The sequence below is a fragment of the Mauremys reevesii genome, linkage group 3 (assembly GCF_016161935.1).
Source record: "Mauremys reevesii isolate NIE-2019 linkage group 3, ASM1616193v1, whole genome shotgun sequence".
NCBI classification, from domain to species: domain Eukaryota; kingdom Metazoa; phylum Chordata; order Testudines; family Geoemydidae; genus Mauremys; species Mauremys reevesii.
The window spans coordinates 128,727,948-128,872,126 of NC_052625.1; the positions used below are offsets into that span (position 1 = coordinate 128,727,948).

The 144,179-nt window shown below is 43.0% G+C and overlaps 1 protein-coding gene, 1 long non-coding RNA gene and 1 pseudogene across 2 annotated transcripts; 1 reads left to right on the plus strand and 2 right to left on the minus strand.

The window, feature by feature from the left end:
* Nucleotides 1–2,360: 2,360 nt before the first annotated feature.
* Nucleotides 2,361–5,438, minus strand: LOC120400925. The gene is made up of 3 exons (XR_005596160.1): nt 5,085–5,438; nt 3,884–3,988; nt 2,361–3,213 (listed from the first exon to the last, which is right to left on the minus strand). It is a non-coding gene; the product is annotated as an uncharacterized LOC120400925 (long non-coding RNA).
* Nucleotides 5,439–5,441: 3 nt separating this feature from the next.
* SEC63 (SEC63 homolog, protein translocation regulator) lies at nt 5,442–113,973 on the plus strand. The gene is made up of 21 exons (XM_039530266.1): nt 5,442–5,702; nt 27,944–28,043; nt 28,987–29,101; nt 41,135–41,247; nt 48,798–48,859; nt 65,524–65,582; nt 66,794–66,844; nt 69,272–69,380; nt 78,384–78,478; nt 79,690–79,822; nt 82,722–82,814; nt 85,961–86,115; nt 86,750–86,897; nt 88,697–88,779; nt 93,657–93,716; nt 93,981–94,139; nt 98,272–98,430; nt 99,443–99,544; nt 108,508–108,606; nt 110,503–110,607; nt 113,550–113,973. The coding sequence occupies exons 1-21, from the start codon at nt 5,579–5,581 to the stop codon at nt 113,691–113,693; spliced, it is 2,268 nt and encodes a 755-aa protein (XP_039386200.1). The 5' UTR covers nt 5,442–5,578; the 3' UTR covers nt 113,694–113,973.
* Nucleotides 21,388–21,691, minus strand: LOC120400924 (annotated as a pseudogene).
* Nucleotides 113,974–144,179: the final 30,206 nt, after the last annotated feature.

A 144,179-nucleotide genomic window follows, 5' to 3' on the forward strand; every position in this document is an offset into this window, starting at 1 on the left:
GCTGTTCATTAAATGGGCACATTTTGATCTCAGAGCTTGACCAATAGTCCAATGGCTTAATATACTGGACCTTAATATACAGTTCCTTTATCTTTCCATGACACTGATTACCACTTCTGCTGACACCCATCTCCGCCACACAGTCACCTGGTCATGCACCAAGGTACTGCATGTGACTGAGCTCAGCAGGCCCTGCTGCTTCTTCTTTCCCAAGATAAATACCAGGGCCCACACATTGGCCTCGAGCCTGCTGGCAGGCAGTTTCTAGGACAGTGTCTTCTGAGACATGCTGGTGAAGCAACTGGATTGCAGTAGACGTTGATCCGTGTGAAAACAGTGTTCAAATGAGCATGTGTGTGTGCGTGCACCACTATTTGTGTAGGTAAATGGCTTTTGGCCAACGTGATCCCTCTGCAGAGGAGTGCAAAAAGGAAACCAGACTGGCCACTTGATAAGTGACCAGTTCACCGTGGAATTGTAGTGGGAGGACTATTTGCACCATTAGAACAATTACAACAGCAATCCACACTCTCAAATGCACTGCTTTGGTGGAGGACCACATAGTTATTACTGGTGGAGTGACTGCCTGTATGGCATGGGGAGGAGCATTTTGTGTGTCGGTGAAAAGGGTCTTAAAGGCATGCTGAGACCAAAGAGTGGTAAGCACACCAAACTTCTCTAGTATAGACATGGCTATCCAGTGGGGGTTTCCTTTGTTCTCCTGTAACATCTCCTCTTCCCTCCTAGGGACCAAGATGGTGCCTTTTCTGCAGGCAGCTAGGCTGTTTTCTCCTTCACTCTAACTCAGGGGTGGGCAAACTATCCGGCCCATCAGAGCCTTTTTAATCCAGCTCTCGAGCTCCCACTGGGGAGCGGGGATAGGGGCTTGCTCCACATGTGCTTTGACTCCCGGAAGCAGCGGCATGTCTTCCCTCAGGCTCCTACGCATAGGGGCAGCCAGGGGGCTCCGCATGCTGCCCCCACTGCAAGTGCTGGCTGCAGCTCCCATTGGCCGGGAACCATGGCCAATGGGAGCTGCAGGAGTGGCGGCTGTGGATGGGGCAGCACGCAGAGCCACCTGGCTAGCTCCGTGCCTTCACATAGGAGCTGGAGGCTGGACATGCCACTGCTTCCGGGAGCTGCTTGAGATAAGTGCTGCCCAGAGCCTACACCCCTGAACTCCTCCCACGCCCCATCCCCCTGCTCCAGCCCTGATCCCTCTCCTGCCCTCTGAACCCCTCAGTCCCAGTCTGGAGCACCCTCCTGCACCCCAAACCCCTCATCCCCAGCCCCACCCGAGCCCAAACCCCCAACCAGAGCCCTCACACATCCCCACCCCCACTTTCGTGAGCATTCATGGCCCGCCCTACAATTTCCATACCCAGATGTGGCCCTCAGGCCAAAAAGTTTGCCCACCCTGCTCTAACTGGTCTTCAGACAGGAAGCAACTGGGAGAAGAGGCCAGTATTGGCTCTTTTGCTTTCCCACTACCAGTCCTCAGCCAAGGGTAAGCATGAGTTCTACTGCTGGTTATGAATGCATACAGCCACACAGGTGGACTGTGGTAGCAATATCAAGACTCTTTATTAATGTATGAGGAAGAGCTTGGATACTGGTCAAAACTCTAATGTATTTAAGGGGGTGGAGGGTCCAACTAAAAGTAACAGTATGCAAGTGCTGGGCATCTCAGTGGACAAATCTTACAGCCCTGTGACATGCATCCCTGTGGTGTCATGTGTCCAGCAGAGCTGCACATGGACAACAAGAATTCCTCTTCCCTGCTGCCAAAGATGGTACCTGTTGCTCTCCTGCTTCACAATCAGAATAAACTGGCAGGGAGAACGGAGGTAGCAACAAAGTAAGAACATAATGCCAGCTGCAGCTGCCCTAGAAACTTCCCTGACTGCCAACTCATTCAATTGCCCCCCTGCCCCGCACCACCGTGACCACCAATGTTCTCATACACTGCTTTTCATCAGTAGATCTCAAAGCACTTTACAAAGGTGATTAGTATCATTATCCCTATTTTACAGATGGGGAAACTGAGCACAGAGCAGGCAACTGACTTCCCCATGGTCACCCAGGGGCCAAGATGGGACTAGGACTCAGGTCGCCAGAGTCCTAAGCTTTATCCACTAGCCCACAATGCCGCTCCTATATAACACAAGCAGTACTGAGTCCCGTGGCACCTTACAGACTAATAGACGTATTGGAGCATGAGCTTTCGTGGGTGCTGCTTTTACAGATCCAGCACTGTTCTGCTGCTTTTACAGATCCAGACTAACACAGCTACCCCTCTGATACTTGACAAGCAGTATTGTCAACAACCAATGTTCAAAAATCACAAGTTGGGCTTAAAAATCATGAGACTGGCTTAAAAATAAAGAGTTTAAAAATTATCTGGAGTTCTTTCCCCTCCCCTTATGATTTCTGAGCCTTTTCCATTAGGGTAACATTGTCAGCCTTTTCTCCACAACTGTGAGGGATACAAAGGTATTTCTTCCCCTTCAAATGAAAGCTGAGATTCTCATGTATTCATTCAACACTAATTATTGTGAGAATTGTCAACACTGGGTAGGGTTTGGAGAGAGGAATACCAGTCACAAAAGCCTGGCGTACCAGTAGCTTGGGAAGAAGGCCAGGAAAGAGAAGGGATGGAAAGGAATGTTTCAAAGGTTTACAAAATCTAAATGCAAAATTTTGCAGAATAGGTGGGGATGATTACAAAGAATCACAGGAAAAGTAAAAACCATCATTGTTAAGCTGCAGCGTGAGAACCCAGCCCTGGAGCAACTGAGCTGAGACTTTCTTCCTTCTCTGAACTGCCTCTCACTGCTGCTGTGACGTTCCACAACACCTTCCAACCCTTTGTTTCTGGGATATCATGCCATATCAAGATTCTCCCTCATGCTGTGAACTCAGTAGCTTCTATTGTGATGTCACTCCTTTCCTGCTGCTAAAATGAAATGATAAATCCCTCCCCTTACGACATTACGCCTCCTGTCATCCCTAATTTGTGATGTCATCACTACTCCTGTGTAAATGGGACACAGGCCAATCCTGGGAGATATCACAATGGCTGCTTTTTATGGCACTTCAGCAGCAGTGCAGTGACACATGTCCTTACTAGTGGAGCTGGGTGGAGTAGTTTGTTCTTGAGGAATCTTCTATGTTAGTCATGTGTGAATGAGCAGTGTCATCAATTCTAAACATCTAAAAATGAGTCAAACAGCATATAATCATAAGATTGGCTTAAATATTATGACAGCACCAACCCCTTTTATATTATGTCCAACTTCAACCCTTTAGGGGAAGCCTCCCAGCCTCAATTTGAGCATGATCATTTAACATTGAATTTTTTACCTGAAAATACACACACAAACGTGAGCCTTTACCAACAGCTCAGAGAGCTATTTACCCCTCCCCATCTCTTCCTTGTTTCATTCAATCTCCTGTCCTTCTTACATTTACTCTCTGTGCCCTTCTGGTCTCCCATTCCTCACCTGTCTCTATTTCCCATCCCATCTCCCTTTGCCTTTCCATATACTTCCTTACATTCTCAGTCTTCCTCCTGCTTCCCACATTCCTCCTGCATCCCACACAGTATACCTACACTGCACAGTTCTTACAGTGGTGTGTAGAGTATAGACACTGCATATCCCCCTAGCAGAGGTATAAATAAGTGTAGATGGTGAGGCACTGTTCAGGCAAGTAAAGACATGCAGAACCTTAGGGTATGTACCCTACATGGCTCTCTACACACTCAAGTAGCGTCTCCCGCCTACACTGCCATTTTAATAGTAGTATAGTGTCCTGCTGTTGGAGCCCTTCCCCACTGCTTTCCCCGACAGAGCCTTTCGCTCTGGTGTGTAGCTACACGTACCCAACACGCCACCACCAATGAGCGTACAGCGTGGATGCAGCCATAGTCTCCAGTTTCCGAGGCAGAGAGTTGCCATCTTCTCTGGGAGTGATCTAGCTCCAATCCCTATGGAAATGTTCAAAGGCAAATGGAAACTAGGGACACAAGGCTGGGGGCACTCCAGTCACAAATTGCCGTCGTTGTGAAATCTCTATTTTAAATTTAGACACAAATAAAGAGAGCTATTTTTGCAGTTTGGAAAAGCATTCTCCAGAGTTAAACCTCAGGGCTATTATAAAATTCTGAATGAAAATATGATTTAAAGATATAATTATTATTATTTATTCAAAAATACCTCACTACTTTCTGCAAAGGGCATAGGTAGGGCCCTACCAAATTCAGGTCCATTTTGGTCAATTTCTCAGTCATAGGATTTTAAAAATCATACTTTCAGCTATTTAAAATTGAAATTTCATGATGTAATTATCAGGGTCATGACCCAAAAAGGTGTTGTTGGGGGGGTGTGTCACAAGGTTATTGTAGTGAGGGTTGAGGTACTGCTACCCTTACTTCTATGCTGCTGCTGGCGGCAGCACTTCTTTCAGAGCTGGGCAGCTGGAAAGCAGCGGCTGCTTACTGGGAGCCTAGCTCTGAAGGCAGAGCCACCACCAGCAGCAGCGCAGAAGGATGGCACGGTATAGTAGTGCCACCCCTACTTCTGTGCTGCTGCTGGCAGGGCGCTGCCTTCAGCACTGGGTGACTGGCCAACAGCAGCTGCTTTCTGGCCACCCAGCTCTGAAGGCAGCGCAGAAGTGAGGGTGTCAATACCTCAACATCCCTTTTGGGTCAGGTCCCCCAATTGTAGTGAAACCTGTATAGTGTAGGGTAAAAGCACACAAAAGACCACATTTCACAGGGGGAATAGATTTCACAGTCTGTGATGTGTTTTTCATGGCCAAGAAATCTGGTAGGGCCCTAGGCATAGGGAAACAAAGGGCTTTGACAGAGGGCACCTTATGGCTCCATTCTCACTGGAGAGGCGACACATTTTTAACAAAGGGAAAAGTTAGTGAGTTTAATTCTAGAAATCATGAGCAATACCCCCCTCCCCCCAAACAAAACACCGCGATCCAGCCCGGGGACGGAAGGCGGCTGGTGGGGGGCAGAAGAACAGCCAGGGCAGGGCAAGAGCTTCTCCTGACCCACTAGCTGGCCTCCCTACCTGCGGCTGCAGAGCAGCTTGCTGGTAAGTCACAGTGGCCTGGCCTGGGCCCATAGCGAGCCTAGCCAGACACAGCCCCGGCCACTGGCGCTCAGCCCAACACAGACCCCGCTCTGGGCCCGGCCCGGCACGAGCCTCCTCCCCGGGCCTGGCCAGAGACAGACCCTCCCCCACACCCGGCCTCAGCCAAACAACAACGCGCCCTTCGGGTCCCAGCTACAGGCACGCTCCCCACGCGCACGCGCACGCTGCCCTCGCTCCCTGCGGGCTCAGGGTTCCAGTCCCAGGCACGTCCCCTCCCCCAACCCGCCCCCTGTCGGCGGGCGGGGGAAATGGATGGGCCAATCCAGGCGCGGCGTGTGACGTCACAACGGCTATGGTGGCTGCATAGTGACACGTCTTGCTGTGTGCGGCTCGCGGGGCGGCCTGCGTTCTCGCCAGATCCCGGATGCTGGCTCGGCCCGCGTGAGCCCCGGCGGCGTGGATGAGCGGCCATGGCGGGGCAGCAGTTCCAGTACGATGACAGCGGCAACACCTTCTTCTACTTCCTCACCAGCTTCGTGGGGCTCATCGTCATCCCCGCCACCTACTACCTGTGGCCCCGGGACCAGCACGCCGGTGAGCCGCCCGCCGCCGGGCCTGGCCGTGGGCCTCTGCCCGCCGCCCTGCCGGGGCTGGGGGGAGGATCCCACGCGCCTTCCGCCCCCGCTGCCCGGGGAGGAACCGTGGGGGGGCTTGAGCGGACCCTTCCCGGCGCGGCGGGGTGGTGAGCGCGTCTGGGCGGGCGTGAAACCCCTTCCCCGCTGGGTGCTCCGCAGCTGGGCAGACCCCTGCCCGTGGCCCCGTCTCTGCCTTGCCGTGCTGGAGGGAGGCTCGGGGCGGCCTCGTGCCCCGGGGGCTGCTGCAGCCTGGTCAGAGACTTGCCCTGAAAACCGTTAGTGGCCGGAGTCGGTTGGGTGTCGCGTGAAGAAACAAACTCCAGCGCTTCAAACCGTCTGCCCAAGAACTCCGGCTCTGCGCTGCTCAGCGACCGCGCGCGGTTGCGGAATCCTTCTTTCGCGGCTTTCCCGGAGCCTTTCCGGGCTGCTGACCTGGCTTCGTAACGCAAAATACTCGTGGGGGATGGGGGGCGAGGTGCAGCAAGGAGACAGCCCTCTCCTGCTGCTCTTACACCGCCTGGAGCAGAAAGGGCACACGCACAGGTTGTGGTGTTTCCCCTCTTTGCAGGTGACCTTTAAATGTCCCAGGTGGATAGATAGGGCTTCTCTGCATCCTGTGGGAGTTTGCTCTTCCACAGCCTGATTGATGTGTGTGTTTCTCTTGAGTCCCTTGGTTTCATTCTGTTTTTATACATCTATTCCCCTGGTATAGTTCTCCATCCTTAGCAGGAGAGAGCTGTTCAGGCTTTTGCATTCTGACAGTATGAGCTGCACAAAAATAGGGTGGTTTTGACTGTGAGATAAGGACATTAGACTGAGAGAAACAGTATTGAATTTTTCTAGTCCTTTGTACAGTTACTGTTTATAAGATGAGGTGTAATCGGTAATATTCACATAATACAAATAGGTGACATTACTAGTCTTTTATAGTGAGTGTTTGTCTTGTAGCAGGAAAATTGGGGATTTACTGTATCTGTTTAGTGTTTGAAATAAATTAAAGCCATTTTTAACAGTATTTTAAATTATTTCTTTTGTTCTTTGTTTCCAATTAAAGGGAAGCCTCACTGATGAAAGGAATGCTGAACAAATAAGCCTCTGCTCCTAAGAGTATATCTGTACTGCAAAGTAAAGGCATGATGTAGCACTGGTAACAATAGCAGTGTAGCTGAGGTGGCACAGACTTCAGTATGAAGTAGCAACCAGAGTGCAAGTCCCCTAGGGAGCCTGGGTACATACTCTGGTTGCTAGCCTGTGCTGAAGCCCACCATGTCTACATTGCCATTGTTACCCATGCTAGCTAGATTAAAGTTAATATGGGTATGCTACCTGTACTATAGTCATACCTTCATTTGCATTGTAGACATACCCTAATTCTACTAGCCAGAGGTAAACAAGAAAGATAAAGGTGGGAGGATTTGCAAGCTCGGCTTTATGAGCTAAGATGTGAAAAAAATTATCTAAGTTATATCTGTCTTGGTGACAAGCCTAGGCCTTTACCAGTCTCAGTTGTTAAGGAGGATGCTGTCTGTAGAACCTGTTTAAAGGATTCATCTTTTGTCTTTGGCTAGTAAGTGTTGTACAGTTTAGATATTCTGTTTATCTCTATCTTCTATTCATCCCCAAGCCTCAGCTGTGGGTTTTATTTTGAGTCCTTCTCAAGTTTGCTTAGATCCAGTGCCTGGGTCTCTTACTTTTTTTTTCCAAACAGCAGTTGCATGAAACTGACGTGGTTGTTGGTGGGTCTCACAGTTACACTTCAGAACATTGTGGGCAGCTGCCATACTGTCGCTCTTATTAATGTTACTCAGCTTCAGCTTGGCAAAGCTATATAAGCATCAGCAGAAGCCCTGGAAATGTCTGCTGACTCAGAAAGACAACATTGCACAGCCATCATGGCTAGGAACTGACTTTCTCAAAATGAGAGCTTCAGTTCTTCAGAAATCAATGCCTTAAGTTTCCCACTGGTGAGTGAATTTCTCAGGCCCTGGTCAGTTGGACTGTAGGCTGGATCTACACAAGAATTGGCAGACATGGTTGAGTGTCAAGCACTGCTTCTCACTGATTTCCCCTGATCTGGCTTTGTGGGGAGAGCCTGCTGCTTTCAACATTTATTTTTTTGACAAAACAATATTGGGAGTAATTGATTGCATATTGTTAAGACAGGTAGTAAACTCAGTGTGGAGAACAGTCAACAAACAGGGCAACAGCACTCTGTACTGGTTATTTGGAGGGGGAGGGAATGGAGGAGTGGTGTTTGGTAATGTCCAAGTGCAGTTAAAAATTCCTGTGTGTGGATATGCTCCCAGTCTGTGTAAGTGACTTGGTAGTGATTAAGTAATGGACTCCAGATCACATCATAGTTTGTGTTCTACATGACCAAAAAGTTGTTGTGGCTATGGAAAAAGCCAATTGGATACTGTACAAATAGCAGTCCACTAATTTTTCAATGCATTTTTTTTGCTTCGTTGTATACTTTCAGTTAAGAGTATTGTGCTTGTTTAAACTTAGTGCGTGGAGTGCACTAATTCTGCAATGTTTCTAGTGCACTCATCCGAATGTCAAAAAGACTAGTGTTCCTCAGATAGCTTTGTGTGTCTGAATGTTTGCATGTGACAATTTGAATTTGGTGTCCACTACATGTAATCTGTAAACTATAATAATGGTGGACTTAATTTTAAAACCACAGGATGGTGAACAGTAAGTGCTGATTGCTTAATCTTGGCTTTTCACTCTTAAAACCAGAGTGACAATCATTTTAGTTTTCAGTAAAATATGCAGAAGGCTGAGCTAAGGAGTATGCTTTAAGAAGATAAAGTAAAAACTGATGTTCACTGCAGGCTATCACAGAGTCTCTTATGAGGACCTAGACTTTAATATCTGTATTCACATCTATGTCCTCTCTGTAGAGGAATATTTTCCATAAACCTAGGGTCTTTTAGTAAATTTTTGTAGAATGAGATGAAAATACATATTCCTTTTTGTTACAATGTGAATACGAGAGTAGAATGACATTGGGCCCAAACCATTGTTGTTCTGCCTAACCATTTAGAAAAACATTTAAAACAATGTGAATAGAGTGCAAGTGGTTAAAATTGCTATGAAATAGTTTTTCTGCAGTTTCTAATGAGAACAGTGTAAAAATATTTGAAAGGCCACTCAGAGTATTATTGGCATGAAAGTGACTTGTCCCTCTCTTAAACATAGGATAAGTGATAATTTTGAGATGCCTTTATGAGGAGGATGCATCCTGACCCCAACATCAAATGTTTACTACCTCTATGCCTTGAGGTGTGCACAGGAACCAGTAGATATACAAGAATAGAATTAATACAGTATCTCATCAGCTTCCTGTTTATGTTAAATCTTGCTTTAATTAAAGATTTTAGTGCTTATGGCTTTATAGATTACCTGAGATGGTTAGACTATTCCAGTCTCTGACCTCACAAAGAGGAAGTGTGGGTTTCCAAGACATTTTGGAAAAAGCCTTATGAAGTACAATTATAACCGAAAGCAGTCATTTCTGTTTATATTACTTTCATTGCTCTGGTAGTCTCAGCTAAAATGATAGGACAGTGTATCAGAAAACATAACTAAACATGCAGGTAACTGGTTTGAAGGAATGATACTATAAAAGAGGAACTCTTCTTGCTTCCCCACATCTCTCTCAATGCTTATTGTGATGTTTCCAATGCTGTTTTAAAGGGTAAACTACTTAGTTATAAAATGCAAGTTGAAGGCATCGAATTACAATACAAAGCCAACAAAAAAGATGCATTTGCCTAACATACTGGGTTATCTATTCTTGGGCATCCAGCAAGAATACTGTGGCAGAAATTACTTTTAAGATTGTTGTGAACAAAGGTAATGGTTTCAAAAATGATCTGTAAAATAAGGAGGTAATTACAATTTGAGTGTGGTGCAACTCCAGAAGACTTTGAAAGCCAATTTTAATCTACTTTTCCATCTATCTTTTTAAAGGCAAGAATAAAGATAGAACCAAAGAGCTTGAAGGGATAGATAAATATCCCTCTGAGTCCGTTGTTGATATTGGATTTGTTCTCAAACAGTTTGGTTGCAGGGTTAGATAGGAGTTAAGTCTCAAAATCCAGGAAGGAGATGAAGAGCAAGAGGTGAATAAGCCTAGTTGTTGGCTAGTATACTGGCTGGCCCACAATGCTGACGTGTTTCTTACTGAAGTGATGTAAGACTGACAGTGCTCACCTAGTTATCAAAGTGAAACACAACATGATTATATAGACTGCCTACCTGTTCTCTAACAGATGTTTGTATGCTCTTGTTTGTGATATCGCAGCCTGCTATCAATGCAATTTTAAACTTGGTTAGAGTGCTGTAAGCACACATACCTAAGGTTGCAAGTCTGTCACGGAGATCACAAGAGTCACAGATTCTGTGGCTTTCTGAGACCTCTGTGACTTTGCAGCAGCTGGTGTGGCTGATCCTAAGACTGCCCGATCAGTTGGCCCCGGGGGCTTCCAGAGCAGCAGAGGTCCCGTGGGCAGTCCCGGAGTGGTGGTCCCGGGAACCCCCTTGCAGGTCTCTGACGCAGTGGTCTTGGGGGGCCTCGAAGCAGCAGGTAGTTGGGGGGCAGTCAGCTCCTGCTGTTGGAGCAGAGGCCAGCCATCAGCCCCTGCTGAATGTACAGCTGGACAACTTTGTCGTAGAATTCCTTGCAATGGATTTTAGATGCATCCACATGCGAACAGTTTAAAGATGTATGTGCACTCACTTATTTTTTTTTATGAATTTGTTCCTCAGTCAAATGTAGTTACAAAGTTTTCCTCAAGCGCCACTGTGAATTGACAGGTTTCAGAGTAGCAGCCGTGTTAATCTGTATCCGCAAAAAGAACAGGAGTACTTGTGGCACCTTAGAGACTAACAAATTTATTTCAGCATAAGCTTTCATGGGCTACAGCTCACTTCTTCGGATGCATCTGAAGAAGTGAGCTGTAGCCCACGAAAGCTTATGCTGAAATAAATTTGTTAGTCTCCAAGGTGCCACAAGTACTCCTGTTCTGTTTACGGTGAATTGAATTACTAGTGAAACCAACATTTATAGATATTGTTAGGGTATGAAATATTTATTAAACCTTTCATAATGCTGTTACATGCATAGAAAAAAAATAAACCCAAACATCTCTTTTGTGATCCATCTCTGCGTTTGAACTGGGACATAATAGTCCATTTCTTGTGGCTGTGATACTGCAGAATGGTGGATTTTAGGGCATTTCAGTGCTGTGTAGCTAGGGGAGCATAAAAAGACAATAGATTCTTCACAGGGTGGCCTCTAAATATTCCCAGTTGTTTGTTGCACCACCTTGTGTTGCTGAGGTTCCCAATCTAGTGGAAAGCAGCACCCTCCTTTGACAATGTCTCCATAAGTGCCGTCTCTTGACACCAGACATTAGGAGCTGAGGTTATAAAAGTGCACAGAAAGCCCCACTCCTTCGGTTTCTTCCATTGGTCCCAGCCCAAAAATTGAAAAAATGTAGAAGTTCTTTGAGTGTTAGGTTACTTACCAGTAACTTTCTTTATATAGCACTTTTTTCTGTAGGTCTCAAAGCACTAGTGAAGTAGATAATACTCATCTCCTCCTTTATGACGTGGAACTGAGGTACAAAGATTAAAATCTTGTTCAGTGCCATACTGTAAATCAGTGGTGAATAAAACTTGGATCTAATTCCTCGGTCTGTGCCTTATCCACTGGACCATGTTGCTTCCAAATAAACAGATGAATTCAATCCTTATTTTACCACCCTCATTTATGTGTCTCTGTGCATAAGTGTTCGATGGGGGCAAACAGAAGCAGAAAATGGGGATGCCTGATATCAGGAATTCAGGAAACTTAGATTTTTATAAGTTTTACATATTTGTTCTTAATCCACTTGTGAAAAATGGCTCATAGCACTGATAGTTCAGGGGCAACCAATATCAAAAAATGTAAATAAAACGGACAGGTTTCAGAGTGGTAGCCATGTTAGTCTGTATCAGCAAAAAGAACGAGTTGTGCTTGTGACACGTTTACAACTACAATACCCACCTGCTGAAGTGAAGAAACAGATTGACAAAGCCAGAAGAGTACCCAGAAGTCACCTATTACAGGACAGGTCCAACACCTTCAGCCTCCAACTAAAACCTCTCCAGCGCATCATCAAGGATCTACAACCTATCCTGAAGGATGAGCCCTCACTCTGAGATTTTGGGAGACAGGCCAGTCCTCTCTACAGCTGGCCCCGTAACCTGAATCAAATACTCACCAGCAACTACACACCACACAACAAAAATACTAACCCAGGAACCTATCCTTGCAACAAAGCCCATTGCCACCTCTGTTCACATATCTATTCAGTGGACACCATCATAGGACCTAATCACATCAGCCACACTATCAGAGGCTCGTTCATCTGTACATCTACCAATATGATATATGCCATCATGTGCCAGCAATGGCCCTCTGCCATGTACATTGGCCAAACCGGACAGTCTCTATGCAAAAGAATAAATGGACACAAATCAGGCATCAAGAATTATAACATTAAAAAACCAATCTGAGAACACTTCAACCTCTCTGGTCACTCAGTTACGGACCTCAAAGTTGCAATATTACAACAAAAAAACTTAAAAAAACAGACTTCAGTGAGAAAATGCAGAATTGGAATTAATTTGCAAACTGGACACCATTAAATTAGGCTTGAATAAAGACTGGGAGTGGATGGGTCATTACACAAAGTAAAACTATTTCCCCATGCTAATTCCCCCCTTTACTGTTACTCACACCTTCTTGTCAGCTGTTGGAAATGGGCCATCCTGATTATCACTACAAAAGTTTTTTTTCCTCCTGCTGATAATAGCCGACCTTAATTGATTACTCTCGTTATAGTTAGTATGGCAACACTCATTTTTTCATGTTCTCTGTGTGTATATATCTTCCTACTGTGTTTTCCACTGCATGCATCTGATGAAGCAGGTTTTAGCCCATGAAAGCTTATGCTCAAATTTGTTAGTCTCTAAGGTGCCAAAAGTACTCCTGTTCTTTTTAAATAAAACTTAGTTCTCATTAGAAAAGGTGTATACATTGCTCTGTGTTCATGTGGAAAACCTGCATTAAATTCCCTGATCTGATCTTGTGCTCCCATTGGAGAAGAGCTGTAGAGAAAACATACTCACTCTGTGTCCAGGGGTTCTCACAACAAAAACTTTGGTGGCTTCAGAGTGCGACCACCAACTCTTTTCCCTAAAATACTTAATTAACTTTAGGAAAAACACACTGATTTGGACATGTATATGTGCATATTTATTTAATTTATGTATGGCTCTTTGCAGACTCAATAATAAAAATAATGTACAGTTGTCTGTGTTCTTTACTGGACCCAAACAGAATAGAAACACAAGGTGCTTTGCATGTTCTTGTCTTCTTTTTTTTTTTTTTGGTTGATTTTTGGGGGGGGGAGGTGTTGCTTTTTTGTGTTTAATATCACTTTTCACAGCAGCAGACTTGCTAGCAAGAAGGCAGTGAAAAGTGATATTTGTAACAGACTTACTCAGCCCTGGTAAACCAGAGGACAGATTAAGCCCTGGATGGGGAGGTAGGTAGGCAGCAGTGGCCAGAGGTGATGTGGTGGTGAACCCGGGGCCAGAGCCCAAAGCCCTACAGCCTTAGGATGGAGACTGTGCTGTGTGGCTGGAGAACAGAGCCCGCACCCCAGAGCTGAAGCCAGAAGCCTGAACCCCACTGCCCCTGGGAAGCGGGGGAACTCACACTGGCTGCCTGCTTCTCTGGTGTTTGTGGATCCATTGCTCCCCACCACCTCCCTGTCGTCAATCACCACTATTAGGATATAGATATTCAGGCCTGTCTGCAAAGGCCTATACTTTAAGAATTTAGGTGTATTCTTATCACTTAACTAGTTATAGAGATATAAAAGAGAGAATAAAAAATCACTGTCTGTCTGTGTAATGGCCTTCTCTTACTGTGACAGTGTGAGCCCCTGTTTAGTCATATTGAAATAAGGCAATCTGGGGCTGTTAGGAAGGTGATCCGATCTATCACCTCCAGAGAAAGGGAAGAGCCTTGAAGATGTAAAAGGAAAAGTTTGATAGCATCCTGTCCAGCAAGAATTCACTTATCAATAGACACAGCTGGAAAACCCTTATGTCTGTATAGATGTAGTTGTAAAATCCTCACTTCTGTATTGTTTTGTATGTTTGTTTGCATGGTTTCTGTCTGCTGTATAATTAATTTTGTTGAGTGTAAACCAATTAAGGTGGTGGGATATAATTGGTTAAATAACCATGTTACAGTATGTTAGGATTAGTTAGTTAAATTTCAGTAAAATGTTTGGTTAAGGTATAGCTAAGCAGAACTCAACTTTTACTATATAGTCTGCAGTCAGTCAGGAAGGGGCGGGGGATTGGGAACAGGGACTGGGGATGGGGGAATTGGGATCATGTTTTGCTAAAGGGGGAAATGGGAACAGGGGATGGGAACAGGAACAGGGACACAGGCAAGGCTCTGTGGTGTCAGAGCTGGGAAGGGGGACACTAAGGAAGGAAACTGGAATCATGCTTGCTGGAAGTTCACCCCAATAAACATGGAATTGTTTGCGCCTTTGGACTTGTTGCTCTCTGTTCATGTGAGAAGGACCAGAGAAGTAAGAGGGTAAAGGAATAAGCCCCCTAACAACCACTGAGGAGTCTGTGGCCACAAGAAATGCGCATGGTGGCTGCTTTTGAGAATGCTGGTTTAGGAAGTGCTTTGTTGCTCAGTACTGAGCATGTGAGCCAGTCTGATGTACATAATGTTTCTGCGGTTATGTTTACACTACCGCCCCTGGTTTTAAAATCCTGGGCATGGCGCTCACACAAAAAGAGGAGCATGCATGAGCACTGCGTCAGGAAAGCACGAATGGGAGCACTGGCCGCTTCTGTGTACGTACATTAGTGTCGTTCTGCAGACAAATCCTGACCCTGATGCAGTCCAGTGGCACTCCTAGCAACCTGATAACTTGGAGAGGCTCTGGGGCACAGGATGCAGGGGAAGGATAGGGCTGCTTTTTGCTACAGCTGTACTTCATCTTTCTGGTCCCACCCCCTTTCAAGGAGATTGGCCTATGCTACTGCTATTTCCTTACAAAGGGGTGTGGAGTGGAGGGGTCACTTACCTTTGCTTTCCTGGCATGTAGCCTCTTCTGCATTTCCCATGTCCTGCAAAATTGCTTAAAGCAGCCAGGTTCTATCTGAGCCTGTAGTAGGTTCTGAATGGTGAAGATGAAGGGGACCCATTGACTGCCTTACGAATTACTTCCAGGCACCCTTGAAGTGTGCAGCATTGAAAGGGGGCTGTGCCAGTCCTCCTCCCCAGGTTGTGTAAGAGTCTGGGGAAAGAGACGCTTACCTGTCCCCAAACTCAGATTGGCTTTGCTGCTCTTCCTGTTAACCTCTTTTTTTTTCAAGGCCTGGAGAAAAATGTGTTGCTGTGCTTCCTCGGGGCATTGCACAAGCAGTAAGATTCTAGTGTTCCAGACAGCAAAATGGACTAGATGTGACATGCTGTCAAAGGCACAAAGCAAACAAACGGAAAACTAGAGATTTTTTTCTTTATTTCAGGTGTTGTAATGTTTGCTATTTGTAAAAGTAGGTTAAATATGACTTTTTTAGAACACGTTTTAAGTTTCTGTAGAAGAAATGTACGTTCAAGAGTAGGGTTAAAATTCTTTTCTTGGTGTGGGTTGACAGAGACTAATGTCAAATGAAGGAGATGCATAGTGTGTAGAGGAGCAAGATGGCTTACTGCATTATGATGACCACCCCACTGGCCTATATTAGAAGCTGTTTCAATATCAGCCACTTGCCACTATCTCTTGGTGGAAGGTAGAAACTTCTGAGCACAGTGCAGAGATCAGATCCTCAGAAAGGGGGTCTGCAAGCATAACTTCCATTGTAAATTTCAAGAAGTCTGATTCATGAATCTCATTGAAGCAACTTAAAATGGTATTACTCCATTAATAGCGGCTTTTAAGATAAAGTATAACTCACACAGCTGTCACAAATAAGTATTCAGCGAGGGTCAGTGCTAAAAGTTAAAACTGAGGCTTATGGTGGAATTTAAAAATGAATGATTTGGAGGGATAAAGGGAGAGTTCTAGACAGATGGGGGGTCATATAGCTGAAAATTACCATTCTTCCAAAAACTGACGACTCATGCTAAGAGTTGCACAAAATTAGCACTTTCAATGAGCGTCTACATCTTTTCCTTCCTTCAGAGGCTTTAAAGCATAACTTTTAAATTTGCTTGCTCAAAAGGGTTTCTCTTTATTCTTACATGTATATTAGGGTGATCCTTGCGTTCCTGTTAAAACATAAAAGGATTTGTGTGCCTGCGCCACCAGTTAAGCATTTATTCATTTGAAGATTGGTGCTAAGAAAGAGTGCTATAATGAAATTATTTCCTTTATTTAAAACTTCCTTTGCACAGAAAATTCTTATCACAGTGGTTTACAATCTAATAAACAAATATCTGATGGGAGTGAGAATTCAATCTTAAAATAAAAAAATACTGAGCCTGGTTGGTTCAAGTATTCAAAACTAGATGAAGTAATTAGTAGGGTGGAAGAAGAGATATTTAAACTTAAGTACATGATGTGGCATTTTGACATGATCATGACCAATAAGAACTCCTCTTACATATAATGAAGAATTTGAAGGAGGCATAAATGTGCTGTCCAGAGAGGCAGGATAGTCTAGTGGATTAAACTAGGAGTCAGGAACCGATGCATTCAGACTTCTGGTGTGGCCTGGTGCAATCTCTGGCTGAGTCCACATGGGGGCGGACTCAATCACCTGTATTATATTGGACCCAATCTTTGAATCCCATATACTTCCAAGCCAGCGAGGTTTGAGCAGTATCCAGACATTCTCTAGTCCTGGCCACCCAGGCACACTATCAGGATGCAGACTCTGTCTGGCATCCCTCATTTGGCTGCGGAACCCATCATTAACACAGGGTCCTGAGATCAGTGTTGATACTCCTAAACCTCCCCAGTAGCTAATGCATGCTCTCCCAGAGTCCATCCCCACAAGCATTCTGGGTTATAGTGCAGTCCTTTGGGGACTGTGTGACAATTTTAAAGCAAGGAACAGTTTTAAAGGAAAGAACCTGTGGGTTTTTGGGCATAGAACCATTAACTGTTAATAATCCTCTATCAGAAGCCGAGGCTGTTTATTTGTATTTATGAATTACAGTAGTGCCTAGGGGTCCTAGACAGGGACCAGGACCCTGTTGTGCGGGGCACTTTTCAAATATGGAACACCAACGGAGTAGAACTATTCAGTGTTGATTCAATGTTCCTTGGTGGCCTTGTCATGTCTTTCCATCATAGTACCTTGCTACATGTCTGTTTACTACTACCAGATTATGATTTAATTCACTGTCAGTGTTAAAAGTACAAATAGCATGAAACCAAATGGAATTCGTGACTGGACACCATCATCTTCCCCAAACTGTCACATAGGACACTTACTTTGTCCTATTGGAAAATTGGGGAGAATACCTACTTCACAGGTGCATTGTGAGAATTAGTACTAAGTATTACTAAAAAAAAAAAAAATATAATGAGATAAAGGATTAAATTATGTACTTCTGAGTAATGAAACAGATCATCCACTGTTTGCAGGGTGGGAATCCTGACTGAATCTTTAATATTAAACTTTGTAGGAAAATGATATACTTAGGTCTGTCAGTTTGCTATTTTGAGAGATCTGACTTGTCAATATATACTGCTCTATTCAGTGGTAAAAATTGTTAATGGAGAATTAAGGTTGCTTGGTGGTATGTTGTCCCCTTGCAGAACATTGAACTGAACAAAACTCAAACTTCTGAAAACCAGGAAATGCATGGTTAAGATTGCCCAGGCAACCTTAACTCTGCCATATTTCAGTAATGCCTCAGTTCGCCCCATCAAGTATGCTCTTAGTACACTGAGCCCGAGCCTGACAGCTTCAACCCTGGGTGTCAGGGTTCAGGTTACAGGGCCCCCATTTTGGGCTGAAGCCCTTGGGATTTGGCCTTTCCGCCTGGGAAAGCAGGGCTCGGGCAGTCTCCGACTTCAGCCTCCCCTTCTGGGGTCATGTAGTAATTTTTGTTGGCAGAAGAGGGTCGCGGAGCAATGAAGTTTGAGAACCCTTGGTGTAGACACTACTTACACCAAAGGGAAGGGTTTTCCTGTTGATGAAGGTAATCCACCTCCTTGAGAGGCAGTAGCTAGGTTGATGGAGTAATTGTTCCATCTACTTAGCTCTGTTTATGCGGGCGGGGAGGCGGGGGTGAGATTGGCTTAACTAAGGGCTTGTCTACATTTACATTTTATAGTGCTTTAACTTGCTGGCTCAGGGGTGTTCACCCCCTGAGCGCAGCAAGTCTGAGTGCTTTAAAGCGCTAATGTAGACTGGCTTGGGAGCCGTGCTCCCAGTGCTCGGAGCTAATCCCCTCATGGAGGTGGATTACCAGGAGTGCAGGGAGAGCTCTCACACGCGACCACACTTGCACTTCAAAGCGCTGCCGTGGAAGCGTTCCTGCAGCAGCACTTTGAAGTTTCCAGTGTAGACATACCCTGAGTCGCTCAGGCATGTGAATTTTTCACACCTCTGAATGTAGTGAAGCTGATTTAATTTTTTAGTGCAGATCAGTCCTAAACAAGTACACTTATTCATAAGGTGAAAACAACCTACTCTTATGCTAATAAGCTTAGCAGAAATCATACCTTTCCTCTTCCCAGCTCCAGGAGGCCTCTGGTAGGAGTCAGGTCTTAAAAACCCCACAAAGGGCTTTTTCTGTGGCTACAAGTTCATAACAGCTTTAGCTCAGAACAAGCACACCCATGCGTAGTTTAGTTTTTCTTCTCTGCAGTTTGGGCCTTTGAACTTCAGGTTCTGGGAACAAGTAATCAATAAACAATGGTCCCTTCCTCAGGGTGTAGCTTCAAAAGGAGGAGTTTTGCATAACTGGAGGTGGGAACTGGCATTCAGCTCCCTCTAGAGATTCCCCAGGTAAATACTTGATACTGTTTTGTCTCGAATATCTATTCTCTCCTGGCACGTTGTTCAATACAGTCCTTTGATGTTCATAATGCTTCCAGGGTTCACATCCCATCTCCCTTTTAGAGAGGTTACATGCAGTCCTGGCCCACAATAATATGTAACCTTTTAATTAATACAATAAACTCCAAAGATACTTACTGAGTTATGTTTAAGGTTTTGCAAGGATATTGTAGGAAAGTGCCATATCTGTCACTCCCTGCTAATTATATAATGTACACAATTCTTCACTGAAGTGATGCATTCTGCATCCTGAAGGTACGCATGCAGCTCCTCCCTTTTGTTCACATGCATCGGGTATGTGTGTGAAATTATAGGTATCCTCAATCATAATCACAGCTCTGTCACACGTCACAATAAAACCCACACATGGCCTCATATCACTAACACACCTTTACCAAGCAGGCCCAACTACTGCCTCCACCTATTAGTGTAGGTACACTTAATAGCCAGTACACTGACTTGTACCTGGAGTGTATCCAAATAATTGCCATTGGCTACTGCCCGTTCCATGGAACAGAGGGAACAAGGTGTGGGCAACTGTTTTTATTCCTTTTTGCTATTTAGTAGTGTTAAATGAAATCTTGTAGGGGTGAGGGAATGGGTTGTAAAACGAGGTGAAGAGCTTGCACATACCTTTATTCGGCCAACTCCACAGTCGCTTAAATGTGCAAGCTCTTCACCTTGTGCTATGTCGCCACCATGCGGAATACCAAGTTGAGCAAAACTTAAGCTTCTAAAAACCAGGACATGCACAACTAAGGTTGCTCATGCAATAGGGCATATGATACATTGCTGAAAGACAATAGAGTTCAAGTTGCATGCTATTCCGCAAAGTGGCGACATAGCACCAAGCAGCAACTCTGATAACTTTTTTGTCATTCAGTTTAGTTTTTTGAACAGGAGAAAATACGTTGTTAGGAGTTAGTCATTTAGGCAGTTATAAATATCATGTCCTGCAATTCGTGTATGGAGCTAGCCACCCCCATCAGCTGTGCCCCACTAGCCCTGCTCCAGAACATCAACCCATTCAGTGCATTCTCTTCCCCCCCCCCCCCTCCAGAGCTGTAAGTGGGCCTTCCCACCTTCATCTCCCTGAAGTCTTCACTCCCTGGTGTGCACACACTTCTGTTGCTGTTACTTCCCCCTTTTACAATCCGACATGCATCCAGTGGCTGGAGCAAAGGAAAAGTATGGTACAGTGGAATAGCTGTGTGCAGGAAGGTTGGCAGAGCTGGGAGTTTAGGGTAGTTGCAGTACGCTGACAGATCTTGCAGGTTGTGGTGCACTGGCAGAACTGGAGGCTGCAGGGGGGTTGTGTGGGGTGCTGGCAGACCTGGGGCTGCAGGGCACTTGGGGAAGTGGCAGAGCCGGGGGATGCCCTGGCTTTCTTATAAGCCCCCAACCTCTTTCACCTCCCCTGCTATCCCCTGCCTATTTATCATAGAATCCTGGACATGTAGGGCTGGAAAGGGACCTCAAGAGGTCATATAGTCTAGCCCTCCTATGCTGAGGCAGGACCAAATACAACTACACCATCCTTAACTGGTGTTGTCCAACCTGTTCTTAAATCTTCCATTGCTGCGGATTACACAACCTCCCTTTGAAGTATGTTCCAGGGCTTAACTACGTTGCTAGTTAGATATTTTTCCAAATATCTAACTTAAATCTCGCTTGCTAAAGATTAACCCCATTACTACTTGTCCTACATTCAGTGGACATGGAGAACAGTTGATCACCAGCTGCTTTATTACAGCCCTTCGGTTGTCTTTTTTTCTCAAGACTAAACATGCCCAGTTTTTTTAACCTTTCCTCACAGATCAGGTTTTCTAAACCTTTTCCCATTTTTGTCACGATTATAGAGATGCTCCCACAAGAACATAGGGAAGACCTTAAATCCATTGTGTCTGAAGGACAGTTAATAGCCCAGATGTCGCTACAGGCTGCGTTAGATGCTTCTGATATAGTAGCATGCTCAATGGCCACTTCCATAGACATGCTGCTGCTCTGCTATAGTTTGAGCATTGCTTCCTGTTTTTAAAATATGGCTGTCCTAAGGGCTCTGAACTCCACGTACTTGCCTGAATAATCTTGAAATTTGCTGTGCCTCATGGAACTTTGGAGATAAGACTAGTGGTCAGAATTTGACATCGTTTGGATAAGGGTTTCCTGAGAGAGAGACCCCGTTAAAACAAACAACCTCCTCTCACTGTCCCCCAAACCCTAAAACCAAGTTGTCTACAAAATCACCTTGTTCTAAGACTTTTTTGTGTGTGCACACCCCCTGGGCTCAAATTAATCCTCTAATGGTGCCCAAACTGACCTCAGCCATTCAGGATTTATCTCAGTCTATCCCTTTGGGCAATATTAGGATGGAAAAGAGTCTGTAGAAGCATATCTGACAAAGTCCCAGAGTAGCTGAAGGATACAGCATGAACCCCAGCCATACTCATTGACTGTGTTCAAGCCTGCTGGTTTTTTTTGTTTTTTAAAGTTGTGAAAAACTGATCTTTATTTTCCAGAAATATGCAAACTTATTCTCTCATTTCTCCATCTTCTTCTTCTACTCCTCTGATGTACCGGACGTTGCTACATCTTATCAAAACTTCACCAAGGTGTCCTGACAATGCACTGTCTATGTATTCTTCTGTTTGCAAGCTGCATGTTCATGTACCCATCAACAGACACCAGGTAGCCCTTGTACTCCATCCCCAACTTCAGCTTCACCATCACTGGCTTCCCTCTCAGCCCATTCAGGAAGGGCTTGGGGTTCAGGGGTAAGCTCATGGTAACGCAGCCTGGCACAAGGCAGTGGTAAAAACAAAAATTACTCGCAGGGCCGCACGTGCGCCCTGTTCCTATTGGGAGCCACTGCTAAAGGACCCTCCCCCCAGCCTAAGGGGAGGATCCGCAGGGCCTGGAAACCACATGTGCGCCCTGTTGGTAGGCATGTGTGTGTGACTGCTGGGCATAAATATAAAGTAAACAGTGAAATAAGGTATTTATTTTTTTTGGTTTGGCATAAGTGGCACAGCTTTGCGAGATGATGCTATAACTATTTCATAACTAGTAAATCCATGTGGTATTGGTAGCTTCTCATATGCTGCAAGGTACTGTATTGTTCCTGAAAAGTTTACTTCAGAAAGTGAGTCTGTTAGTCAAGGGGTTCCTCAGAAGGTGAAGAGATTAAGAACTTGGTATACCATGACAATGAATAGGGAACAGCTCCTGATGCCAGTGAAGAGTCACCTCAGCATTGGCTTTCTCCTCTCTTCGCTATACCCCCCAGACACTCACAAAAGTTGGGGAGGGGGATGCCCTGATCAGTTCGGGACAGTGTCTGGCCCCTATCTAGGGTTGTCCTTTAGCTGTGTTACCATGTCACAAAGGCTTTGTTTGCCTTACTTTCCCACCCCTTTTGAAGTCTACTTTTGATACAGCAGGTTGTAATGAGGTGTTCTATAGAGACAGCTCCTTTGTGGGAATGTGCTGGCTCTTAAGGGCCTTTCTGTCTGTCCACACAGGGAGGGTGCGAGGTTTCCTTCAAGGGGGGTTAAGGAGTGGGTCTGCTGTACTGCGCTGCTAGTCAAGGATGTGACTAGCATAACTGATTACGTCTGTTGGTTGCTGTAGTAGATAGAGATGTCATCTGAGTTGGGTTGAGTTGCAGTAGTTTTTACCACCTACTTCCATTAGATAGACTTAGGCATCCACATAGCCTTCTGTACCTAGAGAAATATTTTGAAATCTGGCAATGGGAGCCAACTTCCTTGATGTTAGGGGTTTCATCCTTAACATCATAGTATGTGTCCTGGAGGAGTCTCATGTCATGCTGTCAGTGTCTAAGATCTCTGCCTCCACCTGAGTTTTCTCCCTTGCGGAGTCTGTATGGGGGTTGTGGCAGCCAGATCCTTCTCATGGACCCTTTGGGATATATCTACAAAGTAAAGGTGGACTGTAAAAACTGCAGAGAGACAAGATGAGTCTTGGGGATCTGATGGCAGCAGTATGAGGAGTGTAGTATGTTGCCTGCTTTTATAGCTGCCAAGCATGGAGACTGGGTGTGTCATGGATTGGATATTAATTCTAGTTAACTGTCTGCAACCAGGTCCTCTGGGATAGTGAAAGGGGGGAGGGAAAGAGGAGGAAAGGGAAGAGCAATGGCTCTTCTCTGGAAACATGAAAATGGTGCTTGGCATTTCAGCAGAGGAAAGCAAATGCAGAATTACTGCTTGTGGCCAAGAGGGTACATGAGTTTCTGTCCCAGTATGTGAACGGGGAGAGAGAGAGTCTTACAGTTCTCTCTGTTACCTGTAACTGATTCTCTGCAGTAGAACTGTGTAGATGTAGACTGCAAAGATTAATATCTCACTCAATATTGCCTACCTAGGCTTTCTGTAAAGCCACATGGTACTGTTCTGGTGCCTTCCTGTGTTACAGTTCCTGAAGTATGTGTGTCATCTCTCTAATATCCTGGGAACAACATGGCTACAACTACCTCTTTACACTCTCATGCATTTCTACATTGCTTCCATGGGATGGCGAGAACATGAGTGTTCTTGGGCTTGTATTGGGATCAAAATAGCATTTCATGGGGAAGTGAGTGAAACCCTGTATCATAGCAGTGATGTGTGAGGTAGAAAGTATGGGGCGTACATGTTGGGTAATGCTGGATTCAGGTGAATATTGTTTCTTGAGGTTACTTTAAGTCAGTGGTTCTCAAACTTTTGTACTGGTGACCCCTTTCACATAGCTAGCCTCTGAGTGCGACCCCCACCTTATACATTTAAAAACACTTCTTTATATATTTAACACCACTGTAAATGCTGGATGCAAAGCAGGGTTTGAGCTGGAGGCTGACAGCTTGCGACCCCCTCCCCCATGTAATAACGTTGTGACCCCCAAGGGGTCCTGACCCCCAGTTTGAGAACTCCTGCTTTAAGTGGACTGTCGGAAGGGGGAGAGTATTTGAGAAGTAGCTCCTGGCAAGAGAAATGTGGTGGCTCTTAAACAAGCTTTTTTGTTTGCCTCTGGAAAACCATAGGGAGAAATTGGGTTCCCAACAGCTATAAAAGCAGGCAACATACTACACTCCTCATACTGCTCATACTACACTCCTCATACTGCTGCCATCAGATTCCCAAGACTCATCTTGTCTCTCTGCAGTTTTTACAGTCCACCTTTACTTTGTAGATATATCCCAAAGGGTCCTGGTCTATTCAATACTTCCTGTAAATGTACCTTGGAGTAGGACTGCTCATACTCAAGCTTCTACTGCCATAAGTGAGGCTACTTGCTCTCCAGTACCAACAACTGTTAGTGAAGCTTTCAGTGATGACTATAGGGGGGAGGGTTAGCTCAGTGGTTTGAGCATTGGCCTGCTAAACCCAAGGTTGTGAGTTCAATCCTTGAGGGGGCTACTCAGGGATCTGGGGCAAAATCAGTACTTGGTCCTGCTAGTGAAGGCAGGGGGCTGGACTCAATGACTTTTCAAGGTCCGTTCTAGGAGATTGGTATATATTTATTTAACATCAGACAATTTGTCCTCTGTATCATAGTCTGTTTTATGGCAGTTGAGGGAGCCTTCTCTAGACCTAGGTCATGGCAAAAGATGTCTCCCTCTGAAAGCCGCCTTATCTGTGGACATCTTTTGTCTTGTCGGATCCATCTGGGGGTTGTTGCAGCAGAATGTTTCCTTCAGAACTTCAGGAAACAAAGCTACAGTGCAAGCACTGCAGAGAAAGGTGACTTGCAGGGATCTGGTTGACTTTTATAACCGCCAAGATAGGAGAAAAGCCTTGCCTTATAGAAATAAGCTCACAGGCAGTACAGTACTTGAATCAGATGTCATGAACCCCTCAAAAAAACCTTCCTTGGAACTGTTCATGTGATTAGGCTTAGGACACTATTGTCGGAAAACCTTTGCACACAAAAGTGAACACTAGACATCTTAGCACAGATGCTTTCACAATGTTTCACAATGCCAGAGTGCGTAGGGCAGGGAGGGGCATTCTTTGCATACTAACAGAGTGTGATTTTACATTTTGGCCAGGTACTCATGAAACTCTGTGTAGATAATTGAGTTCTGTTGCCCTCACAAAACTAGTGTGGCATCAAGGAGAAGTATTCTCATGTAAACTTACACCTACTACACAGGAGATTGTGAAATGTTCCTTACAGGCCTTGAGTAGTCATGAAATGATGGGACAGACCATCACATGGTGCTTGCTTAGCAACCCAAAGCATAACTCTGACAGCTGTCAATCTCCTGCACCACTTTTCTCCCTCAGCAAGGTCCCCCGCTTGTCCAGCTCTGTATACCCATGTATGCCAGCCTTCTTTCTTGCACGGTGCAGAATGTACAATGCTGAAGCTATTACATGCTGAAAAACAGTATGGAAATACTGAGGACTGCAGTATATCATGAGTGAGACAGTGTAGGGATTTTTCTTTATGCTGTGGAGGGGAGGATACCTCTACTGAAATAAGAGGTAGTGGGTGCTGGAGTATGTTGGGTGGGTGTCAAAACTTTTATTAAAACAAAATCTAGAAAACACATGTAAGTTGAGATGATAAACTAAAAAAAAAACACTATCAAATCAAATTAAGCTCACATCACACAAGTTAGTCTCAGCAATGGATTGGAGTTACGTCGTTAAATTAATACCAAAAATAATTATACTCCTTAAAATATACAAATGGTTAAGAACATGGCTGTCCATTTGGGTATAAATCCTAACTAAAGAATTTTACCATAGTCAATCAAATCTATAATTTGAAGCTGATTAAATATCTGAATATTGAAACCAGTTATAAAGCTTCCTTCTTAGCCATCACATAGGAATTAAAGTCTGACACTTTCCTCTCCTCCATACCCCTCAAAGGAGATATTAAAATACAGACTTTAACAGAATTCTTGATAGACAAAAGTTTAACTTCCTATTTATCAGAAATTAGAGACGATAATCTCAAGTCTTTCAGGACTTTTAAACACAGAACACGCTGTAATGAGTGTCCTTTGAGACAATATTTAGGGCTGTTTAAACCCGAGGAACTCCTTTCAGGTGCCTTCCCTGGGTTTGTTTTATGTATGCTCATACCACATGCATGCAAACAGCTACACTTACTTTCACTCTTTTTTTTTTTTTTTTTTTTTAAAAAGGGCTGGAGCATCTCTGGGTTAATAAATAAATAAAACAACCCAGGGTAAAATATGGAAACTGGAAAAATAAGATACTTGTGTTCACAAAGGGTTCATGAACTTTTCAATGTTTGCATGCAGCCTACTGGACACTTGTAGGCAGTTAAGGAGTCATACAGCGATGTTCTGCTGGCACAATGTTTCCCACTAGCGGGCTGCCTCTGGTGTAGGGAGAGACTGGTCAGAGGCTGGAATGGCTTATGGCTGTTGAGACTTCCTCTCCCCAAGGAGATCACCCTTGGAAATTCTGGAATTTAAGTCTTCTCTCAGTTTTCTTGTTGATCATATGATTGATGAATTTTGCTTGTTCCATCCAAGGTCTTTGGGTCAGTCAGATATGAGGCCATTGTTAACAAACATCAATGTTGGGAAAAGTCCCTCTAAGCCAGAAATTAAAAACACACATTTTGCCTATCCCAGTGACTCTTGGTCTGTGACCCTGCAAAAATGAGAAATCCAGACACGTAAAACCTCTTTTGAGGAGGCTGACATGGTCTTATTTGGGTGAAAGGTCTTAAGATGATACTGTGTCAATAGTTTAGGGAAAATTCAAAAGGAACCCCTATAAAAATAACTAATAGGAAAAACTCTAGTTTAACAAAACCAGTCACTCTATATTAATTTATCAGCAAAAATAAAATTAATTAAAACACAACAAATTTCATCATCTCCACTTTCTTCTCTGCTAATCTAAATATAGACAGATGTTCTTATTCTTGCAGATAAAGCAGTTTTAGTTTCTTGTGAAATCTACATCATGATAGAGAAAAGTTACTTTAAAACTAATCTAGAAGCCCATTTACAATATAAAATTAATGCTATAGAAGGTCTATACAGCCATATAAGTTATGCTTCTCACAATGGGTGGGATTCTCTCCCCAGCAAAGCCATTATGGGGTTCCATAAACTGTCTTCACTTTCCATCACAGTGTACTGCCTTTCCTGAAACCTCTCTCTCACCACTAGCTTGATCCCAGGTAATACCAAAATATAATTAAAGCTCTTTTAATATAGACAGATTGCTCCCACTCTTGGGGAAATATTTGTACCATTGGTTTGCCCCACCCACTCTGAAATGTTTGGGGAAGCTAGCCTCCTAGTTCTTTGCTATTTATTATGACATTTGCCAAACATCCTGTCAGAACTGGGACCTTATATGAGATGCTCTGCAAGTATATAGGCAGATTTCTGCAGATCTGCAGAGATCTGCTTTATAATCACAGAACATGTTTGCGGATCAGATGCGGATACAAATTTTGTATCCATGCAGGGTTCTACATATAGGTAGATACAGTCTCTGCCCCCAAAGAGCTACAGTCTAACTAAAAATAAGACACATAAAGTGAGTGTTACAAAGAGGAAGAGAGTAACAGTATTTGAAGGTTTTTAGTTCTTCCAGTGCCTCGCTCAAAAAACGTCCCCAACTCACACTCCCCAGTTGTATTCCAAGATCCATTTCATATGTAATCTTCTTTTTCTGCCCCCACATACTGCAGCTGATATCAGAGGGGGAGACCATTTGCCTGAGTTGACTAGCTTTAAAACTGTAAATGTGAGACTTGTAGTGCATGGAATAGACAAGCTTCATCTCCTGACTTTGTTTCAGCAGTGGTTCTTGTTTCAAGATGCACAGGAAAAAAAAAATTGGTTCCTGTAGTAGGTAGCGTAGCAACAATCCAAGTTAAACTCTTACTTACAAATTTGGTACCATTTAAATGCTGAGGAAACAAATATATAATTCACTCACTGCTTTTTTGATTATGAAGCTCTTTCAAGTCTCAAACTGGAATTGCACTGCAAACTCCAAGATGATAACATAGCTCACTTGTCACTTTGCATTTGATGTAAATTCTAATTAAATTTTAACTAGCTTTTTTTTTTTTTGGCAGAGCAAATTCGATTAAAAAATATAAGAAAAGTATATGGAAGATGTCTGTGGTATCGTTTGCGGCTATTAAAACCACAACAAAACATAATTCCTTCAGTAAAGTAAGTATATTTCGTTTGGGCAACTTCTCATTTAAATTACCACTGTAGTTTGTATTTTATTTATTTATTTTTTTACATAAATGTGAAGTTTTAATTAAAGCAACTGGAACTAGTTCTATAATAAAGTAATAGCTTTCATAACTTTTTAAAGAAAGGGACTATTGGAATCTGCTACACTTGCATAATGAAAAGTTGTTAATGATTAATATCTAATAGGGCTTGAAATTCAGAGAGAAGCTACTCATGTTACAGCTTCTTAAATTCCAGTTCAGTTAACCTAGTAGACCTCAACAGTAAACAATTTGACCTGGATCTTATCAATAATGGAGCAGAATTCTGTTGTCCCTTCCCTCAAATTAGCAATGCTATTGATGTCATTCAGTTAATACAATACGTAGAAAGATGTTCAAATGTTTTGCTCGCTTAAATGTAATGCCTGTGTTCTTATCCCCCGCTGTTTGTTACCCTTTCTCACATTTCCTCCTCTCTCCTCCCCTTCACTTCCCAGCTGTTCAGTTTTATTCCTTTTTTTCTGTATTTTGCTTTTTTTTTTTTAAAGCAGAACTTGCATTCATTATTGGTGCAAAATATTCTATGTAAATGAGGAACAGAGAGACTTTCTTGTTTGTTAGTCTTTGCTGTTTTTCGGGGGAGATTTTTTGATGTGTGGGAGTAGAAGGGTGTGGAAGTGGAGAAACTATCACTGTTTTGCCCGTCTATATAAACAGCAATAAAGAAGCCCAGTCATTCAGCAGACCCATCAGTGTCCAAAGCCAAGGGTATTCGTTCTAAAATTGTTTTTTTTTGGATCTCATTATTTAATGTGGGATCCTTAAATTTAATTATATATAAATTAGCTTCACAAATTACTTGTACAGTGTTATGTTAGAAGTAAAGATGATTGTGTGTATTTTATTTTACCCTTCATATTCTTTCCAAATAGGAAAGCAATTCTTCTTGCTGGATGGGCACTGTTTCTGTTTCTTGCATACAAAGTTTCCAAAACAGACAGAGAATATCAAGAATACAACCCTTATGAAGTCTTACATTTGGACCCAGTAAGTAATCGTGCCCTTGTTGGGTAATGCACATTACTTTAATATGTCATACTTAGGACTTGCTTTATATGTAAAATTAAGCTGGAGGAAATACTAGTGAGGGCCTCTGTGAGGGTTGAAAGCATATCTCAAGATGCAGTTAACTTTTACCTTCTGAACATTGCTAGTGTGTATTGCAGAATAGTGATGCTGCCTTAACTTAACTTTTAATTTGTAGCTATAATACCAAAGTCTCTTCAAGTCTCTGACGCCCTTATACAGTATATTGAGATGAAGATTTCAGTTTTCATCTGTTTTGAATGACTCACGTGATTGTGCTAAGCATTGTCTGAAAAAATTTCAGAGCAAAGACCAGACTTATGTGGACTGTGCCGGAGAGAATATCGTTATGGGCTGTGGGCAGTCATGCATATTGACAACATAGTAGATCTACCAAGAGAAGTTAATCTGAGGTGCAACATTGCCCTTTATGCACCTTAGAATTGTGGAGCAGTTTTGGTGGTGCAGGCAGGGTAAGCTGTATAAACAGTCCCTACTTCATATGGTTCACATCTGCCTGTTGTGTTCTAGTCTCTTTCTTCTTAATGTAAGGTAAATTGTGCCATTTACGTAAGACTACTCTTGAGGCACTTCCTTCTTTGTTCAAAGCTCCACAGAACTGTTACAACGGGTACTTCAGCCAGTTTGTGGTTTGGGAGCAGAACCAGACACGTCAATAACTGGCAGCAGGGGAACGTGCTGCCTGCTGAAGTTCCTTCCAGTTAATCTTTGAGTAATCGTCCACATGGATTCCACTTGTGGTGTGCATATGCCCCATGCATGCAGAATTCAGATTTTTTGACCACTGTGTTCATTGGAGGGGCCTCACCTGCATTTTAGATGTCCTTGTGCATCCCCCCTCCCTACCTGAGGGCATAAAGAGTGGCGCAGATCCAACCATCCTTCAGTTCCTTCTTACTGCCCATGGCAGTGAGATGGAACCCCTGCAGTGTCTGCCTGGTATTGCTATTGAAGGAAAAATGTTGCAATTTTCCCTGGTGGTCAGGGACTCCTTGTTTCTAAGTGGGGCGAGATTTTCACTAGAAAGAGTGGAGTAACTATCCAGGCTCTTCACAGGCAGCCAGATGCAGACAGGCTTTCATGTCAGACCTCTCCTTTGGGCACACACTTTCTCAAGTGGCATCAGAATAACAAAAATAGATATGAACTGTGATCTGACACCGAAGAGTCTCCACAGGCTTTCAGAAGCAATGCAAATATGGCGAGACCGTGTTGCGCGTTTGGTTCCCCTCAACCTAAAAATCCCACAGCCTAAGGGCTTCTCCCTGTGGGGTGAAAAAGACATTGGGATTTGAATCTGTTTTACGCAGGTATATGGGACTTTGATCCATGGGATCAGATGCTCTGGCAAATCAGTTCCCAGCTATCTTAGTGATACAGTGGGAAACTTATGGAAAACAGGGTATTCAAAGTCATCAGAAAATTCAGCTCGCAGTCCTGCCAGACACTATAGAAAGGAATACAGATCATTTGGCAAATTTAAGGGATCTGTGAAGTGTTTCTTCCTGTTTTACCCCTTTGCATGTGGAAGCTAAAACAAGTGCAGGGTGAATAACTGCGCTCCATTGCCTCAAATGCAGGTCTCCCAACCAGCGCTGGCTGGTGTTAGATCCCCAATTGATGCCAGGCTTTTTCAGTTTGGGAGCAAAAGAGTTACCTATATCTTTGACCAAATGAGGTCACTATATATTGTCCAGAGAGAGTACCCAGTGCAGCTGTGCTACAATTACAGGAACAGCTTTGTCCCATTCCCAACCTCCTCAATCCTGGAAAGGTCATGACATGAATGAAATCATCCATCACCTACTTCAGATCAGAGTATTACAACCTGTTCCCCATCCTGTTTCTAGCCTGAGAAAATCAGGGACAAACAAAGCAGAGTCCTGTCTGAAACATCTAAATAGGTTCCTAAAGGAGGTTCAACTTCAAAGCATTTCCATTTTCAGACAGTCCGTATTGTGAGGCATTCACCCCTCTCTCTGCTGGTTGGATTCAGAACAAAGATTGACAGCTAGTCTGTGGCCAAGACCACCTCTCTGTGGAGCACCCCTGAGTTCTTTTCCTCTGTTTTTGGGCAGACTGTAGACCTAGTGGTCTTTTCTTTATAGCAGTGCCTATCAGGATAGGACATAGTCACAATCTGATTTTTTTTTTAAATTGGAGATGCCTAAGTTGTTGTTGTTTATTATTTATTTTAATGCTCTCTGTTTGCTGTGGGTGTCTGAACCAGATTTGCCTCAGCCCCTGTCCTGCAGGATGTATTGCTGCCAGAACAGATCTGTTTTCCCCATCTTTCATGCAGTGGCAGGTAGGGAAAGAGAGGGTCACAAATGCCCTCGAGTCTGTCTTTTTCCTGTTCAGGACTATTAGGACCAGATTGTCTAGCTGCAAAGAGGATCCAAGAGCCACACCAAAGGGCAACCCGAAGGTGCAGGGGTGGACCAGGTCCTTATGTAGCCCTCCAGCCATGGGGCCTAACCTGCTCAGCCAATGTGAGGGCCAGATCTATGCCAACCCAGGAAATTGGACTATGGAGTGGACCCCCACCCTAGTTGGTATGCAGTAGGCAGCACAGGCAGATCTCCTAGCCCAAAGCCTTCTGTGGGAAAAAGCTGCAACTGCCTGTGATAAACAGATCATCTGCTTAAACTCCTCATGTCTGCAGTGCAGACTGTTGGGAGAGGGGTGGGCAAGTGACAATTCATTTTCTTCCCCACTAATAGCTCCATGGGGATTACCACCCCCCTCAACCTCAGTATTGCCCTTTGAAATAATGAAGTGCTTGCATTTCAGTCTGGGTGGACAGGCAGGTTACATGCCAATGGAGCATCTTCCGACAAAGGAAACAGCTTTGGAAGGAGGGAGGGATTTTTTCTATCTGCCCCCCTACCGAACCCTTCTATCTCTACCCGGGAGATGGCAGGACACTTTGGAACAGGGGCGAAATGTGACGTTGCCTTAGCCAGCCTGCCCACAACCCAAAAAATTTATTGTGGCCTGAATGGGACCTCAGGGTGGAAACCTGTGGCTACTTTCGCCAGAAAAGACAAGAAAATAAAACTTAAAAAAAAAAAATTTGCAGGTTCAAAATGCTGCTCGGTTCAGACTTTAGCCTTGAGTTGCCCATTACAAGCAATGAGGAAGGTGTACTTGCAGGGACTGTGGCACTTACATAAAAGGGAAAATCAAAGAAGAGGGACTCTTCCTCCTCTAGCTCATCCTCAGTATATTTAAAAAAAAAAGAAAATTTTAAGGTTCATAAGATCAAAAAAGCGCAGAGATCAGAGAATGAGAGGGAGATGTGAAATTCCTTCTCCTCCTTGGAGGATGGGCAGAATTAGAGGAGGACTTGAAAGAGAGGCTTTCCCTCCGCAGGTATTTAATCATGTGTTATGGAAGGTGCTCACCACCCTGGAAATGTTGCCTGAGACTTTTGAGGAGCCACCAATTCCAGAGTAATCCAAGAAAGCCACTTAAAAATATTTTCAAGCTAAAACAAAGAGAGAAATGTGTTCCACTGCACCTGGTATTTGAAGAAGTAATCAAGGCTTGGGTGGGCGTTTTTCTTCTCTGCAGTGGAGCTATAGAGCTGGTACCAGTGTGAGAGATTTTGGTGGAGTGTACTCAATATTTTGTATGTTCCCAAAGAAGGATGCGGGACATGAGCCATAATACAGCTCAAGTCCCTCAACAAATTGATGGAAGCACTAAAGTTTATCATCATGGCTCTGTTACCCTGGGATTTCTTGATTGCCTTAGACCTTAGGGAGATCTACCTACATATGCCATTTAGGGAGAACTGCTGAAAAATTTCTGTTATAGTGGGATCATTTCAATAGAGGGATCTCTCATTCGGGCAAGTGATTACCCCACGAGTCTTCACAAAGATCCTGGTGGTCTTAGTTGTTCTTGGTGGATGTTAGAGATGGGGATGTGGCCTGGCTTGCCCAGTGGGTGGAGCAGGAGGCGGTAGCTAGAAATAGAATTTCAAGGTCAGAGGCCAGAGTTGAGGATCAGAGCCGAAGACAGAAGTCAGGAATCGGAACTGAGGTTCAGAGATGGGTTACCTGGAGCAAGGCAGGATGGGAGAAATGCAGGGGCTGATGCTGGAATAAGGAGGAGCAAGGGTGGCAACAAGTAGACTTCCCATCAATCAGGCAGCCTACTACAGGTTAGTTGTGCTCATAGGTTGCCAGTAGACTGGATCAGCTGCAGGCGTGATTCCTGACAGTGGGTGTGGGGCGGAGACACTCATCCTTACTTAGACCATATCATCTGGTCCTTGTCCTTTTAAATGCCTTTTGGGGTCTAGAGGAGATTAACCTTGTTACAAGACTGTGGTTTTCTGGTGAATATAGTGACTCATCTCCAACCATCTCAGCAACTTCTGCATTCAGAAGTCATTCTGGAAACAAATATCAGAGGGGTAGCTGTGTTAGTCTGGATCTGTAAAAGCAGCAAAGAGTCCTGTGGCACCTTATAGACTAACAGACGTATTGGAGCATGAGCTTTCACCCACGGGTATTCACCCACGAAAGCTCGTGCTCCAATACGTCTGTTAGTCTATGAGGTGCCACAGGATTCTTTGCTGCTCTTTCTGGACACAAAGGTGCTCACTTCAGAGGAGACACGACAGAAGATCTTCTCCTTACTTCACCATGTGTCATCAGATATCACTAAAAATTCTGACGCAATTCCTCAGTATGTTAATTTCATGTGTGGACGCCTTCCAATGGGCCAGATTTTATATGAGAGTGCTCCAAAAATTCCTCTTACCAGAGTAGCAAGAAATTGCAACCAGTCGGGATTGGAGAGTCACCCTTCTTAGGTCAGTCACTTAGTCCCTCAAATGGTGGATTCCAGCAGGGGTATCTGATGTCAGAGCTGGTGAGACTTGTTTCAGCCTCTGCTTTGCCTCCTAGTCCTATGCTTTCAAAGGAGATTGAATGGCATACACTGGATGTAAGGAGAACTTGTGCACTTGAGGTAGATTTCATCAGAAACCCACAGCTTTCTTCATCTTATCACTCGTCAGTCAAAAGGAGAAAAAAAACAAAAAACCTGGAGTGAATCCACCAGGCAACATTACTGCCCATTCTGAGGGTTCAACTACCTCTTGGGCAGAAGAGTCTTGTGCTTCATATGAAGAAATTTGAAAGGCAGCTACATAGTCATCATGGTTAATGTCCTTTCTTCTTTTAATATAGCTTTTTGGGCGGGTAGGGGGAAGGTACTTCAGAATGTGCTGCCACAGCAGTAATCTGGGGTCAGTCTTCCATGTATATAGTTTGAATCCTCCTCCTACCCTAAAGGTGAGTACTGCTTTGCACGTCTAACAGTACACACTGCAGGATATAGGGAGGAGGGGCTGGTGAGAAAAGAACATTTCCTTCTTACCTGTGAGCTTTTTTTCTAATGTCCTACATGTCTTCTGGTCTGGTCCACTTCCCCAGAGATTAACTAGTTTCAGAACTGAAGTAATTGGTTCTCTGTGTCTGAGAGCCAAATGCAAATTTTTAGCAGTACCTTGTTTTAGTGTCCATAGTGTGTGTGTAGGGTTTTTTTGGTGCATTCTGAATTTAAGATCCTAAATTCAAAGGCACTACCTGATGATACCTTGTCACTGTTGAGCATTTTTAAATATTAGCACTTATTACCAACCCCTTCTGATTCACAAGCCAGGTGACAGTGAAACCACTTTAATTGAATTTCAATTATTTTTTAATTAAATTTCACACTAATATTTTGTATAAGGAACATAACAAATGTACCTCCTAGCTAATTAATTCTGTATTAGCAGTATAGCATGCTGGCATGCCCCCTCCTCCTCCTGAATCTAGACAAAAGGCATGGTTGCTTCACCGGGATCACTCTGAAACCAGAGTGTAATGAAAATACAGTACACAAGGCCCAAGTACAAGAGATCCCCAAAGAAGAATTGAAGTTAAAGATTGCTGCAATGAACAGAGAAGCCATCAGTAAGAAGCTAGAGCTGTTCTAAACACCCAGAGGCAATACTAAACATTGTCCGTTGTAGAGTGGCATCACCATCAGTCAGTGTAAATGAACACACTTGGAATTCACGAAATGCAAGAATTTGAATGTAACTGTCCCATTGGTTCTATGATATGATACAATACCAAGGATAGTAGAGACACTAGTAGTGACAAAGCATGTACAGGTCAGTCCAACAAAGATATTTGATACAAACCTTATCTATTAAAGAATGATAGACTTAGAAGCAAGTTCACAAGGGGTTGACATCAAGAATATTTTTGTCATATGATTTGGATCCTTTACCAATATTCACTGACTCAGGTGACCTGAAGATTGCCATGGCTAAGTCTACCTAAAGAAGCAGCTGCAGACAAGAGGGGTCAATAAAACATATTCACAAGAAGGCACCTGCACAGTCATTGGTGGTTCTGCAATTCTTTGGGTAGTCAAGTGTTAGTAAGTAGTGTCATCAAGTACTCTGTGATCAATTTCAGAGGGTATGGCTACACTTACGGTTTGCAGCGCTGGTAGTTTGCAGCGCTGGTCATCCAGCTGTGTAGGAGCAGCGCTGGTGTGTGGCCACACTCACAGCTACCAGCGCTGGTGTGTGGCCACATTTGCAGCATTAGCAGCGCTGTTGGGAGTGATGCATTATAGGCAGCTATCCCAGCATTCAAGTGGCCGCAACGTGCTTTTCAAAAGAGGGGGGTGGAGTGGGGTCTAGTGTGACAGGGAGCGGGGGGAGAGAGAGAGTGGATTTTTGGAGCCAACACTGTGTGTTTAGCTTCCTGCCTTGAAAAATCAGAACATTTTTCCAACCCCTTAGTCTTAACTCTTAATTGCAAACAGCCTGCAGCCAACACGACTCCCCGCTGTTTCATTCGCTCCCTGCCTGCCTCTCATTTGATTGTTTACAGCCAGGTACAGATGATCACAGCAAACAGGAGCTCTGTTTTTTTTTTTATAGATAAGCAGCAAGGCAACGGAGCTCCGCGGAGCTCGTTCACAACAAAACAAAGAGAGGCTGCATAACAAAACAAAGAGTAATTTATAAAAGCATTCTGGGATACATCCTTATACCCTGGAGGCCAATCACAGCGCTGGTGTGTGGTCACACTTGATGACCAGCGCTGCAGCACCAGCGCTGGAATCCTTATTCCCCATGCTGAGTGAGGTGTACGGCCAGCGCTGCAGCCAGGGAGTTGCAGCGCTGGAAGTGCCCTGCAGGTGTGGCCACTTACTAATTGCAGCGCTGGTGGAGGCTTTCCAGTGCTGCAAATCGCCAGTGTAGCCATACCCAGAGTCTATATTGAACACGAGCTAGCAGCAGGTGATCTATACCTTGTCTTTGACAGGTACAAAAACTTCAGTGCAGAGTGGCACAAGATCTAGCAGAGCTACTGAAGCAAGCAGAGCGCATCAGTTCACTAGAACTACACAGTTACCTCCATAGAAAGTTGTCTTGATAGTTACTGAAATTCAGAAACGATTGACATCATTTATACAGAACTCATTTAAGACAAGAAGTTTCACCAGTGACGCACTAAAGCGCAAGCTAATAATAAAAGGTAGAGACAACACCCCAGTTGAAATAAACCAGCAAGGTGTGGCAATCAACAGGGGAGATACAGCCACCTCACATGAGGAAGCTGACAACATCCTTGTACAACGAATTGTGATTGCAAAAGAGAAACTAGTGGGAATATCCATATTATCAGATGATACTGATGTTTCTTACTCTTGTGCCATTGCCTTAAACAGGGCCTCACGTCTTTAGTGAATATGGATCAGTGAAAGAGAGCTATAACAGACATTTGTGCCGCTTCAGAGGAACACCAGAACATTGTACCAGGACTGTTAGCTGCCCATGTACTCTCAGGCTGTGATACAATAGTTTCTTGTTTTGTTCCCAGTAAAGGCACTGTGCTGAAAATTCTGTGAGTTGGATACTGCCTCTCTCTGTGGTGACATCAATGTATAACGGGCAGCAAAAATTGGCAAACATACCATGGGAAGACCAGAACTCAGTTCCTTATCACCACCAACTGAAACATTTATAGGAAATGTAAAATGAGCACATCTTCAGGCATATGTGTGGGAAAGGTGCTTTGGCCCCAGACGCTCCACTGCAGTACGGATGGATATGTGATGACAGTACCAAGTCTGTTTTCAAAAAACTGTACCAGACAATTTGTGCTTGCTCCCAGATACTCTGAAGTTAATAAAGTGCTCCTGTGAGGGTGATTCGCCTTGTAAATCAGAGATTTGGTTGCAGCAGCAACAAACCAGCATGTACCATATTCTGTGGATGCCAAGGAGGTGTGGTGTGTTGCAATGACCTGACAAAATCATCATTTGCAGATGAAAACAGCAATGACAAGAAGTGACATGTATTATTCGTATTGGGACACTCAGTTGTAGTTTGAATGAGAGGACACTAATAATTATGCTAAAATTATTGTAATTTGTTGAATACATTTATAATTTGAGTATTTTTCACATTAAAAAGTGGTTACTGTATCGAATGAAAACTAAGGTCTGTGCTATACCCCCAAGCCTCCTCTTATACCCTTATTATTCACATATGTATTATTGATATTGCAAATATTAAATATATGTATTTCATATATTAGAACTCTTCTGCTTTGATTTTTTTTATGCCCCATTTCATCCCACCCTCACCACACCTCTTGCCTAATCTTCCTGATTACGCAAGAGGTATGGTGAGGGTGGGGTGAAATATTGGTCTTTCAACATGCTTAAAAGCGGTAGTGTCATCAAGCAGATTCCAGTGTATGATCTTGACATACAAAATGAAAAAGCATGGACCCTAAAGCAAGGTTGACTACAGTGGCTGCTGGACTATCTCCCCTATTTTCCCAGATGAGAATGGAAAATACATGTTTGCATAGAGGAATGTTTGTCCGTTTGCTAAATCTCTGTTAGTAGATTCAGTTAGTGTTTTTTAGTTTTGGGAAGCTATAGTACTGGGGTTTTCCACAGATGGGCAGTCCTGGCCCCAGGCTGGCCATCACGCTGCGCGCTGCCTCTAGGCAGCAGGGAGAAAGGGAAAGCGCCACAGAACAGACTTGGCCGTAAGTATTAGAAAGGAAATTCACAGGTAAGAAGGAAATCTTCCTTTTTACGAGCCCACAAACAATTCTTACATTTTGCAGATGGATGGCATCATTTTTCTTTTCTCAACTTTGGTCATTACCATTTGACCTGACCTGTGTTCCCAGGGTCTCTTTCAGGATCGTGGTGGGCAATAATATTGGCTTTAGGTAAGAAGGAAATTCACTTCTCTTCCTGGAAAATGCTCTTCTCAAGGTTCTGTACAGTGGCAAAGATGAAGGAAATACACAAAATAATATGGTTCTTGGAGTGTTTTGGATTCAAGACAGACACAGGGTCAGGGTGCCAGGGAAGTTGATCACAGACCTGGATTGAGGAAGAATAGAGTCAGGTACAAGGAGATCTTATCTCAGAAGAATGTTAATAGAAGGTGAAGATGGCTGTAATGGAAACAAGCGGTGTCACAGAAACAAAAATACAATTCTTTTGTTGTACTTGATTGGGAATTCTGATGTCCCACATCGGCATGCTTTTAATGATCCAGAATTCTGGTTATGCAGAAATTCTGGGCATCCCCTTTGCATCTTACCGTATCTCATCCATTGGCAGAGATCGAGCTCCGGTTGTATATTCTCTGCTCCCTCAACTGGTAAATAAAGAGAATCAGATTTTGTTTTTTAAAGGGATCTTCCTGTTTCAGTTCAGGAAATAAATACCAGAAATAGATAGCATAGCACCTACCGGCTACAACACAATGATTCACTGAGGTTGTGGGGCACGGTTTCCTCCATGAATAACAGACATGCTCTAGTCATGACAATCAGTATGTCTGGGAAGGCTTTTAAATAAGCAGGAAGAACATGATTAGCCCTACTCCAGAAAGAAAATTTCCAGTTCTGGATGGAGCAAGGTTTCCTATTTCTTTGTGAGAGAGGACAGATTATCCATTGTGTTAGGGCACTTGCTTAGGACTTGGAGACCTGAGTTCAGTTCCCTTCTCTAAGTGACTTTGAGCAAGTCATTTAGCCTGTCCGTGCCTCAATTTCCTATCAGTAAAATGGGGATAATTATACTCTGTACCTCACAGGGATGTTGAGGATATATACATTAAAAATTTAGGTGCTCAGATACTGTGATAAAGGAGGTGCCATAAAAGTATCTTAGATATAGATATGTGCACTACCCATTAATGGGGAAGATGAAAACCAAGCCAAGCAGAGGTTGCATTGGCAGAGTGGCACCTGCATGCAGAAATATCTCATAGTGAAAATCCATGTTGTGTGCTGCTGATGGCACAGGTAACCTTAATTCTGGCACCTCCTAACTTTTGAGTACTTGACTTTTCAACCGTAATGTTCTTTTAATGTAGTTTGTATGCAATTTCCTACATTTTTGAAAAAGCAAACTGAAAAAACTGACTTAATCATGTGTCATGATGTTGACACCCACATGGGTTATCAGTAGGGTTGGAACCTTTAGCCCCACCACACAGGTCTCTGCTACTAGAACTGGCGGAGTAACTGATAGTAGTAGTAAGTGATCATCAGCCACCAGCACTAGAAGGGGATGGGGCACTTTGCGAGTGGATTTGGCTGATATTTGCTGACAGAGGAATCCTAAGACTCAGAAATCTTCGGTTCTACTTCCAGGATCTTGGGCTCTAGTGATCAGACTCTTCTGCTCATTTTCCCCAAGTTTTGACTTTGCAACTCTAATGTTCTCTTAGGTCTGGTCTACACTACGGGGGGGGGAGGGGTCGAACTAAGGTACGCGACTTCAGCTACGCAAATAGCGTAGCTGAAGTCGAACTACCTTAGTTCGACTGACTTACCTGTCCAGACGCGGCGGGGTCGAACTCCACGGCTCCAATGTCGACTCCGCCACCGCCGTTCGCGGTGGTGGAGTTCGAACTATCACGTCTTGATTAGACGCGATAGTTCGAACTCCGAGAAGTCGAACTCACCGCGTCAACCCGCGCTGTAAGTATGGACCTACCCTTAGTGTGTGTGTACACATAATATAGGATGTTATGCATTTTGGATGTCCAACACTTAAGAATCATCCTGCTTCCCATCCTGTAGGTATACTGCTATGATAATCCCTTTGTAAGGGGTCTGTGGACCTTAGCATGAAGTAGAATTGGAAAATATATTTGTACTTACCTGAAAACTTCTTTTCTTTGAGTAATAAGGTTCACAGATCTGACACACCCTGGAAAGAAATGGATCATCCAGAACAGAGATGAAAATAATCATCCAGGAATTTGGGTTTGTCCTCATTACTGGAATTTACCATGCTTTGTGGCAGGAGATACTGTTCGTTGTCCTCAAAATATAGTTAACACAATATTCGAGTTCCGTGCTATGGAAGCTAGCTAAACTAGAGGGAATTTTGGGGTGGGGGGTGGGGCATTCCATTCTTTCCAGTGACTGACAGGTCTGGTTCTGCACCCAAGCTGCAAACAAGCTGAGGTACTCATTGTAGTAGATCTGTTGAACTTATTATCCAGAGACAGGAAGTCTTGAGGTAAGTGCAGATAAGTGTTTCCTGATCACAAGATATGTTCAGCTGAGTGTTAGATTTATATCAGTTGAAGAAAATCCTTTTTTTTGTTTTGATGGATGAAAAAGATCATTCAGACAGCCCCTTCCAGCTCTGTCTTCTGAAAATTTTCAGTGTTAAATTGCATCACAGGGTTTGAATTCTGCAGGTTTAATGATATTTGGTTTTTTTAAAAAAGAAAATGCTTTGAATGTATATTTTGCTGTTTGAATAGAACTCCCTATCCTTATGCTGATTGGTTCAGAAAAATACTGCAATCAAAGAGAAACATGTAGAATAGGCGTTTTTGGTGTAATGTGTTTTGGTAATACAGTACTAACATGAAGCTTTTCTTTTAAGGGAGCAACTGTATTGGAAATTAAAAAACAATACCGTGCGCTGTCACTAAAATACCATCCAGATAAAGGAGGAGATGAAGTTATGTTCATGAGGATTGCAAAGGCTTATGCAGCGTAAGTTCCTGTCTGTTTCACAGAGTAGGAGCTTGGTGTAGGTGGGTGGGAGGGAAATCAAAATATAACCTTAGGATATCAGCAGAGACTAACTTTGATATCATCTATGAATACTAATTCAATTAAATACATAATAAAGTTCAGCTGCTTTTCAGTCTGACAACTGACTTATTTACTATCCAACTGAATTGTTTCTAGCAGTATTTGTCAATATGCTCTAAAATGCTAATTTGATTCAACTTTGACTTCAGATAGTTGATATGGTGATATACTTTCTATGATGTAAAGTTAAAATTGTGTTGAACAAAATGAGTACTGTCTTGCTTTAAACTAATTTTCAAAATTGCCATAAAAGGTTAAATATTTGATAGCATAATTTTGGGGTTTGAAGCATCAGTGTACTGTTCATTTTCATCTGGCAATAAAGGTAGCTACAACTAAAGGGAAAGAGACATTGTTTCAATTCTTCTGCTTTCATCCACTAGTGGAGACATCCCATTTTGATCTCTGACTCATTTCTTTTGGAACATTCCCTCACCACCTTCTTTACCTCTATTGTCTTCTTGCCTGGCTTGTTCTCCAGACCTTTGAATTTCATGCTGTCTTATTTCTTTGATTTAATGGCCTTCTCAAATTACCCTAGTAGTTTTTAACTGACTCTTGCTAAATCCTTATATACTGTAAAATGATCATTTAAGATGAACTGTGTATTAGAAGTGGTCCTTAGAGCAGGTTTTGTTGTAGAACAGGAGACAGAGTTTTTTACGGAGCCAGCCCAAAACTATGGAATGAACTCTCACAGGAACTAAAGACCATCACAAATCTCTCCACCCTCTGCCCTAAGTGAAAGGCATGTTCCTTTGATCTTGATTTCTCTAATATAAGCATATACCATGTGTATTTAAAACAAACAAACAAAAAAAATCGAAACAAGCACTCCATTACATGCAGCTCTACCTCTCAGGGAAAAGGATGAGAGAACAAACACGTGACAGATGTTAGTCATGTTGTTTAATGCACTATTGGAATGCACTCAGATGCTAAGGTGATGAGCCCACTTTAAGAACTTGTTATAGGATAGAGTAGAAGACAAATTTCTGTGTTAAATGCTTTACTTAAATGCTGATTTTTTTTGGTCAAAATTCTAGACTATGTTTAATAGGGTGTTTTGAGGAAAGTTGTCCCTTGTTTCAATGGTAAACTGCCTAATTAACAATTGCTAGCCAGGTGGCTTGTTACAGATTCAGTAATATCTTGTTTGAAATCATTGTTTCAAATCACCGTTTGAAATCTGTAAATTAAACACAGCTAGAGTACATAACAGTATGTTCATGGTGGAGCCAGAGCAGAGATACCAGATGGTGCCCCAAAAATTGGTGTCCAGTGAATAGTCTGGCAGAAGGGGTTTATAAAATGTCCTTTATCTGTATTCAGTGTGTTGCCAAAGCTGTAGATTTTGAGTGACTGCTTTTTAAAATGAGTCTGTTTTGGTTTTGCTCAGTTTATCTGGTATTGTTTGGACAGCTAGGATTAACTTCCTTGGACTCAGTGTCTGTGTGATACTAAATTAATGGAACTTTTATAGCTGAGAATTTAAACACATGTCAAGATAGTTCTACTTTCCAGAATGACTGTCATATCCCTTGCACTTACATAATTTGTATTTGTCTTAATATAAATTGTGCAGCATGACTGAGTTACTGTTCTGTGGGACCCATAACCTTAAAATTCTTGACTTGTGCATTTAATTTCTCAACCAGTAACATAGTTTTTGTGCTGAATTATGTGCAATGTGAGTTTCAGATGGATGAGTCTCCAGATGTATTTATATAGCTAAACCTCTGCACCCTAATGTGGCTCTTATTTTTTAAAAAAAGTCACTTATGTACATGAGTTTCAAACACATACAACTTTATTTTAAAATTAGTTTTTTTCAGGTCATAGGAACCTGTCATTGAGCTGCGGAATTGCCTAGAAAAGCTGTAGCTGTTGGGGGTGCATGAGTGATTTTGCATGAGGTTGATGTTAACACTCTGCTCTGTTTAAGGAGGTGCACCTCCAGCTGCCCCAGTCTCTTTCTGAGTAGTAGAAAACTAAATGGAATGCACCTTTGTGTCCTTAGGAGAGATTATTATAGTCTAGTTCTTTTAATATTTGTAAATAGTTTGTGTTAGTATAGAATAGCATGATGTGTGTAGCTGCCTGTTTGGTGTATCCTGAGCCCTGTAAGTGCATCAAGAACTGCACTTCCTGCTCTTCAATAATTCTGAAGACAGATGCTCATATCTGAGATCTTGTGTGTGTGTATTACTCTGGAAAGTCTCCTGGTAGGGACTATACCAGCCTCCATGTCAAAGTCCTCTAAGGTACATCCTAGGATGCAATTTCTCATCCAAGGATCAGTGCCACTCTCCTTATTGAGTCAGCTAAACCAAAAGTGGCATCAAAAACCTCACATGGATGATGCCAAGACTCCTCACTGGATACCAATTTTTTGGGCACCATCTGATATCTATGCTCTGGCTCCACTTTTGCAGGTCTCTCCTGCAATCCCTCAGGGTGAGAGAAAGGAGAAAAGGAAACATTTGACCTCACTAGACAGCCATAAGCATCATCATCATCATCATCATTCCTCCTCTTACCTGCATCTGATAATGTGAGGGCCTTAGAGATTCTTGACCTGCACTAATGTCACCTGCCTTCAATGCTCCTTTGAAGCCAGATGTTTTGTCACTTATAAATCTGGATAATTCACTTTTGCAGACCCTGGTAACACCATCAGTATCTCCGTGCCTGAGGAGGGGTCTTCCATCGAGGCTATGCCTCTGTATGCAGTTTGACTTGACAGTTACTGACTTTGGTTTCCGTCCAGAATGTCCTGAGGAATACGGGATCCCTTTGAAATTGAACCTGGAAGGCCCACTACCTTGTTCGATGGAGCCCAGTCACCTTTCTTTCCCTAAATACAGAAGTCTGAGGGGCTCTCGTTCAGGGCCTTCTCCAGCTCCTCTTTTGGCCACGCAATCAGGACTCCCTGCTGGAAGTTGCCAAGCCTAACCTGGTGATGAACTCAGCACTTTCATTAACACTAGCACCCTTTCTTTGCTTGATGCCCCTGCCTCCACTGATGTTCATTTTTCAGTTGCTGCCAAATTCGGCACCACTGGATCCACAAAAGGAATTGCTTCTGTCATGTGAGTGGGATGAGACCCCCCGCTCTGAGGGGTGGTACAAAGCTCCTGTCAAAGAATGTACGAATGGTATCTCGCTGGAGGATCAGGATCAGGACTGACACTTCATAATTTTCTCCACCTGATAATCAGAGGCAATTCCAATTGCTTTTGGAGAGAGTGGCTAATACCTTCCAGTATCAAGTGGATGTGTTGGCACTGGAGTAACCTGATCCCTTCTTTGATATTTTTCCAGCTGCAAATTAAAGAGAAGCAGGCCATCCCTATCATTTCAGGTGTCCTAAATCTGATCAAGGATATTTTGCTCTCTCCTTTTTCCTTTCTACTAGCACCCAGGGGAGCTCACAGGATGTGCCTTGTGCCAAGTGAGAGGCATCAGTTTCTACTCCAACACCCTGGAGCTAATACCATGATGGTTCCACAGCAAAGGAAGCAGCCAGAGGTAACAAAGCTTCTCACTTTGCCCCTTCAGAAAGGGAAGAATGCAGACTAGGTGCCTGGGCAGAACAATTTAAGAAGGTGCCTCAGGTTAAGATCTGCAAGCCTCCTGAATCCCAGGAAAATATTAAAGACCTTCCTTTCACAGGCATGGGCCTCTTCAGTGACAGGACTGATGACACTGGAAAAGATTACCATGAAGGTTGCTGCCATGTCTTTGGGCATGACTCGGTCCATATCCTCTATTCTGAGGAGAGCTTCCTACCTGTCACTTCATCTCCAAAAGTGGTCCCTGTCTCTGCAACAATAGCAGATGCAGCCTCAAGGGGGCAATGATTGCCTTCTTCCAAAATGGCTGTTAGCAAACTGTCATAACAGAATAGGAGTCGGATACTTTGTTATACATCAGCTCACCCTGTGACATCAGTTTCCAAGCAGCAGTTCTGATGGGATGGTCAAGAGCTGCGTGATGAAATCTATTACTGAACCAATCCTCCTGCCCTTCTCTCTCCTATTTTTACATTGTCTGGTGCAGGTTACTTTAGATTGTTGCGTACCAGACACAATCCATGATGGTTACTCCATTCAATTCTGTACCAAATCACATTGCTTTCATCCCCCTCCTCTCTCTCTCTCTCTTGCGGGACCTATCTTATAAGAAAGTCCTGCTAAAAGGAAGTGAGTCCCCTCCTACGGAAGAAAGCCGTAGTGGGAAATGTCAAGAAATTGATCAAAACATTCAAGTTCAGGATACTCATGCCAGAAGACATCATTCCTTACTTTTTCAGGGGGATTGGTAGGTGGCTCACTACTTTCTTGTGGCAGTCAAATGCACACACTTCAAGTTTCTCAGGTTCCATGCGGGCACAGGTCCATTACCATTTCAGAGTCCTTCCATTAGGATTATCTACAGCACTGAGAGTCCTTCACAAAGCCTCTCTCATTAGTAGCTACATATCTCAGATGCTAGGGCATGTTCAGTTACCTGTACATGTGCGACTGGCTCCTAACAGCCACTTTTATCACAGAAGAGAGATCCTGCTGACCTTATATGTGCAACCTCTTGCAGTCTCTGCTAAGCAGCTGAGAGAAAATCATCTGTCCAATCTGCATGGAGTATTGCCTTCACTGGAGCAATCCTAGACTCCAAGTCAGGGCCTTTCTCTCAGAAGAGATTCCTAAAAATAAGACTCCTTGATAATCCTCAAACACGCAGTACAAGCCACACAGTTCTTAAGACTCCTAGGCCTGAGAGATTTCTTGAACTCTGTTGCATCTTTTGATCATTAGTATGGCCCTGCCAAATTCACAGCCATGAAATTAGACCTCCCCCATGAAATCTAGCTAAATGAAGGGAGAAGGAGGGGGAGGGATGGGGCAACCCAGCCAGGGGCTCCATCTGTTAGTCTGCCAGGCTGGGACTTTCTCTTCCCCAGCACGGCTGCTCTTGGTGAGAGATCAGCCCCACCTCCAGGTACCTCCCCAGCTGCAGGAAGCTCTGTGGTTGCGCTGCCTTTAGAACTGGACTCTGAAGGCAGCAGCCATGGAGATTCTTGCAGACGGAGGAAGTTCCCGGAGATGGAGGTGGATCTGATCTCCCCCATGCTGCTGGGAGTGCCCCACCCTGGGGTTCCTAGCTGCTAGTCCCAGCCAGGCTGGGAGGGGACAGGACTTTGTCGTCTTCTCCCCAGCTGTTCTTGGAGCAGAGGGTTAGGAGATCAGACCCTCCTCCAAGTACCTCCCCGGGCTGCAGGAAGCACCATGGCTGCACTGCCTTCAGAGCTGTACTTCCTGCTTCAGAGCTGGATTCTGAAGGCACACAGAAGTCACCCTCAGTTCTGTGCGCACAGATAAGAGGTCTCATGAGAAATGCCTGCTGGTGTGGAGCAAACCCCTTGTAAGTCTTCTCTCCCATCACCTTGATACCTAGGGTTATAAGGAAGATGAGGTTAGACAGAGCCAGCAACTTGATAACACCAGTGTGGCTGTGCCTGCACAGGTACATCTTCTGCAGGTGGCGAGGGAACGGTCATTACTGATACCTCTGTCTCCAGACCACTTATCTCAGCAGAAAGGGAAGGTCCTACATCCAAATTCAGAGACTCTCCCTCAAGTAGCATGGAGGAGATTAGTTTACTAATTAGCATGGACTGCTTCTATACATAGAGGATTCAGGCCATTATTTTACATTTTAGAAAGAGTTCTTCCTTGAAGTGTTACGAATAGGGCTGGTCAAAACATTTCCATTGAAACAGTTTTTGACTTAACACATTTTTTTCTTGAAAAGTGTTTGTTTTTCAGTTGAAAATGTTAATATTTTTGTCAAAATATTTCAGCTGAAAACAAATACTTCAGCCAAAACTGAGAGTTGTAAGTTGCTCCTCATGTATCCATTCTCCTCTAGGGGCTAGGATCTCCATCTGGACTACATCTCCCATAGTGCAACAGTGTCTCCCCTCTTAGAGTACGCTGTGCATGAGGGAATCCCTGGCTGTAGACCACTGTGGGAGGCGTAGTCCAGTTGGGGTCCCAACCAATAGAAGAGGATGGGAAACATGAGGAGCATACTACAGCTCATACTTTTGGCTGAGGTATTTGAGTGTTCAGTAAAAAATTGAAATGTTATGTGGAAAATCAATTAAAAGGTTTCATTTTCATCAAACTTTTTTGCAGAAAAGAACCCTTTTCTGGATTAGCTCTACTTGTAAACAGAAACGGAAATGATTTACCATTTGGAGCGATAGTAAAGACTCTTAACTGGAGGTCCTGTAGTTCTAGAGCAGGGGTGGGCAAACTACGGCCCGGGGGCCGCATCTGGCCCTTCAGACATTTTAATTTGGCCCTCGAGCTCCCGACGGGAAGCGGGGTCCAGGGCTTGCCCTGCTCTGCCTGTGTCGTGGCTCTGTGCGGCTCCCAGAAGCAGCGGCATGTCCTCCCTCCAGCTCCTATGCGTAGGGGCAGCCAGGGGGCTCCACATGCTGCCCCTACCCCAAGCGCCACTCCCGCAGCTCCCATTAGCCGGGAACTGTGAGCATTCATGGCCTGCCATACAATTTCCATACCCAGATGTGGCCCTCAGGCCAAAAAGTTTGCCCACCCCTGTTCTAGAGTATCTGTTACCCCTTAGGTCTCAGGGTTCAGCCTTAGCCTCCTATAAGGTTCATTTGGCAATATATGCTCACCGTGATTTTAAGAACAAACCTCTTCTCTCAACCCATGGTGTTCAGGTTCCTTAAGAGTATAATGAATGTTTCCCTACCATCAGAGAGAGCCTCCAGTGTCTTGGTACTTAAATCTTGTCCAACCAAAGTGTGGTCTGTTGTTTTGAGTGCCTCTGCTGTTCCCAGTTGAGGTAGTATCTCTTGGATACCACCTCTTAGGTAGCCAAGTCCCTCATGTAATTTAATAAATTAAACCAACACTTAAGCTCTGCCTGGAAACTTAGGCAGCAGATTGTGTGCTCTTGGTATAAAATGTCACATTCTGCATTAATTTAAGTGGGCTAGTTTCTTCAAAAGGCTTTTGTTTTAAAGTACATGTAATATCATCAATACCTACTTTGCGTTGTTATGAATCTTCTCTGGCTTTGAATGTTGAACCTACCTTTATTTTGGCCAGCATGTATTGATGTAGAGCTTTTAAAGCTTATACTTTCCCCTCTCCTAAGTAACTGAAGACACTACTACAGAATTCTATGCCTTTCCAGGTGTGAGGAGCTGAAGATTAAGCTTAGAATTCAGATTCCTGTCTTCTCCTTTGTCATACATTCTGCTACTTTTAGGCCATCAAACCAAACCAGATCTCAAATGTATTTAATGGGGCTTCATAGCTTTTTGTTTGTTTGTTTAAATCTGTATTATTAATGATGCAGAGAAACTTACTGTACATTCTACTAACTTGCTAACTTTTCTTTAAAATTAGTTTAACTGATGAAGAATCTCGAAAAAATTGGGAAGAATTTGGCAACCCAGATGGGCCACAAGGTAATAATTATAAGTGATATTTTTACTGTAGCTGTTGAACCACAAGCTGTGTAGTACCTCAGTACAGTTGAGTCAGACTCATTTCTCAGTGTATGTAAAATAATTTTTTTAATTTAGCTGAAGGAACGTGGTGGTTCTCAAAATCTAAAATTTTAGAAATAAGGGTTCTATGATAGATGGGGAACCCAGAAAGGCTTTGCTAATTTAGAATTGTTGTTAGAACTTTGTTTTAGACAGTCTGCCAATTTCAGTAAGTATCCAGAGAGAATTACCAGTAATTAACAGAATAGAGGGCATGAGTTGCAAACAAAAAAATGTAATCTTTTTAGTTGTCTTATAAACATTTCAAAAACATTTTCAGTGCCAGTAACCTTTCAAATGTTTCTTTATAACATGAAGATCTGCTAAAGAGAAATTACAGAAAGCTGTTTACTTCATTATAACCTATAAGCTTTAAATGTATGAACGGAGGTCTTTCATTAAGTTGGACAATGTTATTCCAAAAATTCATGCCTGTACACTGTTATGGCTCTATACTGCTAGCACTTTGTTATAGAACTCCCATTGATGTCAGTGGGAGTGAGATGTCTTCCCTTCTTAATACTTAAGGGTCAGATTCTGCCACGTTTACATTAAGGTGCTACTTCATAACATGACTAAAGGTGACAAACGGGCCCTCCATAAGGTGCTCAAAGTAATATTAGAACTGGTCACACTTTGTATTGTAGCATTAAGAGTATTAAGATAAATTCCAGAACAAAAACCTTTTAATACAAATTTAAAGTGCAATAGAAATATAAAAATGTTAGGAAACTTTCAGTTAAGATTTCCCACACTAACAATAACTTGTAAGTACAGCATATGTTACAATGGAGATAGATTAACAAAACAATAAAAAGAACTCCCAAACTTTACTTTTTCCCACAAAAGGTGAGAGTGTTGCAACTCTCTTCCCAGGTGTGATGGGGGCTCAGAGGACTGGGCAACCTTGTGATTAGTGCACAGATACTTCTCTCCTGCAACCTGTCCAACACCCTTTGCTTAGGCTTTTGAGCAATTTTTAACCTGTTCCTCCAGTCTCGGAGCATGGTCAGAAGCTCTGGAGGAGTGGGGCTACCTGGGCCCAGTATTGTCTTTTAACCCCTTCAGGCCTAGCGTGGGGTTTGTATACCCCATCACACCAGGCTCCAACAGTAATGACATTCCATCATGTATAGCGTGCTTCCAAATCCTAACATGCCACACTTTCAACGTTTCCAAATACTTTGTACAGTCTGGAATGTGACTGCCTGGGAAGCCCAGAGCAGGTCTAATTTAACACGGGCATTGCAGTTACCTGGGTGATTGGCTGCAGATGCCATCAAAGACTCCTCTCACTAGAGAAGAAGGCATCAGGCCACGTCCAAAATGACTCTAGTAGATCACAAGGCATTGGTACCAAAGACTGAAGCCTTGTGAGTGGCCCCCTCACCTCTGTTTTCATAAGAACATAAGAACGGCCCTACCGGGTCAGACCAAAAGTCCGTCTAGCCCAGTATCCTGTCTACCGACAGTGGCCAATGCCAGGTGCCCCAGAGAGAGTGAACCTAACAGGCAATGATCAAGTGATCTCTCTCCTGTCATCCATCTCCATCCTCTGACAAACAGAGGCTAGGGACACCATTCCTTACCCATCCTGGCTAATAGCTATTTATGGACTTAACCACCATGAATTTACGCAGTTCTCTTTTAAACGCTGTTATAGTCCTATCCTTCACAACCTCCTCTTGAATTCACAGTAAATCCAATACAACCTGTTCTCAAGTACATCACTGTTTTTTAACCAAGCTACACTGCAAAAGTCCCACAACATAGTCCACACCAACTCCATGCACACAATCTTTAAAAACCTGGCTCTGTTTTCACCATCCTGGTGTCTTACACCAGACCTGGACTCTTTCAGTTGTCCTCTGTCCCTCCACCAGGACAGCCAACTCAGGCCTTCCTTCTGGAGCACAACCATGCTCTTCCCAGTGGGAGCTCACAGCCCTTCCACTGGGAGCCTCTCCTGGTTCCTCTGGGACCCAACTTCATGGCAATGAGATGCCAGTGGGGTAAGCCTCTCCGCTACTCCCTCCCTTCAGCCCTCTGCTCCAGTTTAGAGGCAGCAGGCATCTCCCTCTGCGGCTCCTGCCTGCCTTCAGCTCTCTAGTCCTGGTTCTCTCAGACAGAAAATCCTTTGTTGCTCTTGTGCTTTCAGCCCTCTGTCAGGAATCTCACTTCCTGACCAAATCAGTCTGCTCTGACCCTTTTAACTCACTCTTATGTCTCTTATAGTTTCCTAGATGCTGCTCCGCTCTCTTAATTAGCTCAGACAGGGAGCACCTGAACAGGAATAGGAGAGCTGAGCTCAGTTTCAGGCCAGCCATCCTGTTACAAGTCACTACTGATTTTATTTTGTGAAGGTATGGCAATGGGCATTGTGTGGATAATCATAAGTTTGGAGACTTAGACTTTGCAGAAGACATCTGTCTGATAAATAAATCAGTTGAAGCTATGCAGTGAAAGACAGATGTTCTCTCAAATTCTGCCGAGCAAATAGGTCTTATCAGGAAATCAAAAATTGAAGTTAGGAACATTCATTTACCTGCTGATGATTTTATCTACTTGGAAGGTGAAGCCTGGCAAAGCTGTTAATAAATTTATTTATCTGGGTAATGTCATTCACCATAGTGCATGTTTGATATAAAGTCCAGAATAAAGAAAGAAAGTGCCATATCTCAAAACAGTATGGCTCTCCAGTGTGACTAGCAAAAAGACCCAACTTAAGATCTTTAGAAGCAACATCCTAAGCATCCTTGTATATGGGACAGGCTCATTTTTCCCTAGGACTCTATCTAGGACAAACAGCTTTCAGTGCAGGTGTCTGTGTAGAGTATTCAAAGTAAAATGAACTTATAGAATAAGTAATGAACAGTTCCTAGAATGGGCACAACTACATACAACAATGCAAGTAGAAAAGAAGAGAGAGACAGACATATTTGGGATATCTTTTAAGAATGCCTGATGATAAGCTACCTAAACTAGCATTTCATTGGTAACTCAGCAAGAGATGGAGAGGCTGACCAGAGGCACACTCCATAGCACAATAATGGCTGAAGTAGTATGATTAAATTTGAATATAAAAGACCTGGAAAAACAAGCCCAGCAGAGTGGTGATTGACACTGTTTGACTTCTGTCTTATGTATCTGATGGTGCGGGACTGATGAGGATCTAATGTTATTTGGCAGCTTAAAAAAAAGTAGGGCTAGCACCATGTGACCAGCCAGATTGCCACAGACCACTTGTTTTCGATATACTATAGTTCGAAAGCCAATATTATAATACATGTCTACATGAGGTGAGTTGAGGCTGGTTTGGAAACATTTAAATGAAAATTTCTAATTTTGGTTAAATGCAAAGTTACAGGTGAGAGCTAACAAACGTTGTTGGATTTTTTTTCTACTGCACAGCTTCTCCCTTCAGTCATGGCTAAGTGTAATGTTTCCCACATGTGGAATGCAATGTTGTTGCTGGAGACTTAAGGAGTAAGTCCTGTCCTTCAACTCAGGACAGCTTAATTACTGTCTCTGGTGGCTAAACAGACTGGTGGGTCAGTTTCTCCTGACCACTTTGTTGTAAAACATTTGTATTCCTTTTTGTCCAATAGCAAATTAATTTCAGCTTCTAGCTCCTCTCCTGAGCCAAGGAATCACTTAAACAGTGAGTTTCTAACTGTCTTGTTTTTCCAGTACAGCACCTGTTGAGCAGGCCCCTCTGCCCCCCACAGTGGCAGCAAAGAAGCCTTGTAAGCATTGAGTCCAAGAGATGTTATAGGCAGCTTTTCAGAGGGTGAGATATGCCCAGCTGCCCCAAACAGCCAATAATTGCTTTGCCAGTGCATGAGGCTTTGAGCTGCACATTCGTGCCTGGCCCTTGAACCTGTCCGAAGCCTTTCTCCACCATGGGAAGGTTTGACCAAGAGTATGAGGATTTGAAAGAAAAAAAGAACCCGTTGCATCCTGCAGAGTAACTGGCAAACTACAAAGATTTCAGATGCCAAAAAAGCAAAAGCAAAGCATCTTCATTGTAAGCCAGCCAAGTGAGGAAATGCTACACATAAATTTCATTCTCAATTATAGCCATTCACACCAAAAGATTTTCCTATACTTAGGGCATGGCTACACTTGTTGGTTAGAGCGCATTAAAGCAGCCCAGTGCGCTGTAACTCATGATTCATCCACGCTGGCAAGGCATGTAGAGCGTTCTGACTCCGCGGCTAGAGCGCTCCTGGTGCTCCACCTCGGCGAGTGGAATAGCGTTTGATGTGCCCCCCTGGAGCGCCGCGGTGCCAATGTGGACACCCTGGTCTGTTAATGCGCTCTGATAGGCCTCCAGAAGTGTCCCACAATGCCTGTTCTAGCCATTCTGGTCATCAGTTTGATCTCTACTGCCCTGCCCTCAGGTGACCAACCATCAGACCTGCCCTTTGAATTCTCTGGGAATTTTGAAAATCCCCTTCCTGTTTGCTCAGCCAGGTGTGGAGTGCTCTCAGCAAATCTTTCCAGGTGACCATGCTTCCAGGTACCAGGCAATCTCCAATATGGAGCAATGGTGAGGTGCTGGACCTCATCAGTGTTTGGGGGGAGGAAGCTGTCCAGTCCCAGCTGCGCTTCAGCTGTAGGAATTACGATACCTTCGGGAAGATATCAAGGGACGCGATGGAAAGAGGTGTGACAGGTTGGATCACAGAAACCCCCTTGGGATTGCCAGCTGATGTGCCAAGACTACTTCTGCCCCTGCTTTCCCTGCCAGCTTGGGACTCCAGCACCCTGTCTTGTTGCGCCAGACACACCATTCTGCTCCAACAGAGACCCAGGGTCTGAACCATGTGCCCGAAAGCTGCAGACTTAACTGAAAGCAGTTTAAGAAGTGTTCCTGTCTTTAACACTCAGATGCCCAACTCCCAATGGGGTCTAAACCCCAATTAAATCCGTTTTATCCTGTATAAAGCGTATACAGGGTAAACTCATAAATTGTTTGCCCTCTAGAACACGGATAGAGAGAGATGCACAGCTGTTTTTGCCCCCCAGGTATTAATACATACTCTGGGTTAATTAATAAGTAGAAAGTGATTTTATTAAATACAGAACGTAGGATTTAAGTGGTTCCAAGTAGTAGCAGACTGAACAAAGTGAATTACCAAGCAAGATAAAATAGAACATGCAAGTCTAAGCCTAGTACAGTAATAAAACTGAATACAGATAAAATCTCACCCTCAGCGATGTTTCAATACGTTTCTTTCACAGACTGGACGCCTACCTAGTCTGAGCACAATCCTTTCCCCTGGTACAACCCTTGTTCCAGCTCAGGTGGTAGCTAGGGGATTTCTCATGATGGCTGTCTCCCCTTTGTTCTGTTCCACCCACCCACTTATATAGCTTTTGCATAAGGCTGGAATCCTTTGTCCCTCTGGGTTCCCACCCCTCCTTCTCAATGGAAAAACGTTAAAGATGGAGTCCAATTCAGGTGACATGATCACATGTCAGTGTAAGACCCCAAGCCTTCATTCCTCCCAGCCTGACCACAGGAAGGCCTGCCTACAAACAGAACCATCCACAGTCAATTGTCCTGACTGATGGGAGCCATCAAGGTTCCAAACCACCATTAATGGCCCACACTTTGCATAATTACAATAGGCCCTCAGAGTTATATTTCATATTTCTAGTTTCAAATACAAGAGTGATATATTTATACAAATAGGATGACCACACTCAGTAGATTATAAGTTTTGTAACGATACCTTACAAGAGACCTTTTGCATGAAGCATATTTTAGTTGCATTATATTCACACTCATCAACATACTTTCATAAAATCATATAGAGTGCAATGTCACAAGGGGCCATGACCGGGATGCACTGCAGTGCAGGGTTAAAGTGAAGGAGCTGCAGAATGCCTACCGCAAAGCCTGCGAGGCAAACTGCCGTTTCGGTGCTGCCCCCGCAACCTCCTGTTTCTACAAAGAGTTGGACGCGATACTTGGGGGCGACCCCACCTCCACTCTGAGTACCACAATGGGTGCTTCAGAGCCCAGTTCAACAAGGCAGGAGGAGGAGTAGGAGCAAAGTGGGAGCGAGGGTACTGAGGCGGAGGAAGACACCTTGGAATCCCTAGATGCGTGGAGCCAGGAGCTGTCCTCAAGCCAGGAGGAAGGTAGCCAGTTGTGGTGGCTGGTGCTTGGGGAAGGACAAACGCCAGAGGAGGTGCCCGGTGAGTGGCTTTTATTTTGGGGAGGAAATTATTCAGTGCGGGCTCTTGGGGCGAGGAGGGTTAGGGCTGCATGCATGCCTAGATGCGGAATAGGGCATTGATGTGCTCTCTCACATCGCAGTAATCATCCTCAGTGATCTCTTCAAAGGTCTCAGACAGAACTTGGGCAATGCGCTTGCGCAGGTTTCTTGGGAGAGCCACTGTGGTCCTTGTCCCAGACAGGCTAACATGTCCGTGCCACTGTGCTGGGCGGGGGGGAACCATTGCTGCACACAGGCAAGCTGCATATGAGCCAGGGCGGAAGCCGCATTGTAGTAGAAGACCCTCCCTTGCTTCCCAGGTCACCCTTAGCAGTGAGATATCTTCCAGGACGAACTCCTGTGGAAAATGTGGAGACAGTGTTCAGAATAGGGGCTCCCTGAAGCTGTTGGCTCTCCCCAAGGCACGGAAACCCGGAGGACAGTACAGCCATGAAACAATCATTCCTCCTGGATCCTGTGCTTACTCACCATTTTGGGGTTCCCGTGGGTCATGTGTGCTCGCTTTGGGACAGGCAAATTATGCTATTTTGTAGACTGTGTTTGCCCTCCTTAAGTATGGGGGAATCATTGCTATGTCTGGTGTGAACAATGCTGCCTCTGTTAAGTGTTGCATTTTGCCTTTACAGATGCAACCTTGAGATCTCAGCCGTCCATGTTATCACTGGCCGAGAGGCTGCAAAGACTCAGGAAGAGGCCACATAGAAGCAAAGAAAGGCATGTTGCATGAAGTAATGCAGCAGTCACTTAACGGGAATCTAAAAGCGCAGGAGTGGAGGGAGAGTGAAAGGAGGATCTGCCAGCAGAATGTGGATCAATGCGGATTTTCGGCACAAAAGTGCGGAGCTGCGGCAGCAAAGCACAGATCGGCTGATAAGCATCATGGACCGCCAAGCAGACTTCATCCAGGCGCTCATAGCCATGCAGGCAGAGCTACTGCGCCCCCACTTCCCCGCAGCCCTTGTCCCAAAACTCTTTTCCTTGTGCCCCCATATCACCTCCAACCCACTTTCCACAACATCTGGGTTCTTATCGCCACCAGCTGCCTCCAACACCTGTAGTTTTCAGGGTCTGGGTGGTGAAACTACAACCCTTACCCACTGCACTCAACCCCCATCACTATGCAGTATAGCCATCCTGAGGAGTAGCACTCATTGCACAGCACTCCAGACCGGAAGGCTGAGTATAACAACAGGACATATACAAATCTGTGATTGTACCATTCCCCACCTCACCCCTTTGCCCTTTCTGTTTCCAAGGCAGTTGTTTCTTTTCAATAAATTGATTTTTTTGGCTTTGAAAAAATTCTTTTATTGCATAAAGTAAAAGATACCTTAGCCCAGGAAAGCAACAGGCACTGCAAGTCACAGTAGCAAATACAGATTCCTACTAACATTGGAACCACTGCACTTCACTCCTGTGCAGGGCACCAGACATTACTGGTGGCTTTCCGCCTCAAATTACTCCCTCAAGGCATCTCTAATACTTGCAGCCCCACGCTAGGCCCTTCTAATAGCTCTGCTCTCTGGCTGTTCAAATTCAGCATCCAGGTGTTGAACCTCCGAGATCCATGCCTGAGTGAAGCTTTCACCCTTCCCTTCACAAATGTTATGGAGGGTACAGCACGTAGATATAACCGCGGGGATGCTGTCATCGGCCAGGTCCAGCTTCCCATACAGAGAGTGCCAGCGGCCCTTTAAATGGCCAAAAGTACACTCCACACTCATTCTGCACCGGCTCAGCCTGTTGTTGAACTGCTCCTTGCTGCTGTCAAGGCTCCCTGTGTAGGGTTTCATGAGCCACTGCATTAAAGGGTAAGTGGGGTCTCCCAAGATCACAATGGGCATTTCGTCTTCACCTACAGTGATCTTCTGGTCTGGGGAAAAAAGTCCTGGCTTGCAGCTTCCTGAACCTTCCAGGCCAGTGTTCTGAAAGATGTGCCAGCCTGCGTTAATGTCAATGAAATGCCCACAGTGATCCACAAACGCCTGGAGAACCGTAGAGAAATACCCCTTCCAATTAATGTACTCAGAGGCTAGGTGGGCTGGTGCCAGAATTGGAATATGCGCCCCATCTATTGCCCCTCTGCAGTTAGGGAAACTTAACTTGTGCAAAGTTAGCCACAATGTCATTCACGTTACCCAGAGTCACAGTTCTTCTGAGCAGGATGCGATTAATGGCCCTACAAACTTGCATCAACACGAGTCCAACAGTCAACTTTCCCACTCCAAACTGGTTAGCGATCGATCGGTAGCTGTCTCGAGTTGCCAGCTTCCAGATTGCAATAGCCACCTGCTTCTCCACCATCAGGGCAGCTCTCAATCGCGTGTCCTTGCGCCATAGGGTGGGGGCGAGCTCTTCATACAGTCCCATGAAAGTGACTTTTCTCATCCGAAAGTTCTGCAGCCACTGCTCATCATCCCAGAATTGCATGACGATGTGATCCCACCACTCAGTGCTTGTTTCCCCGAGCCCCAAAGCGGCATTCCACAGTGGTGAGCATGTCCTTGAATGCCACAAGCAATCTTGTGTCATATGCGTCTGTCGAGTTGATATAGTCATCGGAGTCCTCACTGTCAGTTTGGATCTTAAGGAGTAACTCGACTGTCAAACGTGATGTGCTGGTGAGACTCGTCAGCATATTCCTCAGCAGTTCGGGCTCCATTCCCACAGACCAAAAGGGAAGACAGAGCGCGCAGCACAATAAATGTTGAAAGATGGTGCCAAATGTGCACGGAAGCAGAGGGATTGCTGGGATGCAAACCGATGGGACAGGACCCAGAATGCCCCGCACCTCCACCTCCTTCACGCAAGCCAGAGCGCCAGAATGGGAAGAGGTGCTCTGTGGGATAGCTGCCCATAATGCACCGCTCCCAATGCTGCTGCAAGTGCCACAAATGTGGCCATGCCAGTGTGCTTGCAGCTGTCAGTGTGGACAGACTGCAGCGCTTTCCCTACTGCGGTCTCCGAAGGCTGGTTTAACTCAAAGCGCTCTACTTTGCAAGTGTAGCCGTGCCCTTTGAAAGGAAAATGTGTTTAGTGGCAAGCAAGTGGCTTGTCATTTAGGGGTATGATTCTCACTTGGAGTGAGACATCTTGGGTTATGTGCTGGTCAGACACTTTATGTGAGTAGTAATGAGCAATATCTCCTAACTCAGTGACTACAAGGAAGCCGGATTACACTCATGCATAACAAGCAATCATCTCAAGCAGATCACCTCTGCATCCCAATTTACAGCTGTGAGGATGTTTGAGGAAACATTGGCAAAAAAAGTAGCTGAATATGTAGAAGCTACATCCCTCACTATCAAAACCAGCATAGCAATCTACTGGTCACTACCAACACCAAAGGTATTCAAGGGGAAAGATTGTAAAGGATGCTCTATTAGGATAGTGCTAGGGGTCTGCTATAGACCCCAGGATCAGACTTGGATATGGATAGAGATCTCTTTAATATTAGAGAAAAATAAATATTTTTTGGGAATTGTGCCATAATGGGAGACTTTAATTTCCCGGGTGTAGATTGGAGAATAAATGGTACTAGTACTGGTTGGGCCCAATTATTCCTGGATGTGATAGATGACTGCTTTCTTCATCAAATTGTCACTAAACCAACAAGAAGTGATTAAAATTAGGCTTGGTTTTGGTAAATAGTGGGGACATGATAGAAAAGTTGGTTGTAGGAAATAACCTTGGGTTGAGTGATCACGAGTTGATTATTTAAATCAAATAGAAGGATAATCAAAATCAGGCCATCAACTGTTTTTTATTTCAAAAGAGCAGACATTGGGAAATGGAGGGAATTAGTTAAAGAAGTCAACTTGACTGAAGAGCTCAAGGATTTAAATGTGGAGCAAATTTGGAATTTCTTAAAATCAACTATATAAAACCTGTCTGAAATAAGCATCCCAAGTGAGAGGAAATAACTTATAGCCACAGCTAGATGAATAACCACCTCAAAAAAGTTGTTAGGCGTAAGCAGGGAGTCTATAGGGAGTGGAACAAGAGGTTGATGAACAAAGAAAGCTACATTGTGGAAGTTAAAAAAAAAAAAAAAAGTAGGAATAAAATGCGAATTGCTAAAAGTCAAGCTGCATTAGCTGTCACCAATGAAATTAAAATAGACGGTTTTTTTGTTACATAAGTAAAAAGAGAATAAGGGAGGATGAGATTAGGCCACTATGCAGTTGATGGGAAGGAGATTATATATAATCTAGGTATGGCCCAAGAACTAAATGAATACTTTGCCTCAGCTTTTAATAAGGATGATAATATGGAATATGTGCATGAAGACAGTATGGCTGTTGGAAGTGAGTGTCTAAAAATTGAAATTACCACATCTGAGGTAGAAGAAAAACATAAAGAGCTTGATTGTGATCAGGTCAGGGGGACTGATAATTGCCATCCCAGAATACTGGCTTCTGAGATTATAATATGGTAGAAGGGATTTGTAATGAATCTATCTATTGGGAGGTAATATCTTAAGAGTGGAGAATAGCTAATGTGATACCTATATTTAAGAACGGAAGAAAAAAGTGATCTGGGTAGTTATAGATCTGTTAGTCTGACCTCAGAAGAATGCAAGGCTTTAGAACGGATTGTGAAGGAAAGAATAATTAAATTCACTGAGATAAATGGTAAAGGTAACGTAATGCAATTTGAGTTTATTGATGGTTCATCCTTCTTTGAGAAAATAATTGATCATCTTTTTTAGATAAGGGAAGTGCAGCAGATTTAATATACTTGGACTTCAGTAAAGCATTTGACATGGTATCAAATAAGAATTAGTTACATTAGGGAAGATGGGGATCAGTAGGAGAATTGTAAAGTGGATAAGAAAGTGGCTAAAGAGTAGAAGGCAATGGATTGTGCTGAAAAGTGAGTCATTGGACTGGAGGGAGGTTATTAGTAGAGTCCCTCAAGGATCTGTATTGGGACCAAGCTTATTTAATATTGTTATTAATGACTTTAGCACAAAAAGTAGGAGTATGCTAATAAAATTTGCTGATGAGGCATCATCAGTACAGAAGAGGATTGGAATATTATACAGGAACATCTGTATGACCTTAATGGCTGGAGTTACAGAAATGGGATGGAATTCAGTAGTACAAAGTACAAGGTCATGCAGTTAAGGTCTAATAATAATAAATTTCTGCTACAACCTGGGGGGAAATTCTTTCCCCACCCTACATATGGCGATCAGTTAGGCTCTGAGTATGGGAGCAAGGTGCAGCCCAAGCACCTGAGAGAGAAGGCTCAGTGTTACTTCGGAGCCCGGCCCACGCTGCCCAGTGTCCCATCTCCAGTCACAGCTGTCCATGATGCTTCAGAGGAAGGAGATAAAAATGTGCACTTAGGGTCTAATAATAATTTCTCCTGCAAGCTGGAGGTGAATCAGTTGGAAGCAACAGACAAGAGAGATCTGGGGTGTGGGTCAGTCACATGATGGCTGAGCCACCAATGTGATGTGGCCGTGAAAAAGGCAAATGAAATCCTAGGATGCATCAGGCAAGGCATTTCTAGTATAAATAGAGAAATATTAATGCCATTGTGCAAGGGACTGAACAAGGACCTTATTTGGAATACTATGTATAATTCTCATCACCCATGTTGAAGAAAGATGACTTTAAATGGGAACAGGTGCAGAGAAGAACTACCATGATGATCTGGGGAACGGAGGGTCTATTTTATGAGAGGAGACTAGAAGAGCTTGGCTTGTGTAGTCTAGCAAAAAGAAAGTTGAGAAGAAGGGATGTGACTGGAGTTACAGAAATGGGATGAAATTCAGTAATACAAAGTTCAAGGTTCTGGACAGCCTTCCCTGTAGGAGTTGTGGGTTCAAACAACTTAACTAGCTTTGAAAGAGAGCTGGACAAATTTGAGTGTAGTTGTATGATGGGGTTGCTTGTGATGGTAGGGAGCAGGGCTCAGTTCCAGTTTATCTTATGTTCTTAAAAGTTCATGCTTCAGGGTTTCAGCCAGCCATGTGCTGGAGTAAGGATGAGATTTCCCCTCCTCCCCCTCAATGTATTCAGCTTTTTAAAATCTTCCTCTGAAACATCAGGGATGGTCACAGTTGGAGATGGGACATTGGATGGAGTGGGCCAGGGCTCTGAGGTCACTCCAAGCATTCTGTGTCTCAGGTGCTTGGTGGGCTGGTTCTTGCTCATGTGCTCAGGGTCTAGCTGACTGCCCTATGTGGGGTTGGGAGGGAAATTTCCCCCAGATCAGATTGGTAGTGATCTTGAGGAGGTTTTCGCCTGATTGTGCAGCGTGTGGGTGACTTGCCAGGGTTATCTAGATATTTCACTTGATCATTTCCCTGCCATTCCACTGGTGCCCTGTAGTCTCTCCTGTTCTCTGCCTATGGTGCTTAGTAGTCTTGTCTCTTGTGGGCAGCAGTATTTTCATCTAATTTCGGTTATTGGGTTTAGTGTGTGAGTGGTGGGTGGTGGTAGTGGACTGGGTGGGATATAGAAGTGGTCAGCTAGAGGGAAGGACTGTAGAGAGACTCTCTGAAGGGAGGCGCTCTCTAGAGAACTTCTCATCTAAAGAGGGATTGTTGACTCTGGAACCTGTGCCAGGTCCATCAAGGCCCAGCACTGAAGTATCCTTACAAACTCACCGTGGTCACAGATCAGTACTGGTATTAATGTCACCAGAGGCATATGCAGCCACAATAGAACTGCTTAACCTCTCAGTACCTGCGTCCCTGGCAGTGCAGGAAGGTATTCATTCAGTACCGGTTCTTTGGTTCCTACTCCGCCTTGTCAGCAGCATGCAATATCATTACCATTCAGCTTTCGGTACTTCAGAAGCCAATGCAATCGAGGTACAAGCCAGCAATGATATCCCTGTTACCACCGACTCTGGGATCTGGCCACCTATCTCCAGTTCCAACGGGCTCTGCTCCCCCACTATGAGAGGACTCAGTCGTCTTCCTCAGACTCGGTGTTGTGGTCTTCTGTGTCCCTGTCTAGGTGGGATGCATAACCTCTGTCAGAGATTTGGAGGTCACAGATCTCACAGAAGTCCCAGTAGTGGCTGCCTCGTAGTGGGCAGTGGCATGGATAAGGGTGGATCCCAGGGCCACATTCTCCTGCTAGGACTTCTCGTCACCCACCTCAGTTAGTTTCCTTAAGTATGTACTGAGAGCTTCGGCACCTCAGGCGATGTTCTCTGGTGTTAAATACCAGAATCAGTACCAAGCAGCTAGAAGTTGCTTGGGCAGGTCCCTCACCACAAGACACAGAGCAGGGATTGTTGTTGCATCATCTTCCTTATCACCAGATAAACCTGTAGAATCAGTAAGTGACTCACCATCAAACATTAGGGGTCCACATGTTCCTGTACCTGAATGATTGGCTGGTCAAAGGCTGGTTCCAGACTCATGTGCTGTCCAGTGTATCCATCATCCTGTGCACATTCAGTGTGCTGGAGCTCCTAGTAACTTGGGACAAGTCAATCCTGAAACCAGTACAGAGAATAGAATTTATTAGGGTGGTCTTACACTTTATGAAGGCCAAGGCTTTTTTACTGCAATTGCGGTTCAAAGCACTATGGAGCTTAGTTATAGAATTGAAGGCACATCCTCTGACCATAGTGTGCAGTTGCCGTAGATTCTTGGGACACATGGCAGCGTGTACCTATGCAGTGCAGCACATCGGACTGCACCTCAGAAAGCTGCAAGGATGGCTTGGTCAGTGTATGCCCCAGGTTGCCATCATTTAGATAGTGGTTTGACTACCAATGTTAGTTTTGTCTCTGGACTGGTGGATGGAGCCTCCAGGAAGTCTGTATGGTAGTCCCCTTTGTTCCCCGTAAGCATTGCTCACTTTAGTCACAGACGCATCACCCCTGGGTTGGGGTGGGGTGGGGGAGATGGGACAGGACACATGAGATTTATAGGTCTTCAAAGATCTAAAGACTCATAAGTGTCAGCGAGTTGCAAGCTGTTGGTCTAACCTGTTCAGACTTCCTTCCACATATCAAGGGGGAAAAAATCTGCTAGTCTTATGTGACAGCACAGTGACTGGTTTTCTGTAAAGAGGCAGGGAGGAGTGTTTTTGCCTCAGCTATGCCTGTGCAACTTTTGCATAGCCAATTTGATTCACCTCAGAGCCACTTACCTTCCAGGGGTGCAGAATAGATTGTCAGATCAGATGAACACATCCTTCTCTGATGGCCATGAGTGGTCGCTGAGTCCCGACATGGCCGGATCCGTCTTCCAGCTAATGGGGACTCCCCAAGTGAACCTTTTTAGCAACAAAGGCCAATAGGAAATGCCATCAATTGTGTTCCCAGGGAGGTCTTAGCCAAGACTCATTGACAGATAAGTTCCTGCTGTCTTGGAAGAATTCCATCCTGCATGCCTTCCATCTGATTCCATTACTGCCCAGAGTTTTGTCCAAAATCAAGCAAGACCAGGCTCACCTCATAGCACCTGCATGGCCTTGGCAACACTGGTATTTGACCCTGCTACACTTGTCACTCAGACCTCCACTTTCTCTCCTGTTTGACCCAGACATGATTCATAGGGCCATAGGCACCTGCTCGATCCCAACCTACAAGCCCTCCACTTGACAGGTGGATACTTTATGGTTAACACTGTTAGAAAGGGCTTGCTCTAAGTATGTTCAGGAAGTACTTCTGAGTAATACTTCTGGTCCCAACAGAAAGATGTCCCCCTGGAACAAGCTCCCATCAGTCACATATTAGATTACCTTTTACACCTAAAACATCAACATCTGGCAGTTACCTGTATCAGAGTACATCTGACAGCTATGTCAGTTTTCTACCTCTTAGCGGACAGTAGATCCCTTTTCCCCAGCCCCATTACTATTAGGCTTCTTAAAGGTCTTGGACAGATTATACCCACAGTACGTGATCCTATTCCTTCATGGGATCTGAACTTGGTGTTGACAAAATTAATGAGGACCACATTTTGGACCTCTTGTAACTTGTTTTCTGCTCCCTAGCTACAGAGGTGTTATTTTTAACTGTGATTACCTCGGTGAGGAGAGTGGGTGAGTTGAGAGCCTGAGTATCAGAGCCTCCCTGTACAGCACTTCATAAGGATAAAGTTTACCTCCACTCTCGCCCTAAGTTCCTGCCAAAGGTGATGTCTAATTTTCACATTAACCAGGCAATTTATTTACTGACTCTTTCCAAAGCCTCACTCTCATAGAGATGAGGAGAAAATTAATTTGTTAGATGTGATGGGAGCTTTAGCTTTCTACATCGACCTGTACTAAGTTGTTTAGGTATTCACTCCATCTGTGACCATAACAAAACTGCATTGAAGGACCAGCTAGTTTTCACTCAAATGATTTAATCCTGGATTTCTTTGTGCATTCGTTTATGCTACAAGTTGGCTAATGTGACTCCACCAGTTAGGACGTTGTCCCATTCAACTAGTGTGCATGCAGCATCACCAGTTTTGCTGATTAAAGTACTTATTCTGGACATTTGCAAAGTGGCATCTTGGTCATCAGTGCACACATTTGCTTCTCATTATGCTATAGCCCATCAGTTCAAGAGAGATGCCGCTTTTGGATGTGGTGTTCTCTAGTTTCTGTTGAAGTAGATCCCAGGCCCACCTCCAAGTTGTTCTGCCAGTGAGTCACCTACAGTGGAATAGACATGTAATCACTTGAAGTGGTTGCCTACCTTTCCATAACTATTCTTCGAAATGTGTTGTAAATGTCCATTCCATGATCCACCCTCCTTCCCTTCTCTACCGGAGTCTATCCGGTAAGAAGGAACTGAGGGAAGCTGGGGACAGCTCACCCCTCTTATACCTGCACATGATGGCAGAGGGCACTCAAACCGTCTTGATGAGTATCACTGAGGAAAAATGTTCTGACAATTGTGCACAGAGCACACACAAATCTATAGTGGAATAGACATGTGCAACACATCTTGCAGAACAACAATTACAGAAGGGTAGCGAACCATTTTTTTCCCATCAAGGTATTTACTGTAGGTGTTTGTACCACTGGAAGCATTACGAATCTGAACAACTGTATTAAACTGTTAAATCCTTCTATTCACCTATTCTCTTTTGATGTATTTGTACATTTTGCACATAGTTATTGAGCCAAAATAGTTTTGGTGAAATTTTCAGAGCTTCAGAAACTCTTATCAGTTCTCTGCATCCTTTAGTAGACATATTTCCAAAACCTTTTTAGTTGACTGAATTTTAGAATTTTGTTGGTAAATTCTGACATGGAGACAACGTTCTCCCTCCACTCACCCTCTTTTAAAAGTCCCTCTGATTTTCAAAAAAATTCCTTGCCATTTTGTAACAGGTTTGTTTTCTCTTATTCTCTCCAGCTACGAGCTTTGGTATTGCATTGCCAGCTTGGATTGTGGATCAGAAAAATTCTCTCTTGGTGAGTTAATGTAACTTTATGTAATATCCCATGACACAGCCTCAGGCATTAATCCTGCAAGTATGTTAAGCCCATACTTAACTTTATGCATGTGAGTATGTATTGACATATCAGATGTTTCTGATCACTCATTTAGAGTGTATCATTCTTCCCTGTTTCCATGGAGCAAATTTGAGAATAAGAAGTGATTAAAAAAATGCTTAATTGTAATATTTTTGGGAGTATGGTGCTAACACATGCAGAAATGATGTTGACATGGTAGCCTGGTCATTATACCTTCTATAAGTGTACATTTGCTGTTGCATAGAATAGCTTAAGTCATAGAGTCATAGGACTGGAAGGGGACCTCAAGAGGTCATCTAGTTCAGTCCCCTTCACTATTGGCAGGACTAAGTATTATCTAGACCAGGAGTTCTCAAACTGGGGGTCGGGACCCCTCAGGGGGTCACACGGTTATTACATGGGGGTCATGAGCTGTCAGCCTCCATCCCAAACCCTACTTTGCCTCCAGCATTTATAATGGTGTTAAATATATAAAAAAGTGTTTTTAATTTATAAGGGGTGGGGGAGGTCAGAGGCTTGTTATGTGAAAGGAGTCATCAGTACAAAAGTTTGAGAACCACTGATCTAGATCATCCCTGACAGATGTTTGTCTAACCTGCTCTTAAAAATCTCCAATGATGCAGATTCCACAACCTTCCTAGGCAATCTGTGCAAGAACAGAATCAAATATACATGATTTCAACTTTTTGTTCTTTATATAGAGATGTAGCATTTAATTTCTATACAACTTACTGTATCTTAGCAATTCTGCACCCATAGTTTAAAAATCCTTTCTATTACATTACATTGCTACACATTAGTGCTGACCCTTACCTACTTGCTCAAGAATAGAATAACTAGATGCCTTTCCATAAAATCACTACTTAGCAGACAACTTTTAGATAATTAAAACAACCCATCCAAGACAACAGATAGGCATTTTAAAGAATGTACTCATACAAAACACTTACTATATTTAATTGGTGAAAATTTCTGAATGAGATCTTGCTTCTGATCCATTTAGTTGTTGTAGCCTTCAAAATCATAAATCTCAAGATGGCTCCTACAGCGATAGATGTAGCTAATTAATGCATATGTATGTAACAAAACTACTTGTGTGAAATATAGTTAGTAATAGACTGGTGTATATCAAATATCTTTCTTTTTAGGTTTTGCTGGTATACGGACTAGCATTTATGGTTATTCTTCCAGTTGTTGTGGTAAGTATTACCTAAACTAAAGGAAAAAATCTTTATTTTTATGAATGGTGGGGAATGAGGAGCTCAAGTCTTATTCCTAAAACAGCTTTGTCTACAGTCTAGTAACTGTTTGCTTCCATTTTAAGTGCACTTGCAGAAAAGCTTTTATGAAAAAGGATGCTATGCCATGGTGCTTAATTCTGTTGAAATTTATGACCCATTGTTTGTAGAATTTGCCCATCCCTTTGTCATGTATTTTTATGTATTGTCACAGTATTGTCAGCCTCAGTCAGAAGTCATGAGTCAGGTCCTCAGAATATTAGCTGAAACATGAAATGTTTAAAAACTGCTGGATTCTTTTCATCTGCCTCTTGGTATTTGACTTTTCAGGATTCATTTTGTCAGGCTTTTCTCTGAAATTCTGAGGTTCTAAAAACTTTTTAAATGAAAGTAGGGATTCTCAGGACTCCAAGAGCTGGGATTTTAAGAGAAAACATTGACTATCCTGAAAGTTTACAACACTGTATATATTCTGCTGCATAGCTTCTTTCCTCATTCCTCACAATTGGGGAATACCTTTCATCTATGGTGTTTGAAGGCAATTCAGGGTTGTTGCTGAGCCTCAGCATTGAACAAAGGCCACTCCAGGGATGGAACAAATTGATGGTTCAGTTTCTCTTGGTAACTTTGTCTTATAATTTTAATTTTTATTCATTTTTATGTAGTAACAATTTTATTTCAACTTTCAGTTTTGTGTGAAAGCTTTCTCTCTCTCTCTTCCTTGGACTCTCACTGTGAAAACTCCCTTTGTGCTCTCCTTTTGCCATGCATAGAGTTTCATATGGAATTTTGAGACGCTGGGTACTACTACACATGGCCAGCTTACAGGCAGCTCAGCTCCACCACTACTGATGGCAGGTGGCTACTGAACCAGAGTGTGGGCTAGAGAGAGACCATGCTTCTGCTGACCTTATCTGCCCAACAGAGCAGCACTAGATTGTGGCAGGATGTAGGAGGTGGGGGAAAGCAAGCAAGTGGGGGGTACAAAGAAGTGAGTGCATGTAATAGAATGAATACATGTGGTGATTATTTGTATTACTGTAGTACCTAGGAGCTTCAGTCAAGGACCAGGACCTGATTGTGCTAGGTGCTGTACAGACACAGACCAAAGGACTGTCCCCACCCCAGAAAGTTTGCAATCTAAATATAAAACAAGATACAATAGGTGGAGATAGATGGGGGTGTACAAGGAAACAGTGAGATAATATTGGTTATAGGGAGGGGAGAAGACTTGGGTTAAGGGTATGGAGAGAGGAGATGGGAGGATAGGTGAAAGTAGGGGTAAAGAGAAGGCAAACGCATAGAAAACATAAACGGGAGGATTGGGCACCATTTTCTCTTTCCCCTATCTGTCAAAATCACATAAGCACCCCTCCCTTAGAACAAGTAGTATTCTGTTTTATTCCCCTATGAAAATCTGGTCACACTAGAAACAGTGTTCATGTTTCATATCTGAACTATTTTTGTTTAAAAGTATTGTAAACATTTGCACCAGTTCAGAGGTTCAATGGGACCTTTATGAATCTGTGTACAAATTCATCAGACTGTTGAGCTTAACCTATTTTGACCATTCGTATTCTACTGATATTACAAAGCTGTCTTGGCCCATCAAAGACCATAACTGGCTTATTTAAAAACTCTTGTTCTGCAGAAGCCAAAGTAAAGGGCACAGTGAAGAAAATGTGCTGTAAATGTGTGTGTAGGGACTGAGAGTAACCTGTGGTTGTTAGGAAGCTTAGGTGACTAGCTTTCAACTCTAGTGACTGGTTTGTATCAGTTTACATTTTCAAGTTTGTCTCTGCAAGAAAAAGCTAGAAAAATTAAAAAACATAAAAGCTGAAGTTGTTGTTTACATTTGGAAGTCCCCCAAATTTGGAGGAAAGGGAGGGGTGGCTGTAAATCTCCTAGGCTAGCAAGGCTCAGCTGTGATGCTAATACATTAGATAAAAATAAATTTTCAGAATTATTTTACATAATTTATACGGTTGATTATAGATTTCTTGAAGAATGAATGCAAAACAATTAGTTTGTTTCTAGTCACTTTCACCTTCTGGTTGACATGAGCTAACACAATCTTTCAACCTTTGGTTTATAAACACTTCAGAGGGATATTTTTGGTAACTTTTAAAATGTTAGAGTTGGTAAAAGCTGATTTTTACAAAACTGAAATTGAACTGACATTGTTCCATCATGATTATGTTAAGATGACAAATTCAGACTCTGTAGGGTGAATATAATTTTTTTGTTTTGGATATGAATATTGGAGGTTGGTTCTGAATAAATCCTGAATTGAAAAGCAATTTAGTTGTATTTTAATGTATTATAGTATTTTATAGTTATAATTAAAAGATTAATCCTTGACAAGTATATCCTTATTGAATGTCTTAGGGTTCTTGGTGGTACCGATCAATACGCTACAGTGGAGATCAGATTCTCATCCGCACAACTCAAATCTATACATATTTTGTTTATAAAACGCGAAATATGGATCTGAAACGTAAGTAAAAAAGGCATGTGAAAAAACAGGGTGAAGTTGGTTAAAGGTACAAAGTTGCCTTTTAAACTCCTTGGGGGTTCACTCTTCATTTGAATACCTCAGTGCTTATATGGGGTGATTAACGTAACCCCATTGTAAGGTTGGTTAAACGGAGGCACAGAAGCTGACTTGTCCATGATTACACGTAGAGCCGAAGCCAAACAGGATTGTAACCTAGGTCTCCATGCCCTCTTTACTCCTGCTGTAAACATGCTGTCACTCATAAGCTTACTGTTGGAAAAATCCCAAATACTAGAATTCTGGGGACCCAGAGTATTTTTAAACATTTACATTACCAAAGAGTATCAGAGGAGTAGCCGTGTTAGTCTGGATCTGTAAAAAGCAACTAAGAGTCCTGTGGCACCTTACAGACTAACAGACGTATCGGAGCATAAGCTTTCGTAGGTGAATACCCACTTCGTCAGACGCATGCGTCTGACGAAGTGGGTATTCACCCATGAAAGCTTATGCTCTGATACGTCTGTTAGTCTGTAAGGTGCCACAGGACTCTTAGTTGCTTATTACCAAAGAGTTAAATGTAGAATCGGAGGCACCAGACATAATATCATAGCCAAAGTTTCTGTCATTGTAAATATCTGCTCTGAAAGACTTAAACCTTGCTCCATGCCAAAACATGGAATGTCCTTTTCAGATGACTTGTTCATTCAGTGTATATGGCATGCCTAATTTTCTGTCTACTCATACTAGGTTTTTTAAATAAAAAATCTTTATAGGTAAAGTCTGCAGAACTCTCACAATGGGTCTAACCCCTTTGGAGGCAGAATCAGACCTATCAATCAAAGCAGGGTGATAGTTACTGCACCCTTGAAGACCTAATTAGTTTCATCTGTCTACAATAGCTGAAGGGTTTACCAGACCTGCTAGAGCAACCAGAAAACACAATGATTAAAATGGGATCCTCTTTATTCTTAATATTTGACTTCCTGGATGCTAAGAGTTACTGAGGTGTTGTTTTGCCTTGGGGGCTCTGGAACAAGATTGCTGGAAACACCCCTTTTGGTACTCCGGTAGCTGGCTGCGGCATATCTAGGTAGGCTGTCTGGCAGGAACACCTCACAGGCAAACAGAGAAACAGAAGATTTCAAGGAAGAGCGCAAAAGTGCCTTCATTAACCAAACCCTGCTCATGCCATAGGTTGGCCATGTCCCACTGCTTTTTCACTCTCCTCCAGCTGTAGAGGGATATGAGAGAGAGAGAGAGCAGCCCAGACATGGAGTAACAAGCAGGCTGTAGGGGGCCTCTTGGCTGACCACTTTTTTCTGACCATTTCCTCTGCCCTCTTTAGCAAGAAGTTAATCAGCCCTTATGTAACATTGCTTTGCTCACTTTGGGATTTAGTGAGATAACAGGGCTTCCCTATGTGAGGGCTTCCTCTGACCCTCTTTGAACCTCTGTAAAGTTCAAGGAGCCTATTAAAGGTGTGTCTTCACAGCACAGTTCTTGAGTATTACCCCTAACTTGGCTCCTGTCCCCACACACAAATCTCTAGCTCGAATTAAATGGTGCTTTAAGATTGAGCTAGTAATACAGTGAAGATGCAACATCTTGAATTACAACTCATCATCTAACCTAATCTGCCAATCCAGTCACTGTGTGATGTCAGTCAAATCATTCTGTGTAACTCGAGTGGTGTTTTGAAGCGTGGTTGCTCTCACTGGAGCTAGGCTAGCTCAAGTGCAGTTAGCTTGAGTTAGTACACTCCAGCTAACTTGCAGTGAACTCCACCCATTAGAGATCATCTCAAGAGTGAACTTTTCCAGAGTTACTCATTTCTATAGCACAGGAGCAGTTCTCTCTTCAGATTTCCTTTTCATTGATATCCTATTATCTTAGAACATGGAGGCCACTCTCTCTCTGTGCTACAAAGAAATGGGGAAAACCCTGTAAAGTCAGAGAGAAATGTGAAGATACTCAGCAGTAGGAAGTTTTTATCTGAAATCTTGTTCTACCTAATAATCTGTGAATTAAAGTTTAAAGGAAATAGCTCGACAGAGCAGATTTAGAAGCATCTCAAACTGGCTAGGTCTTCAGGGGTGTGGCTACTCCAAACCTGTCATAATTGACAAGTCTGGTTCTGCCTCAAAACAACTGCAAGCAGGGATAAGACGTAATGGATCTGCAGTCTGTCCTGCTCGAAGATAGGAAATTTTTGCATAAGTTATGATATATTTTCTATACTCTGTGATATATCAGAAGACAAACTTCCTAGCAATACAATAGAGAGAAACTAAACTCTCCCTGCTTAACCCATGCCCTGAAAAAAAACTAGAGGAACAGATATACCTTACAATATATGTCAAAGGCAGAAAGGAAAAACTTATTCTATCGGGCTAACTGGGGAAATAAAGTAGAGAACCCTTCCCTTAGAGGACCAAGCCTCCAGGCTCACAGAACTAGGGACAGTTATTGCAATCATCTAGGCAGTTGTCAAGCACAGGTGGTGAGCACAATTTCCTATCTAAATCAATCTGACAGGGGCTCTACTAAAGTTTATCATTATCTGTTTACTGTTACCATTGTATTGGAGCACTTCACAATCTAATGTATTTATCTTCACAATATACTTGTGAAGCAGAGAAGAGCTAACCAACCCCATTTTATAGATGGGAAATTGAGGCACAGAGAGGCCAACTTACCCAAGGTCACACACAAAAGTCTATAGCAGAGCAGGGAATTGAACCTAGTTTTCTTGAGTCCTGTGTTAGCACTCTACCCCGAGGACCATCCTAAATGGGATGAAATCAGCATCGTAGGTGGAGAGGATGGTATGTGGGTCAAAATTAACACAAGTGAATAAAGAAGAAAGGACAGAGTTGTGAAGGGCCTTGAAGTTGAGCATATGAAACTTGAACTCAGTATGGTTCACTATTTCACTAGGAGGGTGGTGAATCACTGGAATGGGTTACCTAGGGAGGTGGTGGAATCTCCATTCTTAGAAGTTTTTAAGGCCCGGCTTGACAAAGCCCTGGCTGGGATGATTTAGTTGGTGTTGGTATTGCTTTGAGCAGGGGATTGGACGAGATCAGTGGTTCTGAAACTTTTCTGCTGGTGTCCTCTTTCACATAGCAAGCCCCTGAGTGTGACCCCCCCCTTATAAATTAAAAACACTTTAAAATATATTTAACACTATTATAAATGCTGAAAGCAAAGCAGGGTTTGGGGTGGAGGCTGACAGTTTGTGACCCCCCCATTTAATAACCTTGTTGACCCCCTGAGGGGTCCTGACCCCCAGTTTGAGAACCCCCTGGACTAGATGACCTCCTGCGGTCTCATCAACCCTAATATTCTATGATTCTATGGTGGCAAACTAGCCTCTTCTCTGCCCGAGTTCTCTCCCCCATCTGTAAAGGGGATACTGATACTTGTGCATCTTTTTGTAAAGTATTTTGAAAACTATATAGTAAATGCAGTAATAAACATTTGTTACTACTAAACTGAATTTTGTGAGCCCACTCTGTACATGTGTCCTACTGTGCTGCCTATGCATCTTCTTAGCAATTAAAATGTTTCTTTTCCCTCCCCTTTCTTGAGGATTAAGGGACTAAGGGAGGAGATGAGTTGATCATCACTGTGGGCAATGAGAATACTGTATGACTAGGTGTTTAAAATCATCAGAGTTGCTTTTCTTCATGCTAAGGTCCACAGATCCTTTACAATAGGTACTTCAGTCTGCTTGCCGGTTAGGGGCAGAACCAGACTTTACAGTCACTGGCAGAAGGGCAATGCCTCATCTCCTGAAGTTCCCTCCAGTTTTTCTGGTTCTACAGAGGCTGCTGGCTAGACCAGGCTTCTCTGCTGCAGCATTTTTTCTGAAGGAAATTCCAAATTTTATTTTGAAAATGCCGGGTCTACAATTTTTAACCTTGGTTTTCAAAGGGGTCTGCACCATTCATTTGAAATGTTTTAGGGGCCCACAAATGGGGAAAAAAGAGTTGAAAACCACTGTTGTAGACTAACAATTTGACTCAGTAAAATGCCTGCGTAATGTCCAGCCATGTCCTATGGCTGCATTTGCCTTTTGAGGGATTGTCCCCTCAGCTCTGCTTCACCTTCAGAGGTGTTTGTAGCAGCTGGTGCTCCTGTAGGCTGCAGGGAGATACATAGGCCAAGACAAACCAGAGGTGAAAGAAAGGTTCTCTGTCTCCTGTTTCACCCTACTCATATCTGAGATCTCCAGGGGAAGCACAGACTTATCTGTCCCATGTGGATCCCATGTAATCAGGCTTGGCAAGATTTGATTTAAAATAACAGAAATTGGTAAACATGGATTTCAGCTGACACACTAAAATCAACAACAAAAAATCCAATGGTAACAGTTGGCTTGAGTGCAGGACACCTACCCCCACCTTGTGCCTGTAAGGTTGGGTGTCACTGGCCTTGCGGCAGCTCAAAGAGCCCTCTGCATCCCCCTGTCACAAGAGTGAGAGATGTGCTGTGACAGTGAAGCTGCAGAGGGCTCTTTGCACTGCCGCAGGCCTGGGACACTTGATCCCTGGAGGCGCAAGGTGTGGGGAAGGCTGTGTTCCCAGCAGAGCAGAACAGAGACCCCTGTGGGAAAAAATAACAGGAAATAAATTAAAGAATAATACCTGGCCTTTCTCCTCACTTTCATGGAGTGCAGCAGAGTGGAATCTCCCTTGTCTCTGTCTTCACCTGTAGAGAGAATAGAAAAGAACAAAAAAAAAGAAAAAGAAAGAGACTTGTGCTGATTGCTCTAGGTATGTACCTCTCTCCCCCCACCAAAAAGAAGAGAAGGCCAAAAATCCAGAACAAGAATAAAAAAAATATAAAAAATAAATTAAACTAAAGAAAAGAAGAAGACTATTTCAGGCAAGTAAGCATTATGATTGACTACAGGAGGGAGGTGTGGTGCCCTGCCTCTAGGCAAGATCAGCCTAGTAGGCAACCTATGTGTGCGCCGAAGGCGGCGGCATGCAAGCTGATTTTCAATGGCACTCCTCTGCCCGGGTCTGCCACTGGTCTCTGGCTCTATTTTTTTTAAATTTTAATTTTAAATGAATAAAAATTTAAAAAAATTTTTTACTTTACATACAACAATAGTTTAGTTATATATTATAGACTTATAGAAAGAGACCTTCTAACAACATTAAAATGTATTATTTGCACACGAAACCTTAAATTAGAGTGAATAAATGAAGACTTGGCATACCGCTTCTGAAAGGTTGCCGACCCCTGATCTAGCTTTATATCCCTTCTCACACGCCTGGGAGGGGAGCACTTGATGTCCAGAGGAGTATCCATTGGAGCTGTGTAAGAATTACAGGAACAACTTTTGTTCCATTCGCTATCTCTTCAACCCCTGGAAAGGCTACATCATAATGGAAATCATCCATCTACTTCAGATTGGAGCTGACACTCCCCATCCTGGTTTTAGCTTCAGAGAATGGGACAAGCAGAGCAAGGCCCTGTCTGAAACATCTACATAAGTTCCTAAAGGAAGATTGTCGTCACGCCATTTCTATTTTACTATTGTCAGACAATTCTTATGTTTTGTAGATGAATGACAGCCTCTTTCTTTCCCTGACTTCAGTTGCTACCATTTGATCTTATGTGAGCTTTGCAGCATCATGGTAGCCATAATATTGGCGTTAGGGAAGATGGAAGTTCAGTCTTCCTGGAAAATGTTCTGCTCAGGGTGTTCTGTACAGAGAGAGAGCTGAAGTAAACACACTGAGTAATACAGTTCCTGGGGTGTCTTAGAATCTAGACAGTCTCTCTCTCGCTCTCTCGTGTGTGTGCGAGGGAAAACAATCATAGGCTTGGGCTGAGGAAGAATACTATCTCAGATCTCATCCCAGGAGAATGTTAACAGAAAATGAAGATGGCCATATTGGAGAACAAGTGGTTTAACAAACAAAATTTCATTTCTTATTGAAGCCTATTGCAAATTCTGATCTCAGGCAGGCATGCTTCAATGATCTAGAGTTCATATGCTACCTATCCAGTAATTCCAGATATCCTCTGCATCTTGCCCTATCATCTGTTGGCAGAGATCTAGCTCCAATTGTTTGTCTGCTGCCACAACTATTGAATGTAGAGTCAGATTTTTATTTTAAATGGATATTTCCAATTCAGTTCAGGGAATGGGTGCCAGAAAGAAAGCACAGCATCCATGAGCTGGAACACAGTGATTTATTGAAGTCTTGGGGCACTGCTCCTTTCATGGAAAACAGATCTGTTCTGGTTACGACAGTCAATTTGTCTCATAGAGTTTCATAACTGTGAAGAATACAATGGACCCTACCCCACAGAGAAATTCTCCTGTCCTGAGTGGAGCAAAAGTTTCCTATCTCTATGTGCATTGCCTATCTAGGGGGAGATGAACACTAAGATATACATGGTGGAAGTCAGATTAGCAGCATGGTTCCTACACCCGGAAATATCTCACTTATCGTCAGTCAGTTGGTTAAGCTGGTGATAGACCTATTTGCATCTGGAAACAACTAATAAAATGCACTGTGCCCTCTCTTTGTGTCAGGATCTGTGATATGAGGTGGTGAATGACCTCTCATAAAGTTGGACAAGGTCCCAGCTATGTGTCTATTCCCCTTTTCCACTGCTTCCCAGAACAGTACAAAAGCTAGAAATGAGAGAGTAGCAGTGATACTGTTTCAGCCTTTCTAGCTGAAGAGACTATAGTTCTCAGGCCTGATTAACCTAGCATTGGATTTTCAGATCTCTGTATCTCACAGAGATCTGAAGTTTCAAATCTAATCCTCCATCTGGGACCAGACAGGTTTAAAATGAATACTTGGATGAAGTGACTGTTGCTCTCATGCACCTCAAAAGAGAAAGCAGCAAAGAGAATTTATTCTTCTAGCTGGTACATAGTTTAACTACCATGTTAAACCAGTGAAACATACCCATAAGTTCCTCCAGGAGGGCTTTATTGTGGGTAAAAAGGTGAAGTCTCTGTTGTATAATGTTCCTATCATGTTCAGAAAAAGGAAGCTATGTACAAATCCCAACACTAGATGCTACCTGAGGGCATCAATTGCATTTCGCAAGATCACAGAGAAAAACCTTGGAACCTCCTTCTGCGCCTTACAGCAATACCCAGATCAAGCCCCTGCAGGAGGTGTCGTCATATTTCCTATCCAGTAGGGTAGGCCTTCTGATGGCTGCATTCTTCAATCAGCTGAATGTTTGTTTGACGTCGGAAGATATCTCCAATGTACTTTCAATTCAGACAGGTAGTCCTCACCATTGTCAGCATTCATTCCCTAAGTAAATTCAAGAAATATTTCTCCTTTGGTTAAGCATCAAAGTACAGTCCTTAGGAGCACTAACACTCTGAGATTAATCATGTCTCCTCTGTTGAGATCAGCTAGATGGCCATATGACCATCAATACATAAATTCATCTAATTCTGCATATTGATCATCCAATCTTTAGCCAAAGCCATTTCCTTTTATTTGGCAGACGTCTTCCCCTGGGCACTAAAGTATGAAGAAGATATTTATATATAATCTACCTCATTTTGGATATCCACATTTAAAGGCTGATTCTACTGTGTGCATCCTGGAGAAACACTATCTAAATCCCATTGTAACAGTTCTGTAGACCTTAGCACAAAGAATAATATGAAAATGTATCTGTTTACCTGAAAATTTCCTTTCTTCGAGTAATAAGGTCCACAGGTTTGTCCCACGTTGGAGACAAATGGATCATCCAGAGTAGAGATGGAAATTGACATCCAGCTATTTAGGTGTGGTCATTAGGTGGAATTTACCATGCCCTGTAGCAGAAGAAATTTATTGTTTTTTCCTCCAAAGTATAGTTAACTATCTAATGTGGGAAATTAGGTTTGAAAGGAAATTTTCAGGTAAGGATGGCTAAATCTTCCTGGCTTCATTAAAGGAATTCCTGCTGTCCATGTGTAAGGAATTAGTTTGTAGAACTACTTTTTACTGCAAAGGGTTCATCTAATTTAATCATTTAAAAAAAATCTAGTACTTAACAATATTTGTTTTAGAATTAAAGGTTCCCAGAGACACTTGAAAAAACTAATCTAGTCACTTTATCTTCGCTTCAAACAGAAGCATCCCAGTATAGAGCTGACTCTCAATTTGAAGGATAGGCAGCGTAGCTTTACAGAATGTCATGCCGGTGTGCTGTAAATTTTCAAAAGCTTGACATCTTGAACCTTATCTTGCATGGCTGGGCCTATCTTCCCATTCCTGGCATTGCAACCAGGAACATGAGGGTCACAGCACCACTCTGGTTTGGCCAGTTTAAGTCAGAGTGGTGGCATGATCCCTGCACCAGGCTGCAAAGCCCAGACTGAGGAGCTGGGCCCAGCTCGACAAGACTGGAGTCACCAGTTCAGGGTGATTTCTGTGCATGCAGAAATCGCTTGCTAAAGCTTGAACAGAAAATGTCAAGTGAAAACAATATTTCCCCCCCCCTTTGTACACCCCCTAAAGTTTTTGAACTTTAGGGGGTGCAGAGAGACAGCCCCAGCCACTTCAGTTGATGTGCTTATGCAAATTTCCCCTCACATTAGAAGACTCCCTGCACAGCAGCTTCAGCTGCTGTCAGGGAGATGGGACCAGAGACTTTTGCTGTCTTTGGGGCTGCAACTATGTGACAAGTCTACTTCTTTTAAAACCATCAGCATATCCTGCTAGATGTGATATCATGTGGAAAGCCCATCTTGCAGCCCAGAGTTGCTTTGACTGATTTTTGTCAGGTGTTACACCAAAGGCAGCTGTAACATTGGAGGCAGTACTGGGTCTACTGAATATCTTACTCAGAGTAGGGACTTGCTCATGATGTGGTGGGATTGAAATAGCAGGGAGTTTTCTGTTTGAGGACACCGAAAAGTCACTTATCTGGCATAGTGGGATCTTAATTTCAGGAAGTGAAATTCTAGAACTTTGTGTTTACTTTGTTGTACTTTGTCCCCAATTATCTTTGCAGGGCTTATAATGGTTTTAGCAGGAGCCTCTGAATTTGACCCTCAGTATAACAAAGATGCTACAAGCAGACCAACAGATAACATTCAGATACCTCAGGTTAGTTAATCCTGAAAGATTCTTCACTATTGTGAGAACCAAAGACTTAAAAGGGTGAGTTGGTTAGGCTTTTAGATTGGCTGGCTGGTTGGTATCCATCCAGATCCTCAAAGGTTCTGGACCCACATTGCTTATTGAAAGAAAACTACATTTAATAAAACACTTAAAGAAAAATAAAATCAAGCAATATCACCAAAGCTAAGCTCCTATTAATAATATTAAACTAAACTAAAAAGGAAGCATTACAACAAATCCAGATCAAACAAGTTAGTCCATATTGGATGGGAGTTAAGTCATCTAATTAGTTATATCAAATTAACACTAAAAATAATCAATCCTTAAATTCAAAGGAATAATTTAAGAAGTTGGCTATCTCTTTGGTTACAAATGCCAACTAAAGAATTTTATCAGACAATCAAATCTATAACTTAAATCTGATTAAGTATCTTAATACTGAAACCAAATTATCATCTAATGTCTGAACCACCATCTCAGAGCCAATATAAAGCTTTCTTCTCAAACTTCAAATCTTGTGAAGTGACTAACCCTTCTCTCCCCTCTGGGTCTCTAAAAGGTATTATATTGGAACTGTGTAGCTTGTTCCAGTCATCTTCAAATTAGGTCGTCCTTAAGTAGCATAAATTTGGAAAAGTCCATCTTAAAAAAATTACTGATTTAAGTCTTTTGCATACCTCAGAGACAGTTTCCCCACTAATATATATTTATTTGAGGCAGCTGGCATGGTCTTATCTGGGTGACAGGTATTAAGATGAAATTATGTCACCAGTTTACAGAAAGTTTAATATAAAAACCTTATAAAAGTAGCTGATTGGAATAAACCCTAGTAACAAAGCCTATCACTCAACATTATTCAACAAAATTAAAAATAAATTCAAGCTTATTTTCAGTTTCATCATCCCAGTTTCTTCTTGGCTAATCTAAAAACAAATATTCTCATTCTTGGAAACGAGGCATTTAAGGTATAGTTCTGTTTTGGAACAGGGCTATAAATCAAACATCTGTTCTTCTGCAATCTTCATCTTGACAGAGAAAAGTTACTTAAAAATTTATCAAGATGAAACCCATTTGAAATATACAGACCTTATATACAAATTTAAACTTTATATCGATACAAGCTGTTTTCCTTGTGCTGTTTATCATTTTGGTTCTAACATAGCCATTTGTATGTGTAATTATTCTGTTTCCTTTAGCTAATCAGAGAGCTTGGAAGCATTAATTTAAAGAAGAATGAGCCTCCGCTTACCTGCCCTTACAGCTTGAAAGCCAGAGTTCTCTTACTGGCTCATCTTGCCAGGATGAAAATTCCTGAGACACTTGAAGAAGGTAATTATGATTCTCCTCTTTAAAAGGCTCTTTAGGAATAAAGGCATCACATGTTGCATTGTTTGTAAATTTGCTTGTTTTGGTCCAATTAGACACTTTTTGAACATTGTCAGTTTCAGAGTTAAAAGGTGCATTTGACCCCCACCCCCTTCTTGATCCCTCTTGAGGCATCTACTTAATGTTTTAGGCTTTCCAGCTGTCACCTCTCTTCAGGTGGCGAGCTGAATCTTTCTCCTTTCTGACTGGGAGCTGCACAGCCACCTGCCTTGCACTGTGATATCTCCAGCAAGCCAGTCTGCTCATGCTTTGCTTTTTCTTTGAGGGCTACGAATATCATAGTAGGCCGAAGTCTCTCCAACCCTTCCACCAGGGTGGAGGCCCTTGGCCAGGAAGGGCCTGTCCATTTACTGGATCAGAAAGGCGGCCCTGAGTCAGTTTAAACACAGCCTTTTTGTATCAAACATCCTTTTTGTTTTTTGGTCTCTGGAAAACCCAGTTTGAGCCAGTTTATGCGAGGCTCCCCAGAGGGTGGTATCTCATTGGAGATATTTACAACCTAAGTGTTTTACTGTAATCACCCTTCACTGTTTTTAGTTCTTGGTGGAGCTGTGGCAACCCTCCCTACCCAGAGTTGCATACAATATCTGCCCACAGAAATACATAAACTTAATACAATATGGTCCCCAAGAGGTATTGTATGAGGTGGCAGTATGTGTCATACACAATAATCTATATGCTATATGAAAACTGTTTCAAAATAAACATATCTTAAACTGACTGCGCTTGTGGCTCTCATTTTTTTCCTCCAGCTAAGCATGGAATGCTCATACCCATGTTTAAAATGTAGATCGCTGGTGTTTATTTCAATCAAAATGAAAATATTCTTTTGAAAAAGAATAAAATTTGAAACTACTTAAAATGAGTAGTAGGTAGAATTATACCACCATGTTGGAATAAATCCAATGTGGTGGTATAATTGCTTCCACAAAATTTTAACTTTTCTTGGTTTTGGTGGTTTTTTTGAGAGGGTGTATGGAGGTGGGGAGAGACGGAGGAAGAAAAGATCAGAATTCTAAAATGGTAGCTGTATTAGAAGGTCACATATCACATTTTTTAAAAATGCCCTTTTTGTGTTGCTTCATGTATGCAGGAAGCCTAAAAGCTGTCTGTGGAGGTCAGAATAGATTAACACAATGGTCTCCTCTGGATTTACAGCATATACTTTATAGACATTTTTTCTTCTGCTTGTTTTTTTAACCTTAGAAATATCAGAAATGTAAATCTGATCTCCCCTATGATCAATGGAGGACATCTTGGGGGGGGGTCTCAGATGTATATTGGAAGTTTCATGCTTTATAGTTTAAGGAATGTGGGTGTTTTAAACTTGAACAAATGCATCATTTCAAACAAGTATCTGTGAACCATTGGAATTAGATGTTTAACAAAAGTGAACAGTTCTCCTTCAAGTGATTTCACACATCTATGTTCCACTGTAGGTCTATGTGCCCTCGGTGCATTCATGTCAGACTTCTGTTAGCTGTACCATCAGGTGGGCTGGCCCCCACTATTCTCATGTGCCAGGCCGAGGGAATAAAGGGGCATGGTCGCCATCTCCCTCTAAATTTCTTATTGACTGTAGTGAGAGTTGGAGCTCTGTTGCTCTTGAGCTTTGGTTAACCAGTCTTCAAAATAAATAGTTATGTCGAACATCATTGTAGCTTAAGTTTAGTGTAGTTAGTAGAGTAGTTAATTGGGATTTAACATGTGGCAATCCCCAGGTTTCAAACCATGTGCAGGGCTGTGATCCTTGTTAGTGACACATTCAAAAAGTTGCCTAATCTGATTAGGTGGGGAACATGTGAGGGACAAATGTCCTGTTTGACCCTCCTTCCCAGCAAGAACAAAGGGATTTCTGCCTTTAAAGTACATCTTCTCAATAAGGCAACATGTGCCTCTTCACTGCCTGAATCTGATGGTGAGAGGCTGGAAAGTTCATCCAAAAACAGTGCCACGCAGCTGCCTCAGCCTGAAATCCAAAATCGAGTGAGAAATGTCATTCATCTTCTTCTGCAGCCTCCTTGAAGCACTCAAAACTCTCCTGGTTCAGAGACTGAGGGTCTTTCAGAGTCTCACTCGTCTTCTTACAAAAAAGGTCTGCAAAAGTCCTCCGGTGCAGAGGCAAGGTCTGGTTGTAAGCCACCAAACTGATGCTGTCTGAGGTGACACTGTTGATTCTGGCTCCACTGGGGCAATCTGTCATGGAATGTATATATGTACAACACATATTGAAGAACAATTACTATATGTGTAACTAAACATCTTATTTAAATAGTCTGACTAAAAATCCCTTTCCTACTCAGTTGCTTCATTTTCAGCCTACTGATTCTTGTGATGTCATAATTTCTCTAGTTCTCTGTAGTGTCTTCCAACATGATGATGATTTAATTTCTGTTGTAAAATACAAGTAGAAAAAACTTTGATTAAAAACCTTTCAGGCCTTGATGTGGAAGAGTCAAAAAGAGCATAAGCCTATTTTTTTCGTTAGGAGGTAACCTTTAAGAGTAATATATTTTTTAAAAGTTCTTTTAAAATGACATTCTAAATGTTGTTGTCTGACTTTTATTGAAATGTGTGACCTTTGTGAGACTTCTTATATAAATACTTCTGAATTGTTGGAAGGTGGTGGGAGTTGAGTGTGACCAGCATCTGGCAGATTCAGACCCATTGTGGTTTAAAATACACGTATGTTAGACAATTGCATGGAGAGAAGAAAAAGAAATAGGGGGTGGGACTGAGTAGGTGATTTTATAAATAACAGTGGACAGAGGTGGGATGCACATAGAGAAAATAGTGAGTAAGCAGAGAATCTGAGGGTTTTATCAAATCATTCATCTTGCAGATCAGCAATTTATCCTGAAAAAGTGTCCTGCTTTACTTCAAGAAATGATTAACGTAATCTGCCAATTAATAATAATGGCGCGTAGCCGTGAAGGTAAGGAAGAAATCTTATTGTATTGTATTTAAACTAGAAAATCTCAGTCTTTATTGGACCTGCCTTTAAAGAGTTGCTGAGCTTATGGGAAAATGTTGCTATTGTATGTTTAGATATTTCTCATCTCTTTGTCACTGGTGGGCAACCTGTGGCCCATCAGGGCAATCTGCTGACAGGCCGCGAGACCGTTTGTTTACATTGACCATCCGCAGGCATGGCCGCCCAGAGCTCCCAGTGGCCACGGTTCGCTGTTCCCAGCCAGTGGGAGCCGCAGGAAGCGGCGGCCAGCATGTTCCTGCAGCCCCCATTGGCTGGGAACGGCGAACCGCAGCTGCTGGGAGCTGCGGGCAACCGTGCCTGCGGACGGTCAATGTAAACAAACGGTCTCGCGGCCCGTCAGAAGATTACCCTGATGAGCCGCAGGTTGCCCACCACTGCCTTATGTTCTCAATGGAAAAGATCTTTCTGAAGAGTTACGCTGTCCCTGCTCCCCATTTGCACTGTAAGGGTGTGTCTACACTTGGAGCTCGGAAGCAGACATAATCACATTAGTGCATATTGAGCTAGCGTGTGGTAATACAGTAACTCCTCACTTAACCTTGTAGTTATGTTCCTGAAAAATGCGACTTTAAGCGAAACGATGTTAAGCGAATCCAATTACCCCATAAGAATTAATATAAATAGGGGAGTTAGGTTCCAGGGAAATTTTTTTTTTTTGCCAGACAAAAGGCATTATATACATTTTAAATAATTTTAAACAAGCAATTTAATACAGATATTAAACAGGCTGGCAGCCCCCCATCAGGTCCCCTACGCCTCCCCTCTCCTTCCTCGCACCTCCCACCTGCTGGCAGACCCCGCGGATCAGCACCTTCCCCCTGCTCCCCCCGCCTCCTGCCCGGGGCAATCAGCTATCTTGTGGTGTTCAGGAGGCTGGGAGGAGGAGCAAGGATGCGGTGCACAGCCTCCGCCCTGCCTCTTGAATGCCGCAAACCAGCTGATTGCCGCAGGCAGGAGGCGGGGAGAGCAGGGGGAAGGTGCTGATCCGTGGGGTCCGCTGGCGGGCGGGAGACGCTGGGGGTAGGGCATAGGGGAGCTGATGGGGGGCGGGGGGGCTGCCAGCTGTGGACAAAGCAGGCTGCCAAACGATGTTATAGCGGAGCATTGCACAACGTTAAATGAGCATGTTCTGTAATGGAGCAGGGATGTAACGTCAAAACAACGTTAAGTGAAAGGATGTTAAGTGGGGAGTTACTGTACAGGCAGTGGTGAGTGGTGGCCCAGGCTAGCCGCCCTTAGTACATATCAGTGGGGTCCAGGTAGGTTGTATCTGTTACCTGAAATTGGGCCAGCTAGTAAGCTTAGGGAGGATTAATGACCCACCAGAATTTGTCAGAAAGCAGCACATTTATTATACTGACAGCTAAGCTCAAAAGAAGGGGGAGGGGGTCACACTAACACTCGCATACTCATGCTCCCAGGACAGGCCTGGCATTGGAGATGTCAGGATCCTTCAAGGTAAGTGTCCCACAACGCAGCAATGGTGCAATGAAGGTAAGCCTTCCCAAGGCACAATGAAATGCAACACGGCAAACCGCTGACCAGAAGGTCTGGGCAAAGGGCCTTTACGAGAGGTACAAGCTTGTCAGTGCACTACTGAGCACATGGCCCCTTCCCCTTTTAAGGACCTGCTCTGCATGGCCTGTGACTAGAGGTGACTTGGCCGTGTCTGGTTGGTCACACTCCACTTCAGACAGTGTCCATGCATTGGGGGTGTGAGCGCTGCTTAATTAGAGTCCCAGACACTTTGTCTACCTGGGAGCTCTTTTGATCTTCCAGCTGTTCAGGCAGCCCATTCATTCCACAAGCATTCCAGGAAGGAGGGAGAGGGGGAAAGTCACTTCACAGGTATTCAAAGGGGGAGGTGTAACAGACCTTTTGAACGTGCAGGTTATACGGAGCATACAGATCACTGCTGCTCCTACAACAGTATTTGGGCAACATACTTGAGCCACCATCCATGCTACCCTGGCTGCACTGCTACTTTTAGTGTGCTAGCTTAAGCAGAGCTAGCACAGATACATATATGTGAGCTGGGAATCATACCTGGCTCCAAGTGTAGGTGTACCTAAAGCAGTGAATACCCCCCTTTTTGTGTTAGAACCCTCCCCTACACTGTCTTGTGATTGAATAATACCTGATGACCCCATATCCCCGATGCATTGTGGCATTGCCATTCAACAGTGGAGTTACAGATCTCTGGAAAATAACAAGTGCATTGAGATGCACCCTCAATATCTGATCTTACCCCTTTGGTGACTCTTAAGGTCTAGTCAGCATTTCAGTTATAAGTGCTCTGCCCTCTCCTTCAAATATAAGTATTAAAAATACTCTGCAAGAGAAGAATCATAAGTATTTGTAACATTGCAAGAATTTTCCTTTTTTACTTGTGGCCTAAAAAACACTGGTAAAGCATAAGCAGTTCTTTTGTGCACTTCCACCCAACTATGGTTAGGGCCCTTATTAACATTTACAAGGTGTGTATATAGAGTATATGTGGGACATTTATAAGCATATTTTTCCAATTTGTTTTTAAAAGAATACCAGTAACCTCCTCAAATTAATCTTTCAGTTAATTATTTTGAAAATGCTGCCATCTCTCTGGAGGAATTATGCAAAAATATTCTAAAGCAAACTAGTTAGTTTCTGTTATCACAGGAATTCGTAATCCTGGTGCTTAATCCTTTTACTAAAAATTAGAACTGAAAGCTGTTTGACTGTAATCAATAGGCAGGCTACACCACCTCTCTCCTTGATGTCTGAACCAACCTATAATGGTTAGGAAAGAAATCATCCTCTCATACAGCCCTTTGACTAGTTTGGCACAACCTGAAGAAAGAAAATTAACAGGCACTATACTGTAATCAATTTCATAGGAAGATGACCATCAATACTAGGCTCAAACGGTAACTATAAGCTTTACAATGCAAATGACTCTTTCTTTATACTGTAAGGTACATCTTTATGAACTTTTAAAGTTGCTGGGCTGATCAAAATATTTTAATTTAACATGTAGTGTTATACATGTCCAAAGTATACTGGAAAAATATGTAAAAAATGATCTTGTAAAATTCATTCTCCCCAAGAAAGGGAGTTTCGTGCTCCATCATTGGGATCTTTGGAAAACTGTATGAAGCTTTCCCAGATGGCTGTCCAAGGGCTTCAGCAGTTCAAGTCTCCCCTTCTGCAGCTCCCTCACATTGAAGAGGACAATCTTAGGCGAGTTTCCAATCATAAAAAGGTATAAAACTACAGATAATGCTCAGTCATTTTTATCTTTCCATTATCTCCTTTTAACCTGCCTCTGTCTCTCACTAAGCAAACTTATTAATAGTTGACAGAATAAAAAGCATTTGTTCAGGAATGCAATATGTCATGAGTCCTTGTGCTTTATGTTCCTTAAACTGTATCACTGTTTGCCTTAGCAATAAAAAGGAGAGTGACTATTCACCACAGGTAGCAGAGGTTATGATCTGTGATATGGTTAAGCATGGGATATACTGGACAAAACAGAACATCTTTCTTACTTTAGTAAGATCAGACTGTGCCCTCCAATAAAATAATCTACAGTTTTTTGTGAGAGTATAACTGAAATATCAAACCTCTGAGTTAATTGCATAGTTCCTGAACCTACTTCTGAAGACGGTACATTTTAGATACGATTATGGAGTATCAGAATAAGAAAATGTAACAATTAATTAAACAGAAATTTAATTTGTACTTTATTTCAAGGTTTGTAATCCTTTTAGTGGGAATGAATCAAACAGTTTGCTTGTGTCAGCGCTGCTGTAATACACAAATGATTACATTAACTAGAGTTTAGTTTTGTGCAATGTTCTTTTGTAGTATTTTTCTTTTTTCTTTTTTTAACCAAGTTCAAAATCAAAAGTATCCAGGACATGGTGAGTTTGAAAGGCTCTGATCGCCGCAACTTACTGCACTTCCTTGAAGATGAAAAATATGATGAAGTTATGGCTGTATTAGGTAGTTTTCCACATATCACCATAGATATAAAGCCGCAAGGTAAGATGGGAGGTCATTTCATTGCTGTATATGTCATCCCTCTTGACAATTTGATAGTCTGCTGGCAGTAAGCAGTGAGGACTCTGAAACACCAATTCCTTACATTATTTATGTAACCTGGAAAATGGCAGACTTTCCTGAATGACAGGCTCTTGCACTTCAGATTTATAGTTTGAGGAAAATGAAGTACATTAAAGCATCTTGCGTATTTCCAGGCCATCAGCAGTTTCCTCTAGAGGAACTGATGTAGCATTTAATTGTTTGATTTAGCATTGAGAGAGCAGCGTATAATAATGGTTGAGATGGCACTTTATTTTTAAACCTTTGTATCCCTTGCCTTGTAACATTAAAGAAAAAAGATGGTCAAGGATTTCATGCTTGTGCTTAACCCAAATATTAAACTATAAATTTTTTATTTGAGACATTAAATCGAGATCCAGGTCATTAAAGAGTTGAGGGTATTTTTGTGAGAGGGAAGGTGTGTAAACCTTGTGTGATGAGTGTATTCTGCTTGAGATAATCGCATAGTACTTGGCTAAAATTCACAACAGTTTCAGTTGCATATGTTACTTTCCTTCGCTTGCTCTCTGAAGTTATTGTGCTGTTAAACGATTGCCTTTAGGCTGCCTCTTAGTGGCCTTCCTCACAGGGAAGTTGAGATAAAGGTCTGAAATATTTGCATAGAATGGTCTTTCAAAATTTGTGTTTTCCAAAATCTGACACGTTTTGTTCCGCTAGCCTAGTGTTGGATTTGGCATATACATAGTCCTCAGTAAGGCATGTGTACCTGGTGAACTTAAGTTTCAAAATGTAAAAATAAGTAAAAACAATATATCATGCACTTTCAAATCAGTATCTTACCTTTACCAATGGTTAGTGGGCACAGAGTGCTGCTGCTAATTGTGTTCATAATTGTCAGAGAGTCCTTGACAAACTTGTACCTCCTCATGTTCTGGCAAGCTATGCCTCCCCACGCCCATTTTGCATTTGACAAATACACATATTTAAGAAGTTTTGCCACCGAGGATTTAACTTTTTGCTCCTCCCCAGATTGACTGTTTTTACTTCTAATTATAGGTAATGGATGTGTGGAAAACTATTTGAGGAATGCTTTTATTTTTCATACCAGAATAAAAATGTAGTAGTTTTCAGTCAGTAGACTGAACATTCAACATTACTGCATTCTAAGATATGAACCCGTAAGACCGCTGACCATACTGCAGGTCTTCTGATCAATATTATAGTTAAACTATTCATTGCTGTTCCTTTATTTTTTCTCCCTCTTTTTGAAAAGGAGTTAAGTGCATGACTCTTAATGAACCTTTGAAATTGAGATATTAATCATTCAAAGATCAGGAAAATCATAGTTATGGTTCCCAGAACAACTGTAACTTAGTCCCCTTGCTCATATGTGGTATTTTATAATATGAAAGTTTTATGTTTTAATATACAATGCTACATAGTTATGGATGCTGTGGGAATCATAACTAACTTTGAATATCCTAACTTTCCTACAAGTTAAATCACAACCTCAATGTTTACTTCGTGTAGTTTTATGCAATTATTGCTCCTCATTCTGTTAATGTATTCTAGGTAATAGAGACTGTTTAAAGATGCAGATGAAAGTCTTCATTCTTGCAAATATTTTCAGATTATTTTCTGTTAAATATTCTCTGGAAGATTTGTGATTACACTCATACTTTTATCTGTCACTGAAGTAATGCTTAATTTAAAAAATAAATATGAAACTGATTAAGAAACAAAGGTTAAATGGAAGTATCACTTTTCTTTTACCTTAGTTTTGGATGACGAAGACAGCAACAATATTACAGTGGGATCGCTAGTCACTGTTTTGGTCACATTAACGAGGCAAACAATGGCAGTAAGTAGTCAAAGTATTTACAACTTTGGATTAATTGCAAATGCATCATGATAACCTAGAATGTTTTGTTAGGGGCTAGTTTCTTGATAATTTTGTGGTAATTGATTTAAAAACACCATTCTTGAATCAAGCTCTTCCATTGCAACAAAAAAACCTTCAAAAACAGACTCCAACGAGAGATGGCTGAATTGGAATTAATTTGCAAAATGGACACGATTAAATTTAGGCTTGAATAAAGACTGGGAGTGGATGGGTCATTATTACACAAAGTAAAACTATTTCCCCATGACATGCACCAGGACTCTTCTGTGTTTGGCACTGTACAAACGCACAACAGACGGCCCAAAGAGCTTCCAATCTAAGTATAAGATGAGAGAACAGATGTATACAGGCAGATGGGGGACTGGGGGTGGGGGGAGGAAAGAAAAAAAATGAGACAGTATTGGTCAGAATGATAGGCAGTGGTTTCTGCACACTAGTTGCCTACTGTTGGCAAAATTTTTGTAAGCATCACAGCAAAGGAGAGTTTTAAGGAGGGATTTGAAGGAAAACTATAAGAGAGCTTTGCAGATGTTTTCCAGAGTGTCTCCCAAGTGTGTGGGGCGACATGAGAGACTCTTTTTGGCAGTCTCAGCGAATTGGTCACTGACAGAATAGGTTTGGCAGTTGAACTGTCGTTTTCCCTTCAGTGGGGTCCCTTCTGCTTTAGGTTCAGGTGTAAAGTGACACCATGGTTTAGGGACACTTTCACCACTTCTGTACTTCCTTTTCTAAAGATAAGACTTCTGTTTTCTTGTTGTAATTCTTCTATCCTGGGACTCTGAGTTCAGTTAAAAGTGGGCAGTAAAGGGTAGAGAAAAGCCATCTCTCTGTCCATGGTTCTTATAAGTATTGTACATGAGCAAACGTGGAAAAGCAGTTCACCACAGCTGAATGCAGAATATTCACCTAAGCTATGTCTGCACTTAAAACGCAACAGCTGCAGCTGTGCTGCTGTAATGCTTCAGTGTAGACATTCACCACAGCAACGGGAGGGTTCTCCTGCCATTGTCGTTCAGAGGTGGGGAACCTTTTTTCTATCTGGGCCACAAAAAAAATCAGTCACTGGCCACACACAATCCCGCAGGGGATGCGGAGGCTCGGGGCTTCCCCTAGGTTTCAGGGTGGGGCCAGAAATGAGGGATTCAGGGTGCAGGAGCTGGCTACAGGCTGGTGCAGGAGTGAGCTATGGGCTGGGGCAGTGGTTTGGGGTGCGAGAGAGGGTGAGGGCTCCTACTGGGGGTGCAGGCTCTGGGGTGGGGCTGGGGATGAGGGGTTGGGGGTGCTGGAGGGGGCTCCGGGCTTGGGCAAAGAGGTTTGGAGTGTAGGAGAGGCTCAGGGCTGGAGCAGGAGGTGGGGTGCATGTGGCAGTGTGGGGTCTGGGAGGGAGTTAGGGTGTGGGGGGGGTCTGACCTGGGGCAGGGTGTTGGGGTGCAGGTAAGAGTGCAGGCTCTGGGAGGGAGTTTAGGTGTGGGAGGGGGTTCGGGGTGCAGGCTCTGGCTGGGTGGCACTTACCTGAGGCGGCTTCCGGTCAGCGGCGCAGCAGAGCTAAGGCAAGCTCCCTTCCTGTCCTGGCTCCGCACTGCTCCCAGAAGCAACCAGCATGTCCGGCCCCTAGATGGAGGGGCCAGGGGCTGTGTGCGCTGCCAGCACCTGCAGTTGCTGCTCCTGCAGCTCCCATTGGCTGCTGTTCCCAGCCAATGGGAGCCAGTGCTGGGGGCGGGGGCAGCACGTGGAGCTTCCCAGATCTCCCCTCTTCCCGCAAGCTGCAGGGGGCTGGAGAGGGCAGCGCTGAAGCTCATAGCTTCCGGCCTGCGGCGCAGACACATGCCGCGGGCCAAATTAAATTAGGCAGCAGGCCGGATCCGGTCCTTGGGCTGGAGGTTCCCCACCCCTGCTGTAATTGAGCCACCTCCCCAAAAGGCAGTCTAGCACTGTCTACACTGAGGGTTAAGTCAGCATAGCTGCATCTTTCAGGGGTTTGGATTTTTGATACACCTGAGAGACGTAGCTATGCTGGTGTAAAATTTCAGTGTAGACCAACCCTCAGTGTATGAAGACTACAAAGAGGGAGTACTGTCAGTATAGAGAAGCACTGCCACCTTCTTATGAGCAAAGAGGCTCAGGCCTTGTCTACACGACACAGTTTTGTCGACATAAGTCAGCTTTCGTCAACAAGACAGTGGAGGTGTACACACTGAAATGCTCCTCCCACCAATGTAACGCCCCAGCGATGCTGACATAATAAAACCACCTTGACAAGAGGCATAGGACTTATGTCGGTGTAGCTAAGGTAAGGCAGTGTCTGTGTAGACATTGTGTTCTTTACATCCACTGTTGGCTGTCGTTCTTGTCAATTTTATGGTTCCTGAGCCGTGAAATTGACAAGAAATCCAGCTCTCCAGCCTGGCTGCTGCCAGATCTCTGCTCCAAGCTGGGCTGCCACCCACGCTTCTGGCTTGGTCTGCCACCTGGGCTCCCCGCTGGCAGCCGTGCTGCCCTCCAGGGTCCTAGCTCCCTGCTGGGAGCATGGCAGCTGACCAGACTTCCAGTGTGGATCTCCCTGCCATAGGCAAGAAACTCCGGGCAGTTTCCCCTGCCACCGCACCTCCTCTCTGGGAGCAGGAAGGCAAGAAGCCCCCAGTTGCTGGTGAGAAGCCCTGCGCCACTGCCCCCCAACACCTGGCTGGGAACCCGGAGGCGAGAAGCCCCGAGGGGCTGCGTCCTTGCTCCTGGCCGGGAGCGTGGAGGCGAGAAGCCCCGAGGGGCTGCGTCCTTGCTCCTGGCTGGGAGCGCGGAGGTGAGATGTCCCAGAGGGTAGCCGAGCTCCCAGTGGGGAGCTGCACGAAGCTGAGAGTCCTGGCTCTCAGTCCCCCACACTGCCCCTCTTCAGTTGGTGGAAGTGCTCCTGGTGAGGCCACGCTCCTGGTGAGGCCACACACCGCTGACGGAGGATAGTATGGACATCAGCCACCGGGGTAATTAATGCAGTGGCTGTAAGTCAACCTAACGTAAGTCAACTGAAGATTGTAGTGTAGAAATAGCTGTAGGCCATGTCTGTGCTACCACTTTTATCAGCAAAACTTACGTCACTCAGGGGTGTGAAAAAACACTCCCCATAGCAACATAAATTTCCCCAGCATAAGTGGTAGTGTGCACAGTGCTATGTCGGTGGAAGAGCTTCTCCCTCTGACATAGCTACCACCACTCATTGGAGGTAGTTTCATTATGTTGATGGGAGCGCCCTCTCCAATTGGCATAGAGTAGCTACATGAACAATCTTACAGCGACACAGCTGCATCAGTACAGCTGTGCCATTGTAAGGTCTCTACTGTAGACATAGCCTTAAGAACTCTTAAAGAAACCTCTCTCATCTTTGGTCTTTTGTACATGTGCAGTAAAGGAGGCAAACAGGATGCCAAATTATACATGTAAGGACATATAAATAACAGGAAATCTATAACTTGTATAGCTATAATATTATCACCTTATAGAAGACCTTAAAGAAGATAAACTGTAGTTGCTGAATGAGTGGCAGTGGTTGATGCTACATTTCAAAGTCTAAACATCTGTGTGATGTTTGAAAATTTTTCAGTTTTTTTAAAAACGTCCTTAACATTGTTTCTAGGTTTAAAAAACCTAGATGAGCTCCATATAAAATCCCTTGAGGAAACTAATAATTCTGTCTTTAGAGCAGGGTTTGAATTGTGTGTAGTAAATAAAGCCTAGGGCCACACATTGAACAAAGAGGATAATACACAATATTGAATAGATGTTCATCAGTGGAGCACGGTCCATTTTGTGCTCTGAATGAGGCGAGGCAGGGGTCCTGTAAAACCCAGTGGTATGTGATCATGAAATTGAAGATGGTGTCATAATCCACACTCTCAAGGGGGCTGAATTTAGGTTGTACAGACAATCTCAATTCTGGCATTTCCTAACTTCTGAGTGCTTGATTTTTACAACCTTAACAATGTTTAACATGACTTTGTGTAATTGTATTAAGTATGTATGAAATAAAATTGAGGAGATTAAATCTCACTGGTAAATAGTGTTTTGGATAGTTGTGTGTTTAGGCACATACAATATGGACTAATACAGCAACTTAGATGAATTTGCTATGCACCATAACCTTGACAATATGCACTAAAATTCAGTCACTTTTACCATGGCTGCGGTGCCCCCCCCCCCAAAAAAAAACCCCAAAAAACTCCCCACACACACAAAAAAACCCCAACCTCTTTAATCAGGTTTAGTGGTATGTTTAAACTTACTATGGTTGAAAAAGTGAACAGATATTAGTGTCCAAAATTTGAGTGTTCATTGGCAAAGGGGAGCTGTGGAGCCAGCACGTCGGACAGGGTGGGGATAGTGCACCTAGCCGTGCCTCCGCCTAGGAATAGCAGAGACATGTTGCCACTTCCGGGGAGCCATGCGGAACCATGCTGACCAGACTATAAAACGCACTTTCAATGAAGATCAGATATGCCAGTTTATAGAGCTTGCTGGTTGGTAAAGGGCCAGATAACACAGCTTTTACTGTAACTCTTTCAGCACAAGACAACCCTGTAATTATTCTGAGAATTTTTTTAATAGATGAACTATGCTAGTGTTGGTAAAATCCTATACAAAAGGTTGAAATTTTGCTTAATCTGTTTCATACTGGTCAATTAGTGTCTTATGGTTATCCCTGAAAACAGAATTCTCAATAATGAACAAAACCCCTCAGATTTAGTCTAGTTAAATTTACTTTAATATCTAAGTGACAGTGTAATTCTCTAAGCATCAGTGCAGGTTGGCACAGACAAAGATTAAAACTTCATTTCCTCCCTAATCAGGAAGTGTTTGAAAAGGAACAGTCCACCTGTGCAGCAGAAGAGCAACCTACGGAGGATGGGGTAAGTTGAGAATTAGACTATATTACAGTGCCTCTGCTTCCTAGTTGAAGAAATGAACCTTCATTCAGATTTTGAGTGACTCATTCATGTACTTGTGATAGATTTTTTCACAAAGTCCTATACAAATAAATATCCAGTAGAACTTAGCTTTTAAAGTAGGATCATATCTTAAAACATTTGAAGCATATGAAGATGGCTGCCTCAAGTTAAAATATTTAGTGTAGTTTAATCTGCCTACTGTTTAACCACCATGTTTTCTTACAGCAAGGAGATGCCAACAAAGTTAAGAACAAAGGATGGCAGCAAAAGAATAAAGGAACCAAGAAGGCTTCAAAATCAAAGAAAAAGAAACCTTTGAAAAAGAAACCTGCTCCTCCTCCATTGCAGCAGCCAAAGCAGCAGAAGCAAAAGCAAGCTAATGGGGTATTTCATTGAAAGATTTTAAAGCCAGAGGGGACCGTTAAATCACCTAGTATGACCTCCTATATATCTCAGGCCATTAAATTTGACCCAGTTATCCCTATATTGAGTGCCAGGAACTTGTGTTTGACTAAAGCAGGAGTGGGCAAACTACGGCCCGGGAGCCACATCCGGCCCTTCAGATGTTTTAATCTGGCCCGCCAGCTCCCGACGGGGAGCTGTGTCTGGGGCTTGTCCTGCTCCGCATGTGCTGAGGCTCTGCGCGGCTCCGAGACACAGCAGCATGTCCCTACTCCAGCTCCTACATGTAGGGGCAGCCAGAGGGCTCCATACGCTGCCTCTGCCCCAAGCACCGCTCCCGCAGCTCTCATTGGCCGGAACCGTGAACATTCATGGCCTGCTGTACAATTTCCATACCAGATGTGGTCCTCAGGCCAAAAAGTTTGCCCCCCTGAACTAAAGCATATCTTCTAAAAAGGCATCTGGTCTTGATTAGAGGGCTTCAGGAGATGAAGAATCCACCACTTCCCATGGTAGTTTGTTTCAGTAGTTAATCACCCTCATTATTAAAAATTTGAATTTGTCTGGCTTCATCTTCTATCCACTGATTCTTATTAGGCCTTTCTCTGCTAGGTTAAAGGGCCCTTTAGTACCTGATATTTTCCCCCTGGGAAGGTACTTATACACTGTAATCAAGTCACCTCTTAATCATCTTTTGATAAACTAAACAGATTGAGCTCCTTAAATTACTCAGCATAAGGTAGTTTCTTCAACTCTCAAATAATTTTTGGGGCTCTTTTTGCACCCTCTCCAATTTTTCAATATATATAAAATGTGACACCAGAAGTGAATGCAGTATTTCAATATTGTTCTCAACAATAAAAGAAGTAAAATAATTTATCTATTCCTATTCCCTTGTTTATATATCCAAGGATCACATTAGCCTTTTTTGCAACATCACCACATTGAGAGCTCATGTTGAGTCACTTGTCCATTATGACTCCTAGATCTTTTTCAGGGGTATTGTTTTCCAGGATACAGTCTCCTATTTTGTAGGTTGGGCTGCATTCTTTGTTCCTAGGTGTACAACCTTCCATTTGGCTATATTAAAAAACTTTTTGGTTTGAGTTGGCCCAATTTAGCAAGAGATCCGGGTTGCTCTGACTGTCCTGTCATCATTTACCACTCCATCACTCTGTGTGTCATCTCTGAATTTTATCAGCTATAGGTTTATATTAGATCATTGATAAAAGTAATGAATAGCATTGGGTCTAGTACTGATCCCTGTTGAACTCTACTAGATACATCCCCATTCTATGATGATTCCACATTAACAATTACTATTTGAGGTCTGTTAGTTAACAGGTTTTAATCAATTTAACATGCTTTATTGGTAGTGTATAGGCAGGGGCGGCTCTAGGCACCAGCAAAACAAGCTGGTGCCTAGGGCAAAAAATCTAGGGGCGGCAGGGTCTCTGCAGTCATGCCTGCGGGAGGTCCGCTGCTCCCACGGGCGGCGGCCCGGCGCGCCGCGACTGCTGGGGCGGCAAAAGCGGGTAGAGCCGCCCCTGTGTATAGGGCTCATTTTTAATCAGCATGTCATACAATACTAAGTCAAACCCCTTACAAAAGTCTAACTATATTACATCTATGCAGTTATTTTTATCAACAAAACGTTGAATCTTAAAGAATGAAATCAGGTTTGTTTGACAAGACCTGTTTTCCATAAAGCCTTGTTGACCAGCATTAATTATATTTCCATCCTTTAATTCTTTAATAGAATCCCATTTCAGCTTTTCCATTACTTTCCCTGGATTGATGTCAGACTAACTGGCCTATAATTACCTGGGTCATCCTGCTTCCCATCTTCTGATTGTCACGCTAGCACTCTTCAAGTCTTCTGGAATTTCCCCGGCATTCCAAAATGTATTAAAAATTAACATCAACAAGCCAGAGATCTATACAGCCAACTCCTTTAAGACAATTGGGTGCAAGTTGTCCAGGTCTGCTGATTTAAAAATATTTATTCTTGGCAAATGTTAAATAACATCCTGTTTAGTTACTATGGGACTGGAATGTACATCATCTCACTTCTTTCCAAATACAGAGCAGAAGTATTTATTGAATTCTTCCACCTTTCTGCATCATTAACTATTTTACCATGTTTCCCGAGTAATGGGCCATTGTTAGGTTTTCTTTTGTTCCTAATATACTTACGGAATTTTGTTTTTACTGTCCTTAGCCCTTCATGACTTGGATTTTTTTCCTTGATGTCATTAGTTTCCTTTATTAGTGTCTCCAATTCCGTAACTTTTAATTTATATCAATTGCTACCAACATCCCTTTTTTGCATTTGTTTTATATATATAATTCGCTTTCTCATTGTACCAGGAAGGACTTGACGCAAAGTCTTTCTTGATTGTAGAATGGTCGCTTTTTGGCCATCTAACCAAAGTCTTCCTAAAGAACTCCCAGTTTTCATTCACTTTTTTCCTCCCAATCAATTCTACTCTTACTTTTCTTCTTCTTTGGAAAATTATCGCTTTTTGAAGCACTATGTTATGTGTATTTTACTGGTTGGGACTGTTCTCCATGATCTGGTTACATTCAATATGGGTAAACAATCACTGATCCCAAGGCAACTACCAACTTCCAGTTCAATGACTAGTTCATCTATAATTGCCACAGTGAGGTTCACAATAGTTACCTCATGTTGGGTGCAATAATTTTTGTGTTTAAAAAATTATCTGACTTTTAGAAACTCTAATGGTATTTTAGTACTGGCTGCATGAGACCTGTATGTGTTTCCCAAATTGAAGTCCCCACAACAGTGTTTTTATGAACACGTTAGAGAGGTGTGTAAGGAGTAACTCTCCCTCTGCTCTGGTTTGATTTGCTTCTTCCTGGGCTTTGTTAGTGAATTGGGAGCATATGGATGAAAGGTATTTTTGTTTAATAGTTAAAAAAAATTAGCCCAAATACCATGGGAATGACAAACACAACTGAGACACCAATTCTTAGAGAAATTCAATTAGACCATCAACATTAATGTTGAAGATACAGGGGAGGAGAAGAGATGCTTCTCTTTCAAATGATATATTGCTGTGTAAAAGGTGTGTGCTGTCCCTGCTTGCCCCCTTGTGGCCATGTGCTTTGCTATGGACACGCCTGATTAGGTTATCAATAAAATTAGCAAGGCTTTTATGCATCAAACAATGTCCCTTTTAGAGGGAATCACTTATTAATGGAAAATGTAATAAATTCAAGTAAGTCCTTTACCCGGGCTTCTTACCTGGAAGGTATATTTCATCTGAGTTTCAGTCCTGCCTGAGTCTATTCATCCCACTCTTAGGCACTTAATCTGCAAGGCACTTTCAATCGTATTTCCTTTAATGGAGCCAGGGCCTCTGCAGGGCCTTCCTGACTACAGCTCTTCTCCAGGCAGCGCGAAGCTCCTTGCAGGCTAGGCCCCCTACAGCTATGTGGGAAGTTCCTCCCTAAATTCCTTATCATGGGAATTCTCTTGCTCTGTTCCGTGGGAGCTCCTCTCCCTTAGGAACACTTGAGTGCTGGTAACCTTTTATCAGGTCCATGTGCTTGTTAGCCAATTAGATGCCAACCAGCCATTTAAGCAATAAATTATTTACAGGTGGGCTGAGATGGGCTTGTTCTCCTTACACCCATCATGGGTAGACCGGGCCCTAACTCTCCTTAAAGGGGTTAACCGCCCAATAACATGTGAATACAGAACTGGATTTTTAGAGCACTTCACATATTAGTAACGAAAAGTGTGTATAATGGGGGACTCACAATAGTGAACTAAAAATTGGTAGTTCCTAAATAGTGGACAAATATCCCAGCTATTAAGTCTTTCAGTATTGCTGCCTCTGACATCACAACTCTTTTAGTACTTTAGGATGTTAATTCCCCCTATATGTCAACCAGAAATGGTCTTGAAATCTGTTTTACATTTCGTTCAAAGAACCCTATCTGAAACAATGCAGTACCCACATGGCACTGCAGTGTCACATATTAGGTACTAGTCCTCAAGTGGGACTTAAGAGCCCATGGCCTTTAGACTTGGAGCACAGGAATGCTGCCCATGGGAATAACAGATCGTTTTGTTTTTGTTTAGGAAGTTGTAATAAGGGAGGAAGAGGAAGAACTTTCTGATAAAGGAAGTGAGTCTGATGAAGAAGACACTAACAGGGACTCTCAAAGTGAAAGAGACGATGGAAGTGAAAGAGACTCCGACAGAGAACAAGATGAGAAACAAAACAAAGATGACGAAGCTGTAAGTCTCACTTTGTGGTGAAGGATGATTCTGCTTCTGGAGTTGTGAGGAGAACATATTTGTATCTCTTTAGCAACCACCTCAGGCTGAACAACACAAGGATGAAGTAGTAGCATCAACTCTCTCAGGAGAAAATCCTATCAAGCCTTCCCCTTCCAGTGTGAGGGTTGCCATGATGCATGTCCCTTAGTGCTGTGTTCCTTTACAGAAAGGAAGGAGAGAAATGTTAAAATTACAGGACAAGAGAAATGAAAACTTCAACTTTAGCAGAAGACTGTACTAAAGTTTTTCAACTTAATTTGACAGTTAATCAACTCTGATGCTGTGAGATTTCAGTATAAAACCTCCCCTTAAATTTTAAATCCTTGACACGCAGTAACTATTATGCATTGTACAATGCATTCTACACACACGTAGCAGTGGGAGAAGTATGTGTATGTATATAAGTTTGTATATGACGTTTGGTAAGTTACAATTATTGTGAATTTGGGTTGTATTGGCTCCAAGAGGTGGTTGTGCTAGGGTCTCACACAACAAAATAGTAGCCCCTTCTCCAGAGATCTTACAGTCTAAGATAAGAGAAAATGGTTGGATGCAACAAACAGGGTGAGCACAAGGTAGTAGTGGGATAATTAAGTGTCTTGAACAATGGTCGTGGCCAACCAACTGCTTAGCCATTGATAAGTATTTTGTAGGCAACATAGAAAAAGTAAGTTCTGAAGAGTGATCTGAAGGAGAATAATGTAGTGGCCTTGCAGATTTTTACAAGGAGCGAGCACATTTTCAGAAGTGTCCATATGGCTGGTCTCATGTATTTCGCTGCCATTTGATTTTTTAAGTATCAGGCTTTAGAATTTGAACCCTGTCTACACTTGCCTGTTTTTTGTACAATATGAAGCTTAGCACAGGCATTTACCATACTGTCTGTGTGCTGTTCTTGATGTGCTGGGATTTCATTTTTAATAGGAGAAGAGATGACTAAAGTAACTCTTTAAATCCTTGTCTTCAACAGGAGTGGCAAGAATTACAGCAAAGTATACAGCGAAAGGAGCGGGCCCTTCTGGAAACCAAATCAAAGATAACACATCCTGTTTACAGTCTTTACTTTCCTGAGGTCAGCAATAGTGAACTTGATTAGAGCTGTGACAAATGGGAAGTAATACAACCAAAGTATATAACTTAATAGTTTAGAATTTATAAACTGCTTTAAAGTTAAAATTCTAATTTTTAAAATTGCTAATTTATACAGAGCAAAATTGCTGATTTGCTTGAGACTTGTCTTTATATAAAAAAAAGCTACTTCCAGTATAACTCTTTTTTTTTAAACTGAATTTTTCACTGGATTCTCAAACTTCAGTGTGTGAATTCTCAAGTCCTTGTTGAGCAGAAATGATATAAAACTTCCACAATCAACTTTTGTTCTCCTCCAGCTGAGCTGTTGCATATAAGTTGGTCACAAAATCGTATCTGTCAAAGTCTGCTGCAGAAAGCTCTCCTTGGATGGTGACTTATACCCCTGTTCTCATTCACCATTCTCTTTATGGAGTGGTATAGCAGAGCAGCAGTTCTGCTATCGTTAAGGTTGATAGTCATCTTTCAAACAGTAAGTCACTATCCTAAATAGTCTAAAATCGCTATGCTGCTTCAGATTATGTAGAAATTTACTGTGCATTATGGGAGTATAGGGTAGCATTAGTGGTCCAGTTTGGGGTTATTTGAGCAACAGGATCCCTAAGATAAAGCCACTTTAAAGTTAGATGTTTACAACAATCTCCTGGCGATTCTAAAGGGGTTTTGTTCTGTACAGGTGAGGCTGATTGACTGTAATCCTCCCCAAACTGATCTCACCTGCTCAGAATTGACCTCAGTTAGGGTCGCCCCCACTGCCTCTTTTGGGAAGCAATGGTTTGGAAGTTATTGAAGGTTAACTTTAGACAGGTCAGCTGGAGCCATACTTACAAGCCAAAGAGTGAAACATGCATGTGTAGCAAGACTAGAGCTTGTTGCAAGCTGGAGGGTTTACAGTCAGCCTTTGTTCACTCTAACTGGGTAGCTCAAGATGAGATGCTGAGCATCTGCCTAAGCAACACGCATGCACTGTGAGCGTAGGCCTTACCATTGGCAGTTCTGAGAGAATCTGTGTTGTGCACATTAGTTCTCTGCCTTCATTCTGAAGGGGCTTGTCATAAACAGTTAGTTAAGGGTTAAGGTTTTTGTCTACCTGTAAAGGGTTAACAAGCAGTACCTGTGGACACCTGACCAGAGGACCAATGAGGGACAAGATATTTTCATCTTGTATGTAGCGTGTAATGTCCTCAGGAACACCATCCAAGAACTGCTCCATCATTATCAGGAGGTTTAGGTCGTCTATGGATTTAACATTGGCTCCTGATAACCAGGAAAAATAATACTTTTCAAGGTAGGAGGCGTGTTTTGGAAATGACACCTCTGGTGTCCATTTCTGGGCTCTGAAACGCTGACGGGCGTGATCAGGGGTTATGCCCATTCTGTATCTGGCCTTGGTTAGGAACAGTCTATAGTCGTTCATGTTGTCCCTAGGCATTTCAGTTGCCACCAGTAATAATTCTCCGCAGAGCTGTGACCTCAGCTCTATCATGTATTGGTCTTCAGGGATCCTGTACCCAATGCAGACCCTTTCAAAGTTTTCTAAGAAGGCCTCAACGTCATCTCCTGTCCTGTAGGCGGGAAATTTTTTTCGAGAAGGTTGATCAGTAGTTGGAAGAGGGGGTGGATTTGTTGGATCATGCTGCTTAGCCTTTTCTAATTCCAGAGCCTGCCGGTGGGCCTCCTTCTGGCTCTCCATTTCTCTGTCTTTTAACTGCATTTGTCTCATGTGCTCAGCCTCTTTGGCTTCCATGTCTCTCTTGTGGTCAGCCTGTTTGGCTTTTTCTTTTAGTTCCTCCCCCTTTTGGATAGCTTCTTCCCTGGCCATTTCTGCATTAATTAGTTCTATTTGCAACCTAGCAAGTTCCAGTTTATCAACTGTTTCACTGCCACTCATGATTGTGTGTCTTCTGGTGCTGGCCACACCCCTCTGCAGTCAGTAATATTTCTGGGTGGTTTGGTAGTGCTGGCCACACCCCTCTGCAGTCAGTGAACTTCTGTGTTGCTTGCTTCAGTTCCTAACCCTGTCTGTCATCGACTATACAAAGAAAAATCAAATCTATTGTTTTGCAAATTGTGTTCTGCGGGGTGACTGTGCTTTTGACCGAGAAAGAAAAAAAAAATCTTTCCCCCTCCTCCCAAGAGCAAGACAAACCGGTTTAACCAGTGTCTCTCTCCCTTGCTAAGTACCCTCTCAGCAGGGAGTTCCTTGTAACAAAAGCCTGGTTAGAAAAACTGTATTCCCTTCAGCCAACGTAGCTGAAACTCCTAACCCTGAAAACTGCTTCAAAACTGCCTTTTGGTAGAAATGCCTTGCCAGGTTCGTCACCGCTGCCAACCATGTCATAGGTCTCACCCCCACTTAGAGCTGTTGGGTTCCAATATGGGGACCTGCATGAAATTTATCTCTAAACTAAAATCCTAGTTTAGATCTAGTAAAAGCTGCCACCACCCAATCAGGTACGTGGATTGGGACACAGTCCTTCCCCAAAATCCTAGGGGATCCCAAGAGCCCCAAATCCATGGAGTTCTTATACCCAGGAGGAATAAACCATTCCCCCCTGCTTCCTCCCCCTTCCCTTTTCCTAGGAGAGACACCGGGATCTAACTACAAAGGGATACCTCCCTCCTCCTCTTTCCCTGAGAATCGACCCAAGGAAAGACCAACCAAGTCCTTAATAGAAAAGAATTTATTACAGAATAAAAAAGAAAGTCACTGTCTCTGTAACCTAGATGGAACAATATACAGGGTCTAAACTTATCAATCTCTGGAGAGAATTCCCCCTCCCTTCTTTCTCAATAAAAGCAATCACAGTACAGACTTAAAGAAATTCTATAGCAAAACACAGATTTGCAAATACAGAAATAAAAGTATAAGAATACTAGTTCCTTGCTAATACTCACTAGCTTGAATAGAAGAATTTATTGCAGAAACCTGGGAGGACTTGATTAAGATGTCTGGACTCTCTTAATTCCCAAGAGAGACTCTCTAAGAAAACAAAGAACAGGGGAAAAAAAACTTCCCTCCACAGGGATTTGAAACTATCTTGTCCCTCATTGGTCCTCTGGTCAGGTGTCCACAGGTACTGCTTGTTAACCCTTTACAGGTAGACAAAAACCTTAACCCTTAACTAACTGTTTATGACAGGGCTCCTTCTGGAAGTTTTGCCTGAAGACTAAAGTTTCTGGGTTAAGAGCCAATATTTTTAAAATGCTCTAAAATCCACAGGGAGTCTGAGTTAGAAGTATTGTGAAAGCAATTAGCATCAATTAATTAGGGGGAAAATAAAAGATACTAGTAAGAAGTTAAGGTAGTGTAATCATGACTCATGCTCCTTGCCTGTTCCTGAACAATGGGACTGAATGTGATTAGAGGAAGCAAGTCACTGAGTCATCTGGTCAAGGAGTTAACTGTAACACAGCCCCCCTAATGTGCTAATAACATTTTCAGATTCTCAACTTTTTTGGTGCAGAGCTAGGGAATATGGGGGGGGGGAAAGCGGGGTGGAGCAGTGAGGGAGGTATCAGAGCAGTGCAGGCAACAGAAGTGGGCTTGACATGGTGCAGTGTCTGCCCCATTGCTACTTAGGGCTGTGCTCTGGCCCAGCTACTGAGGACCCAGCAAACCTTATTAGTGTAAGGGATCATCCCAACACTGTTTTTGAAAACCCAGTTTCAGCGAGTAGAATTTGAACAAAGAACTGGGTTTCCAAAAACATAACTTTCTATGATTCCTTAACAAATAAGGGATCATCATCAAAGGGACCATTTGGTCTTAAGGAGCTCAAAAGTGTGGACACAGCAGAACCATAAGATGGGAAATTGGGTATTGTTGGGTTAAAAGCACTCTCCATGCCAGTTACTAAGCTTAGCTGATTTTAAAGTTTTAATAAGAAAAATTTAGGACAATTAATTAAGCATAAAGCAGTTAGATGAGGATAGCATGAAGATCAGTTTTCCAGTCCTGGGGCGTAGGTAGGCTTTCTGTCATCATTAGATCCATGCTGGTCCAGTTTGTTGTAAGTCCTGTGTTGCTCCACCCTCATTTATTACACGCACACTGTTTATACATTGTCTCGTAACATTGCACAGGTTCAAATTATCAAAACTACCTCAATTATAAACATTTCATTTAAAATCTATTTGAATACCTATTTACTTATTCTGCTAAAACTCCAATTGATACCTCATATCTATTTTTTTAGCATTGTTTCCATGTATTCATTATTTCGTACGACAGTTATCTTATTTATTTGCTTTTTATGGCCTTGGAGTTGCTGGTTAGTTCTGCCCAGCCAGTGTTTATCCTCCCTACTCTGTCTTGCTAGTAAATTACACATTGTATGGTTCGCTTCATCCTGTTATCCACACATATCATATCTGCTGTAGATAAGACAGAAAACAACTTTTTCATTTTTTTCCAACCTTTGAAAGCTGTCAGTAGGTCACATACAGAAAGCAGAATAATTCCCTTTTATACTTTCTTATAACACTATTAAATATATATATATATGTATGTCTAATACAGTTCATTATACATTTCTTTATAGCACCTTCTCCTCCTGTGACATACATGAAGGGGAAAGAAATGGAGCCATCTGCACCCTCTTCCACTCCCACCATACTCCCCTACTGATACACCTCACCCACCCTGCATCACCCAACAATTCCCGTTCCATTAGTGGCTCACCTTCCCTGTACTGCTTCCTGATCAGTGGAAGGAACCCAGAACTCCCCTTGATCCTCTTGTAGCCCCCATCAGTGGGGAAGGAACTTCAGAGTCACCTTTCCCTCTCAATGCTTATTCTTCTAGGGGGAAATGGAGGTCAGAGCACTGCAGGATAGTGTGGGGAGGAAAGGAACATGGTCAGAGTTGTACAGTGTAGGATGTAGGGGGGCTTCAGTTCTGCCTCCCGCAGCCATGCATTCGAACCATTACTGTCCCCACTTTAAAATACACCCCCACTGACTCCATGTCAGTGGCTGCAATGTTTCTTTACCTTCTGCCCAGCTCCTCAACCTTTGGGGCCCCTGTCGATGCCCACTCCTCCATTGCTGGGGAGGGAGGACTGAGCTGTCTGGGTTGGCAGAGAGATGAGAAGATTCATGGGCACTGAAGTCACTAACATGCAGACAATGTCTTCTGTATCCTATATAATCATTTCCAAGGAGCCAGCGGCAGTGGAATGAGGAGAACTGAGCTTTAAAACATAGGGGTACTGAGAAGTTATTTTAAGTAAAAATAGGAAATTAACTGCCCAAAAAGTGTAATTCAGACTTAAGGTTGTCCAGTGATGCCTAGTGCTGTTTCAGAACATCAAGTTACGCTCAAATCTCTGAAAACCAGCAAATGAAGAGTAACGATACACACTACCTCCATAACACAACCTTAACTCTGCCCTCTTCAGGCGATGCCGCAACACATCAATAGCACATACTAGTACCCTACTCTTACAATTGCTACAAATACTGTGGATACAGACTGCACTGGGTACTGAGCACAAAACAAAACTCGTGTTAGAGCAAGGCGTAGTGAACAGGAGCTGTCTAAACTCAAACCCTGAGCCTGCACAAATCACCCCAAAGTTGCTAAATGTTACCACCCCTTCACCATTGCCAGGAGTATTCTGTCCGAGACATTGCTTTCACTTACCCCACTCACTGTTCACAGGAGATCGCAGTCATGTATGCCATTGGACTGCTGAAAATCCCCATGATGAGAAGACCCCGGTGCACTGCTACTGACTCACCTATAGAACAGCATATTGGCATACTTGATCCCTTGAGGTACACATGCACCTCTCCTCATATCACAGTTACAAGTCTTCCAACTCCAACTAATCCATCCACCATTCAGTGTAGCTACATCTAACACAGTGAATGTAGCTGGCGTGTGTGCAGATAAATGCTGCAAATCAAATCTGAAGTTTAATGCAAGCAATGACACGTCATAGTCCTTCATGTGCTACTTATGGCACTACCTTTACTGAACAATTCCCAGTTGTTATTGCCAGCTCAAGGGAAAGAGTTAAGGTTACGTTGTGTGGGTGGCATATATTTTAACTCTGTATTTCCTGGTTTTCAGAGGTTTGAGCGTGACTGAACGCAACATTCTAAAAGGTCACAAGTCAGCACTGAGCAAACTTAACTCTGCTTTTACAAACTTCGTGGGCAGCTAATTAATTTTGTTTGCCAGGGCTGTATCTTCACTTTATACATATTCCTAAATAAATAAATCTCTTCTGTTCCCTCAATCATAGATCCAGAAACTGCACAGATTGTGGCTTTGACATTTTTAGGTAGAATTATGCCCCAGTATTCCAGCTCCATGAACATACTGGTTCCCTGGCATGCCTGCACTTGTACCCATCTGTTAAAAGGCATTTTGCCCACTGCATAGTAGCCTGCCAGGTTCAAGTAGGCATACACTGTCGAGTCCAACCAATAATCAGTTTGGAAAGAATAGGAAGGTGACACCTCTCCTGCAAGATTATCCCTCTGTGACCATACCAAATTAGGATTGCATGTTTAATTACAAGGAGTTGTATCTGTCGACCCCTGTGAAAGTTATAGCAATGAATGTCTCCTGGTTTTTTTTCCTGTTACCATTATTGTCAAAAATTGTTTTTAACACCAACTTTGTGGCATAATCCATGCCCTAACAACTATATCTATTGCTCAACTGTATGTTAGAATGTAAGGGAAAGAGGTACAACATGTAAAAGGTCAGGATGGTAATTGGCCACCTCCATAAATATTTGAACACAGTATTACAATGCAATACCTAAAATATTCATTGGAGTAGGGATTGGAATCCAACTTTCGCCGCTCACAGGTGAGTGCCCTAAGCCTATAGAGTCATTCTTGCTCTTTCTGGACCACTGTATATAAAGTATTTCCTACAAGGTAGAACAGCTTCAACAGGAGTTACTGAGAGTGAGCCACCCCTAGAATACCCCATAACTCAGTGGTTAGGGTACTCTCCTGGGAGGTGGGAGACCCAAATTCAAGTCCTTGTTCCGCATCAAATAGAGTGAGTATTTGAACCTGGGACTTCTGCATCCCAGAAGAGCTCTCTAACCATTGGGCTATTGGTCATAAGGGGGGACCTCCCCCTTCTCCTGTGTTTTGTGAATGGTGCTGAAGTCCCTTGTCAATCTAGTCTGAAAAATCAAAACATTTCATTTCATTTCATTTCCTGACTTTTCAGCTAATCAAAATTGACACAAATTCTCAAAATATTTTGGTTGACTCAAATCTGCATTGGTCAATGAATAATTTTGGGTGAAAATTTTTGCTCATCTCTACTGTGTTTCTCATAATTCATAGTGCATACTTAGCTCGCACTTTAGTTATCCATTGCTGCATAGCTGCCACTGACTCTCATATACTTAAATGCAAATTTCTTCTGCATAGGATCCTTCTTCTCTATTGAAAATTATTTAAAAATAGTAATCTGATCTTGAATTTTAATTATTAAAATAAAAAATCAATCTGTCCTCAATATCCACATGTGACAACATGCACATAGGAAACGTAATAAAAAATTAGTATTTTTTTAAACTTATAGCAACAATCTAAACCTTTTAAAAATCAGTTTATAGATAAGTTACTGCATGTCCTGTCTTCAGTGATTGGCCCACTAAACACACAAAGCCGTGCTACTACCGAGTGGAGATGCGGGCGCTTTCCTGCTGATTGATATACTGTAAAAATGGAAAATTAATATGTCAAGTTAATTTCACATTCCCCTCACCTTGAGCTGATCAATGCAAAATAGATTTTGTGCTAATCAGCCTTAGTGTTCTGTAGTGTGATAGGAATCCAGGATTTCTATTGGTGGTAGTAAAAAATAGATTCTGCTGTTTGTCCCATGTGTGTGTGTTAGTGGGATTTCTGTGATTTACTAGTCTTAAATTACTCACCTTAAAAAGTAAAAGATAACTTGTAATCGACTATAATTTTGTAACTTAAATTTCAATTTAATTGATTACTGTGCAATCCTGTAGGCTTCTGAAATATGTGCAAGCAAAAAATGTAGGTAAAATACTAGTTGAGGTTGAAAGTATTTAAGTGAAGTCCAGACATCATTTCACATTCTACACATCATTAATAAAAAATGTCTCTCCCACCTATGGAGGTAGTCCAGTGTTGCTAGAGGTTCTAAGCCTAAGCCCTGCCCTTCAGCGTGGACCACCAGCAAAGTTCCTTCAAAGCTGTAGAAACACTCCAACAACCATTCATTAGCATTGAAACAACTTTCATATAACATATTAATTAACCATAAGGCAACAATATGTCTAAGTCTTCCTCTAAAGAGAGATTTCAATTTGTTGCTTATTGTATTGCGACTGTTTACCAGACCACCAACCTGAGATGAATGAGGAGAAAAGTTGCTTACAGAAACTGGCATTCTGGTTTCTCCTAACCATTTTTGTTTTATAACCAGAAAAGACTATATGCCTTCCCCTCTGTTTTCTCTAGTATAGTGCCTCTTGAGTGGGCTGTGTATGCTCTGTGTTTACACTACAGTGGCATAGCTATGGTGCTGCAGCTGTGCCTCTGTAACACCAAAGAGTAGACGCTTCCTGCATCAATAGAAGGGGTTTTTCCGTCAATGTAGTTAATCCACCTCTCCAAGTGCCGGTGGCTAGGTTGCCAGAAGAATTCTTATCTACCCTAGAGGTTAAGTCAACCTAACTGTGGCACTCAGGGTCTGAATTTTTTAATAGCTCTGAGCGATGTAACTAGGTCAATGTAATTTTTAAGTGTAGACCAGGCATCAGTAACCTCTTCCTCTCCAATGTGCATTATGTACTGTAAGTTTTTAACTCTTACAAGGTAGTTTGTTTATTATATTTTTGTCTGCACTGTAATAAATTATTATGGTATACCAGGCCTTACAAAATGTTACCTCTACTTTACTAATCTTTCATATTATTTTTTTAACAGGAAAAACAAGAATGGTGGTGGCTGTATATTGCAGATCGGAAGGATCAGACATTAGTATCTATGCCATATCATGTGTGTACACTAAAAGATAGAGAAGAGGTAACACATTTGTAGATTTGAATATCAAACACTTAATTTTAAATATTTATAAAATACTTTGAAGTGATTTACATGAAATATTAGTATAATTGCATAGCATAGCATATTCTAACTGTAATGCTGTGTTTCCATAATCTTTTTTTCTTAGGTAGAGATAGACTAGATACAGTTTGTCTTCATCTGAATGATAAAAGTAGGCCAGGATCTTATATTACTGTAAAATTTTGTGGAGGGGAATAACTTTTGAGAAGTTTTATTCTGGCTGCTTCTCTTTCCAAAACTGAGGTTGAAAAAGGAGAGTTTGACCAGTAGGAACTGTGATTGATTCTGGCATGAAAAGTTGATGGCCAGCAGGATTCATGTGCATAGATAGCTTTTGAATAAAACGGTTTAACCGTAGGACAGCTAATATTGATGACTTCTCTGTAAAACAGATTTAGTGAATTAGTAATCTCAGCAGTTGGTGTTGGATGTGAAAAATTAAAAGTTGGAACATTCTTCTTGGAAGGCTATAGTGTTATAAAATAAAACTATTACATGAAAAGAATCAGTATAAGACAAATTACTTAATTTCATCTGGATGGTTTTTGATCTCACACAGCATGTGGGGAGGTTTACTGTGTTAGGGCTGACCTGATTTCTAAGGTCAGAAAAGGACATGTGAATGTTCTGTTACCTTGTTATACTACATGGGTTAATCTAGCAATGATTTAAGTCATTATAAAGTATTTCTGAAAATGATGTCTTTTGCTTTTTTTTATTGCTTACATCAGTTCATCCTACAGATTTCACAGAACTTTGTTCTTTCAACTAGATTTTATTTATTATTGGAAATAAAACTTAGATGAGATTTTTCAAGTTTGTTTGCCCATACTACCAAAGGCAAAGCTACAGGGCCAGCTTTACGCCGATTCCCCAGAATCGGGCCCCGCGCCGAAGAGGGGCTCTCGCCTAAGGGGGCCCCGCTCCAGGGATCTTCAGCGGCATTTTGGCGGCGGAGTGTCCTTCAGTGCCACGGAAGACCCGGAGCAGACTCCCCGCTGCCGAAGTGCCGCCGAAGCCCCGGATCGCCGCCGAGTATTCCAATTGGGTCCCGCAGGTCATAAAGCCGGTCCTGCAAAGCTAGGTAGTAAGTGCAAAAATCATCCAAGTTAAGCAATTATATGCAGTTCAGCTCCCCCTGTGTTTACTCTTAGCACTTCACCTTTTTTGTTTTTCTGGGACATCTGAGCAAATTCCCACTGCCACAGAAATATCTACTTGTCGTTGCAATTATTGATAGTTGCTTTTTAGTTGTTAAAAGTAGAATTGTAAAATTTCTTTCATCACTTCAAATTGCATTAATTCCTCCCTATTAACATCCTATTGAATGTTTAATCCTTTCACTCTGCATACAAGAAATAAGTGCTGCATTTTTACTTAACTATATTGCTAATTAAACTGCTGTATGATATAGCAGTAGTGATAAGGTACATGAAATACTTTCCACAGACTAGCTATTAATCTCTAATTTTACTATCCTTTTTTATCTTCAGAAGTACAAAATAACTTTTTTTCTAAAACTTTTAAAAAAAATTTAGGGTCATTTTTCCAGGACAACAAATAGTAAAAATGTGACGTAGTGATAAAATTAATCCTTTGCTTCAGCTATTGTGCTTAGATATCCCCTCTCTTTGGTACCCATTTGTGGTTATTAGCATGTATCTCTTGCATGTATTTTACTATGCTGTGGCTTGTGGACAAAGTAGCACCCTTAAGTAACTTAACTAAAAATCACAAAATAATAGTGATATGTACTGAATGTTAAAGTACAGAAGCCAATTATAAGTTGTTCATACACATCCTTTGAAGGTCTGCTCAGAATAAAAAAAATTTGAAATTAATTGTGTTTTCTAGGTAGAACTGAAGTTTCCTGCACCAGGCAAACCTGGAAACTACCAGTACACGGTTTATTTAAGATCGGATTCGTTTATGGGTTTGGACCAGGTTAAACCATTGAAGGTGATATTTTAACACTAGTAGATTTCTTGCTGTAAATCACCTAGCACCGATGTTAATGTGCACATAGCTAGGCAGAAGTGAGGCCGCATGAAAACACCATCTTTCAGGTTTAGAGTCAACAGTTCTAAGGCTTAAGATTTCAAATCTGAACAGTCCTTTAGTGTAAATTACTTGCCTGATATAGGAATGCTAATATAGACTCTCTTTCACATTTAAAACAACATTATGAATCACAACCAGTTTTTTCAGGAAATACCAGGCATGTGGTCACAAACAGCAATTTCATTTTATTAAAAAGAATGAGGAGTCCTTGTGGCACCTTAGAGACTAACAAATTTATTTGGGCATAAGCTTTTGTGGGCTAAAACCCACTTCATCAGATGCATGAAGTGGAAACTACAGTAGGAAGATAGATATATATACACACAGAGAACCTGAAAAAATGGGTGTTGCCATACCAACTCTAATGAGACTAATCAATTAAGGTGGGCTGTTATCAGCAGGAGGAAAAAAAACTTTTGTGTAGTGATAATCAGGATGGCCCATTTCCAACAGTTGACAAGAAGGTGTGAGTAACAGTAGGGGGAAAATTAGCCTGGGGAAATAGTTTTTACTTTGTGTAATGACCCATCCACTCCCAGTCTTTATTCAAGCCTAATTTAATGGTGTCCAGTTTGCAAATTAATTCTAATTCTGCAATTTCTCGTTGGAGTCTGTTTTTGAAGTTTTTTTTGTTGGAGAATTGCAACTTTTAGGTCTGTAATTGAGTGACCAGGGAGGTTGAAGTGTTCTCCAACTGGTTTTTTAATGTTATAATTCTTGATGTCTGATTTGTATCCATTTATTCTTTTCCATAGAGACTGTCCGGTTTGGCCAATATACATGGCAGAGGGGCATTGTTGGCACATGATGGCATATATCATGTAGATGTACAGGTGAACGAGCCTCTGATAGTGTGGCTGATGTGATTAGGTCCTATGATGGTGTCCCTCGAATAGATACGTGGACTGAGTTGGCAACGGGCTTTGTTGCTAGAATAGGTTCCTGGGTTAGTGGTTTTTGTTGTGTGGTGTGTGATTGGTGGTGAGTATTTGCTTCAGGTTGGGGGGCTGTCTGTAAGCGAGGACTGGCCTGTCTCCCAAGATCTGAGAGTGTGAGGGATCGTCCTTCAGGATAGGTTGTAGATCCTTGATGATGCTCTGGAGAGGTTTTAGTTGGGGGCTGAAGGTGACAGCTAGTGACGTTCTGTTACTCTCTTTGTTGGGCCTGTCCTTTAGTTGGTGACTTCTGGGTATTCTTCTGGCTGTGTCAATCTGTTTCTTCACTTCAGCAGGTGGGTATTGTAGTTTTAAGAATGCTTGATAGAGATTTTGTAGGTGTTTGCCTCTGTCTGAGGGATTGGAGCAAATGCAGTTGTATCTTAGAGCTTGGCTGTAGACAATCGATCGTGTGATGTTGTCTGGATGAAAGCTGGAGGCATGTAGGTAAATATAGCAGTCAGTAGGTTTCCGGTATAGGGTGGTGTTCATGTGACCATCACTTATTAGCACTGTAATGTCCAGGAAGTGGATTTCTTGTGTGGATTGATCCAGGCTAAGGTTGATGGTGGGATGGAAATTGTTGAAATCATAGTGGAGTTCCTCAAGGGCTTCTTTTCCATGGGTCCAGATGATGAAGATGTCATCAATGTAGCGCAAGTAGAGTAGGGGCGTAAGGGGACGAGAGCTGAGGAATCGTTGTTCTAAGTCAGCCATAAAAATGTTGGCATACTGTGGGGCCATGCAGGTACCCATAGCAGTGCTGCTGACTTGAGGTATACATTGTCCCCAAATGTGAAATAGTTGTGGGTGAGGACAAATTCACAAAGTTCAGCCGCCGGGTTTGCCGTGACATTTTCGGGGATACTGTTCCTGATGGCTTGTGTAGTCCATCTTTGTGTGGAATGTTGGTGTAGAGCAGTGGTTCTCAAACTTTTGTACTGGTGACCCATTTCACAGCACAAGCCTCTGAGTGTGATACCCCCCAATTAATTAAAAATACTTTTTTATATATTTAACACCATTATAAATACTGGAGGCAAAGCAGGGTTTGGGGTGGAGGCTGACAGCTCGGGACCCCCCAGGTAATAACCTCACAACCCCCTGAGGGGTCCCGACCCCCAGTTTAAGACCCCCTGATGTAGAGGGCTTCTACATCCATAGTGGCCAGGATGGTGTTTTCTGGAAGAACACCATTCCCCTACTGTTACTCACACCTTCTTGTCAACTGTTTGAAATGGTCCATCTTGATTATCACTACAAAAGTTTTTTTTCTCCTGCTGCTAACAGCCCACCTTAATTGATTAGTCTTGTTAGAGTTGGTATGGCAACACCCATTTTTTTTCATGTTCTGTGTGTGTGTGTGTGTGTGTGTGTGTGTGTGTGTGTATATATATCTTTATATATATATATATATATATATATATATATATATATATATATATATATATTTTCCACTGCATGTATCTGATGAAGTGGGTTTTAGCCCACGAAAGCTTATGCCCAAATAAATTTTAGTTTCTAAGGTGCCACAAGTACTCCTCGTTCTTTTTGCTGATAGACTAACACAGCTACCACTCTGAAACCTGTTCATTTTATTAGTCACCCAGTCTCAGATGAGTTTGTATATGTATTTAAATATACAGGTGTGGTTTTGTCGTTGGGGATTTCCCCCACAATTCAGATAGTAAAGAATATTCTTTTTCAGAATTTAGACACACAAAATGGATGAGAAATTCTAACACACCGCACTCCCCCAAACCAACTTGTTTATAATTTTATGTGGTATAAGAAGCAGATGATTGTTTTTCATGCTTTTCTGATTGGTATTTGTTGTGTCTCATTCAATCGCCTTTTTTCTTCTTTCTCTTTCTCTCTCTCTCTCTGCCCAACCACTCTGTGCAGCTGGAAGTTCATGAAGCTAAACCAGTGCCAGAAAATCATCCACAATGGGATACAGCAATAGAGGGTGATGAAGATCAGGAAGACAGCGAGGGCTTTGAAGATAGCTTTGAGGAAGAAGAGGAGGAGGAAGAGGATGATGATTAAACAGTACTATTAATTAACTACAACATTTGCATACACTGCAAACTTTTGGTCTAACTGTGGAACTGTACAATAAACAAGAAACACAGTGCAAAAGCATTGAGAAGCCTGAGTTTAGTTTCTCTTTACCAAATGTGAGTGCATTATGTAACTTCTCAGTGAAGGTCAAACAAATGTTATGATTGGTACAACGTGGAAGATGCTTATGGCTTGCTACAGCCATTAAATGCAGGATGGTGCATTTATTTCAATTGAAAATAAAATCTTTTTTATTATAAATGTCCAAAAGTGTGGGCTATGTATTGTCTGATCAATTTAGGGTCCAATAAAATAAAAGGTACTGTTAGCTAGGAGCAATCTTTAAATCAATTTTTCTGCATTAGGAATTTATTTTGGAAAATGTTTAGGTATGATTTACATCTCAAGTCTCTGTTGATTGAAACTACATCTGCTCAAGTTTCAATCTTTGTAAATTCTGTGATACTTATTTGATATTTTGCAGTGATACAGCTCAAATCATAGCTTTAAATCTTCTGTTTTTCTTATCTTGGTCATCACAAGTTGGTATCATACCTCTGGGCACATTCCATGTAGTCTTGGGGGCTGCCTTTTAGGACTCTACTGCCTTTTCTTCATTGCCCAGAATTATCATGCAGATTATGAACACTTCTCGACAAGGTCATAAGATGTTATTAATGGCTTAAAACATTTTTAAGCCTGTACTTCAGCAGATCAGTGCAGGATCTGATTCTTTTGATAAACTATGTCTAAAAATGAGTGTGGAACCATACGTTACACAAAGTTGGTAGCTTATATGTAATACCTTTTGTAAAAGGTTCACTCTGAAAGTTGAAATACATTCTTAATTCTTATCTACCTGACACTGTCAGAAAACTTTTAAGGAAAAAATAGTGTGCAAAGGAGGCATGTTTTGTATCAGTTTTGAATTCCTAACAATAAACTGGACAAAATTTGATGACTCTTTGCATTTGTAATAGTGTGCATTCCTTTCTTTTTTTATCCCTGCCACAGGGCTGAATGGGGTCAGTAACATGGAACACACACTTTATTTTCCAAGCAAATATTTACTTAAGGGGTGGGGCACCCTATGTGGCTGCTAATGTAACAGGTATTTCTGCACAGCTCAAGCAAAGTGCTTATAGTTTTCCCACCCCAATATAACTAGTAAAGGTACTCTGTATAAATATGATTACAAATGTCAATCATGTAAAAAGAGGTGTATTTCCATTACTAAGTGCTGAAGAACTACAAGACTGCAGTACCATAATACATATTGTGACAATTATAAGGTTGTCCTACAGGGAAATTTCCACCCTATGGAAGCCACCCAAAGGCCAAATAACTGCTCGCTAATTTGTGATCTTGTTTATTAAAAAGGGTTGTTATTTTAAATGCAAATTTACATTGATATAGTCTTTGTAAAATTTAAAGATGTCCTAAATGTGAATATACTATCTCTTCTGGAGTATAGCACTTCATTAAGAAAAACAGTCATTTGCTTATGTAGCAGCAGCAGTGTGGTAGCTGCTTAGCAGATAAGTATGAAGATTGGACTCCTGCGTGAAAGCCTGTTTCAGTTTAAATGGCTTGTCACCTTTTAACACCAGTGGTGAGCATTCTTTTGTACTTTGTAGTTTGTATGGTTTGGGATTAATTTTATTGTCTACTACATTATGCAAATAGGTGATGCAATAATTCTTTCCCAGAGAGTTCCAGTAATTTGAACTGTGAAACAGACATTCCACTGTTGAAAGAAATGGGAGAAGAGGAATCAGACCTACTGTATCAAATAAGCAAATTAAAAATGTTATACTTTAATTTAATTATGTTAACTTCACCTGGAAAAAACAATTTACTGTAACTTTTCATTGTGCTTAAAATGCAGGAGGTGGTTTAGAGAATCTGGGATAGGTGATGTATTCCTTTATGCTAATATTTAGGCACTTAATTTCCTGACATTGGGAACTACGAGGTGCTTAGCACTTCACTTCCCTACTTTTAAAAATCTTGAGTTTAATATCTTCCAAGGCCTAACACACACAGAAGAAAAGATTGCATTAAGAGAAAATAAATCATTAAACTCTGATCCAACCACCAAGCATATTTACTTAAAGTTGATAATATGGAAGCATTGGGAGTACTTGGAAAGTTAGAACCTACAAACTAGGTTGAATTCTGTATTTATAAAAGAAAAGTCAAATACCTAAAACTTCCTTTGAGTAAAATATTGGTCTAAATGTATCTACGTTGAACGAAGATAAGTTGATAACTAATGCCGAGAAAACAAGCAATGGTCAAAATGGTCACTTCACAGTGTGAAGCAGAAATACAGATATTTTAGGAGATGATAGATTTGGAATATGTTGCGAAATAGTTTATCTAGACTCAATAACATTGTTTTTCAGGCAACTGCAGAAAAATGATGCTGGGAAGAGCATAAAATAGCATTTGAGCGGTTAAAACCACTGATCACCAATCCACATTTTTAGAAAAAACACTATTCTATCAGTTGCATTGTCATTAGTTGATCCATCTGAAGCAATGTGGGCCAGATACCATGCTCACTGAAGTAGAAAGACACCTCTGTTGTTTTCAATTGGTTTTGAATCAAGCCATGTGTGCATACTGGAAGATAAGCCAGTTAAAGCCAGCAGGATTTTTAGTGAAATGCCAAAAAAAAGGCACAAAAGCTACACCCAAATTTGATACGGGCAATAATAACCTTTTGTCTAAACACGGTAACAAGTGCCATCCTTTATAAAATTGTACAGGAGTGAGAAGTGGTGGGAAGTGTGTGTCATTGTAACATGCACCTTGCTGGTGCATTAGAGGCAGTAGGCATGAAATTCATTTTATCCTCATAAACCGTGACTCAATGGACTTTATGCAGTTGAAGAACAAGGGGCTGGAGAAATGGAATCCCCCTGCTGCTACAACCAACCCGGTGCTAGGATGCTTTAGGTTATTCCTATGTCACTTGTGCAGTTACTTACTGCATACAAGGAAACACGGATCTTCTGGCTCCTCTCATGGGCTGGCACAGACTCACCTTTATCTCCCTCCTGCACACAGGAATTGCAGATCTCCTCCCACCTTGTAGGGTTGTTCCACTGGCAGCCTTCCTGGGCATCTCCACTGGAGGATTAAGAGGTGAACAACTTGCACTGGCACTTTGCACTAGGGTTTATTTCACCATGGAATATCACAGCATGCATTGACCAAATACAATCAAAATGAATTCGTTGAGTGCTTGCTTATGTAGATTCCATTCTAGGTGTGCAAGTGCCCACGTGTGTGATCGCTGGAAATTTTTGCCTTAGTGGTATCTGTAGGGCCAGCTGTGGCACCCCCTTGAGTGCCGTGCTCATGGGTCAGTATATCAGGCGCCACCCGCCCTATGCCCTCTCAGTTCCTTCTTACCCCCTGTGGTGGTTAGTCGGAGTGCCTTTTCTTGCATAGCAAAGGCTAACGGTTTAGTCTCTGACTTTGAGCCTTAGGACCTTGTAAATAGTTTGTTTATGGTAGTTAGTGTAAAGTAGTTAAGTGTAATTACAAGTTAGAGTCCAAGCAGGGACTTCACTGGTCTTCAGGATTTAAGCCCTGTATGGACTGTAACAGGCTTATGCCTGTAAGTGACCCCCACAGCAGCTGCCTCAAATGCTTGGGGGAATCACATGTGAAGGACAAGTGTCATATTTGTAAAAATTTTCAACCCAGGACTCAGAGCGGGATATTCATTTGCGGACTATCTTCTTGGAGGCTGCCCTTTTGTCCAGCTTCCGAGCTGTCCCACCAAGACTTGCCTTGTACCTTGTCCTTGGTACGCAGCGTACCCCTGGCACTGGACTCTGCCCGGCACCATTCCCTGTCAACGGTGCCCAAAAAGAAAATAAAGAATCACAGCTCCCCAGCACCAAGCAAGAAGGGCCATGGGACTTTGGGCAAAGGACCCATTGGGCCACCTGGTCACTCCGGAGCCATGTATATGTGCCACCCTGGTTGGGGCCCATAGCCCCTTAAAGGATCCACCACTGACTCCCGGGCGCAGTAGGGGACCCAAACTCCTGACAGCATCAACGCCTTCCCAAGCTCCCTCCATGCCAAGAGAGCACAGGCCTCTGCCCGCGCTGCTGGCACAACAGGAATGAGGGCAAGCCAGCCGCTAAGACCTCTCAGGGGCCAGTGGAGCACCGCCATCCCCAGAGACAAGGCAGCACTCTCCATCTCTGCGCCACAGATCTCCAGAGTTGCAGCCCAGATCCTCGGTTACCAGAAGTGCGATCGTAGTCCCCACCATCTCGATGCAGATTGCCTAAGGGGAGGTGCCGATCCCTGTACTACCAGCACCGTTCTCCCTCCAACCAGTCGTCCTCTTGGCACAGATCTCTGTCGCCTGCACCGTGGGAGCGCTACCTGTCATGACTGTGGTCCCCCCTGGCCCGGGCACTTGTCCCCTCAATACCAGCACCAATCTCACTCCAGGCACCGGTCTCCGGCAGCGACGGTCAGCACGCAGATTTAGGCAGCGACAGCCTCACCGTGGTCACCGGAAGGGGATTCCTCTAGCACGGAAAGGCAGTTCAGCCCCTTGCCCAGACTCCACCGCTGCGATTGGGGCTCCCAAGGCTGCGTCAACATCAATGGTGCTGCCTTGGCCACACAGTCAGTGGCCAGCGCAGTAGCCTTATTGGAACGTGTGGGGTGTGCTGGTCATGACGATGCGCCCTTCACACTGCTCATCCGCTGCTGCCACAGAAACACAGTTGGCGGCACTGGGCTCAGTGCATGAGTTGCGCTCGGAGGTTGGGGTAGAGGAGACTGTACCCACCCCTAAATCTCCCTCCCCCATGGGGGACTATGCCCCGGGGCCTCCCCAGGTGGTACGGTCGTCGTCTTCATCCCCAGACAAGGCAGTTGTGGGATCCTCGAGGGCCAGCCCACCGGACAATTTTAAAGAACACCAGGACCTGCTTTGACGGGTGGCAGAGAACTTGGGCCTAGAGGTGGAGGAGATGGCTGAGCAGGCAGACACCTTGTTCAATGTCCTCTCAGCCTCTACCCTGGCATGTGTTGCACTAACCATGCATGACAGGGTCCTGAAAATTGCCAAGGTCCTCTGGCAAACCCCATCGTCCATCCCTCCCACCTCCAAAAGGGCCGAAAAAAGTACTTTTGTCCTGGCCAAAGGCTTCGAGTACCTTTTTATACCCACCCACCTCTGATCTCACTGCTTGGCTCTGTGGCCAATGAAAAAGACAAGCAGGGGCACACCAGCTCAACTTCCAAAAATAGAGAGGCCAAAAGATTGGACCATTTGTGGAGAAAAAATTATTCCACATCCAGCCTGTAATTTTGGGTGGTGAACCATCAGGCCTCTTGAGCAGATAGAATTTTAAATTATGGGACTCCCTACATAAGTTTTCCCACAGGGTTTGGCCCAAGAATTCGGCACCAGATAGAGGAAAGCACCGCGGTGGCTAGGTGCTCCCTCCAAATGACATGGGACTCAGCAGCCAGGGTTGTTGCGTCAGCAGTGGTTGAGGCACAGCTCCTGGTTTCAGACCTCCGGCCTTTCCCCAGAGCTGCAGACTTCGATCCAGGACCTCCCATTCAATGGGAACGGTCTCTTCTCCAAACAGATGGATGTGAGGTTGCATGGGTTGAAGGACACTTGGGCTACCCTTCACTCGCTGGGCATGCTGTAGTCTGCACGGAAGCCGTTCTGGCCACTCCTGTTGCCAAGGCCTTGGCAGCTTCATCAGGAGTCTGCAAGGCGAAGGGATAGAGACGAGTTTTAGTCATCGCTGCGCTTCCTCCTCCCACACAGCCCGGCCTGGCAAAGCATCCTGGGGCCCAGAAGTGCCCACTTTGAAGGTGCGCTCGAGAGCAATATCCCAGTCAATTTCCCAAATGCACCTTGTTCTTTCCTTGACTTTGTCCCTACGTTTCAGCCTGGTTGTGGGTCACCTCGGACTGCTGGGTGCTGGACATAGTATCTCAGGGCTATACCCTGCAATTTTTGGCTGCCCCTCCTTCTCACCTCTCCTTCCTCTTCAGGGACCCTTCTCACGAGCAACTCCTTGTCCAAGAGGTTGAGAACCTCCTGCACCTAGGTGCAGTGGAGGAGGTCCCTCGGGACATGAAGGGAAAAGGGTTGTGTTCCTGCGACTTCCTAATCCCAAAAGCAAAGGGGGGCCTCAGACCCATTCTGGACCTGCATCGCCTCAACAAGTCTCTCAGAAAGTTGAAGTTTCTCATGGTCTCTCTGAATCCAGGAGACTGGAACACCACCTTTGACTTAAAGTACGCTTATTTCCGTATTCCCAGGTCACAGATGCTTCCTCTATTTCATAGTGGGCGGGCACCATTTTCAATTCATGGCACTGCCCTTTGGCCTCTCATCGGCCCCAAGGGAGTTCACAAAATGTATGGCGCCAGTGGCTGCTTATCTGAGATGCTGAAGGGTCCAGGTCTTCCTATATCTCAACGACTGGCTCACCAAGGGCAGGCCTCAGGAGCAAGTGCAGAGGAGTCTCGATCTGGTGCGTTCCACCAGCTGCGACCTAGGCCTGTCAAGAAAAAATCTGCCTTAACACTGGTCCAGGGAATAGAGTTCATTGGGGCAGTTCTCAGCTGCACGTGAGCCCAGAGCCTTCCTTCCAGAGGTGTGTTTTCAGGCCATGTCAGACCTGATCTCCATTGTGAAGAATCATCCACTCACCATGGTTCATACCTGCCTTCAGTTGTTGAGCCACATGCACGTATGTGGTCTGTCATGCCGGGCTTCATCTCCGGCCTTTGCGAGCATGGCTGGCATTGGTCTACATCCCTAACAGATAGTCAGGGTGCCAGACCAGATCAGGTCATTTCTGGATTGGTGATTGGACCCCAGGCTAGTGTTGGAGGGAGTCCCTTTTGTGACCCCGTCCCCATTGCTGACCCTGGTCTCCGATGCTTCAGACCTAGGCTGTGGAGATCACTTGGGCAAGCTGAGCACCCAGGGCCGCTGATTGCGGGGCGATTTGGCCCTCCATATCATTGTCAAGGAGCTCAGTGGTTCGCCTGGCCTACCAGGCATTCTTGCCCCACCTGAAGGGCAAGGTGGTGCAGATCCTGACTGACAATACCACCACAATGTATTACAACAGGCTGGGCAGTGCCAGATCTTTGGCCCTTTGTCAAGAAGCTCTCCGCCTTTTGGGATTTTTGTGTGCTGCATGCCATTCATCTGATAGCCATGCACCTGACTGGAACCAGGAACGTCCTGGCAGATCACCTCAGCAGGACTTTCTCCTCTCGCCACAAGTGGTTGCTTCATCCAGAGGAGATCAGCATAATCTTCCAGAGATGGGGAACTCCCCAGGTGGACCTGTTCGTGTCCACACTGAACAGAAAATGTTACATTTTCTGTTGAATCCAGGGAATGACAGGAGCTCTTTGTCAGACACCTTTTTCATTCCATGGTCGGATGAACAGAATTTATGCCACAGAATTTACTTTGACAAATATCATCCTGGTTATTTTGGGAAAGTTGGTATGAGACACTAGTTGATGTGTGCTTTCCCACCAGTGCCGTTGATTCACAGGGTCCTTGTGAAGATCAAGCAAGACAGGGTGAGAGTTATTCTAATAGCCCCCACGTGGCCTCACCAGCACTGGTTCGGCACGTTGCTGAGCTTTTCAGTAGCCGCACAGCTGCAGCTACCCCGGTGGCAGGATCTGCTCTCATAGAACCATGGCAGCCTTTTGCATCCGAACCTGGCGGTGCTGCACTTGACAACTTGGCTTAGCCCATGTCCAGCAGGTCTTGCTGGGTAGCAGGAAACCCCCCACCAGAGTGACTTCCCTGGCCAAATGGAAAAGGTCCATGTGCTGGGCCTCAGAACGGCATATTCGATCTGAGCAGGCCCCACTGCAGGAGATCCTGGATTATCTTCTGCGCCTCAAACACCAAGGTTTGTCCCTGTCGTTGATCAAGGTCCACCTGGCTGCTATCTCGGTTTTCCATCCTCCATTCCAAGGCAGGTCAGTCTTCACTCAGGACATGACAGCACTGTTTTTTGAAAGGTCTGGAGCGTCTCTACCAGCACATGCAGGATCCTCTCTCTCCCCTACCCCCCCAGGACTTGAATCTCGTGCTGTCAAGACTCATGGAGCCTCCCTTTGAGACTCTGGCTTCCTGCTGTCTCCTGCTTCTCTTCTGGAATGTCTCATTCCTGGTCGCAGTAATGTCGGCCTTCAGGGTGTCTGAGATCAGGGTGCTTATTTCAGAGTCATCCTGTAGTGTCTTCTACAACAATAAGGTCCAGCTGCAACCGCACCCGGCATTCCTGCCCTAGGTAGTTTCCTAGTTTCATATTGGCCAGGACATATACTTGCCCGTCTTCTTTCCAAAGCCTCATGTGTCCAATGAGGAGTGCAGGCTACACAGATAGAACAAAACCGTTCCGTAAGTTGTTCATTGAGGTCACAGATGGCAGGAAAGGTCGCCTGATGTCTGCTCAGAGCATTTCATCCTGGATCATGGCCTGCATCTGCTACTGCCATGAGCCGTCGAAAGGGACTCCGCTGGTGATCATGACAGCACACCTGACATGGGCAGAAGCGCCGTCAGTGGCCTTCCTGCCACAGATACCAATCCAAGAGATCTGTAGGGCTGCTACCTGATCATCTGTCCACACATTCGCATCTCATTATGCGCTGACCCAGCAAGCTCGAGACGATGCTGGCTTTGGCAGAGCAGTGCTGCAAGACCATGAACTCTGAGCCCACCTCCATTGATACTGCTTGTGGGTCACTTACAATGGAATGAGCAAGCACTCAAAGAAAAAAATGTCCATTCCATTACTCGCCCTCCTGCCTTCTCTTGGAGTTGTTGGCAAGAAGGAACTGAGAGGGCGTGGAGTGGCAGCGCCTGCTATCTCGATGTATGAGCGCAGCACTTAAGGGAGCACCACAGCTGGCCCTACGGATTCTGCTAAGGCAGAAATCTCCAACCACGCATGTGGGCGTGTGCACACCCAGGGGCAGCTCTGTCTTTTGCCGCCCCAAGCACGAAAGTCAAGCAGCCTTCGGCGGCGAGCCTGCGGGCGGCCCACTGGTCATGCAAATTCGGTGGCATTTCTGCAGGTGATCTGCCGGTCCCACACCTTTGGTGTACCCGCCACCGAATTGCCGCCGAAGCCACAGGTGGACCTCCTGCAGAAATGCCGCCAAATCCACATACCAGCGAAGGCCGCCTGACTGCCGTGCCGAAATGCTGCCTGACTGCCACCCTCACAGTGACCAGCAGGCCACCCCTCGTGCCTTGCCACCCCAGGCACGCGCTTGCAGCGCTGGTGCTTGGAGCCGCCCCTATGCACACCTAGGATGGAATGGACATGAGCCACACATCTCCAAGAACAAAAGTTATGAAAAAGGTGGGTAACCATTTTTTCCCCTGGTTAGGACTAAATTGCCAGTTGGAGTACAGCATTGAGTCTTATCCTCAATGTACACATGAATCCCCATGTAATAGTGGTAAAGTATGTATAGGAATAAGGAGGAATCAGATTGCCCTTTATATTGAAATGTCTTCGTTTCAGTGCTAAACATTTAAAAATCTGATTGATAAAGAACACTATAATAACTGGCATTTTCTTAGCATCTCCCATGTGACAGGGTTGAGCCTGTTGCATAGCAATTAAAAATCTACATCATAATAAAAATAAACTTTCAAATGTACAAATTCATTAAAACAGAAAAACAAAATCCTAAATTAAACAACACCTTTTCCTCTTTTTAAAGGCTACTTAATGTAGTTCCTGATCTGACTCCAGCAGGGGGAGACAGGTGCATAAATTTCTTTAGGGAAAATTTTTTTCCTCTGATCAAGAGGATACCTACAAAATTTTTAATTCTCAGGGGTTCTTTTCCTTTTGGGTGCAGGAGGGTGTTGCATGTGCACTTAACTTCTTTCAAATTATGCTTTTAAAACAATTCACTTCATCTTTAGGTTGTGGCAAAGTAACTGGAAGTGCTAATTAAATGATCCTTAGAACTGATCAGTTGTTTGAATCATAATTCTAGTTGGTGTTCTAAATAATAGAATCCTAGCAGGCTAACTTTGTTTTAAAAACCATCCACCTTTCAAACATAGGATGGGGAATTGCATAAAAAAGGGTAATTGTAAAACATAAACCCGTAGTTATAAATGTCAAACACACGAAGTACATATTTGAATTCAATATGGAGTTATTTTGAGGAATGGCAGAAGTATGTTATGATGAAACATTCGTGGTGATATAAGCAATTAATTGTGTGTATTCACATAGCTCTAAAAACTGCAGACCTTACCATTTTCACAGCTTCCTGGTGGCCATTCTGTGTCCCGGTACAACTAAATATTATTGAAGTTTAACCCATTTTAAACTTAGTAACCAGAGATTTAGCGTTTAAAAAAATATTTAGGTATCTGTCACCTAGAAGCTAATTATAAATTTCTGCTGTAGAAGGGAGACTGTTTTAGAGCAGGAGTCAAAAGGCAGGACTCCTGAGTTTTGTTTCTTCCTACCTCTCCCACGGGCTCACTATGGTCTTTGAACAAGTGCATCACTTTGCATTTATTTTCTAGCATTAATACATTAATGCATTAAATAGTGGTAATACTTATCCAACTTACAAGTGTTTGAGGTTTAGCTAATGTAGATCCTTCAATGGAACACATTAGATATTTAAAGATTTTTGTATTTCTAAACTGATTACACTTCATGGCTTCAAAGGTACAATGTACCTGGAGTGTCTAGTTGGTGACTGTCTACGTCTTTGGAGGAAGGTAGACCGTTCAGTTTTTAATTTATATAAAGCTGTATTAATCTTAAAAATATTGTTAGTTATCCTAGAATTTTAAATCTAATAGGGGCTTGACAGGGACTGTGATGGAGAAAATCTTCCTTTTTATTAATATACATTACGCTATGATTCAGCAAAGCACTTAAGCGTTTAGTTAACTTTTAAGCACTTGCTTAAATTCATCCCTATTCAGCAAAGAATTTAAGCACAATTGCCTTTACTGAGTTGGGGACTTAATAAATATGGAGAGTAAGTAGAAAAGAGTTATTATGCAAGATAGGTACAATGTTTACATACTTATGTTAGCATTGAACTTGAGTGTAGATTAATTACAAATACAGTACAATATATATTGATATACATGGCTTGTACTTGCCTTCCTCCACTTTCTTGTGTAAACCCCTTAGAAGCCACCACCTTAAACACACAGAGACTTCACTTAAATAGTTTGAAATAATCTGCTGCTAAAATAACTGGAATTCTAGCATTCAGTTAAATGCTTAAATAAGTTAATTTTAATTAAATTATGTATATTTGACTTTGCAATAATGAAATTAATATAAAATATAATTGACATGATTGGACTCAAAGCTGGTATAGAACCCTGCTTTTTCTCAGAAAGTTATGCCCACTGAAGTGAGGTAGAATTTACTTTTTTAAGCAATGTGTGAAATAAGTGATCATTTTAACTGTTTTACTTAGTCTGGCCTTTTTGCCTTTGCTAAAAATGAAATGGAAAAATAAACTTTCACACCTGCCATGTAAATGTAATGGAACAAAGGGAGTTCCACAGAACATTATGGGCAATACTTTCATCTTTAATTTCCAGGAATTTAAAATAATGAATGTTTGCTGTCTCTGAAAGCAAGGGAGCTGACTTCCTCGGAGAATCAGACACATCACTGAATGTTGGCATACGTTCCCATCCACGTTTTGGGGAATGATCCCGAGGAGTCCTGCATGCAGAATGGCTGCAGGATCAGGTCCTTACATTCAATTAAAGGGAATTCTTGGTTGAGTCTTACATCTCTGCAACTCTGAGAATTTTCACTTTTGTTTCTTTCAAGCTGACACTTTATCCCGATTCTTCTATCGAACACAGGCAGGCAGATTTGTACACCAGTATAGAGTTCTGTTAAAGACGGGGCACTCTACACAGAAGCAAGTTACTGTCCACATGGAGCAGGATCTGAATCTGCATAACATTTTGCACTAGGAAAGGCTGTAGAACGAACATTTTACAAAATGTAATGGCTTTGGTGTTCTTGAGGCTTATGGCTCGTTGATAGATTTAACTGTTCTTAGAAGAGCCATTTGGCCAAATTCACCACTGGTACAAGCACATGCATGTCCAGTGAAATCACCACCACCATATAGTGACTGTGAATTTGGCCTATGGACTTTGTGTAATGTGGATGATCAGTCAGTGAGAAGTATTTATGAATACAAGCTCCAATTTTGTGCGTGCGTGTGGGGGTGCATGCAACTACAGTACAAAGGAGCCAGCTTAAGACAGATACGCTATTGACAGCTAAAGTTTCAAGAGCTGTTAACAGTATCTGCAAACTTAAATGTTTGGCGATTTCCGTTCCTGTACATTCTGAGGTCACGGTCGTTACGTTTTATATATATGTTATGAGCCCTTGAACGCTTGGAGGAGAAATCTCTTGAATTATAAAGGAGCAATAGACCTGGCAGTATAAGAGGTTCTTCCCAAACCACCTGTAAGTTTGAGGGGACTGATCATAAAGTGGGGGTGAGGAGAGGTTTGTGCAAACCAGGCTCCTGGCTACCTGCATTCATTGGAACATCACAAGGGCGCTCAATTTAAAATATGTAGAGCAGAGTAAATACCCTCCTGTACCTTTCAGTTGATTGTGTGGGTATATAGAGAGAGTCCTTACTCATCAGTAGTTCCATTAACTTCACTGACTTCCCCCGAAATTGCCCCCTGGCTATCAGTGGAATGCTGTGCAGGCGTGGGCAGTATGTTCACTTTGGCATTTTATTTTTCTCCTGTGCAGTCAGTCTTTTGCTCATATATCTTGACTGTACCATTTGGATGTACTAATTTATGCAGGTGCAGTACAATCATTTATATTCAAGTTGAGCAACCAATTTACTTACATCCAAAGCTCTAGTAATTACTGTACGTAAATCAAGTTAGATGAGATTAGGTTAGAAAGGATGAAAAATATGCACTGTCCATGACAGGGTGGTGGCGTGACATGACAGATTTTAGGGCAAGCTATTGATCACTTGAGACACGCAACTTGTTTCAAAATGAAGATCTGAAATTTGCCCCATTCTGCTTTGTTTTGCTTTTTCATTTTGGGTTGATATGAAACTCAGATGCACGTGTGTGCACACAAATTCAAACAAACCCCTAGAGATGAAATCCCCAGAGTCTTGCATTGCTCTGCTCATTGTTTCCTAGAATGAACTGATGGACTCTACCTATGAGCAGGTTCCAGTCTACTATTTAAGATGAGAGATCTTTTTTACCCAATTACTTTCTCTTGAAACTCCATGTGGCTTACGTGGCCTCTCTATATATAATATATTCTTGCTGCCCCCCAAGTTATGGTTTAATTTTTGCAGTTAACTTTCTTACATAAGGTTTTCTCTTGGTTGTATGTTTTTATAGCTCCCTACAGAAGTAGATTTGTTGGGCATATTCAATCTCTACTTTTTTTTTTCCCGTCTGGCAGGCTCAATAGTTCCCAGATTGGGTTCACTAAGATGATAGGAAGCTGCCCCCTGTAAGTATATGTACACATGCCCTGGGTTCCCTACCAATAACTACATTTAAAATCTCAGAATATCACCTAGCTTCCTAATACATTAAGAAGAATTAACGTGGAAGCCAGTAGATGATAAATACACCAGCAGCATATACCCATTCGACTCCACTTAAAATCCCAGTCCCTCTGCCCTCCACAGAACTCCTATCATACAGGTGGGATTTACAGTGGGTCCTGGGTGTTAGAGTTCTGGCTGTTTCAGAATCAGGTAGGGAGCTAATTCCAGGGCCCCCCACAGAGAATGCGCTTGCTGCTACCCCTTCTTTTTCATGACAAGGTGAGGGCAGGGGCAGCTCTAGGACTTGCGCCGCCCCAAGCAGGGCAGCACGCCGCGGGGGGGCGCTCTGGCGGTCACCGGTCCCGCGGCTCCGGTGGACCTCCCGCAGACGTGCCTGCAGATGAAGCTGCGGGACCAACGGGCCCTCCATAGGCATGCCTGCGGGAGGTCCACCGGATCTGCCTGCCGCCCTCCCGCGGGACGTGGCCCCAAGTGTGCGCTTGGCATGCTGGGGTCTGGAGCCGGCCCTGGGTGAGGGTCAAGCTCAAGTATCCCCAGCCTTAACTGGAGTAATGTGGCACGAGGAAAGAGGTGACCCCGCATGTGCCTGGTCTTTTAGAATAGTTCTGTTTATTTCTATGACAGTAACACCTAGAGGCTCCCAGGTGGGGATCAGGGCCATATTGTGCTAGGCCCTGCGTACGTATGTACACACACACACACTCCCCTCTAAAAACACTGGTCTGCCACCAAAGAGTTTACAGTCAAGACATTGGATGAGACAATAGGTGGATAAAAGTAAATAAATGAGCTGGAAAGGACAAATTAAAGAGTAAAACAATCCTGATTAGCAGCTTAATAAGTGGAAGTGTCAGCACACTGACTGCCTAGCCACTGGTTATAGGTCAAAGCCTACACCCTAAAGCTCTATCCAGAGACCACTCAACAGCATAAGCAACTTCTGCACGTACTGTTAAACGCTAATTGTAAAAAAATTAGAACCATATTATTCAAACCCTAGCACCTTTTAAGAGAGAAGCCTGGTCATCTGGTCGAGCATAGGACTGGGAGACTTACAGGAATGATGGCAATTAATCTTTGTACTGCACTTTGAAGTGTTAGGTAAGTGCTAAGAATTAAATATTACAATAGTTCCCAGCCTGCCTGTAACACCAGCCTTTGTAATATAGGTTTCAATGGGTTTAAGGTTATAGGCCAGGCAGTATTAAGGTAATTCATAGACATGGGCAAAGCTCTTTAGGATGCACTTCATGACAACCTACAAATGATGGAAATATTGTAACAGCAGAGGGACATTGATACATCTCTATATTTAGGGAAAATCCTAAAATTGCTTGGCAAGAAATCACCCCCAGAGCTATAACAAAATTAAGCTAACTACAATATGATTTTTAAAATTCATTTTTGGGTGTTAGTCAAATAACTCAGATACCTATAACAAAAGAGAAATTTCCTTTCACTGGTACCAAGCATAGTTCGCTTCTGGAGTGTGCAAAGTTTGAGAGTCTTGTTTATAAGAGAATTTGACAAGCCGTTGCAGAGTTATACTTGGGTGAAGAACATGGGTAGTTTATTGTATTCTTAATTGGATGTAACTTTGAAGTCCTTTGTTTTCAAGCCTGTTGGATTTAAAGCCCTGTTTTATCCTAGATGTGAAGATAACCTCACAAGGTATTTGAATGGTGAATTGGGTGGCTTTGCTGCATCTCCCTTTACTAATCTTTATTCTTTTGAAGGGAACACCATCTAGTTGAAATCTAAGCAATTTTAAAATATGAGTTTATAGTGGTTTCAGGCACTACACCTGCTCATGAATACCCAGTCACTATTTGTGGTTTTGCACTCCCACTTTAGTTCCAGTTCTGACACTGACGACTCCTGTGTCCATATATGTGTCTTTGGCAAAATGAGTCAGAGGTTAATCTGTAAAATGAAATAATACCTCCAAGGGCCATTGTAATGATTATAAACGTTTGGAAAGTGCTTTTGGAAAGTGTTCTATAAATTCTAACTTATTGCTGCTTTCCTTACAATAGCCATGAGAAGCTCTACGCGTGCAATAAACTTTAGCATTCATATTTTATTTAAAATTTTTAAATAAGGAAAAACTAGGGCCAAGGTTTTAAAAACTGGAGCCTGTAGTTAGGTGCCTAAATCCCTCTAAATAAGTGACCTGATTTTTCAAAAGTTGCTGAGCACTGAGCAGCACCCACTAAAGTCAAGAGGTTGGGTACTCAGTGACTGCTGAAAATCAGACGGCTTATTTAGGCCCTGACATCCATATTAGCCACTTAACGCTAGCCACTCATTATTGAACATCTGGGCAAAATATTTAAAATCAAATTTAACGATTGTGCTGTATACGGAAAAAAACATTTTGAGTGCACTGCAGAAAAACAAAATGCCAAAGCTAGCAATATACTGAAAGGGCAGTAGTCTGATATTAAGCAAAGATGATTATGGATCATGACTGGATTTGCTTCTAGACATATGAAAAATAAAGACCACTTGTCCAATAGATTTTTCATTAGATGCTGAAAAAAGTGTAATTCTCAAAATCCATGTTGTGTCTGGGTTTTCCCTTTGCTGTGTGTGAGTTCCAGCCCTCTTTACACTACAGAGAGTTATTAATGGTCTTTTTCTTGATACTCCTAACCCAAGAAGCTTTAAAAGGAGAGCTGCCTCGGTTGATCTTCCTAAAGCTCCTGATCCAAATAAAAGGTCAAACACTGTTATAAATAATAAAGTTTTTGCACGTGTGTCACTCTGGTGCAGACCAGTTAATGACATTGCACATTTTGGCTGCTCAAGTTGTGTTTCAAGCATTGTCATTGGATTCATTTCGCTGTCCAGCTAATGGTACAGCCAGACAACAGATGCAAACATGATATACAGTATTGATTTAAATACATATGATGCTACTAAAACATTTTCTTAAATAAAGGATGCCCAGACAATTTTTGTTAGCAGTGTTGCTATGACCGTGTTGATCCCAGGGCATGAGAGAGACAAGGTGGGTGAGGTAATATCTTTTATCGGGCCAACTTCTGTTGGTGAACGAGACATGCTTTTGAGCTCCTCAGACCCGAAGAAAAGCTCTGTGGAGCTCAACTTGTCTCTTTCGCCAACCAGAAAAATATTACCTCACAGACAATTTTTGTCTTTGTCTGATTACAAAAATGTACCTGAAAAGAAGCCAATGTTGTTTGGCCCAGGTTCTAAATAATATTCTATTTCACCTCTTTTTGAATTAATGAGATGGCGTCTGAGAGAATTCAGATTTTGTAAATTATGTGTAGCAATTTTTAGTCTGTCTAAAATCTAATGTTCACAAACACATCTGGTTTCTCGTTTTAACAAATATTCAGCTGCTTATGCTGGCTTCTTGTGCTACACAGTTATAAGCAGCGATTAGCTTTCAACACAAAGTGTGGCAGACGGGTGGATTCATCCAGGTTTGACCATGCTGATATGGTTTATTTAAATGAGTCTTAGACCAGCTGAATTAGATGTTGATTTTAATATGTCCTGCAGATGTGCACTCAATTGTGATTCCACATTGGACAGCAAGCATGTTGTTAATAATGTTTCTCCTACTACAAGGAGCTTCTCCTGTAGATAGGCAGAGATTTATTAATGGAAAATTATGCAAAATATTAAGAGATGTTCTGCATAGTGCTGGTTTATGTGGAACAGTCCTGGAAACTGAACATTGGTGCTAAACGATTTTGGGTGAAATCCTAACGCCCTCTGAAGTCAATGACAAAACTCTTATTGACTTCTATGGACCCAGGCTTTCACTCTTTGTGAGGAATAGATATAAGGCAAGGGTGTAATCTGATGTAATTTTCACAAAGTGTGAGGATCTGAGCCCTGGCAAGTCTTACTGGTTTCACTGGGACTCTTGAGAGCTCAGTGCTCCTGAGTATCAGTCTATAAATGTTCAGTAGGGTTAGCATAGGCGACCACACCAGTATAGTATGTTCATTCCAACCATACAATTGACTTTAAGACTTCTGGTCTTAAAAATCCATAAATCTATGCGTGAAAGTGCCATTTTAATTGCTCTCCTAGATCATGACTATTATTCAAACTTCTAAAACAGACCATAAACTGTACCACCAAATCTGACTTGGCTAGTGGAGAGAATCTACTTCAGGAGTCATAGTTTCTATTTCTAGCTGCTCATATAAAGAGATGATACGTAAGGAAGTTTTTCAACTGAGATTATAGCAAATAATATATAATTCTTCTTGACTGATGCTGGCCATCCAACTACCTATCTAATTAAAATCTATAAACTATACTGGCATATATAATTTAAAAATCAGCCATTCTATAGTTTAACCATACACGTGTAGACTTAAAAAAAATCCCCTGTCCAAAGAGAGGGAGATAATTATAGTGAGTTTGGATAACAACTGACTTTACTTTTTTTTATTGAATTACAGCAGGGAAAGGATTATGAAAACCCATTTTTATATATAATATTTTACTGCTGCAGTAATTACTGGGAAAAATCAAATCCCCCAGGACTTGTACATCTTCACATAGTTTTGTTTTAATAGTTTTCTCTGCTTGGGTATTGCTGTGATAGTGTTAGCTGGGCATGCTCCAAATGACTACATATAATATTCTTATTGCAGGATTTAGCAGATGGTGCTATTGCACACAGTTGTTTTGTTTTAGTGTGTGAGCAAATGTTCAGTTTTTGGAAGACCTGTTCTGTTGTTTTGTTATGCAACGGTCACTGGAGAAAAGTGGTGGTAGATAGCAGTTTGCTCTCTGGTTTATTCTCTGTTTGGAGGCAATTCCTGGGACCAAGTAGCTTCATGGAAACCAGGCATTGGTGAATGGGCTGGGATTTCTGGAAGATCAGATTGTCTGCATGCTGTTTGACTGCCTGTGTTCCAGGACTAGTGCAAATAAAGCAAGTTACATGCAGAAATTACCCAGACTTTGTGATTTCTCCTCTACTGGGAAGCTGGTTTACAAATCCCTGGACATCTACTATCCCTTGACATGGAGCCAAGAAAAGGAACACTGGGGGTGTCAGAAGAAATGGCAACAGTATTAATGCCAAATAGCCAAAACCAATATTTGTCCAGAGGCCATTTGGTCCTTCTCCTTGTGCTTCACTAACGCAGCGGAGCTCAGCACAAGGTGCTCAAGCTTTTGAACCCTCCCGCTAATGCATTGTCTTGCTTGGGCTGTGCTTTGTCTGTGAGGTGTGTTCTCAGAACAACGTTTCATGCTTTGCTATCCTGAAAGATGTTCCAGGAGTTAGGGCAATCTCCTGGGATTTAGGAGACCCAGGTTCGGTTCCCTACTCCTTCACATACTCTCTCTGAGTGACCTTGAGTAAGTCACTTAGTCTCCCTGTGCATCAGTTTCTTGCCTGTATCATGGGGATATTAAGGTAGTTCCCTACCCCAGAGGGGTGCTGTAATGATGAATACATTAAAGATTGTGAGGTGCCATATGCATGCACAGACAGACACTGCTTTTCGTTGACCTGGAGTTGGGCTCTGAGCATGGCCCTGATTCTTCCTCTCCCACTATGGCATCTCTGCTACCTATACCCTAGCATGAATTACTGAAGCTCAAAGGCTTTCTGGTGTGGGTCCTTGTTCCTGCAGCTTGCAAAAGCATGGAATTACACATCCCAAAATGCCTCGCAAGGCATATCTTGAAAGAAGACATTTTGAGATGATATCCCAGATGCTCACAAACTGTGGCTATTACTGGGCCATTTAACTTTGAATAGGTGTTTGAAATGACTTCCCTGAAGCTGGTGTATGAGCTTCAGACGTCTCGCCGAAAAGGCCAGGAAGGATTATATTAAAACGTTTTTAATTAAAAAGGAAAATAAATAATCAAAATATCAAACTCAGATGCTCCTATCAACCAGTTTGAGAAATGACATGGTGAATGACAGCATAATTGAGGATCTAACCATGTGGCCTAAAGTTTACTGCTCGATTTATGCTTCTGTTTTTTCTTGCATTACCTCCAGCAGTATCTCATGCTAGAGCTGGTCAAAATTTTGATGAAAACTGAGATGAAGCTCAAGTTTTGTGCCAAAATGCAAAGTAATTATTTGCACTACAAATATTTGGCAAGCTAGTTTGATGCTCCCATGCCTTGCAGTTGAATTTCAAACTTTTGGCCAACTACCCATTTGAATCCCAATTAATGTACATGCTAACATTAGTTTATATTCCACAACTTGACCGTATTAAACACGCCAATCATTGTGCCTTAAAGTAATTGCATCCAAAGAAAAATCTGGATTTTGGCGGTGTGATTGTAAAGGTTTATTGTACAAGTATAATGGTCTAAGCATCAAGTTTAAAATATTTGCATTCAGAAACCACAGGTTTCAATTCCAGCAAGATCAAACCAGTCTGTCTTTCTAAGGTACTAAAGACAAGCATATATAGACACCCAGCTTACCCTGTCTATGGTTTTCTGGATAAGGTCATAAAAAACAAAGTCTTGCCTGGTTTTCATGGACTCATGGGGCCTAATAGGGTATGGGTATGTCTTCATGCACACTAAAGCAGGGCTCTGACTCCGGTTTGAGCCCAAGCCCCCTTTCATACACACACACATCAGTCTGACCCAAATCAGACAGTACCCTGCAAGGTCCAAGCCCTGTCATTTTGCAGTGTGGATGTGGATCAATCCACAGACCTGACTCAGAAGGTCTGTATAGTGAAGTATGAAAGTGTTAGCCTGGCTGAGACACCCAGGTCCAGGAATTGTAAACCCAGGTTTACAATGCAGTGTGGACGGTCAAGCTTGGGATTGGAAACACCAAGACCCCGAGCCCTGGTCCCACGGACCAGGCTTAGTGTGCAATACAAACATATCCAAAGTGGCTAGGAGTCTGATCTCCTGCATTCTATTCCCGTCTGACTTCTTGTGTCACCTTAGCCAAATCATTTAACTCCTGTGGCTCAGTTTTCCTATCTGTAAAACAGGGATAAACATGTTCCTTAGAAGTGTGTTGTAAAAATTAATCAGTGTTTTTGTTTAACACTTTGAAAATACAAAGCACTGTGTTGTCTGAGTACTGAACATTAGTAGATGGAAACATCCTATGTTACTTTTCACAATAGGGTTGGTGGACAAATCTCTAAGCCTCAAAAATGTAGCCCTCCATTCAAGAGAGCACTTAAGCACATGCTTATAGTTAAGACACTATTGAAGTGCCCTTCCTGAATAAGGATGCTTTCCTAAATCAGGGCCATCATTTATTAAATGGTCCCTCTTGATAGACAATATACAGAAAGCGCTCCAGTTCTTTCAAAATAAGTGATAGGGAACAGGAAAATATATTGAGAGGGAACAGGAAAACAAAATACCCACAGAAAGAAACAAAGTAGTTTTCAGCTTGTGACCTGCCAGGAGCATATAAGTTGCAACAAAAACAAAATGCTTGCAAAAAAGCAAAATGTCTGTGCTTTACCTAAGTTTATTTCAAATAGAAGAACATAATATGTGTTGCTTGGTAGTTAAAATGTCAATATCTATGACACTGAAAGAACTGTCCCTAAAGCACTTCTTTGGCTTTAGTTCAACAAAACACTTTAAGCATGTGCTTTGATGATCTAGGATTCTAGGCCCTAAAGTCTTAGGGCCCCATACTGCAGGCACATAGGCAAGAGCTTAGCTTTATGCACCTAGTCCCACTGCTTAAGTCTTTGCAGGATCAGTGCCTTTGAGTAGTAAATAGCTAGAGCAACATGACGGGTTTTAACTACACATTCTGAGTTTAAAATACCTGAGGGCTGGTCTACACTCCAAAGTTAGGGTGATGTAAGTGTGGCACCTCAAAGCAGCACCCTGGAACCCCCATATTCATCCCTGTCATATAATTGTGATATATTTCATACAAAGCATGCCATGTAAGATAGCATATGAAAGGTCATGATCTGCTGAAACCCATTGTTCTGTCAAAATATGTATATCGTTAGTGTATATGAAGCTGAGATTTTGTTGTATGGTTGTTACTGAAATATGTAAGTTTGAGAGTCTCCACTGCTAGTTTTCCAGTGACAAAGGAGGAGACCTATTCCCTGGATGGTTTTAAATGACCATTAATCAGTTGAGGAGTTGTAATCAAGGAATTTACAATGCTGTAAGAGGGCTGTGCAAGCATCACCTACTGGGAATTGCTTAACTTTGTGACTCAGCAAAGTTTAGGACATGTCTGGGCCAGGGCCGGCTCCAGACCCCAGCGCGCCAAGCGCGCGCTTGGGGCGGCATTTTGCCGGGAGGGCGGCAGGCGGCTCCGGCGGACCTTCCGCAGTCACGCCTGCAGATGCTCCACCGGAGCCGCGGGACCAGAGGACCCTCCGCAGTCATGCCTGCAAGAGGTCCCCCAGAGCCGCGGGACCGGCGACTGCCAACGTGCCCCCCGCGGCGTGCCGCCGTGCTTGGGGCGGCCAAATTCCTAGAGCCGCCCCTGGTCTGGGCTAGTGTTTTCCAGGCACACGGACTGAGGATATTGTGACGAAGTGGGAATGTTCTTGATGTGTTCTTTGAATACTGAGTGGGGAGTATTGACCTGGGACGGTTGCAGGGGAGTTTTGCTGGAACTGTCTGCATTGGGGAAGGGAGGATACCTGAGCATGTAATGAGAGAACCCAGGATGGGGGTTGGAGGCCAGCCCAGGAAACTGGACAAAGGACACAAAGGCTGGGGGGAGGCTGAGTGAGATGGCTGGAGGAGGTTTCAGTTTGGAGCTGGCTGGGGATGGGAAGTGAGGGCAGACGGGGTTGTCTGGCTCGCTGGGCCCCAGAATGGACCCGGCTGCGGGATCCCATTCTCTGTACCTACAAACTCTGTTTTAGACCGTGTTCCTGTCATCTAATAAACCTCTGTTTTACTGGCTGGCTGAGAGTCATGTCTGACTGCGAAGTGGGGGGTGCATGCAGGGCCCTCTGGCTTCCCCACGACCCCACCTGGGTGGACTCGCTGTGGGAAGCACACAGAGGGGCATATGCTGAATGCTCCAAGGTCAGACCCAGGAGGTGAAGCCATGTGAGCTGCTTGCCCTGAAGACAGTCTGCTCCATGGGAGAGGAGGCTCCCCAAAGTTCTGACTGGCTTTGTGGGGAGCAGTTCCAGAGCATCGCCCAGGGACTCCGTGACAGATATAAAATAGAATAGAGGACAATGGCAGCATACTTTTGCCGTTCTCCTCCCCTACCTACACTGAAAGCTACAAGACTGCTGGGAAGGGAAAGATCTGAACTGAGGAGACTGGTCCCAGGCTTGAAGGGAATCTCTGTGTATTAAGAACTATAACCTATCTGCAACATCCAGTCGAGGTGAGAAAAACTGCTTGGCTTGATCCAAATACTGCCTAGTCTAATAAAGGTTTAAGATTTAAACAGTGTGCCTATCTTTTGTTTTCTTTGGTAACTATTTCTGATCTTTTGTGCCTGTCACTAATAATCACTTAAAATCTTTCTGTAGTTGATATATCTGTTTTATATTTCACCTAAAACAGTGCGTTTTGGATGAAGTGCTTGGGAAGTCTCAGCTTACAAAGGCTAGTGTGTGTCCTTTCCACATCAAGGGAGGGGTGGACTGGGCAATAAACTTACACTGGTCAGGCTTCTGACCAGGGCAATACAGTATATTTTGGGGATGCAAGGCTGGGGCTTAGGCACCGGCAAATCTCCCTTCTCTGTTTGATTCATGAGTGTCTCAGGGAACATTCATGCAAGTTAGCCGGCTGTGCTGCTCCACATGCTGTTGTGCTGAGTGATGACAGTGCCTGGAAGGGTTTGGTGCTTGTCACTAGCAAAGCATTGTGAGAGACAGCCTAGGCTGGAGAGTAAGGGGGGGAAAGCAGTACCCCACTTCCAGCTTGTACCCCGGGCATCTCATCACAATAAAGTTGAACTATTTGTGCACGTGTCTACTCTCACATTTGTCTCCAGCCCATGCAAGCATCTTGTTACAGTGGCACAATAAAATTACCTCCGTGAATGGTGTTGAGCCCTTATCGACCTATTGAGGTTGATGCAGTGGTGAGTGTAGACAGGGTCAACACAGGTCATGCAGTAACCGTCCTCCAGCAGCTATACCACTATGCCCCATTACTGCAACAGTTACTGATCTGGTCACAATTGTGAACTCCACTGCTCAAGGATCATAGAGACCAGAAGCCATGTCCTCCTCTCTTAAAAACACCCCACACATTTTTGAAATGCTTCTTCCTAATTGTCTACCTTGGCGAGTACACCTATAATAATAATAATTAATAATAATTGGAGATATACCAATCTCCTAGAACTGGAAGGGACCTCAAAAGGTCATTGAGTCCAGCCCCCTGCCTTCACTAGCAGGACCAATTTTTGCCCCAGATTGTTGTGTGCAACTGCTCAACCGCCCATGCTGGCCTCATGTACTTGACACACTCCTGCCGGGAGTAGACAGGAATTATTGGATCTCCTGAGCCTGTGGGAAGAAGAGGCCATTCAGGCACATCTCCCAACCAGCCGTAGAAATTTGGACTTCTACTAAAAGATTGCACAGGGGATGCAGGCAAAGGTGGAGGATGGGATCAGCAGCAGTGCTGCATGACAGCAAAGGAACTGCGCCAGACACGCCATAAGGCCAGGGATGCCATCAGTCTGGTGGCAAGCCGCATCTTCATGCCATACTTGGCAGAGTCCTCCTTCAGCACCCCAAAGACCACTGTGGATAGCTCACAGGAGCCTGCAAAAGAGACCGTGGCCATGAACAGCAAATGAGAGATGCAGCAGGGAGGGTCCAGCCATGCCACAAGCCAGGACCTGTTCGAGACTGCACCACTGTCTAATCAATCCTGCCAGCTGAGAACAGACAAATCTGATGAAGGGGAAGGGACCAGGGTAAGGGTATGCATGCACTTTCCCTTACGGTGTTTAAATTTAAAGATGGCGCCACTCCCATAGCCAAATTAACAAGACACAGGTACTGACTTGATTTTTTAGTTATATAAGAAGAGGTAGTGGTACAAAAAACAGAGGTGGAGTTGGTATCTGCTTTTCATTCCCCTATAGGGCAGGTGGGGTGGGGGGAGAGATACATGAAGCAGTTTGTTTATGTACTTAAGAATGTTCTTTGTAACCTCCAAAGACATCTTGATTAAACTTCCATGAAGATATTCTGCAGTCCTCTCCCTTCTCTCCTTTCTACGGATGGCTGCCTTATATCTTCCTCCCTTGTAGGACACTTTCCATCCCCTCCATGGCTGGGGCAGTACAGCAGTGCTGAGGTGTCAATAAACATATCTTATTAAAAGGTTTTATGGGAATAAAGGAAAAGTGTTTCAAAACTTATCTTTCGCTTCCCATTATCATTAGCTGCTGCCTCTGTGGCCCTGAGGAGTGCCCCCTCTACACTCACAGAATGCCTGACCCTGAGGAAGAAGAGAATTAGGGAGGACATGTTCAGCAAAATCCTGCAAGCACTACAGCATTGGACCACGAACAAAGGGTCAGGAGGACCAACATGGCAGATGGCATGGAGAAGGAAAGAGCAACAGGCCCAAGAAAAAGAGAGGGAGATGCATCAGGCCATAATGGGGCTTTTCAAGAAGCAAACACAAATCCTGCAGGCCGTGATTCACCAACAGGTTCAAAAATCCCAGACCTCCCACCTTTGCTGTCCTTGAAGAACTCTGTGTTATACCAATAGAATAAAAACCAGCAGGATTTTATTAAGAGGGATAAGGCAAAGATGCCACATTTATTGTAAATATAATAATAAAGCAAAAGATAAAAGTAAACAACGTTGTTTGACTAATTCCTATTACTACTTATTCCTTACACACACACAATCATTCATTCATTCATTCAAGTTCTGTATAGGTGTTATAGTTATCAGCCTAGAAGTTGCTCATGCCAAATTACTGGCCAAGTATCTTGATCATGAGGATGGAGCCAAGTCTGTGTGAGATGCACCTGATGCTCCTGGAGGTTGGCAGCAGAACCAGAGACTCAAAGTCCTCAGTCTTTAGAGTCCATTTTTATAGGAATTAATTCCTATGTTAGTCTATGGGAGCTGTTTCTTCCCGCTGTTGCTGACTCAATCAGCAGATGGCACATTCCTGGTGGCTCCACACTGTTCAAAGTTTGCGTTGCTCATCCTTCCAGGTGTTGAGGTGGATCCCAGTTTACACTCCGGGGGTTGTCTGGTGGTCCACTTGACACATTCTTCTGCCGATGTATACTCCCTTTCTAGGCAGGCACCTCCTTAACCATTCATATACATCAAGCATTCATCAACATACATTCCATATCTTAACCATATTTTAATTTACTGTCTCCACCACTTTCGGAGTGTGTGCTAATTTATTCGAGACTCTTGGCCCTTTAATCACAGAGGGTGGGGGTCTGTTTCTAGGAGCCGTTGCTGTTACAATGAAGTGAAAGTCACTTAAGGGCTTATAGTGTTTGTTTACATTTATCAATTACAGCTTAAGGCTCACAGAGGGTTCACTTCAAGAACAAAGTCAATGAACTTGTTTGTAAGTTTTACATAGTAATAGAGTATCTTTCACAGGACAGATACCGTCAATGGTTTCTAAAGACAGGAGCTTACAAGTTTTTATCAGAACTAAAAGTTTTTTGTACTTTAGTGAAACTGGGGGCATCGCTGTCACTTGGGGGAATCACTGTTAGTACCTTCTTTAATATTCCTGCAGCTCCTTACACCACCCAATTTACCAATTGGCATCACAAGCTGCATCCTTACTCCTACCACTCCACCCCAGGGACAGCAAGGAAAACTACAGCTTCACATATGCTGACCTGGGAGAACCATGGCTGATGTAGTCCATTTAGTCTGCACTGAAATGCACAGAAATGTTTGCTGCCTTTCTAATTGTGAAGTTCTGTTCCATTAATCTATGCTAAAAGCTTGTATTGCATTGCCCTTTTTTTGCAAATTGTTTTTCTGCACTGTTTTTGCCTCCAGTGAATTTCTATTTTTTGAAAATAAAATTCTTTATTAGTTCACAACACACATTGTGGGATCTAAAGCACCTAATACTTGTAAGTGTACAACAATACAGAACTCATAGCTAAAAGAAAACACCCAGTCCTATGTATAAATGTATAGCAAGCATCACATACTTCATTGCCTCACTAAACACAGTCATAGTTATAAATGTACGGCAAGCACTACACAATTCCTAATAGCCCCCAAAACTTCAGGGCTAGAGAACAGTCCAGCACAGAACATGACTGTGGCTCAGAGCTCCCTCAACTATATAATTTCACGCTCAGCTCTTGTAATGGTCTTTGTGTCCGGCTGTTGAAGGTCATCAGGCAGCTGCTCCATCTTCACACTCGTAGCAGCTTTTCCCTCTTTTTTCTCACAAATATTATGCAAGACACAACAGGCACCTATAGCCTTTGGGATATTTTTCTAGCTGAGATCCAATCTAGTGACTAAACACCACCAATGTTCCTTCAGTCTACCAAAAGCACATTCAACAGTCATTCTCCACCTGCTGAGCCTGTAGTTGAATCTTTCCTTTGTCCTGGTGGCTGGTGTACAGCTTAGGGTTGCCAGGCATCTGGTTTTCAAGCGAAACGCCTAGTCAAAAAGGGACCCAGTGGCTGCTGACCAGGACCAGGACACTAAAAGTCCAGTTGTTGGAACAGGGGCCTAAGGCAGGCTCCCTGCTTCTCCTGGCTCCACCTGGCTCCCAGAAGTGGCTGGCAGTCTGGCTCCTAGATATAGGGGTGGCCAAACCTCTCATCCCTGGCCCCACCCCAGAGCCTGTACTCCGAGCTGGAGCCCTCACCCCCTCCTGCACTCCAACCTGTACCCCAATCCAGTAAAGGTGAGTGAGGATGGGAGAGAGTGAGTGACGGAAGGAGGGGGGATGGAGTGAATGGGAGGTGGGGCCTCAGAGAAGGGGTGGGGCAAGAAGTGGGGCAAAGGTGTTCGGTTTTGTGCTATTAGAAAGCTGGCAACCCTAGTGCAGCTTCCTGAACAAGGGTGGGGTTCCCCTGGAATGACTGTCATCATTTCCACATTGCCAATGCTAATCCACCACGTGGGCAAGAATGTCCCTGCTTGCAGCATTCTGAACAGTCCTGTGTTCTTATGGATGTGAACATCATGCATCCCCTGACCAGCCCACTCTTACTTATAACGGTGACCCACCAACACTTGCATAACTATAGAAAACCAGCCTTTCCTATGGGTGCCCTCTGTGGCAAGGGGGGCTGGCACTAAAATAGGGATGTGCGTGCCATCTATTGCTTCACTGCAGTTCGGGAATCCCATTGCTGCAAATCAATCCACTGGGTCCTGCATGTTGCTGAGAGTCACAGTTCATCAGACAATTAATGGCCCCACTCACTTGCCTGACAATTGCCCCCACAGTGGATTTTCTAACGCCAAAATGATTTCCCACTGACCAGTAGCAATCTGGCATTGCAGCCTTTCAGTTTGCGATGGCCAGTCCCTTTTCCAATGCCAATGCAGCTCTCATTTGGGTGTCTCCCACACTGAGCTTGGCACACAGGCCCAGGGATGTGGCCTTTCACGTCTGCAAGTTCTACCCAAGCCTGCATTCTGGTGCGATCCCACAACCCAGTGCTTCTTTCTTGAGCCCACAAGCAGCATTCCACCATCTGTAGCTGCTCAGTGAACACCATCACCAGCCTTGAATTGTTTTCTGCTATATCCCCTAGCAATCTGTCCTTGAAAGAATCGTCGTCGCCTGTTGTTGCAGTACTTCCTGCAAATCTGAAAATACAGGAGGAGGCACATGCTTCCTCTATTTGCAGTGTTCATGAGAACTGTGCAGAGCTCCGTGGACTCCATGCTTCTGTCAGGGACGGTAGTCACTGAAAAGTGCCATGAGGAGTTGTGGGATTTAAAAAAAAAAAGAAAGAAACAAAAATTATGGGATATTGATGGCATTAGGGGATGGAGAAAGTTGCATGCTGAGAACTAGACCCCTAGCTCCCAGAGATCGCTGGGTGGCTAATTTCTACCCATCATGCATTGTGAAAATTTCCCCAAAAGCATTGCACCAGCCGACAGCGTATATCCCAGACATACTGGGATACCTATCCCTGGCACACAGCATTTTGCATTGGCGCAAGCAATACTGGTGTGTGAGTGCAGCACCAAGCATGCATGTGCAAGTGTGATATACTAAGTAACTATACTAAAGTTTGTAGTGTAGACATGGCCTCAGCCAAAAGGATCTCAAAAATCTTCCTGCTGCATTCTACTGCTGGCAACTGTATTATATGTAATTAAATCCACTGCAAAGCCTGTCAACAAATACGCTAGTGTTCAGACCAATTTGATTTTCATAATGGTAAAAACAATGTTTAACCAGCAGAGATTCAGTAAGGAAATGTACATGAGCTATAAAATACACACACAAAACCATATAGAGGCTATCACCATTCTCACGCAGCTCAGTGACTGTAGCGAAACAACTAGACACATGTACAGCCCTTTCTGTTTTGCAGAGCAGCCTATCAAATTGCCCCTTTCTGCTTCTGTAATTTTCATATCCAGGACATCCAGAACATTAATTTATTTCTATTATTATTTGTATTCCAGCAGCCTCGAGAGGCCCCAGACAAAACACAGGGCCCCATTTTGCTAGGCACTATACCAACATAGATTAAGAAACAGCCTCCGCACCAAAGAACATATACAGTAGTTTTAAAACTCTGCTTCTTTCCAGGCACAGAATGAGGGGAGGGCCTGTGGGGGAGGAGGGGTGTCTTTCAGCCCAACCTTAGACAATGCTGCTCTGGTCATTCAGTCATTCCATTCGGCATTTGATATTACGCTTGTGTTTCATTGTGCCCTTTATGTAAAGCCAGGCATTTCTTTAGTGCCTAGGTACCTTGGGGCATGTATACTAGAAAGGCCTGGATGCATAGAACACCAGCCATTTGGGAACCATTGCTCAGATGGTGAATCTTTTTCCTTGCACCCTTGTCTGTATTTTTCCTTTTTCGATTCTAAGCTCTTTAAGGACGGGAATATCTTCACCTATATATTCATATAGCTTCTAGAAGATTTTGGGTGCTACCCCATATAAATTACTACCAATACATATAGTATCATATATATTACTATGTAGATAATGTTGAGGTGACCTTAAATTTGGGAAGTCAAGAGGCAAAAAAAACCAAACACACACTTCAATGGAGATTGACTTAACATCATTCTCGTAATGTCATGATTCTCTCACAGGCAGTTAGCAAGGTTTAAATGTAGGAACTTTATTTAGCATCAAAACACACAGACATCTACTGCTTGAGTTAATGCAATAACTCCTCTAGCTGGCAGCAGTAGTGGGCTGTTTTCCTCTAGCCACTAGAGGGGTCACAATACACACTTTACAAACACATTATACCTACGCACTGCTTTGAAAATGTATGGGGTTAATTTGCTCATTTGCATGCTATTACTCAGAAAGCTTTTTCCAGTTCACAAGCTTCTTGTTTTCAACACCATTGATGTCTCCACTCTGAGAAGGACCCCTTCAAGTTTTGGACATGTTTGTATGTGCACTGAGTTCTGTTTTGAATGATCTATAGAATTGCCAGTTGCATATAATCACTTCTGTAAAAACCTTCAATAGTCCCTGATGTATTCCGAAAGGCCCCAAATCCTGGACTGTAGGCCATATCAATTCCACTGTGCTATTCAATCAAACGGCCCCACCCTACAAGCCTAGAAGGAGTTCTGGCTAAAGGAATGTGGTGGTAGCCATTACTGAAAGTGTTCGCAATATGCGAAATACCTGGATGTATCA

Excerpts from the sequence above, each read along its gene's own strand:
- SEC63 (XM_039530266.1), top strand. The coding sequence starts at position 5,579 with ATGGCGGGGCAGCAGTTCCAGTACGATGACAGCGGCAACACCTTCTTC. Across the intron at positions 29,102-41,134 it reads AAGTCTTACATTTGGACCCA|GGAGCAACTGTATTGGAAAT; the intron begins GTAAGTAATCGT and ends TTTTCTTTTAAG. Across the intron at positions 93,717-93,980 it reads AGCAACCTACGGAGGATGGG|CAAGGAGATGCCAACAAAGT; the intron begins GTAAGTTGAGAA and ends GTTTTCTTACAG.